The 132,086-nt window shown below is 48.6% G+C and overlaps 1 protein-coding gene across 1 annotated transcript; it reads right to left on the bottom strand.

The window, feature by feature from the left end:
- Positions 1 to 65,823: 65,823 nt before the first annotated feature.
- Positions 65,824 to 113,305, bottom strand: LOC133344765 (uncharacterized). Its single transcript, XM_061554902.1, has 12 exons — positions 112,481 to 113,305; positions 110,372 to 110,511; positions 108,899 to 109,101; positions 98,192 to 98,352; positions 94,848 to 94,988; positions 94,280 to 94,401; positions 90,753 to 90,921; positions 87,965 to 88,113; positions 75,363 to 75,478; positions 72,305 to 72,431; positions 69,750 to 69,883; positions 65,824 to 68,023 (listed from the first exon to the last, which is right to left on the bottom strand). The coding sequence occupies exons 1-12, from the start codon at positions 112,984 to 112,986 to the stop codon at positions 67,892 to 67,894; spliced, it is 2,100 nt and encodes a 699-aa protein (XP_061410886.1). The 5' UTR covers positions 112,987 to 113,305; the 3' UTR covers positions 65,824 to 67,891.
- Between the last annotated feature and the right edge of the window lie 18,781 nt (positions 113,306 to 132,086).

The raw sequence follows: 132,086 nt of genomic DNA, 5'->3' as shown, positions 1-132,086 counted from the left end.
GTGGAGGACGCGGGGATCGATCCCGCGACCCTTGGCATGGGAAGCGAGGGCGCTACCAACTGCGCTACTCCGCCACGGCCTGTGGAGGGGTTACGCTCTGGGCTCTTACACTATGACGTTCAGCCAAAGCCATGAATGCGTTCTATTTGAATATATGTAAAATACATTTTTTTTTGCCTAAAAAGTGTAAAATTTGGGGAATTTTTTTTCACGGACAATAATTGTCTGGCACAACGAGTCTGTGTGGAAAATGTCAGCTCGATTGGATCACGGGAAGTGGGTTAAAAAACGACCGAAAGATTTGCACGGTCCTAAGCAAGCAAGCAAGCACGCAAGCAAGCAAGCAAGCACGCAAGCAAGCAAGCAAGCACGCGAACTTAATATAAAGGATTTAAAAATAGACATCTTATGGAAGCTTGTTACTCAAGTGCGGATGCTCGTAACTCGGGCGTTGGTAATTCAGGGACTGCCTGTATGACGTCAATTCATACCACTGCCTTAGTTTCGTCGCCTCAACACCCACACAGACGTAGCTCACATCGTCATCCGTCCTTTCTCGTATCCGTTGCCCCAGCCTTCTCCGCCTACCCTGTAAATTGCTTTGATTCACGTCGTTTCGATATTCGTCGTCGCACCTTCCAAGGAACTCATCCCCGACGTAAACCGAGGTATTACTGTATCATCATCATCATCCTAGAGGAAGACTGACCTCAGCCGAGGAAATGTGGAATTCCCACCACTAATTCAGGGCCACGGTTGGAAATAAATGATGCCTTTCATTCTCCTTTGAGCAGAGACCCTTTGCGTTGATTGTAATTTACCCCATGTCGTTAAAAATGTTGAGCTTAATGTGTGTTGTCATGCAAAGGTTGTTCTTGGCAAGTAATGGTCCCTTCTTGTTGCTGATGAATGCACATTGGCACAGTGAGGCTTATTTGATTGGCTGCAAGGATTGTCGGCGCTCAGGGTGAAAACAAGCATTGACTTGTGTGATTGGTGCCATCTAGTGGCACAGGCCCCGCTTGTGACGGCAATCGGGAAAACGTTGCGAGCGTACACAGGCGCAGACTCGAATGCCGTGGTGAATCATTATGCAAGACAGTTAATGAAATAGTGCGCTGCACGCGTACGTGATGAGTTTGCATTCCGCCTACGTCTGATTTCATCTCTGGTGCTTTACTGTGGCTCTCTGAGGCTCGGACAAGCTCGGTGAAGGCCATGGATCTCCCCTTCGCACCACGAACGAGGACGTGTAAAAGCATGATTGGGAGCACCGATCCGCAGTCAATCGGGAGAGTCAAAACAGCCGTCACAAACTCGAAGTGAACTCGCCGCGACATTCACAGCGATATGCTCGCGACGTCACTTTGCAACACATGCACACTCGCGACCTACGCCCTTGACATCCTCGTGAAAATGACACACCGACGATGTGGCATTGGCTGGACACAGCACCGGTCTGCCATACGTCGAAGCAACTCGAATACCGGAAAACGGTGGCCTCTGGCGAGAAGAGGCACCTGCGTTCTCACCCGGAGAAACTCCTCAACCTTCAACCTCATCAATCGACGCGCACAGAGATACCACGAAAGCCGCTTTCGGCATATCACACTCGATAGGAGCCGAACTTTTCGACAACGGCTCTGGACGATGATCGCCGAGATTAAATCGAGGACAAACATCGTCCAAAAACTCGTCGTTAAAAATCTGGGCAGCGGCTCCTCCATTTATTAGGATAACGACCACTTCTCTCTCTCTTTCTCTCTCCCACTCTCTTCCTCGAATATTCCGCAGCCGAGCCTTGCTCCTCGGTGCGGGGGGTCGCAGCGAGCGAGCGGAGATCGTGGACGCGCGACCCAACACGGCGGTGCGTCAGATCGCGGGCGCCCTGAAATCACCGCAAACATCTCCGCGGCTCCCACCGCGCTGTCGAGCACCCCCCCCTACCCCACGTTTGCCGAACAGCGGCATCACCGTCGGGGATCTGACGGGGCCTCGTCAAACGCTGAACTGACGATTCATCACGAACTCGGTCCCCCCTCCCGCCCCACGTCACCCTTTCTGGTCAGTGATTCAAAACCCCGGCCACAGCGTTGCACCTTGTGGAGAGATGGCGAACGGAACGGAGGGGAACACGAGTGACCGACAAAGACCGCATCTGTGACTCAACAGACCCCCCCCCCCTTCCCTGGCGTCTCCTTCTCTTGCCCCCCTCCCCCCCGTTAAACTCTGGACCACGGTTAAATCTTCGCATTCGGACATCGCCGCACGGACCGATGCGCTCGTCTCCTCCGCGAGCGGAAGGCAGGAGACAGTCCCCACCTGCGACTGCACGGGCGGAACGACCGGTGGAGCACGTGGTCACCTGCTGCTGCTGCTGATGCTGCTGACCGCACGTCGAGACCGTGGTGGGGCCGTGGCATCGAAGCCGCGCGTCGGCTCACAGCCAGAGCCACTGAACGGCCAAAGATCCCAGACACCGATTTATGCCATTTGTTTTGCCGTTCCAAAAAGCAGCTCTGGTTGGCTACGTACGGTGCGAAAAAAGTTCAACGTACATACGTACAAGAAGAAGTATGCAGTTAATTTTGCCGTGCTGTGCTCGTTATTATTTACGCGAGCTATCCAACTCCAAAAGTCCACGTGGAGTGGAATGTTGTATTTCAGTTGCTTGATTCTTTTTTTTACCAAAACCGGATTTTTTGTCCGAAGCAGACAGCTTTACATAAGCAATGACAATATTTCAAGCGCCGCTAGTACCAAAAACAAATACGAGCGACTTGGGGTAAAAAAAAAAACCGATGAGATTTCGCCTTCGGCTGTTTTTCCTCCACGTCTGTTTGGTTTTAGGAGCGGCGAGGAGGGGGGGGGGAGCAAAGGCCGTCCGTCTGTGCCCACCAAAAAGGACTTTGCTGCAATCCCTACAGCTTGACCTTGGGCCCTCTTAACGCGACTGAAGTGAAAGCAGATCGTCGGCGATGCCGAGCCAGATTCCCGCAAGGCAGAGTGTAATTCACTCCAAAAGGGCCCTGCGTTCATTTCAGTTTAACCTCTTGTTAAAGGTCACATCAACTCTGCAGTGTAACTTACAGAGCAAAACAACATTATCCAGTTTGAAAGTGTCCACCTTTGTTTAAATGTACATTCTAAACCTCTCTCCGCCGAACGTGTTTTTTTTTATCAACGTTAAGCCCGCCTTCGGTCTGCTCGAGGCTCGGGACATCTTCGTTGCCATCTTTCCCAGGTGCCGAAGGGCGCCAAATCACTGTGGTCTCGTCGCCCCGCGCCTCCTGAAAAAAAATGTCAAGCGCATCGCTCCCTTCCGGCAATAAAAAAACAATAAAGCTCATCGGCTTTCGCCGGTTGTGCGGTGTAGCTTGTTGGCGCTGGGAGTGGGTGTTGGGGAACGTATTCAGTCAGTTTCCTAAAGAAGGCAGAAACCCCCGGGCACGTGGAGCAAACTTTGGCAGATATTGTGGGAAATAGCGCGCAAGTACGATCCCGAAAACACATCGGAGACATCGCGGGGTGGGACTGTTGGGGCAAGTGCTGTTAGCGAGTAGCCCCTATGAAGGCCCGAACGGCACACGAGAGAGTGGGGGTGGCCAACATCACGCCCGGCCGCCTTTGTCTTCCTAGTGGCAATGCTTTTACACATCGCACGAGGTACTCAGTTGAGGCTGAGTCGACTTAGGGCAGGCCCAGGTATCGTTTCAGATAATCCTCACTGGTGTTGGCCGTGAGCGGGAGTCAAACTCGGGAAGCCGGGTTCAGTAGCGCAGCGCGCTAACCACTACACCACCGCTCCCCATGACACACACATTTCTTTTGGTTATTTGTTAAAGTCATCTTCTGCAGCCAGACTAACCATAATTAGCATTCGAGCGGTCAGGTGGCCTGTACTTTCGTTGCGGCTGAAAACCTGAAATTGCGTACCGTTGTGCTATCCGCAGGGTCAGTGCCGGATTAAGCGAGTGTGGGATCTGTGTTTTAAAGGGGGCCCTAAAAACACACGTAAATATTACAACACATACATTTTTTTACGTTTTTGTATTTTTTCATTTTCTATACAGCCAGATAACACGACAAATCGCTAACCTTAAACACCCAGTCGTTCATAAAAGTTGAAGGCAGTATAGTACTAGAGTAATAGAGCAAGTGCAGAATCACTGAACCGGAATTGATAGCCTGAAAGCATTTAGCGCGGGGGCCCTTGAAAGTGCGGGGCCCGTAGCTACATATGCAGCTACTTGTGCTACTGGGATAAGCTGTTATCAGCTGCACTTGGCATTCGCCGGTGTTCGGGCGCTTTTTTTAAACCGCTGGTGGACGATAGCGGGGGCGGGGCACTTTGCGCCGGTGCCGATTGGATTACCTCACTAATTGTGGGTGATTGACGGCGTGTTGCGGCACGAAGTTTTACACGCTGATTTAATCCCCCCTCGAGAGAACGAGGGCAGCCCGGTGGTGTGAGAAGCGATTTCACAACGCGGCCTCTTGTTTCCCGGCACTGAAGACGGTGACGGGAGGGAGGGACGGTGGTGCTGCTGCTGCTGCTACTGCTGAAGCCACCCCTTGCCTGGCCACTAAGGGTTACCACCTTTGAGGTAGTAAAAAAATAATAAAAACCCCAGCGCATATCACGGGGAATCACGAACATCTAGCTACCGGAAGAGGGCAGAACGAGATGTAGAGCCATTGATATTAAACGGTGCACTCGGGGGCTTCAATTATCTATGCGTTTCGGAATCTTGCTAGATTGCATCGGAGTAGGAATTATCGGCGTAAGGCACTACCACTAGAGTATATCCTTTATAAAGTACCCCCCCCCCTTTCCTATGTGTTTTGTTTCCTAGATTCTCAAGTACTGACGTTCAGGACATCTGGCAACCCTGCAAGCACGTGTTTCGCACACCGCCTCCACCCCACACCGCACACCGTGCCAATAGTATCCAGAGGACAGAATATGGCGAGATGGATGTGGCGTGCCAACATTTTTTTCCGAAACGGCGTTCCATAACGTTCCAGCTGCAATTAAGCACCGGGAGTGTTGTTACACGACTGACAAAAACCGGGACTTCCAAATGCCCCGGGAAGACTTAGGCCCCGTGTTCTTGTTCCGTGGCTTGCTTCCAAACACGGCTCAGCTCCGACTGGAGCCGCTCAGTTGATTTTAAGGACACACGGGGAGCGAGCGGCTCAGCCGTGGCTTGGCTCAGGCTCGGTCTCGAGGAAGATTCTGAGCGTGGCTGTGGGACGCATGCTTCGATCGAGCTCGAGCCAAGAAGAGCAGAGCGATTGCATTGTTTATGATCACGATGATGATGATGGCGTTGGTGATCATAGACCTCCTGATGAGAACAATGGGAGTAATGCTGTTTGGGATGACAGCAATGGCGGTGAAAATTAATTGCGGTGATTGAACTAATGAAGCTTGTGGGACAAGTATAATCATCTGATGATGATGAGGATGATGAGAACACTAATGCATGTACGTTGAACTTCCTTCGCACCGTATGTAGGCACCCGCGCTAATCGGAGATGCGTGAGGACACCAAACTAAACACGTACTAATAGTGATGGCATTGTGATAGGTGGTAGCTTGGGGAGGCCTTCATCCAGCAGTGGATTGATCAACGAGATGATGATTGATGGTAATATGGTGGGACCCTGCTTTGAATGGGTGAGGTTGAGGTTCGGTTGGTGGTTTCACTGTGCCAGGTCGCCTCTAAAACTAACCTCGGCTTTGTTATTGTTAGACACATTATCCGTTGTATCAGTCGTTCGTTTCATCACCATCACCAGTCCCGTTATGATGACCAGTGCAAACATCAACACAGTACACCTAACAAAATCATTATCACTATCCACATTCTAATTAGTCTCATCATAATTGTATCACATCATCATCATTGGGCCCACCATCATCATCACTACGTGTGATTCATTGACATCACGGGCAGTGATGACGTCAGAGTTGAGCAGCCCACGTGAGCCACTCGCTGCCCACCTCTTATCACAGAAGGTGCAGTGCAGCCCTGTGGCTCACGGTGAGCAAGGCTGCTCTCTTGAGCCAGAGGCCAACCTGAACCGAGGGATGACCAATACATATATAGCACTTGCGCGTTTTCCCAGGACAACTAGCTACCTCTAAAAGATGACGACCCCTGGGGCAAATCGTGGCAGGTGGCAACCCCCTGAGGCTGGCACTCGTGCTGGAATCACGGGCCAGCAGTGCTGGCACCGTCAGCAGTCTCCCCGCCCCTCTTCCCCGTGTGCCCAACGATCGCCGTGTAGTGTTTAATTAGAGGCAGCCAAATTAGCCGCGGGCAATTACAGTGGGCAGAGGTGGCGTGACCATGGCTGCGGTTGACTCGAATTGGACGCGTAGAAATGTTACGCAGCGTGGGTTCCCCCTCCTTTACTCTCCACAATCTTCCATCGTCGGTGCCTCAAGCGTGTTAGCATCGCAGGCAAGCCGAGGAGAAATTACTCGAGTTGCTCTACATGTGTCCGAGAGGTCAATGCTGTTTTTTTTTTAAAGCCACGCTCCTTGCCTGTAACATCGGCAGTTCGCTAGCGTTGATTCAAGCGAGCCTGACTCAGCTGATGAGACACTGTGCGTCGAAACCGGTTCAGAGTTTGGTTGTCTTAAAAATCAATGCTGCTGAAATGATGCTACTCCCACATGCGGCGGCTGATGGTTTGAGTAAAAAATGCTTTTATGTATTTTTTTTATGTGGAGAGACGGATATGCGAAGGAATTTTACCTTTATTTTTTGGTAATATATGGCGCAGCGGTTAGCGCACTACGCTCTAAACACAGCTAGCTACCTTAGTTTGATTTATATCCACGGCTAACATCGATGGCGAATTATATCTGAACAAGACCTGGGTCCCCTCCACTGATGTCAAGGCTGTGGGAAGGCCTCATCCAGCAATGGATAAACGGTTGTTGGTGGTGATATTTTAAACGATGTATGTGTTGCATGGCCTTCCCTATATTTGTTTACTATTTTATGTTTTATTCCAAGTGTCTATGAACTCTACTGTAATGCTATACACGTGTATTTGCTTGCAGGATCCATATTTTCCTTGGAAAAGAGCAGACTATCTCTCACCTGGTGATACATAACGATTTTTGAAAGATATCTTCTCGGTATTTGTCCCGGGTCTCCCTCTTTCATAAGATACCTGTTACCCGCGGGGATTACCATTTAGTTTAAACTAGATTTATGAATCGAAAAAAAAATTACGTAAATATGTACGCATGTATTGTTCCAGCCTCACGACTATCTCAGCCACACCGTTCCAGCAACACACGATCGACGGCCACGCCATCTCAACCACTCGAATTGCATCTTCATCACCCCACAGCGATCTCTCGCGACACCGTCCCTGACGCACCAATCACCGCCACGCCATCTCGCCACACCGTGCGCCCCCCCCCTCCCTCCTCGCCCCCCCTCCTCCTAGCCCCCTCCCTCGTCGCCCCCACGCGAAGCGGCACAGCTTCACGTGGCGCCACAGTAAGCCGGCACCTCTCCGCTTCCCACAGCCCCGCACCCATCATCCCCACCGGGGCCCTCCCACTGCCTGCTCACCGCGAGGTCCCACCCACAGCCGAGTCGGCAGCAGGCGGCAGGGATTAGGAGTGGGAACGAACGGGGTGGGGGGTAGGGGGCCAAAGGGGGGTGCTCACAGAAGGCACCGCTCCATACGAGGGAATCCCACAGCTTCTGCTCAGCTCTGCTGAACTCTGACCTCTTGTCCCCAGCCATCAACATCATCGGCAACGTGTAGTGGGTTGTTATTTTTTTTTATATTTACGTTGCTTTTCTCAACGCACCCCCCACCAGCACCACCTACCAGCCCCCCCCTCACCCCCACTCGCCAAAATAAATGTGATTATAAAAACAGGTTGCCTAATAAGAAAAATAACCAAGGCAAATAAATGTGGCAAGTAAATATTTCGCAGGTCCGCTGTGTGAACGGCTTGCTGTTCGTCATATATCGTAGATACGGTGCTGGTAGAGGACGTGAACCCGGGCTGAGATGTGATAATGAATGGGAGCTGTCGTTTTTTAATTCAGGAGTAAAACATGTTTCCAGGATCACTGCAATTATGGTCACGCGTCGCGCGTTTTCGTTTATGTACATCGCGCTTTGGAGTTGAATTCGACGCAAAAATTCGACGCAGCGAGACGGTCGCCTGCTGTGCTCTGTGCGGGGAGATGACTCGTTGGCAGTGCGAGGTGGTCGTGCGGTAGGGCAGTGGTGGCTGCACGCGCCTCTGATACCAGCGCTGTGGATGCGAGGAGTTGGTGAGTCACTCAAATGTTGCGAAACTCCTATCCCCTGGACGTGGAGGTTGCCATACCCTGGCTTGCCAAGATAAAGCGGAACAGCAGAATGTGGACTAGTCTCCATCTGTTCAAATCTGCATGGGATAGAGTGCTGCCCCCTCGCACACGTACGGTTGTTTCCGTGTGCTCCAGTTCGCTCATTTATAAACACTCATTGTTTTGTCTGCGAGCATCTTAATATATCGAGGGTCACAGAGCTGGGGCAATTGTTGGTGCTGCCTCATCACCTGCCTGCTGCCTCTCCCGCCCGTCTGTGGTTTCCCGTCGCGCCTCTGAGTCCGTCCTCTCTCGTCAAGAGCGAGCGAATGCTGACCGCGTTACAAGTCGAACTTATTATGATTATGAATAACGATGTGCGCAGACGTCGAGTGAAGCGAAGCTCTCATTCCAACCTCAAACTGGCGAGCTGTGACGTTCGCCATCTCACGCAGCCGGGGCCCTGCGATTCCTTACTTTTCACATTTATTTGCTTTGCTTGTTTTTCCTTCGTAGAAAACTATTTTTCCAACGGCAATTTAAATTATTTATATTACCCAATGTGACATGAGATTGAAACTTTTCTGAAATAATGCAACGACCACCGCCCTCCCCCCCAAAAAAAGGAAATCGGGGCTCACTCAACGAGTTAAACAAAAGACAAAGAAAACATTTCTTGGGTGTATGCGGCACAGTATACACGGGGTTTCTTTTTTTTTCCGCGCGGAACGTGTTCAGGGCAATTTCAGGTGTCCCTTGGGCACTCTTTCCCAAGCGCCCGGTGGCGTCTGTGCAGTTCGCATACTACCCACCCCCACCGCTCCCTACTTCTCCTATGGGCTCCAGCATCGCACACGTGAGGTCATGCCCCCCCCCCCCCCAATCTCACACGCGGGGTCGGTAGCGTGGCTATCGAGTGCGCAGGCGGTACAACTGCAACCACGGTTGTCGGATGGGCCCCAGGTTCCGGGCTACGAGGAATATCTACTGGATATCCGTTCAAAAAAAGCGTCAAAGTTCATCGGATTCGTCCACCTTTTATATCGAGATTACGTTGTTGATTCTGAGAGAAATTCAAACAGCGGGACCTCCATTTAATTCCTCGCGCCAACTTCTCATGCCGGCAGCCACTTGGAACACCACCGCGCGCGAGGGGTCCCCCTCGACGCCCTCCTCCCTGCGCCCTCGTCTCGCCGCGTGCCCCCCCCCCCCACGAACATCACCGCCACCGTGGAGCGCGCGGACAAAGGGGGACGGCGGTCTCCCACGTGGGCCAATATCGCCGTGAAAAGCACCGACATTCTTCCCTCCGTCCCTCGCCTCTCTACCCTCAGCTCTCTATCTCTCACTCACTGCCTCCCTCCATCCCAACAGCCGCCTCCCTGCACTCGGCCACCCGTTGCGCGTCTTCGCCCGAGTTGCGGACCAGACCGAAGGCAAACACAATTACTCACGGGGTGACTAACAAACCGCCCGCTCGTGGCTGTCTGATTCCGCGCTTTGCTTTTTTTAAAATCTGGAGTCACCGCATTAAAATATCTGCAGGGAAGTTTTGGAGGGGGCTTTTTTTATTTTGAAAAAGCTCCGCATGGCGTGAAGTAGATGCCTATAAATACGGGGTTGCTGTTTTTGCGGCGTTTACAGGGAGCGCAAACAAAGCGCTGTGCGGCCCGTGTCATTGATGTCACTAATTGCCGCGTCATTAGAATAAGTGAGAGTAATTGGAGCGTGGAATGACACCTGTAGTCATTCGCTGCTTGGCACACCTTTACAGGACCGCTTTCGCTGGCAACAGCGTGCTGCAAACAACTAAATCCGTGTTTGTTTTATCCGTGTGTTTTTCTTCTTCCTCTTTCTAAAATGAACGTGACAGGTAACACGTCGCTGTCAAAACAATGTGATACAGTGTGGCCCAAACGTCAGGACACGTCGGGTTATTATATTGATTTTAATAAATCACATAGGGCTATCTAGTACATATTAACACATTTTTAAACTGACTTCAGTTAACATTAATGCACGATGCATGAATTATATTTTTTAAATGAATTTAGGACCTTTTGTCACGTAAGATTACGGGAGTAGTGTTTTTAAAAAATTGTAACAATTATGTTTCGTCTCACTTCCATTCATTCAAGTTCTCGGTCGGATTTGAGGTGACCCCACGGGAAAACATTAAAATATATAATTCATACTTAGAATGGCTAAAACATTTAATTAAATATTAAACAATCAAAACATGTTAATGCCAGTGTTAACATGAATGGAAGAAGCCTATGTATCCTGACTTTTGGGCCACATTTGATGTGCGGGAGCGGGCACGGTGGAGCAATGGTCAGGGCACTGCACTCCGAGTTTGGTTCCTTGCCACAGTGATCATCGGTGGCGCGTGACATCTGAACCGCTCCTGAGACCCCCCTCCCCCCCCCCCCCACATTGGCCAACCCCCCCCCCCGCCACCACTGCTGACCAGGGGTGGGGAAGTATGGTCAAACAATACCCCTTGACACCAACGTGGAATTCATCCAGCAGTGGATTGACAAACGTCTCAAAATGTTTATCTGATGCTCGAAGTGAAAAGGGTTAATGTGTTGAGACAAAAGGCAATAATTTATTTTGTATGCAATGTCCACCCAGGAATACACATTTACACTGGTAAATCCACATCATCCTCGTCATTATCAGACATGCTCATTCCACGATTTGGATGAATACCTTCCCAAACCATCGCCATCTCTCACGCAACCTGCAATGCAGAGTTAACCAAAAACGTCTTACAAACAGGGACAGAGCACGTGTGCCGTACACTGAATATTTTGCGTGGCTGTGTGTAGTGAGTATTACTCCAGATGTGAGCTCATGTGGGTAGCCCTCGGTGGCTAGATGTGCAGTGTTTACTAGTCGCTGGCGGCAGGGCAGACCAGACAGACCAACCGAGACATGGTGAGAAAGACGCGCATTTCAGACGCAACATTAAACAGCAGACTTTTGTCTGCGTCTTTGGAATTCTCCCGGTCGCTGAATAAGCCAGTAAAAAAAAAGTGTTTGGGTGCGCTGGTCACTTTCCCAAACTCACGGTAACTTCTGACTATTCTGGGAATAATATTTTCTTTATGTGTGTTTCAATAACAAGGCAGAAGCCCCCCCCCCCCCCACCCCTCGGTGCATTGGACCGAGCAATAATTCACGCGCTCATAAAAACCGAGGAGGCTCGATAAAGTGAGGAGTTAAGAGTGCCCCCACCCCCTGAAAAAGCAGATCTTTGTGAAATATTGAGCGACGCACCGCACGCTGTGAAAATGCAGCCCTCCGCGTAGCGCTTTTGAGGTTGTTTTCACGGAAACCGAAGCACCGGGGTTTGTAATCCCACGGCGATGTGATCTGCGTCAAGGCGAGACTGAGGGGTGACTATGCGACCGCAAAAAAAAAAACCATGACGGATGTCAAAGTTGAATTTAAAAATAACCCATCCTATTCTGGCCAGTTGGGATAAAACAACACAACAACAACAACACGGTTGCTGATCGAGATCCGATTGATGCACGTTCTTTAATTTAACCTTTGCACGGTTAATTGTGGATGCCTTCCCGCAACACTTCGGGCCTGTCGCGCATTCATCCCCGATGTCTCATCGTCCGTGAACGGCGCGCAACATGTGCTGATGGTTTTTTTTCGTTGTTGTTTCGCAGGCAGCAACAGCAGCAGCAACAGCAGCCGCGACAGCCGCAACAGCGTCAGCGGTGGTGGTAGGCGGTGGCGCCAGCGGCTGTTTCATCGCGCAGGTCGCGGCATCGCGCACCCGGGCACCGTCCCCACGCCCTACGACGTCCATCCGAGCCACCCCCCCCTCCCCCTCCCCCTCCCCTGCACCGCGTCCTGCCGGAGAGAGCGAGCGAGCGAGCGAGCAGACGTGGGCGTGGGAGTCGGCGGTGGGAGCGCTCCTCCCTCCCCGTCTCCCAGCCCGGACGCCAGGTGACGGGGCAGCCCTGGCGGGCAGATGGCGCGGCGTGGCCCGCCGAGGTTGGGGGAGGGTCCCGAGGAGGGGGTGGTGGTGGGGGGGGCTCTGTGCGTGACGGCGTCGCCCCTTCCCCACTCACCCCCCCCCCCCCCCCCCGTGCCGAGCTCCGCACCTGCTGGAGGCCACCCCCCGGCCAGGTGAGGCGGGCCCCGTGTCTCGAGGCCGTTAGCATAATCCTCGTGACAGCCCCGGCGAGGAGATGCAATTATACTCACTCAGCTGTGCTGGCAGGCCGCAGAGGGGGGGAGCTGGAGTCTGGACAGTTGAAGAAGAAAAAGGAGAAGAGTAGAGTTTACGGGGGGGGGGGGGGGTGGGGGGCGCAAATTTGGTGGGTCCTGGTCGGTTTTGAAACTGGGTCCGTGGTGGACAGGGGCAAGAAGGCGCGTTGGGGATGCGGGATGGCTTAGCGCAACATTTGAGGGGACGGTGAAGTGTTGTTTTTCTGATAGTTATTTGGGTCAGCATTGATTTCAAACTGTCCGCGTGTTAAGCAAGTAGTTTTTCATTCTTCAATGTATTGGAAGCTCTCCGTTGAGTTTTTTTTTGGGGGGGGGGGGGGGTTCTGTATTATCAAAAAACTCAAATTCAGTTCCCTGAAGAAGCTCCCAACATGGGAAGCGAAACGTTGGACATCGTGCCGAACAGCTCGCAGTACAACTTGAGATGGCTATACAATAGCGTAAAAAACACTACAAAGTAGTCTAGAACATGTGAGTGTTTGTGCCCAATACTATTTGAAATTAGACTTAGTTCTAATATTATTTATATTTAAATAGTGCCATTCAGTGTGATAATATAGCCATAGTCATGATCACAATCGTCACTATCGTCACGTGTGAGGTTATGCTTTAGGCCTTCACGACCAATATGGTTCATAATTACTTTAGGGTTAAATCGTTTAGGTATAGTGTCATTTGTTTTAACTATAACCCTCCACGACCCGACAGATCCAGTCAAATCAAGTTGTCACGTGGGCTCAAACATCCTAATTGAATCGCTTTTTTTATTTCCAACATTCAGGTTTGCTGAAAAAAACTAATGAATTTGCATCTCTGCCCACGTGATTGTATGGGCTTATATATATGCTCCAAGCACGTGTGCTGTTTCATTCAGACGCTGTCGCCTCGACAGACCTGGTTTCACCTGAGGACGGCTGCTTGCGTTGTGGCCGAAACGTCGTGAGAATTATTTTAATATGTTTTATTTTTATTATTGTATTACTTCCCTTCTACGTGACTTTACCGAAAGAACCAAGAAGATGTATGGGCTCTGTCGGGTAATGGAGGGTTTTACTTAACAACACCAGTGTACATCGCTGGCGACCGCTGGTGGCCTTTAGTACGGGCCCTGACGTGTGGCCGCCCACAATACACGACACGAGATGTGAAAACACCCCGCCGCTCATCGTCGTGCTGCTGGCAACCGCCAGTGGTTTCAAATGTGGCGCCCCTCACATCCGATGTCTTATCGCCGAAGGTGACTCCCCTCTGAACATTAGCGAAGAACACTGCCCTTGCACGATCTAACCCAAAATAAACTAATTCGGCTATGTCTGATCTTCTTGGTTCTTTCGGTAAAGTCACGTAGATAGGAAATATTAATAAATAAATAAAATTCAAAATAAAAATTCTAAATTGAAATTCATAAAAGCGAAAAAACCCACGACGATTCGATCGCAACACAAGCGGTCTTCATCAGGCGGAGAGAAGAGAGGGGAAAGAGGCGAAGGTCTGATAGTTATCATTATCGAGCCAGTTGTGAAGGATGATGAAGGATGCCAAGTGAACACAAACCATGAGGATCTTTAAAGTAGTTGTCGCTGGTGACCGCAAACCCCTGCAAAGAAGTCATCACCCTTTTCGACTACGCTTGTCATACCCCGACTGTATCACACGCATTCAAATAAAAAAATAACAATGAAAACTACATTTTTGGATGCTTGGACAGTGTCTGATGTGAATATGGTCCCTTGATGTTGCTTCTTTTAGACTGATGTACTAATACCCAGAGGTGGGACAAAGTCATTGTTATGCAAGTCCAAGTCGAGTCTGAAGTCATCAAATTCATGACTCGAGTCTGACTCGAGTCCAAGTCACATGACTCGAGTCCACACCTCAGAGGTGGGACAAAGTCATTGTTATGCAAGTCCAAGTCGAGTCTGAAGTCATCAAATTCATGACTCGAGTCTGACTCGAGTCCAAGTCACATGACTCGAGTCCACACCTCTGCTAATACCCCACTCGATGTCAAAACGCATTCACATAAACAACAACATGTGAAACCTACCTTTTGGGATGATGGGACACGAGTCTCGTGTGAATCTGTCCACTCGGTTCTGCTTTCGTAGCATGAGACGCCCACCGCCCACCCCACCCCCAGTGGGTTGATTAAAAGCGATTACGGAGCGGGTCGGCAATTTGACCGCGAGGCGTAAAAGTGTCCACGTTAAACATCACCCGTGTGTAAAACTGTCCATTAAACATCACCTGACATAAGTGGCGCGTACGAAGCGTCGGCGAAACAACACGCGGATTATCGCGGGCAAATGTGTTCCGTGCTTGGCGCATCAACAAATCCTTCCGTCGCAATTACGGGCGGTGTTCGTGCACGGCAGCAGCAGCAGCATCACCGCCACCACCCCGACGAGTCCCCAGTGTGACCCGGCACGGGGGCCGCTTACACCCTAATTGAGTGGCACGTAGAAAAAAAATTGTCGTCTAAATTACTCTAATTTGCTAACTATTAAACCAGTTAACATGAGGTCAGCTTTCGTTCTTCCATTCTCTCTCTCTCTAACTCTCTCTGACTCTCTCAGGTTAGTAATCCTCATAATTGTGGCGAGTCAGCCAGATGATACAAATCTGTTGGCGTTCCAGACATTTGCTCTAATTTCTGAACGCGTGCTCGTGTGTGCGTGAGTGTTTTTTTCTGATCTTTTTCATTTCATTTATTTGAATGCCTTTGGAACAGTGGGTTATTACTCGAACAGTGGGCAGCGGTGTCGCGGTTGTGAGCGCACTGTGCTATGAACACGGTGACCCGAGTCCGATTAACGCTCCCGAACAGTGATGCACATCGTAATCGGTCCTGGGCCTCCCCTAGGTCAACTCAGCCTTAAACGAGTACCCAGTGCGATATTTAAACATCGGCACTTGGGAGACAAAAGGCAACCGGGCGTGGTGTGTCGGCCACCCACCCCCTCGTGTGCCTTGCCGGCCTTCATAGGTGCTACTCGCTAACAGCACTTGCCCCAACAGTCTGTTAAGGACTATCTGCGTGATCTTTGTCTTTGTGTGCTGGTTATCTATGAGCCTTTGCCGGGTTATTTTTTTTTATCTCACTCTGTTGTCCAAAGGCAGCTGGCCAAGCATCTGACACCTTCCAGCAGGTAGCCTCAAGGCCAGTTGTCCAAAGCCAGTAAACACAACCTGAATAAAGGATCATGTTGTGGTCGTGACGTCATCACACATTGTGTTTCGCTGTACACACGGAGTAAGTATTTGCTCAGTTAAACGTTCCGTGGCTGGTTGGACTACGCGTTGAGTAAACCGAATCCCACGCTTACTGTAACTTGTGAGAAACTCATCAGACGGAAGATGCAGTTCCGACTGAGAAACAACTTAAGAGTAACGATGGTCATGATCGCGTGGACAAATAAGGCGATTCCTCGACAGTGATGGTTTGGGGCCGTGTCACGAGGAGGAGGAGGAAGAGCAGCAGCAGCATCCTTTCGAAAATATCAACCAGTGCTCCACAAGCCCCGAGAGTGCACGTGCTGGCAGTTATTCTGACGGCTGGGTCACGCTGGAAGGCACCCCAAGATGATCGAATCGGTCACGGGAACAGTTGAAGTAGTAGCCGTCGTTGTAGTGGACAGCAAAGGGCACACTTGTGACTCTTCAATGTGGTCCTCCCATCATGCCTTGCATGCCACGTGACATCGCCACTCTGCGGGTTATGACGCACACAGTCTCGTTTTAGACCAGCAACTGCAGCTGAGCCAACGTTGTACCCATGCTTTGTTAAACAGCAACTGCAGCAGAGCCAACGTTGTACCCATGCTGTGTTAAACAGCAACAGCAACAGATCATTTGGCAACTGCTTATCGGTTTCGCCCTTGTTATGAATCATTAGCAAAATGTAGCCATCGTTGCTTGCCTTGTTCCTAAGGGGCTTTAATGCAGAGGAGCCCTCTGTCCTGATCGTAGGAAGGGTGACATGAAACCAATTTTAGCAATGTCTGTGAAGGATGGAAATGCCTTAGTTTGTATAAAGTGTCCTGCGACATACAAGCTGGGCAACCTTATACCGTGCACCACGAGTTGAGAAAATTCTCAATGAGAATTTTTTTGGGATAAATAATTGAAGCAGATAAATAAAGGGCGATACGGACAAAATAGCAGAGTGAACGAGTAGCTCATAGTTGCATTAATAGCATGCGCCGTTCAGATTCTGCGCGTCATAGAGAGTTAATTGAGGCCATTTAATACAATTCTCTCCCCTTCGCTTTATTAAAGGATAATGCAAGCGATGTTAATTTGTCCAACTGGATCAGCGGTGCTAGATCTGGAGTTAAATGTTGAATATTATACGTTACATGTACGGTCCTTTCGTTCGTCAATCCATGACGAGATGAGGGCCTCACCCACAACCGGGCCGGTTGTCCGGGGTGGGTGAGGGGGGGGGGTGATTGGGTGGGTGAGGGGGGGTGATTGGGTGGGTTAGTGGGTGGGTGAGGGGGGTGAGTGGGTGGTTGAGGGGGGGTGAGTGGGTGGTTGAGGGGGGGTGAGTGGGTGTGTGAGGGGGGTGAGTGAGTGGGTGAGGGGGGTGAGGGGGTGGGTGAGGGGGGTGAGTGGGTGGGTGAGGGGGGGTGATTGGGTGGTTGAGGGGGGGTGAGTGGGTGGGTGAGGGGGGTGAGTGAGTGTTAAGGGGGGGTGAGTGGGTGGGTGAGGGGGGTGAGTGGGTGGGTGAGGGGGGTGAGTGGGTGGTTGAGGGGGGGTGAGTGGGTGGGTGAGGGGGGGTGATTGGGTGGTTGAGGGGGGGTGAGTGGGTGGGTGAGGGGGTGAGTGGGTGGGTGAGGGGGGGTGAGTGGGTGGGTGAGGGGGGTGAGTGGGTGGGTGAGGGGGTGATGGGTGGGTGAGGGGGTGAGTGGGTGGGTGAGGGTGGTGAGTGGGTGAGTGGGTGCGGGTGAGGGGGTGGGTGAGGGTGGGTGAGTGGGTGGGTGCGGGGTGAGTGGGTGGGTGAGGGTGGGTGAGTGGGTGGTTGAGGGGGGGTGAGTGGGTGGGTGAGGGGGGTGAGTGGGTGGTTGAGGGGGGGTGAGTGGGTGGGTGGGTGCGGGGTGAGTGGGTGGGTGAGGGTGGGTGAGTGGGTGGGTGGGTGCGGGGTGATTCCACCACACTTCGCCACGGTGGGTGAAGGTGAGGAATCACAGACGTGAACGCATTGGAGTACAGTTCAGCAGCACAGCAAAACATTTTACCGCACTTCGTATTTCGTATGGATTCATAGCAGACGATTAAAGATGTAATTTTAGATGTAGTTGTCCACTCAATAAGTCTGTCCAGGAGCAGAGTGGATCTCGTCCATTCCTCCTCCAAGTGAAGACAGCAGCAGCGGAGTGTTTAAAATGCCGTCGATGGCTTTGGGGTTCGTAGCCGCATCACTCGCAGGCCGCCGAATCTTTGATTTCGCCATCCGTGGCACGAGGTGGCCACACGGCACGGCCCTCATTCGGTTGATGGTTCGCCCATCGGCGGCGTGGAAGCTTGAAACCGTGAGGTTCGATGGTAGGGTCCCCCCCCCCCCCCTTACCCGGATGAGAAGTTTATTTTTGACATTGCCCTGTGCTGTCCCACCACGGAGGCCTGCGGTCCTCAGGACAAACCGTGCACGGTGGTCACCCATCGGAGCCCTTATCCCCCGGGCTCAAACTTGCTTGGCTTCTGAAATCCGATGAGAATCGGGGGCAGTCCGCGTGATGTGGTCATAGCCGAATATTACACGGCGGTACGTTATTTGGTTCCGACCAAGCACGGCCTGACTCAGGTGTGTGGGTGTGTGTGTGTGGTATGTTGCTATAGAGCAGAGTGTTTGCACACACAAACACACAAAAACACCCACAGGAGTTGATTACGGTAGCGCGCGTAACCTCTCAGATGCTTGTGAAAGTCTCAAATTAGACAGATGGACTTTCCTCCACATTCTTTACCCCACTCCAAGAAACCCCGAGCCTCCCTCTAACGCTCACGTCCAAGCTGCCGGGTGAAGAATGCGCCGTGCCTTCGGTAACGAATGACACCACGCTATGTCATGTTATGATTCTTTGTGCTCAAGCCATTTCCAATACGGCTTCAGGAGGGCTGAAATGAGACTCCTAACTCATTGGTGCGTGCGTGCGTGGTGTGTGTGTGTACATTGTACACAGCGGTTAGCGCGCTGCGCTACGATCCCGGCGACACGAGTTCGACTCCCGCTCACGACCAACACCAGTGACGATGATCGGAACCGGTCCTGGGCCTCTCCTAGGTCGACTCAGCCTCAAATGAGTACCTTTGTGCGGAGTGTAGTAAACATCGCCACTGGGGAGACAAAGGCGGCCGGGCGTGGTGCTGGCCACCCACCCCCTTCGTGTGCCGTGCCGGCCCATCATAGGTGCTCGCGAACAGCACTTGCCCCAACAGTCTATTAAGGCTACACGGGGTGTCTTTGTCTGTGTTATGCACACGCGTGTCGCCTGGTGCCGCAGCCTAGACCGTAGACTCGCGCGCCATAAATCGTCTCGCAATGTTTGCCGCGCCGCCCCTCGCCCCATCAGATAAAGAGCTGCACGGTTTTTTTTCCTCTTTCAACGTCGACTTCAGAGGGCGGTCTTAATCCCCGGCATTAGGGAAACACTTTGCGGGAGAGAAACTCTCGGTGGCGAGTCTCTCCTCGGGGCTGTTTTGGGTTGCGTGATGGCCCCTCTCTGCACAAAAGTTTTGTCACAAAGCCCCCCCTTTGACTCAACAGACTAAACCCCGCCATTGCCCCTTTGCGGCTGTCGTTCTTCCCCTATCTCTCTCTCACTCACACTCTCTTATCCCTCTCTGGAGTTCGCAGCGTTTCGTCCGTGCGATTGCGATGTTTAGTCAAGCCGTTGGTTGAGTTTGTGCGTTGAACTTCTTTCGCACCGTACGTAGCCAAACGTGCTAATCGGAGGTGCGGGGGAATGACAACAAACTAAACACAAAAAAACTGTTCTCGAAAAATGCGTTTTCAATCTGCATTTAAAAGTGCATAGCTCCAGTGGCTTCCTAATATCGGAGGGAAGAGCGTTCCAGACGGCCGCAAAAGCGCATTTGAAAGCGCGCGATGCAGTGGTCCGTCTTTGTTCGATGGTTCGAGGATGCAACCCATACAGTTCACGCAGGTGCGAGCAAATCAGGCGTTGTGTTAAACCAAATGTTGATACTTTCTGAAAGTGACACACAGGGCCATGCGGGCTGGAGCTATATAAGAGGAGAAGTTCCAAACGTCTTCTTGGTTCTTTCGGTAAAGTCACGTAGAAGGGAAGTAATAAAATAATAGAAATAAAACATAATAAAATAATTCTCACGACGTTTCGGCCACAACGCAAGCAGCCGTCCTCATGTGAAACCCAGGTCTGTCGAAGGCGACAGCGTCTGAATGAAACAGCACACGTGCTTGGAGCATATATTTAAGCTGGGTTGGAAGGGGGGGAAAGGGCGCCTTGACAAAATAATTTGCATATCAAGAGGATATGCAAATTATTTTGTCAAGGCGCCCTTTGCTCCAAGCATGGTGCTGTTTCATTCAGACGCTGTCGCGTTGTGGCCGAAACGTCGTGAGAATTATTTTATTATGTTTTATTTTTATTATTTTATTACTTCCCTTCGACGTGACTTTACCGAAAGAACCAAGAAGATGAATCCCTGCAGTCACGAAAGCTTTAAATCGAAAAGTTCCAAACGGTTTCCTTCACTGACCGGGAGAAGATTTCGTCAACTCAAAGTCGCCGGCAACTAGCAGCAGACAATGGTGGCTGTTATGTATCTGGTGATTCCTAAAAGTGCGAAAGCAGTGCGTAGTTGTCTCTTGACAGCAGCTGTTTGAAAAAAAAAAACACAAATACAGCCACGATTTAGATTCTTCAGAGTCGTTGGTTTGAATAAAAAAAACTACCCGATACAGCGGGATGATGTCACGTGGCATGCAAAGTATGACGGGAGATCACAACCGTGCCTCTTGCTGGGTAGAACTCACCGCTTTCGTTGAGTCGTTTTATGACGCTGCGAGTATTGTATTGTTAAGTTGGAGAGAAATTCATATCTAATTTTTTTTCTTCCGAATTTCACGTTTAGAGGGCACACGAACACACACAAAAAAGTTGCCTTCATTGACAAAAGCATCGCAGGAACCCCCCCCCACACACCCGTCCCACACACACGCGCGCAGCATGCTGTCCATGCCAGGGTGCATTCGCCGTTCTCACGCACGGCAGTTTGATGAGGCCGGGCGGTACAGCGAACGCTGGTAATTGTTCCAAGCCGCGTCTCCCACGCGCGGATCCGCTCTTACATAATTAGTGACACGTCTTGGGATTTAATGGGAGTGGAGCGAGCGCATCCGTGTCTGGGCTTGAATGCAGAAACTGGGTCTCTGTTGAGTAAGTCCCGCAGCCAGACACCTTCGCGGACAACGTCGGAGCTGCTGAAATCACTCGCCCGGCGTAATTCCCTTCCCGAGGCTTGTCAAGCGTGACCTTCATTTTGAGACACCGTGTAGGGGATAAAAAGTGGCAATTACGAAACGCCAACTTCAAGAGGGGAGTCCTCACATGTACACAGCAGCTCGGGTTAGGGCAATGTTGCAGACACGAGCTACGATTGCTGTGAAATGCATCGTTACCGAACGCTGTGACCCAATCGGCCAGATTACGGCCGATCTCGGCAGGTCTAGGAAGCTAAGCATGTGTTTGCCTGGATAGCGCTCGGATGGGTGACCGACCACCATGCTCAGAAGGTGTTCAGAAGGTGCTGTGAGTGTTCAGAAGGTGCCATGGGTGCTCTAGGTACAGTGGGCAGCAAAGGGCGGTGTGGATAAACAACATTCGTTGTGGTTCTGCACCACCCGCACCTTCACCAACCCGCTCGCCGACGAACGTGATGCAGTGTGGTCGTGTGTCATTCACACCCCGCAAGACCCTCATCCGGCAGTGGATTGACACAACGGGCCGTACATGTATGCTGTTGTATTTGTGTATCTCTCGTAGTGGCATTGAACGTCCTTAGAGCGCAACTTGATGCATTTTTTATTTATTTCCAAGCACATGAATGCCGACCGATATTTTTTAGATCGAGGATGTGGCTAAAAAAAAAAATCCCCTTTGAACCTTCAGTGATGATGGAATTCACTAAATCGACTCGCATAATTTCACGTCTGCAAGTGCTTATAATATTTTTTTTTTCGGATGGCACACAGAAAAACTTCAGATAGAATAAAAACAGTTATGCCATTTGGTGCTGTTAATGGTGAATTATCAAATGAACAATTCAGCCACAATTTGTCGAAAAAAGCCCACTCACCACTCCAAACATCAGTAGGAATACTTTTCCGCAGGCGGGGAACAATTTATTTTCCCACTTAAAATGCACAGTGAATTTTTTTTTTAAAACACGGACCTCAGAAATGGTTTGACATAACTAACCACTAAAAAGTCTCGCCAAACTGCCACGCAGTTTTCTCTTTCTCTCTCTCCCAACTCCGCGCGAAGTCATCTTCTTCGAATCGCTAATGTTGATGCAGAGCAACAACTATTTATTTTTATATCTGGGTGTTTGAGTCAATTGCGTAGGGGGTAGCAGAGTGTTGCATCGCTGTGACGATGTCGATGACGTCGTTAGGTGTTCCATGACCATTCCAGTGGCGTGTGATTAACGTGCCCCGGTCATTTTTTTAGATGACGTCATTTTCTTGGGACGGACACGAGCAATGGTCGATTGGCCCATCGAAAAGCTCTCGCCGTTTTTTTCTTACAAGAAATGTGCAGCGGGGGGACTTGACCACTCAATGCGTGGTCCGATGCGGGAGTGGCACCATCGTCACCGTCCAGTGCTGCGTAATCGGAGGACAATCTCTGCGCCAGTGACCACCAAACGGGCACAAAGACAAAGCCCCCCACCCCCCACCCATATAGCCTCAACAGGCTGTTGGGGCAAGTGCTGTTAGCGAGTAGCACCTATGAAGGCCGGCACGGCACACGAGAGGTGGGTGGCCAACACCACGCCCGGTCGCCTTTGTCTCCCTAGTGGCAATATTTACACACTGCACCAGGTACCCATTTGAGGCTGAGTCGACCAAGTGAGGCAAAATTCCAAGAGACAATACAATAAATCTAGCTGTGACGGTCCCACCTGATGACGGAGACTTGTGTTGCCTCCGAAACGTCGTGATTTATTATTTTATCTCTATTATTACTTTTATAAATGTTTTACCTACGTGACTTTACCGAAAAAACAGAAGAGTACAGCGTTAAAGCGTCGCACACGTGGCCCGAGACCTCCAATGCTCTCGAAGCAGTTCTTAGAAGCGAGTGTGAAACGTTATTTCAGCGCTGACAAAGATTTTAGTTTTGTGCGCGAACAGAAATGTCCTCGTATCGACGCCGCGGCATTCGAATGCACTGAAACGTCTCGTTAGGGGCCGTCCATAAATGACGTCACGCGATTTTGGACGATTTCTTACCCCCCCCCTCGTCACACGGCGTCACAAAAAGTCAGACCCCCCCCCCTCAAATATAACGTCACAAAGCTCTGCCGCCCCCCCAAAAAAATAAAACATGCTTCAAATCGCTTTAAACTATTGTCATTGTAGTGCGGGGTAACAGAGCTCGATTTTTATTTACGTAATATATTTACTTATATTTATTTCCATACCTATGCTCGGACACCGCACGGCCTTGTGGGAGTGAAACACATTCCTGCGGAGGGAGCTGGTAGGAACGTTGGGTTGCTCGGTCAATGGCCAGGGTCAACGGCGGCGTGGTGTATTCCGCAAATATGCCCGACTGTGAAGGCGGGCACAAGCCGGCGTGAGTAGGTTAAACGTTGAGTTTTATAAGGGCACCACGGGGTGACCAGCCCCTCTCCACCCAGCCCCACCCCTTCCACCCAGCCCCACCCTCCCCACCCAGCCCCTCCCCACCCTCCCCTCCCCACCCGGCCACTCCCCACCCTCCTCTGTCCACCCAGCCCCACCCCTTCCACCCCCCACCCAGCCCCACCCTCCCCACCCAGCCCCTCCCCACCCTCCCCTCCCCACCCGGCCACTCCCCACCCTCCTCTGTCCACCCAGCCCCACCCCTCCCATTTTTGGATGCACGACGGACGGAAGGACGGACACAATAATTCCCTGTGGGCTGGTGTAACCAGCAGGTTCCTACCAGTATAATTTCAGCAGCATAAAGCGTCTCATTAGCAGCAGAGTCGGTCTTGCTCGAATCAATGCTGGGTGAACATCCCAGATATTAAAGGCAAGTGCCCCTCTGTTGAGGATATGCGCCCGCGTTCGACGCGATCTTATATTATACTGCCTGTCCAAGGACGGGTTTATTTCAGTAAATCTGAAACTTGCAAGTGAAAAGCAGACCGCGACGTGATATTCATTGCATCAATTCGTGTGCAATTTGTAAGGGCGCGGTGACACAGACCTATTTCATTTTAAGGTGAAAATCCCTTGTTCATCTTGACGTCCTTTTTACTTTGATGTCTCAACAGCGCTACGGAGATTACGTGACGTGAGGGTTCTGCCTTTGTAGTGAGGGCTGTAAGTTGACGCCGAGGAGGCGGAGGAGGCGCCTCGGCCCCCCATGTGGAGTGACGTCACCCGCTAATTATTATTAATGAGGGCGGGGGGATCCATGTGGAGGACGCCACCTGTTCATGATTATTAATGAGGGGGGCTGGCCGACGTGGAGTGACGTCACGCGCGGGACCCACAGACATTCTTGGCTCACAGTAGTAGTAAATTACACAACATAATCACGTAGCGCCGTTGTGGAGTGGATATATTCCTGCCACTCACGGTGTCACTTGAATATTTTCCATTTGTTTGTGGGGGAGGGGGTAGGGAGGAAGTAACTGGCGAAACGCGTGATGGAATTATTTCTTTACCACATTTGGCGTTTGTGCTGAGCGTGGCCAAGCGACGTAGCCTTCTGTTCGGCGTCGCTGGACGATGCGTTCAGGGGATTGTTGCCCCCTTTCTAAATTGGCGTTCAACAACAACAATGGTTCGACCATCCCTGTTGCCGCGTGGGCCATTGTGACCCAGCGACGCCAGTGTACACCTAATCCCGGAGGCGAGGCGAAGAATTGGGGGCTGAACGAATTGGAGATTGGACGTTTAGCGCTCGTCGATTTTCAGGCTTACGAGCGAACGACGAACGCCGCCCTCACCGCTGAGGTTCTGGGTTGTGTGCAGCATGACGTTCGACCCGAAGTCCGACGTTTCGCTTCTCTGGGGGAATTGAACGGAGCAGCTTACGTTTTCCTCCCTCTGGTTGATGTCGAGTCGCCGCCGGCTGCTAACAAACAAACCTTTCTGTTTTTTCAAGTTGTATTCCATGTAAAATAAAATGTGGCCCAATTCTTTTTATTTTTACGGTAGCGAGATGTTAACTAACTCGCCTGGTATACAGGAGGTTGTGGGTTCGATCCCGACCCTTGACGCCTGCTGTGTATTTGGAGTTTGCGTGTCTCTCTCTCTCCCCGTGGTCATGTGGATTTTTCACCGGGTCCTCCGGTTTTCCCCTCCACATTTAGAAACACGCGTTTAGAATATTTGTCTGCTATACATTTCCACATGATAAGCCACTTCGTTGAGCTCTTATTTGTGATAGCCAGGTCGCTTCTGAAAAAGAGCTACATCGCTCATTGGGCCTTACCTGGTAACATTTGAAAGAAACGCTGTCACCCAAATTTTTTTCACAACAATGTTAGTGTGGAGAAAGTTCGCAACGGGTCAGATTTCATTCAATGTAGAATTATTCGGAAACAAATATTTCACGCGCAAAAAAAAATCTTACGCGTGCATGTATGCCCTTCCCCCACCACCACCACCCCAACAAACATGCTCGCAAAGTAGCTCACACAATTCGGGGGCACACGTGGAATAGGTTTGGGGCGCGGTAGCGTGCACACACACACACATATATTACATATATTCCAGCGGTGCCGGCCTCAAGCTTGCAGTAGGCCGTGTTCCCATGGCGTCATGTGAGTCTGTTATTCGCTGACATCACCGGCCCCTCGAATGTTACTCTAAGCCCTCCTGCCTCCCGACGCACCTCTGTGGCCCCTGTCCGTCACAGACCCAGTTTCAAAATCAACCAGGGCACCACATTTTGCGCTCCGTAAACTATACCAACCTTTTCTATACCCCCCCTCCCTCCCTCTCATACATATTAACGTTTTATGTCAAGTATTAAATATTTATGTCAGCGTTTAAAAAAAAAACTAACTCTCCCCAAAGGCCCTCTTCAATTATTTCTACGGACGCTGGCGCCGCTGCTACTTCTTGTTAGGTCTTAGTTGGATTAAGACACTCGCCTCGGTTTGAATTGCCCATCTGCTATTGTAACCTACTAAGCGTTAATGGATCGATTCATATTGATTCTTAAGCGCAAAATACCGGCATTTGTTTGTGTGTATGAGAGAGATTCGATGCTTTTCGCATTGTGCGTGTTGCATGTAATGAGTTTAAAGACCGCTCTAGCCACCAGAGGCCACTACTATAATGTAAAGATGAAAAAGCAATTGAATTGCAGATGAATGACGGTACATCATTGAATTACAAAGTGTCATGTCCCTACCTCTCACCAACCTTTGTGTCTACCTACCTACTCACTCACACACCTACCAATTTAAATACGTACACCCCCTACCCACCCACAAAGCAAGCCACCTCTACAAACCCCACACACACACCTACCTACCAATCCACACACACACACCTACCTACCAACGCACACACCTACTCCCCCAACCAATACACACCTACTCCCCCAACCCACACACACACCTACCTACCAATCCACACACACACCTACTCCCCCAACCCATACACACCTACTCCCCCAACCCACACCTACCTACCAATCCACACACACACCTACCTACCAACACACACACACCTACTCCCCCAACCCACACACACACACACCTACCTACCAACCCACACAAACACCTACCTACCTACCCACACACACACCTACTCCCCCAACCCACACACACACACCTACCTACCAACCCACACACATCTACCGACCTTACAACCCACACACACACCTACCCCCCCAACCCACACACACCTACCATCCCACACATACACCTACCTACCTACCCACACCTACCAACTAACCCATAATGTACACATACTTACCAACCCCCATACACACCGATGCACCTATGTGCTCTAACGAAGGGCTATTGCCCAAAACGTCGCCAAGTTAATATTTTTCCTTTTGAAGTCACAGAGTTATTGACGAATGTTTTGAGTAAACAAACAAAACATCTATTTATATAACCACTACACATATGCCTGTCATTTGAGACCCACTTATTTTGCAAGATTGTGTACTTAATCGTAATTACTTTAGTTTAACTGTAGTGTATAAACATGCACCTTGTACGTGGTTATTGTGGTTCTATCATCTAAATGCGCAGTGTACCATCGTATTTAACTTCACGAGCGTGCAACTAAAACTACATTTCTTCGAAGGCCGCGGTTATATTCCCCGGATAACACACCAACGTCCCCTTACAACACGGCTGACATATATCAGACTTGAACTCACAAGTACATAATCGCCATTAGCTTCACGAACGGAAATAAATATCACCCTGGAACTTAAAATTCGGCGATTGCAGGCGAGGGAATTTTAAAACTGTAATTGACTCAATTTCTGCGTCCCATGAAACCGGCATGCGTGGCAAAGGCGTTCCTGCGGCCTCGGCTGACGAAACACGATGCCATGCTGCCACCTAGGGGCTGTGGCACGACTGCCACTCGCAGAGGAGTCGTGCTTGCGGGATGAATCGTTCCGCAAGCAGAGGCATCCTCGGGAAGACGGGTATCGTTGACTGCGGGAGGGAGGTAGAGGGGGGGGGTGACGAGAATTCGGCCAGCGGGGTCAAGTTAGCCCGGATATGCACTCGATGTGGTCAGATTTCGGAAGCTAAGCTAAGCAGGCTTCTATATAAATATATGTATGCGTGTGTGCATACATGGGGCTTGCATGGGCGACCACATTAGCAGTTGCGATAGGCTGCTGCCAATATACGTTGTAAACTACGTAAAAACGAAACTATTTTTTTTCTTTTACCAGGTCAGGCCCACTGAGCTATAATCGCCCTTTCTCAAGAAGCGACTTGACCACAACTGAGAGTTCAGCGAGGTGGCGTGTCATGTGCAGATGTATAACAGCAGTCAGGTACTATACATATGTTGTGAGCAGTACAGCGACATGTTTTGTTGTACTCTACCTATATGCTCCCACGTCTATGCTCCTTGCGATCACAATCCCACGCGGACCAGAGTGGTGAAGTATGATCAACCCCCCGCCCCCCCCACCACCCCACTCCATGATCAATACACTGTGGGGAGGCCTTAATTCAAGGCTCTGCTCATTATTATTATTAGTCACAGGACGTTAATGGGTTGCATGTTAGATGTCTTTGGCTGAGTTGAATAATATTGATGCTCAAATCCAATGGCCGGAAAGCACTTGGCACGGCTGGCTACGTACGGTGCGAAAGAAGTGCAACATACATTACTTCTACACACTTTTTTTTTGTATTTTACCAGGTAAGGCCCACTGAGCTACAGAGCTCTTTTTTCAGAAGCGACCTGGCCATCAATGATAGCTCAACAAAGTGGCTCATTACGTGGAAATTTATAGCAGCCAAATAGTCTATGTGCATGTTTATAAATGCGGAGGCAAAAACCGGAGGAGAAAAATCCACGCGACCACGGGGAGAACATGCAAATTCCAAATATACAGCAGGCGTCAGGGTCGGGATTGAACCCACGAACTCCTGTATACCAGGTGGAAAATAGCTCGAAAGCTCAATCTAGATTTGAAGTTTTCGTGACTGCAGGGATCCATACTCTTTGGTTCTTTCGTTAAAGTCACGTGGGTATAAAACTAAATACATTTTATTTTGTATTCACCTCTTGCAATCTCAGTGTAGGTCTAACCATCAACCGCACAAAATATCCCTCTTCCTGAATAGAAAAGTTCAGACCAGCCATGGTGGTGCGATTGTAGCCATACAGGCCATGAAGTAAACCACCATAGTCTGTACCCAGTCGATTGAGGAACAGAAACACGACACGAACTCAATTTCGATTTAAAGCTTTCGTGACTGCAGGGATTCATCTTCTTGGTTCTTTCGGTAAAGTCACGTAGAAGGGAAATAATAAAATAATAACAGACCTGGTCTTCACCTGAGGACGACTGCTTGCGTTGTGGCCGAAACGTCGTGAGAATTATTTTATTATGTTTTATTTTTATTATTTTATTATTTCCCTTCTACGTGACTTTACCGAAAGAACGAAGAAGATGCATTTTATTTCATTGTTTTATTTTTATTATTTTATTATTTCCCTTCTGCGTGACTTTACCGAAAGAACCAAGAAGACGACACGAACTCCCTCCTGAAGTTCTCTCGTCGCGGCCAGCAGATCCTGACATTGGCATTTAACTTCTGAACATATTGCCACACGTAAGAATATATCATACATCGTTTTCAATAATGTCTAAATGTGTTTGTGTTCTTTTTCGTTCAGTCCTCGGTATTAATAGTAATGAAAAAATATATTCACTTGAAAAATTATGCAAGTATCAGTCTCCTATCACGCAAACGTAAATGTGATCGTAAATAGAGTTGGGAACGGCATAATTGACAGCTTAGAGGCCCAAATAAACCACACGAGCAAGTTTCATTAAGAAAAACTAATTTCTATCACAGACCACACACAAAGACGCTATCAATGAGATTCAGAAAAGTACTTGTGGATATCAATTACCTTCATACCTAGATTTTTTGTAGACTATGAACGGGCGTTTTCAATCGTCCAAGCTTTTACAAACTTATATTCTTTTCGTAAAAAAAAATATATTCCGGGAAATTGGGAAAAAATCTGCTAAATCCCAAAGCAAATCACGCCGCGCGTATCGTGTAACATCACAAGGGGATTTGAGCCACAGCCTTCGTAACTTCAAAAAAAAATCCCTTTTAGAATTTAGGTCAAATGCAAATGAAGTAAAGGGTCGACACGGAGCCAGAAGCAGAAGCAGGCGTTCCGTAATGTAATTATGCAAAACACCAGCGCGAATGAGTCACTTCAGATGTCGGCGAGCCACGGTGCAGTCGCGATGGAGCCCGCTTGGTTCGCAGTCTGCAGGGAGCCATTTCACGGGAATAGTTCACGGAATCACTCACCGCTCTAATCACCCCACGCGCAGCGAGCGCCGCACGCGACGCCTCTCGCCGTGCGGCAGAACTCGCCGGCCGCCCTCCGCCCCCTCCTCCTCCCCCTCCCCACACCCCACGGCCTCCACCTCCATCCGAGGCCACCGGTAACAATGTAATGGCAGCATTGTGTTCGCGAACAATGTCTTCTTCGTGAGTCGGGCCGCACGGGGCTCCCTTTGTGGTGCGGTGTGCCACGGGCAAGGCGATGCGGGCGCTAAGGGAGCGGTGAGTCGCCGCTCTCCAAGACAAAGATCCGCCCTGTGCCCTGTGACAGGCAAGTGCTGTTAGCGAGCAGCACCTATGAAGGTCGCCACGGCACACGAGGGGGGTGGGCGGCGAGCACCACGCCCGACCGCCTTTGTTACCCCAGTGGCGACGTTTACACACCGCACCAGGTACACATTTGAGTCTGAGTCGACCTAGGGGAGGCCCAGGACCGGTTCAAATAATCGTCAGTGGCGTTGGCCGTCAGCTGGAATCGAACTCGAGTTCGCTAACAGCTACCCTACCACTCTCACTCACTCACACACTCAACAAACCTCATTCGCTACTCAGTGGCGGTGGCGTTACCACGGCGCTTGTGCCAGGCTAGGTGCACTATAGGGCCACGTGAAGTGTCGAACGCCCGCTGGCAGGACGTCACGGGGCAGACCCTGGTGCCAGGGGTCGACTGACTGAGATGACTGAGATGACTGGCTGATGCACCACCTATGCACCCTACTGTGCCAACTTGCTGTGCTTTCGCCGCCCTAGCGCTCCGCTCGTTGTTATGAGCGTCGCTCCTCTGCCCTCCGTTGTTGTTGGGCATGCGGGCTACATGACCCAGCCAACGCAGCCTTGCCTGCCGGAGGAGCTCACCGATGGGACTTTGTCCAGATCTTTCAAGGATTTGTGAGCTCCTCACATTATTCAGCTTGGTTAAACCCAGGATTGATTGTAGGCCAGCCTAAATGTTTCTAACCGGCAAAGATGTTCCAATAGTGGGGGTCTACGTTTCGCAAGCGTAGCGAGAGACCAGGGAGCTTCCACACAGCGTTACGCAGCCGATGAAAAGATAATGCCGCTCGACTGATTCGGAATGAGACCTCTGCTGTCAACCCGGAGCCGGTCATGAGCACACTGCCCAGGTATGAAAAACTCTCCACTCTCCTCCACAACTGCCCCATCACTCACACGCACACTCACTGACACACACACTCACTCACACTCACGTGTAGCGTACACGACGAAGCTCGCCGCTCGCCACCGTGACCTGCACTAGGACGTCCCTACGGTGCACGGGAAATGGATCTCGGTGCGGACGCATTTCTCATGCAGCAGTGTCAGCGTGACCAAGTTTGTGGGGCCCCCACGCCCCTGTTCTCTCCACTTTGAACGTCTGCTGCTTTTACTGCGACCCCCGCCCCAAGGAATTGTCAGACGAAATAACAACGCGGCATCTCGGCGTGTGAATAATATAATAAATGTAATCTTGGTGGGGGGGGGGGGGGGGGTCATAGCCGGCGGCGCCTGGACAAGGCGATCGTAGTTTATCTCGCACTCGTTGTGTCACGCACGTCGCCCATGATGTCACACCGGTCGCATGTCCAGATCCCGCGAGGACCGTCCCTCTGTTGTGGCCGTAGCGAGCGCAGTGATTACGGTCGAAAGGTCAACGCAGGTGAGTGGAATTCATCCACTTCTTTTTTAAATCCTTTATATTAAGTTCACTTGCTTGCTTGCGCGCTTACGACCGTGCAAATCTTTCGGTCGTTTTTTAACCCACTTCCCGTGATCCAATCGAGCTGACATTTTGCACACAGACTCGTTGTGCGTGACAATTAATTTTCGTGAATTTTTTTCTCCAAAATTTTACACTTTTTAGGAAAAAAAAAATTCTATTTAATTACCAATTGCTTAATGGTGGCAGGCAATCATCTGACCCATAGGTGGCAGCCATCTCAAGCCAGAGGACGAGAGGACTCTAGCCGCCACGCATATAAAGGATTTATAGTGAAAACTTTGTTTTTACGGGTTATTTTTTTTTGGGCCTCATGTGGGTCCCAGAGAATGGCAAATGAAGGTGAGATCGATTGCCGATGAGCAGTGCAGATAGTCCGTGAGCCCAGATCAGATATCTCAGCTGTCGCAGCCACTTGAGGTGGCATCACTTGAGCGGCACCAATTTATTTTTGCGGCCAATAACAGTGACTTGTGCGATAACCATTTGCATTGTATGTATGTATGTTGAAATTCTTTCACATCGTACGTAGCCAACCGTGCTAATCGGAGGTGCGGGGGAAGGACAACAAACTAATTGAGTGGATTATTAAATAATTCACTCTTTTTGAAATTATGAAGATAGAGGAATTGCTCAGGGTTTTTTTTTAGTTTTACCTTCTGTGGTACCGATTCCTGCTCTGGCACACATACTAAGAAGGCTAGAACATCTGCAGGTGCAACATGTGGGAAGAGCCCTGAGTGACGGCACGTGCTGTGACGAGTGAAGGCGATGGGTTGCCCGATGAGTCAGTGTCGCCGGACGGATTGAAGTCTAAAACTAATTCTCGGTTATTTGGGGCATAATGACGTTTGTCATAGGTTTAGTTTACGTTTTTTTTAATTGTTACTGTGAGACCACTGGGTCAGAGTCCCAATTCTGCCACAGTTGTCGGTGTCGGAGCCTCGGTGTTGCCTCTGTCTCTGCTCGTTGCCAATCTGGACTTGTGCGTCTCCAGTGGATGAGGCTTTTGAGGTCAGAACCTCTTGTGTCCTTAGCCCAAGCGGACAAAACATTGCTTGACGCTCGTAGGTAATGGAAACATGGGACAAAGTAACGGTTTGTAAAAATTAACGGCCACTAATACGATATGTCAATAACCAATAATTAGTCGTATGGTTACGGGGTCCAAATGAATTACGGTGGCGAGATGTTAACTACCTCGCCTGGTATACAGGAGGACCAGTGGGTTTGATCCCGACCCCTGACGCCTCTAGAATTAGAGTTTGCGTGTTCTCCCCGTGGTCGCGTAGGATTTTTCTCCGGGCCTTGCGTGGTTTTCCCCTCCGCCGCGTTTAGAAACACGCGTCTCGAGTATTTGGCTGCCCCACACGATGACGACGAGCCACTTTGAATGAGCTATCATTCGCGATGGCCACGTCGCTTCTGAAAAAGAGCTTCAGAGAGCTCAGGGGGGCCTTACCTGGTAAAAAATGAAACAACATAGACGCAGAAATTGATATAGTCATGATGGCCTTAAAACGTGGCTCCTTGAGTGCTACGCGTGTCGTATTTTTTCATTGGCAATGTAACCTCGGGCCCGCGTAGCAATCGAATTTGTTTTGTTAACGCAGGGATTAGGGCTTGAAGGGCTTGCTGTTAACAATCCGAGGCAAGTGGCATGAGCTAAGTACACAATCACTCGTTACACTCTTAAGTAGACTTGTGGGGCTACTTCCCGTGTAATAAATGGAAATGTTTGTGGTTTTTAATAATTCAGATGGTTTTGTCTGTGTTTTTGTGTGTGTGTGTGTGTTCTGCAACAGGCCCATTTGCAGCAACGGTGTTTAATCTCGCTCAAATGCAGGTTCGGTGGCAGAGTTAAACTTCTCCATTTGAAAAAAAACACACAAAAAAGCTTCAGAGAATTATTTTCTGGACGTCAGGAACCGTAGCTTGATTTTTTTCCCGTTCCTGCCGATTCTGAGCCGGCGTGTTCGGCAGAGCCGCTTTGAAAGACACTTTCGTGTCGCTGCTCAGTGACAGATGACCTATTGACGTTGGCGTGCGCACACTGGTATAGCATTACACCCTCGTCATCCGCGTTCCAAAAACCAGTTCGCTTAATTGCCGTGTATCCAATGGATTATTAAGGTCAAATGGCAAGCGACGTGTCTTGAAGTGATGAGCTTCGTCACACTGTACGCGAGAGCAGGTGACATTTGGTGTCATCGTTTCACGAAGGCCTCGCCACTACCCCACCAGTCGTTGACGCTGTGTTTGACCATACTTCACCACGCTGGTCAGTTCGGGTTGCCCCTGAGCTTCGTTCGCCCGGTTCGAAGCGCAGTGCACTGACTGCTGCATGCCCACTCTCCCCTCCGTTCATGAAGTCATCGGCTCAAAATAATTATCACAAGTCTATACACAACCCGCATGGCTTCTTTGCCAAATGACACTCAGGTGGTTTAATCTGACGTGCTTTGGGTGTGCTGTTAGAGTGTTGTCACGTAGGGAGTGGTGGCACACCGGTTGGCTCACCGCACAATGATCCCCCCGTGAACGAAATTAAATTCCCAGCCAATGATTAACACCAGGGGCAAGGCAGTGTCAGAACCTATCCACATGGGCCGCCCCTAGGCCGACTCAACCTTAAATGAGTACATGGTGTGGTGTATAAACATCAGCGCTGGCGTGAGTGTAGCCATGCCACCTCCTCGTGCGCTGTGCGGTCCTTAAGAGGTGCTCACTACCAGGGCATGCATGCCCCAACGGCCGATTAGGCTGTAATCTTTGTCGTTGAGTTTTCAAGCAAATTCACCCCCAATACGATCTCTAAAACCTTTTTTTTAAGAAAACAAAACCCCCGTTATGTGTTTTTATTGCCAACTGCCCCAGTGTGCGGTGACTTTACTTTGTGGAGGATGGGCATCTGCAGGAAATTAAATGTTTACTGTATAGTTTAAAGGCTTTTTTTGTCGTTATTATGTTTTACCTTTAAATATACAATATCTCCATGAATGTATTACCCGTTATGTAAGAATTATAATTGTATGGCAATTCGAACCGTGTGGGTTGAATTGCTGGTGCTGCGTGACAGATGTAAGCGAAAAATCTCGAGTGATCTTCAACTAGCGCAAAAACAGGAAACTTCTAAACGATCACAAAGTTGAGATGTTGGCGAACATCTTGGGCCCTCTCTCAAATCTAGAAACGACCTGTATCGCCAACGCCACGGTGGACACGTGGTGGTTTAGAGGGCGAGAGAGAGAGAGAGAGACAGAAATTCAAACAATTAAACTTTCCAACTACAAAAGTGTTAAGTGTGTAGTTTATTTTTTTGTATAAACCTAGCTCACACTGTCATCGAATTAGAATTGTTTCGGAACGGACGAGGTCGTTATGGACACCGTGCACATGAAGTGTATGTGTGTGTAAACACAGGTTAAAATGTTAAGAATATGGCATAACGTAAAAAAAAATCCCCAAGACTTAGTGAGGCTTTCCCGAGTAAAGACATCGAACAATTATCACCATTATACAATTATTGCGAATGAAATATAAACCACCACCCAATAGTTTTATGGAAGTCAGTGTCTTTAACCTCCATTGAAAAATCAAGAAGTTTATTAATTCCACCGCCAATAGGATGTCAATGGCTTCCTTCCATAGTGATGCCAGCGTTGGCATTTACACACAATTTGGTTCGTTTCCGCCAATTAATCCTACCGTGACAGGGGTGGCCGGGCAGACGGTGGGGTGCTCCCAAACTCCCTTCCTCCACCCGACTTCCTTCCTGCCCTGCAGGCACGGGACTGTGCCACAAACACATGTGGCCAACTGCGGCCAAATTATCCAGCCGCCCCCCCCTATCTTTGAATCACTCAAGAAGCAGAAGAAGGAAAAAAAAGCCTCATTTAGTGAAGCGCATTGGCTCGGAGCTTGTTTACCTTACGAAAAAAAGTTACGAGCATTAGACTGTTTTATTCACTGACGATTAACCTCAAGAACGTAATCAGATGGCGCTTAAGAGGCTTCACAAGGACCGACAGTGGCACGCCACTCTTGTATCCTTTTGGCCATCTAAAAAGTAAAAAAAAAACTAGTTTTTTTTCCTTCTCTCTCTCTCTTTCTCCTTTGCCGTCGCTTTACAAAGTTGCAACTGCGGCGCTCTGTTCGTTCGTACACTTCTCGGTATATTTGTGGAAGCACTGTACGTAAAATATACTGCGTGGTTTAAATGTTTAAACACGACGATTTGTGGCAGAAGTTGAAACAACAACAACAAGGGGACCAGTTGGGAAACCGTATTTTGTTGACTCAGTGATGATGAAGATGCGTTTTTTTTCCTTTTCCGAAGGCAATCATAATTACAGCTGCAGAATAAAGTTAATGTTTTTTTTCTTTTTTTGTGAAAGTTCAAAAAAGAAAACACACGTACAATTCCACCATGTTATTCTGTTTGTTTGCTTAACCATTAATGCACCCGGGTTTGTTTGGAGACAATTCTAATTACAGTAGCAGCATGTCTACTTTATTATTATTAAAATATATACCCGATCTTCTTTTCTAACCGAGAACAAAACAAAGAAAAGAGAAAGGCTGTGTTGTCAGCTGTCAGGAAACGAGAGATGTGACAGGCGGTGGCGAGGCGGCGTACGTCCGTGGCACGCTCGCAGCCAGAGCCGTGCAGACGGGAGCGCACGCGGTCGTCGTTTTCGGCATTATATCGCAAAAGCCCGGAGAGCAATGCGCCCGCTACCGCGGTCTACCCCGGCTCAGACTGCCCGGCGCCGGGCAAGAATTTCTCCTCGACCGCAAGCCCCGTAAGCACATAATGTGATTGTGACGTCACAGCGTTATCGCATTCCAACTCGCGCACGGGCCTCCTGCTGCTGCTGCTGCATGCATCAGCCCCGGTGAGAGAGAGAGAGAGTTACTCGCGCAGGATCCCTCTCTCCCCGTGGCTACCTGCCTGCCTGCCTAACACGATCGCCTCTCATGTGAACACCTGGACCATGGGGGGGGGACGTCCCCTCCTCATCACCCACCCCCACCGTCGCCCCTCACCGATCGCATTCTCACCTGACACTTGTAAACATCGCCCCTGCGGGCACCGCTCGCTCTGCTCCGCGTCTGCCAGGGGTGTCGTCACGAGATCAATCCGAATGCAGTTGCCTGATATTGCCAGACTTTCTACGCGTGCACGATATGCCGGGGCCATCAATGTATAGATACCAAACCGATTTCGAATTGCCCTCTTAGCGACAGGCAAGGCTGTCGAGAGCCGGTGGCAAAAGGGGCCCCATTTGAAAACGATAAACTAAAGACTAAACTCTCTTTATTTTACGAATTAAGGCCCGCTCGACGAGACAGCTCTTTTGATAGAAGCGACCTGGCCATAAATGATAGCTCAACGAAGTGGCTCGTCACGTGGAAATGTACAGCAGCCAAATACTCTGGAACGCGTGACGTTCATTCTAAATGGGGTGGGAAAAACCGGAGGACCCGGAGAAAATTCCACCCAACCACGGGAAGAGACACACGCACACCCTACATGTACAGCGGGCATAGTCAGGGTCTGGTTCAAACCCACGACCTCCTGTATAGCAGGCGACGGAGTTAACATCTCGCCACCTCGGCGCCCCCATAACGGCGCTGTTTTTTTGCCACGAATGGGTCAAACGGAAGACCCCACGTGCACCCGGGCCTCCAGTCACCTTTTGGGTGGCCCGTGTCAACAGGGATTGAATATTGTGAAAACCATGGGGGTTCATATTCTATGGAGGAGAATATTGAAATATTTAATAAGTGTATTATTGTTGGGAGGTCGTGTAGAATCTATGTAACTTCTCCGCATTCGTTTAGTGGGATATCTGCAAATGGATCACACCCTGTCCACAACGGTTGCAAACTTGCTCAGTCCGTGTCACAGTTATAGCTGGAGAAGAGAGATTCAATGTAAACATAGAGTTGGCTTGGGCAGAGAGATTCAATGTAAATACAGTTGGCTTGGGCAGAGAGATTCAATATAAATACAGTTGGCTTGGGCAGAGAGATGCAATGTAAACATAGAGTTAGCTTGGGCAGAGAGATGCAATGTTAACACAGAGTTATCTTGGGCAGAGAGATGCAATGTAAACACAGAGTTGGCTTGAGCAGAGAGATTCAATGTAAACACAGAGTTGGCTTGGGCAGAGAGATTCAATGTAAATACAGTTGGCTTGGGCAGAGAGATGCAATGTAAACATAGAGTTAGCTTGGGCAGAGAGATGCAATGTTAACACAGAGTTATCTTGGGCAGAGAGATGCAATGTAAACACAGAGTTGGCTTGAGCAGAGAGATTCAATGTAAACACAGAGTTGGCTTGGGCAGAAAGATTCAATATAAATACAGAGTTGGCTTGGGAAGAGAGATGCAATGTAAACATAGAGTTGGCTTGGGCAGAGAGATTCAATGTAAACACAGAGTTGGCTTGGGAAGAGAGATTCAATGTGAACACAGAGTTGGCTTGGGCAGAGAGATTCAATGTAAACACAGAGTTGGCTTGGGCAGAGAGATTCAATGCAAACATAGAGTTAGCTTGGGCAGAAATATTCAATGTAAACACAGAGTTGGCTTGGGCAGAAATATTCAATGTAAACACAGAGTTGGCTTGGGCAGAGAGATTCAATGTAAACATAGAGTTGGCTTGCCCAGAGAGATGCACTGTAAACACAGAGTTGGCTTGGGCAGAGAGATACAATGTAAACATAGAGTTAGCTTGCCCAGAGAAATTCAATGGAAACACAGAGTTGGCTTGGGCAGAGAGATTAAATGTAAACATAGAGTTGGCTTGCCCAGAGAGATGCAATGTAAACACAGAGTTGGCGTGGGCAGAGAGATGCAATGTAAACATAGAATTGGCTTGGGCAAGAGAGATTCAATGTAAACATAGAGTTAGCTTGCCCAGAGAAATTCAATGTAAACACAGAGTTGGCTTGGGCAGAGAGATGCAATGTAAACATAGAGTTGGCTTGGGCAAGAGAGATTCAATGTAAACATAGAGTTAGCTTGGGCAGAGAGATTCAATGCAAACACAGAGTTAGCTTGGGCAGAGAGATTCAATGTAAACATAGAGTTGTCTTGGGCAGAGACATTCAATGTAAACACAGAGTTAGCTTGGGCAGAGAGATGCAATGTAAACACAGAGTTAGCTTGGGCAGAGAGATTCAATGTAAACATAGAGTTGGCTTGAGCAGAGAGATTCAATGTAAACACAGAGTTGGCTTGGGCAGAGAGATTCAATATAAACATAGAGTTGGCTTGGGCAGAGAGATTCAATATAAACATAGAGTTGGCTTGGGCAGAGAGATGCAATGTAAACACAGAGTTGGCTTGAGCAGAGAGATGCAATGTAAACATAGAATTGGCTTGGGCAAGAGAGATTCAATGTAAACATAGAGTTAGCTTGCCCAGAGAAATTCAATGTGAACACAGAGTTGGCTTGGGCAGAGAGATTCAATGCAAACATACAGTTAGGTTGGGCAGATAGATTCAATGCAAACATAGAGTTGCCTTGAGCAGAGAGATTCAATGTAAACACAGAGTTGGCTTGGGCAGAGAGATGCAATGTAAACACAGAGTTAGCTTGGGCAGAGAGATTCAATGTAAACATAGAGTTGTCTTGGGCAGAGCCATTCAATGTAAACACAGAGTTAGCTTGGGCAGAGAGATTCAATGCAAACACAGAGTTAGCTTGGGCAGAGAGATTAAATGCAAACACAGAGTTAGCTTGGGCAGAGAGATTCAATGTAAACACAGAGTTAGCTTGGGCAGAGAGATTCAATGTAAACATAGAGTTGGCTTGGGCAGAGAGATTCAATGTAAACACAGAGTTGGCTTGGGCAGAGAGATTCAATATAAACATAGAGTTGGCTTGGGCAGAGAGATTCAATATAAACATAGAGTTGGCTTGGGCAGAGAGATTCAATATAAACATAGAGTTGGCTTGGGCAGAGAGATTCAATGTGAACACAGAGTTGGCTTGGGCAAAGAGATGCAATGTAAACATAGAGTTAGCTTGGGCAGAGATATGCAATATAAATATAGAGTTGGCTTGAGCAAAGAGAGATGCAATGTAAACATAGAGTTGGCTTGAGCTAAGAGATGCAATATAAACATAGAGTTAGCTGGAGCAAAGAGATGCAATGTAAATATAGAGTTGGCTTGGGCAGAGAGATGCAATGTAAACACAGAGTTCTGCTGCTTCGCTCATGATTTCTAGGCCAAATATAATGAACGAGCGTGTATTTTTCTTCTCACAAAGAAGATAAAAACATAGGGTTCCACCAGTTAGCCTTTGGTGACATTTACACGCTGAGTGCTCGTATGTTTTTTTTATGGATTATTTTTTCCTGGAAAGGGTGGGTGGGAGTGCTTATTATTCTGTAAGATGGCCAGTCGGCTGAAACATTGCCTTTTTCCATTTTGCTGTCAGCGAGAGAGAGAGAGACGGAGCGAGACAAACAAATGTGTTTGCTGGGCTTGCTCACAGTACCACCGACACAGAGACGTTAGTCGGTGGTGAACGGTCCTCGTGCTTGTTCATCGCTTATCTACGATACAACAATGAATATACGCAGTCGACCACTGTTGGCGTTCAAGTGATTCGTCTTTTAGGAATTGACCTCTCCAACCGGTGGCAACAACAAAAAAACCGTAGCAGCCAAGTTCACAATGATCACGATGACATTTCCAGGAGTGAAACAAAACAAAAAATAAAAATCGTGGCATTGTCAGCAAGCCCACGGTAGCATAGCCCCCGCTTGCCCCGCGCGCCTCCCCCAAGCAACGTCAAGGTTAACGAGTCTGTCGTGCAGGGATTAATTTCACAACTGAACATTTTCCAGAACTCTGGGCAGACTGGAGTAGCCGCCACGTGACTAAAGTAGCTACAGCAGATAGCGAGGAGGAGGAGGAACCGTTGGATGTGGTGGTGGTGTCCTGTGCACGGAAGTTTTTACTGGTAGGAACCTTCTGGTTATACCAGCCCACAGGGGATTATTGTGTCCGTCCGTCGTGCAGGGAGGGGCTGGGTGGGGAGGGTGGGGTGGGGCTGGGTGGGGGGTGGGAGGAGTGGGGCTGGGTGGGGAGGGGCTGGTCACCCCGTGGTGCCCTTATAAATCTCAACGTTTAACCTACTCACGCCGGCTTGTGCCCGCCCTCACAGTCGGGCATATTTGCGGAATACACCACGCCGCCGTTGACCCTGGCCATTGACCGAGCAACCCAACGTTCCTACCAGCTCCCTCCGCAGGAATGTTTTTTTTTTACCGGGTCACTGACCCTGAAATTAAGCCCCCTTGCTTGTGTCGCCTCGTTTGAATCGCAACCCGCTTCCCTTTGCAGCGCTTCCCCTACGACGCTCTCAGTCTGAGGAGTGCAGCTCCACCTCCAGTTCTTTTTTCCCCAACAAATTAATTCCCTCCGCGGCGCAGGTGGCGCTCAGCGCGTGAAAAATCGGCGCGTGTTCATGAATATTTCAGTGGCCTCGCGGGCGCACCTGCGTCTCCGTAGAAGGGCCGCTCGTGTGACTTTTTCTTTACGTTTTGCCGCAGCTCGCGGTGGAGAGAGGAGCTTTCTGATGAAACCACAGCCATCGCGTTCCCTCTGATCAAGCGACCACCTGCGCGCGATGGCTCCAAGCAGGAAAACCGCCGACGCGGAGTTCACGGCCTCCTTCAAACAGGAAACGGTGGCCCTCCTCCTCCTCCCCCTTCTCCTCCTCCTCCACTCGCCCGTGAGCCCGGGATTAGCAGCTGACACGCGTGAGAAGAAGCTGCTTGACGGCCCAATCAGTGTCAGCGCTGAGGGACGCTGACCGTAACTGCGTAAACTTCTCCCCGGCGCACGCGGTGTTTTTTTTCCTTTTCGGATTTTCGGCAAAGTGTTGCGCGTTGGGGGCGTCTTTGGCTCTCACGATCGAGCAACGGGGCGAGCGGGCGGGCGGCGCACCGCGCGCGAAGGGTCGCATTGTGCCCCCCCCCCCCCCCCCCGCTGACGTGGCCACCGAATCTACTCGGCTCGCCTAATCCTTCCAATTACGCCGAAGAGGAGCCGTGTAAACGGCGCTGTCTTGAGAGAGAGAGGGGGGAGAGGGGAGGCTCTCTCGCCGACGTCAAAATCGCATGCCACTTTGTGCAGCCAAAAAGAAAAAAACCGCCTCCTCCGAATCGGGTCGCCCAAATTCCAGACAGCTGAGCGTCTGCGAAGGGGGTGGGGGGGGGGGTAGGAGGGGGGGTGGAGCAGGTGAATAGCACCTTATCTGAGGTGTTTTGTCTCCGCAGACCTGCGCGGATGTTACTCGCTCCCACCTGCTTGGCAGGAATGCAGGGGATCCCCGAACGGTGTCCGAAGACACGACGACACGACGCATTACGGCGTGCGTCCGAGAGCGGCATTAGTCTCTGTTACCCGCGCCAGTCGATGGGGCCCCAAGCCGGACATGATGGCAGCGGGAGATGCACGATGCCCAAGTGCCACCGGATGGGTGTCTTTTGAAATAACCGCTTCGCACGTGCTCCAAACACGCCTTTCACGCTGGAGTATCTGGAGCCACGAGGAGTGAAATGCGAGCTAAAGGTCGATTTCTTTTTGGTGAATACGTGGCACCTGTTATTGGCACAAAATCTGCCACTCAAAGCGCCAAGGTGGATGGGAATGATAACGATGATAGCGATGGTGGTTTTTTTGTGTACGTTTAGAATATGTGTAATGTATAACAAGATTTTACCTTCATTAACCCAAATAATTGCTTTCCATCAGTTTCACTTAATTACAGTACAGGGACTCCTCTAATTACGAACATTCGACTTACAAACTTTCAGAGACACGAACAATCTTGTCCGTACGTCCAGTTGCTCGTTCGGACCGAGAGTCGTGAGTTCAACCGCCGCGCAATAGATGACGGTGGTGGCATCTACATCTGCAGAACATGAAGAACCAGTGGCATCTACATCTATAGAACTTGAAGAACCAGTGGCATCTACATCTATAGAACTTGAAGAACCAGTGGCATCTACAGCTATAGAACTTGAAGAACCAGTGGCATCTGCATCTATAGAGCTTGAAGAACCAGTGGCATCTACATCTGCAGAACATAAAGAACCAGTGGCATCTACATCTATAGAACTTGAAGAACCAGTGGCATCTACATCTATAGAACTTGAAGAACCAGTGGCGTCTACATCTATAGAGCTTGAAGAACCAGTGGCATCTACATCTGCAGAACATAAAGAACCAGTGGCATCTGCATCTATAGAGCTTGAAGAACCAGTGGCATCTACATCTATAGAACTTGAAGAACCAGTGGCATCTACATCTATAGAACTTGAAGAACCAGTGGCATCTACATCTATAGAACTTGAAGAACCAGTGGCATCTACATCTATAGAACTTGAAGAACCAGTGGCATCTGCATCTATAGAGCTTGAAGAACCAGTGGCATCTACATCTGCAGAACATAACAAACCAGTGGCATCTACATCTATAGAACTTGAAGAACCAGTGGCATCTACATCTGCAAAACGTGAAGAACCAGTGGCGTCTACATCTGCAGAACATGAAAAACCAGTGTCATCCACATCTGCAGAACATGAATAACCAGTGGCATCTACATTTGCAGAACGTGAGGAACCAGTGGCATCTACATCTACAGAACATGAAGAGCCACTGGCATCTACATCTGCAGAACATGAAGAGCCAGTGGCATCTACAGGAGATTATACAACTGTAAGAAGGAACACAGAGGCTCAACATACGGAGAAGGGCTCTCTATATTCACACGTGGATCTCAGCTGCTATCTTGTCATCCTCCTCCTCCTCTCTCCCTGCCCCTCCTCCAACCTTCCCTGGCCTCTCCTCTCAAGTCATCCCTCCTCGCCTCCTCTCTTCCCTCTGACATGTCTCCACCCCCTGTCCATGGACGTGACATATCTGCTATCTCTTATGCTACTTTTAAAGCCATTACTAGTGTTTAATGTACACGCCGTACAAAATGTTTGGAATCGACAGGAGTAAAGTTGGACGAAAAAAATCGACTTACGAACAAACCTCTGGAATCTAACTCGTTCGTAAGTAGATGAGTCCCTGCATGTTGGTTACTTATCGGGGGATGGGGGGGGGGTGTAAGAAAATAGCAAACATTTTCAGAATATTTGTCAACTTTAGTGTCGGTAATTGTTCCAGACAATTGAATGTCAGAAGAGAACACAAGCAAGTTGTATTCATCACCATCAGCCAGGATCGATCCGCTGATGGCTGAAATCTCGCATTCCTTCCACACCATGCGTGTCAGCCGATGTCATCGCTCCATTACCACGGTGGACCTCACGTGTACATGGGGCTAGGAGATGTTAACTCCCTCGCCTGGTGTACAGGAGGTCGTGGGTTCGACCCCGACCCTGACGCCTGCTGCTGCGGTCGCGTGGATTTTTCTGCGGGGTCCTCCGATTTTCCCCTCTATGTTCAGAATCGTGCGTTCAGAGTATTTGGCCGCTATAAATGTCCACAAAGATAAGCCGCCTTCGTTGAGCTATCGTTTGTGGTGGCCAGTTCGCTTCTGAAAAAAGAGCTTAGAGCTCAGCGGGCCTTACCTGCTAAAAGTAAAAAAAAAATAGTTAAAATATGTTTTAAACGAGCTGTTAATTTTTTTTCATCTCATCTTCGCGAGAGAAAAAAATGCATGAAAACGAAGCGCGGTTCGCTCGGAATGGAGTGAAACGCACCACCCCCTCGACACCAAATGGCGTGGCGGCTGCGTCGCGTGAGTCCGAGTTGGCGAGGCGTTGTTCCCCTGCGGCAACAATCACCCGACCTTTAGTCACCGCGAGCCATCGACGGGGACAACGGCCGGGCAACAATATTCACCCCCACCCCCCCAACCCCCCGGGCCGGTAGAGCTGCGGCTTTTGCCTTCGCTTCGCCTCACCTTAACCAACGTGCAGGGGGGGATTTAGTCGCTTGGTGGTGATATGTGGACACACACACACACACGCATATATTGTTGGCCGTTAAATATTAGGTAAGCGGGTATTTTTTTTTCTCTCTCTCTCTCGCTCTCCTAAGTCAAGCCCGAGCCCGCAGGGCAGAGGCGGCGTTGCTCGCTCACTCCGCCGAGACAACTTGCAACTTTGACCACAATGGAAACGAAAAAAGTGACAATGTAGCGCAGCCTCCCACAGGATGCCGCCCTGCAGCGTTGCTTGACGAGAATGACAAGCAACGCTGGGTCCATTCTTGTCGTTGAGGAGTCACTTTGTGACATTGAAAAGTACACACAAGCGCATCGTTGCCAATGGGGGGGCATTGAAATCTCGGGTAACTGAAATGGCCATTGTCCTTCGAGCTGCAGGGACCCGAAAAAAACGACCCCCCCCCCCCCCGCCACCAGAAATGGAAGTTCGTGCTGCACTTGATTTGAACGGAATGGAATTGATTTGCAAAGAACCGTTTAATTTGAAAACAAATCTACAGTTCACTATCAATTTGGTATTAATTGAGCCCTCCTCTTACGTAATGACGGTTACGATTTGTTAAAACATTTCGCTAATTTACAACTTTGCCATCGTTGTTGATTTTGAATCACTCCGACTCCTATTTTGGTTCATATATAAAACTTGTTTTTGTACAGTCGCTAACATAATTTTACGCCATGCAAACTCGCCGCTTTTATTTCATTATATGTATCAGCCATTAAAATGAAAGCTAAATCTTTTTTGAGGATGAAGAGGAGGGCTTTAATCACGAGAGCCACCTTTGATCCGCGTGTTTTTCTTTCGATGGTGTATCCCTGAAGGAGCCGGGGAAGAGAGAGGGGGGGGGGTGATTTTTTTTTCTTTTTCTTTTTTAACGTTCGGATAATTAGCGGCGGGAGCCCTGCAGATGTACCGTAACTTTTCGTGCACCAACGAGCGGGGAAGTTCACATGCGCCGGGCTCATAAATCATCGTCGGCGTAATTACCCGCGGGGAAATGGTCGGCTCGCTGGGGGCAGGATGCCAGCGGCTCTCTGCGAGTTCCTCGGCCCGGTTATAGCGTGCAACTTCTCGGGCCACCTCACGGCCACCGTGACACCACCCAGCCGAGTCTCGAGCCGGAGATCCAGACGGCTCATTTTTCTCTCACTCCCCGCCTCCTCCCCCCCCTCTCTCCACGCTTCCCACTCCCATCCCAGATCTGCGACCCCGCGATACGGGTCATCGGGTCGTTTTTAGACGTTTTGGGCATCGCAACTTTGTGTGCCGTTGGATGCTAAATGCTATTCCTTGTGGACCGCCTTGGCATGCGATCACTTGGCCCCGTGATTTCTGAAAGTCCAAGCACTGCTTCCATTCATGACGGAATGAGTGCGTTACCGTACACCGCATTAATAACGCGGTGCAGTTTTGGATTATGATCTTGCTGCTGCTGCTGCGATAAGATTTTTTTTGCAACACACCAAAGTTGAAATGAAATATACAGTTAAATGTATGCCAACTATATGCAACATTACTTACGCCTTCTTTCAAGTGAGGTACATATAAATAACAGGCCGTGTAAATGCACTTCAAGTAAATGTTTGCTGCATCATCAAATGAACATGTTATTACGTTGTATTTACATATTAATCAACGTTTAGTTTGTCCTTTTGAACGTTTATTTTTTACTGAATTTTTTGCACTTCGTATCTTTGGCCATGCTTTAGTGCGTTTGACCTTAACCTCACAAAAGGTTTTTTTATTTTTCCAGCTATATATGAATTTTGTTCATTTCTTTCTTCAATAGAATTCGATTCCTTGGATTTGTTATCTTATAACAACAACAACAACAACAACGTTTTCTTGGCTTTCAGTTAAACGACAGATGCCTCAACGGAGTTTTTGTCCAAAAATGAATCGCATGACCTAAACAGTTTGCTATGAGTGGGCAGCACGCGATTGTGTTTCGTAATTGTGGGTAGTGTGCGGTTTGGGTGTGAACGTTTCCCTACATGGGCTCCTGTCTACCCAATTCCGCGGATTTGCGACTGGATTTAATTTCCACAACAGCAAAAATATGTGTGCACAACTTTTGTCCGAGGCCGGCTGCGCATTGAAGCTGTCCTAATATCACGCAAGACGTCAAGATGGCTCGGACATGTACAGTCCTCAGAATGGACCAGTACCGTTTACCAATAATTGCCCCGATCGTGGACACCACCGGGCAAACGGAAACCTGGGAGAACCAAAACCAGGGCCGGATTAAGGTTCTTGTAAGCCCTCGGCACAGTGCCTACTGTGGCCTGTTGGCTAATACGGCCCTGCCCAAGGCCACCTGACGCAAGACCGTGATGAACGAGCTGGTATCAGCGATCAATTCATTTGGGACGAGGCACAAGATGTTGCCAAGGGCAGGAAGAAGTGAAGGGAACGCATTGCGGCCTCATGTTCCATAGGGGATGAAGAGGATTCACGAACTAAGTAGCTCGTTGAAGCGTTGCTCGATTTGTGCTGCTCGGGCTTTCGCGTGTAGTGCTGCACGGCCCTCCCGACGCGTTCTGCTGTTATGGCCTGAAGTTCGACGTTTCACTGCACGTGCTGAGCGCTTGATTCCTAAAAGCAGCACGTTCGGTAGCTTATGGCTTTAATCGTGTTGAGCTCACACGCGCATTTGTATTTGTGTGTACTGTAATTTGGTGGCTGTACAAAAGAATAATCACATGCAATTTTTATTATTATTCGTAAGACAAGTTGCTCGCATATAAGCATAGTGCATTTATTTAACAAATTAGAAAATACCAAAGAGATGACTTTAATTCTAAGCAAAGGAAGCTTTGAATCGTTTTTTTTCCATCTGGACCTGATTTCCACCATTGTATTGTAATTGAACTTGCAGCAGTCGCCAAACCACTTCTGAGCACTGCTAACGATGGAACGGTATCGAAATCAGCGGGGAAGCCACAGATCCGTCCAGAAATGACGGCACTCGCCTTTGTGGTGCTGAAATTGGCAGCGTTTACATAAAAAAAAAACACTTTCCGTGAAAACAAAGTTGCAGCCATTCCTTTACATTACACGGGAATCTCACCTTGTGCCCACCGAATGAACGGCGCGCGGTGAAAGGACGTTGCACCACGATCTCTACCATGTCTGTCTACCCAACATCCTCAATAGCACGGTCCCTTGGGCCAAAGAAAGCATCAAGTGCCCCTCGCTCGTGCCAATTTGCCAAAGGGCGTCTGATAGATAAATGCATGAATAAAGCAGCACGTTACCCATTACAGTATTCATTCATCACGCAGAGCCAGCGAAGGACCCGTTGCGCCAAACGTGTGACCTCCTTCGACAGCATTCGAATACTAATCCATAATCTGCTCTTGCTGCCATACACCGGCGTGTCTTGAGTGATTTGTTTGATCCACGGATTAAAGGGGGGGGGGGGCGACCACGGGGGGGGGGGGGTGGGGGTGACCATGGGGGGGCGGGGCCATTCCCCATTCCTTAGAGGGTCGCATTCCCACTTCGACCGCCAACCGAAGTAAGCGCAACTTGCTGCTGGAGTTTGCGCATCGAGACGGGGAGATGTGTCCACAAAGTGACAGCGGCAGTCTCCTGCGAACGAACTGTTGTAGCCATCTACGAAGGAGATGTGTGCATCGGCCTGCTGATGTTCTTGGCCATGCAAGCCAAACTATGGAGCGCACAGTGACCCAGTGTGAGTGTGCGCTCTTTCAACGGAGGGGTTGGAGGAAAAGCCAAACTACACGGACTCTCTCTCTCTCTCCTGAAGCCCTCTCGTTTGCACTCAGTTCCTGAACATGTTGCCGTAAGCAAGAATAGAATACAATGATTACTTTTCAGTCACCTGCTATGATTTATTTTGTAATGTATGTACAAAATACGTTGCGGTATTTTATCTGTCGTATGTATATACATGGATTTGTAAATCTTGGGTTGCTGAGCACAGATCCAATGGTCCACAACGCCAAGTGGCCAGGAACGAACTCTACTGCTCGATAGCTGGCATGTGTGTGGGCCTCAAAACAAGTAACGCTGTTGTCCACTTAAAAATATACTATATGGCAATAAAAAAAACGTACTCTCCTTGTTTGGAAAAAAAGAGCTTAACAGAAAGAAACACTGGGCGACTTAATGATTAAAGTGTAGCATTACTGCTGGATAAAGACCACCCCAAGCGGTGTTTCACACTTGCCTCCCTCCAGCAGACATCCGTAATGAATGAACTTGTACAAATTGTCATCATCATTACGACTGTTATTTATTCGCATATGTATCGTAGAGGAGGGTGGGGTAAGAGGCCGTTTTTTTCTCCTGGTGCTCGCATGTGGTTTATGAGCTAACCACCACCACCACTACCACCACCACTACCAGCACCACTACCACCACCACTATCACTACCTCCAGCACCACTACCACCACCACCACTACCACCACCACCACTACCACCACCTCCAGCACCACTACCACCACTACCACCACCACTACCACCACCACCAGCACAATTACCACCACCACCACCACTACCACCTCTACCACCACCACCAGCACCACCACTACAACCACTACCACCACTACCACCACTACCACCACCTCCAGCACCACCACCACTACCACCACCACTACTACCACCTCCAGCACCACCACCACTACCACCACCACCACCACTACTACCACCTCCAGCACCACCACCACCACTACCACCACTACCACCACCACCACCACCACCACCACCACCACCACCACTACCACAACTACCACCAGCACCACCAGCACCACCACCACTACCACCACCACTACTATCACCTCCAGCACCACCACCACTACCACCACTACCACCACCAGCACCACCAGCACCACTACCACCAGCACCACCACCACCACCACTACCACCACCACCACTACCACCACCACCACTACCTCCACTATCATCACTATCACCACCACCACTACCACCACCACCACTACCACCACCACCACTACCACCACCAGCACCACCACCACTACCACCACCACCACTACCACCACCAGGGGCCTCGAGAGAAATGCCCCAACCTGCACCTCATGCGGATTATTCTTGATGACATCATTTCTGTTAGCACCAGGACAACAACAACAACAACAACTAAACATACCTTTTACCCCACGTAGGCCTGACGTTACCTCATCCTACTCTATCTTGAGCTCACATTTAAATGTCTAACGCCTTTAAATACTAGTGCATCCCAAGATGCCGTTCATAACCAGTACACACTGAAGCAAAAATGTCACACAACATTCAATGAAGCCAAAAAAAACCCAACACCACGAGCTGAATCTATGGAGTGGCAATCAGCGTGACCATCAACGCAGAGGGCATCTCAACCGCCACAACCCCTGACGACCATTGCACAGGAACCACTCGGGTCAAATCGGTCGGACCAAAGCGGGACCCTTTCCCCGAGGCGACAAGAGCTCACACACCCTGCGTGCCCCAACGTCACGTGCACGGTCAGTCGAAGCGAGAAAAGAAAGGGGCTTTTTTTCTATTGGCAGCTATGGCAGAGCCAGCCGGTAGCGGGCGGCGGGGGGGGGCACGTCGTTGTCCAACTTTTTGCGTAACTTGTAGAGGAGTTCTGAAATGTGACTCTACACGGCGGCACGCTTGTTCAGCGAGTCCCAGGTAAACCCTCTGACGTGCACGGGTGAGTGGTCGCACGCGCGGGGTGTGGCGCTGGGTTCGCCCTTCCTATTATGTTTCAGCAGCAGCAGCCAGCCAGCCAGCAGCCACCGTAACCCGAGTTGGGATGTCGCAACCGCCCTCATTCAGGTTTGACGGCAATCGCCGCTGAGATGCCCGGCCCAGGATTGGGCCCAGGGGTGGGGTGGGTTGGGAGGGCCCTGTCCGTGTCAGACGCGGCCGTAAGAGCTTTCGCGCAGCGGGTTGGCGAAAGCCATCGTCGGTGTTGGATATGAAGCATTGTGTCACGTGTGGCAATGTTTCACACACGTGATCAGTCCGGCTGGTGAATTACGCTTACTTCGTTATAACTATTTGCTGGGATTCAGATGTATAATTAATTTATTCAAATAGTATAGTTGTCCAGGATAGCTTTGCTATGCGAATATGCACATCTTAAAACAATGTATATCGTATAAAATACATGAAAGTACAATTCAGTATTTTCCATTGGGAACGGTTACTGATACACTTGGGGGAGGGGGGGGGTACATAAAATTAGTACCACTTTGTGAAGAAGTCAACAGTGCTTGTCCTATGCAGATACTCACTCCTTGCCAAAGAAATGTGGAATTTATTCCACTGCCTCTTGCGGGGCCGTAAACAGGAGATGAGCAGCGATGCCTCAAAACGCTCATTTGAGCAGCAGGAGATCACTGAGACCGTTGTGTTTGTTGTTCCTGCTGAACGACGACTATTTATAGAGTGAGCGAACGTTAAACGCGCTTTGTTTATCCACTCACGGCGGTCTCTTGAGGGCACAAATTAAATGCAAAAGCCTTTCCCTTTTTATGTTTTTTTACACAACGGGGAAATGGTGCCACCGCGCGGCCCAAGTATGTATCACTCGAACCCCTCGCTGCAGGCGATAGGAGCAGCCGTGGGTTCCTAGGTTTTTTTCTCAAAAAATCTCTAACAGTTACAAAAACATCTCTCGTGTTATTTTCTTGCTAATTGACTAAACTCAACGCAACACACCCTGACCGTCAAAGCACATCACTCGGTTTAAAAGACGCGGAGTTCTCAAAAAACAACACGAGCCGTTCGGAACAATGCACGGATCGCTTGATGACTGAATGAAGAGAAGAATCGCGGCGCCCGTTAACCCCTTTTGACGATCCATCAAAGCAAATGTCTTGCCCGGTCGCAGGAGGCCACAGGTATTGTATGCACCCAATCAGGGAAGGGGAAATGCCTTCAGTAATGAGAGGGAGAAACCAGACACTGGGGAAGGCAGTCGGGGAAGAGGGCCCTCCCCCCCCTCTCTCGCTTTGCAAATTACGGGCGAAGCGTCCTTCATCCGCGAGCCCATTCATCACGCCGCGCCTTGCACTGCACCATCACAACGACGGCCGCAATCGCCCGGGCCGCCCGTGCCTTCCCGTGTGCAAATAACTCCTTTTTAAAAAGCGTTGTGTTCAACACATGTCCTGCTCCCTAGCCGCTGCCTCCGAGAGCTCAGACCCAAAAAAAAAATGCCATTATTCAAAAAAAGAAAATGCTATCTCTTTGATCGTTTCGCACAAGCAGCATCTGCGTAGTATCATATTCGGTATTTAAAGCGCTATATTCCCACCAGAGGCGGTCCACATGGCACGCGCCGTCGCTTGACATTGCTGGGAACCTGCTGTGGGCGATATCTGGTGCGGAGCAGCCGAAGCCATCTGAAATGTAACACCGGCGCAGAGCGGGACAAACGCGGTGCTCCGGTGTAACGTTATTTCGATGTGTGTACGTTGAACTTCTTTCGCACCGTACAGTAGCCAACCGTGCTATTCGGAGGTGTGGAGGAAGGAACAACGAATGAAACATAAAAATCAGTTCTAGAGAAGTGCGTTTTCAAAATAGATGTAAAAGTGCATAGTTCCCGTGGCTTTCTAATATCGGAAGAAAGAGCGTTGATCTCTAAAACTACTGGACTATCTGTGAAAAGCAGCTTCATAGCTCATCGGATTACTCCGGTACAAAAAATATTCTGATCCTATTCCAGACGGCCGCAGAAGGTCATCTGAAAGTGCGCGATGCGTACGTTTGTTTCAAATCAAATTGATATCACAAGCACACAACCTAACCCAAAATAAACCAATAATTAATAATACAATTATCACCCGTTCGTTTGTAGGTTTAGACCATCACAGAATGGTGGACCGGGCAGAATGTCGACCAACTGGCTCGTGATGTTGTCCTGGCGGCTGTATAAACATCGCCGGGATGTGATCACGACAATCGGTCACTGCTCAACGTTGTGTGCGCATCAGCAGGCTGGAATGCACTGCTCTGTGCTGCATTTGTATCGATAGATGGCAGCACGAGCTTACTGCACGCGACACCCGCATCACCAAACACCCCTCTCTCGACGCGCCTCTCCGTGTGCGCGAATCACTCGAATTCTCTTCGCGCATCTGGCGTTGCTACGTTGGCAGTGGCGCACAAGGGCAATGAATAAATAAATACATACAACTCAAAACATTCGTCGACAATAATGTGGCCTTGAAAGAAAAAAAAAACCAATAATATATAATCGAGCAATGACCCTTACTGATGTGCTATGAAGAAGGGCCCTTGCCCGAAACGTCGCCCATTATATATTTTTTTGTTTTAAGGCCACAGTGTTGTTGACGAGTGTGTCACATTCTCCCCGGGGCACGACACATCCGCAAAGGACCCCACATCGACGAGCATTGCTCACGCGTCGCCGCTACGATGTCCGAAAGTGCATCAACGCTGAACGACGACTCAGGCGCGTGATCAAGACGCTGCACCCTGTCGCGTTGTTGCACCCGTGAGTGTCGGCCACACAAAATGACCCCCCGTGTAGCCTTAACAGACTGTAGGGGCAAGTGCTGTTAGCGAGCACCTATAAAGGCCGGCACGGCACACAAGGGGGTGGGTGGCCACAACACCACGCCCGGCCGCCTTTGTCTCCGTGGTGGCGATATTTACACATCGCACCAGATACTCATTTAAGGCTGAGTCCACCCTAGGGGAAGACCAGAAAATCGTCACCGGTGTTGGCCGTGAGCGGGAATCGAACTCGGGTCGCCAGGTTCGTAGCGCAGCGTAGCGCTAACCGCTACACTACCGCGTGTATCGGCACACAGACACGTAAACACTCACACGTGCTACTAAATGCACGTCTAATGAACATCGCGGGATCGCGAGAGATGACGGCGGCTAGGCGCGAACGCCTTCATCCAGCAGTGGATTAAGCGCGTCTGCTGCTGCTGCCGCTGCTGCTGCTGATAATGATGATGATCGTGACGATGTAATGGGACGTGAGCAATGCTTCAGCAAATCCGAAGCAATTCTCTTTTGGCCGTGCGGACGCGCGGCCTCGCGCTGCGTTCGCAAGGTGTCCGCCGTGGGACTCTCTGTTGGTATTTGTATTGGCAGCTGAACTTAAACATGAGTAATATCCCTGCATATGCTTAGCCGGCACGCTGTGCCCGGGGGATGACATCGAATGTCAGGTGGCCAGGCGTGGGTTAAATGGCGGGGAGGTGGAGGGGGGTGTGCGGATTGAATGGGATGCGAGGCACTGTCCTCGCGCGAGTCGGCTGAATGTTGAATGAGCGGCGGGGGTGGTGGCGGCAGAGGCGGGCTGGGTGAGACACCGATAATGGGCGTCGTGACTCTGCTTTTTAAAAGGCCCCAATGCACAGAAGTGGCTTTAGAACCCTAATCCCCACCACAGCAAAACGAGACGGTTAAAAAGTAATGACTCGCGTGTTTTTTTTTTAAACGAGATAGATTCATGGCTATTACATGCGGAGCTCCCCGTTTAAACACATATGTTACCACCTTAGATCTAAAATGTATATTTTAATATTAACTTTGGAGCTTTCGTGACTGCAGGAATTATTCTTTGGTTCTTTCGGTAAAGTCACGTATAAAGAAAAAAAAATGAATGTATATTTTAATGTTTGGGGCTTGGATTTGATTTTGTGTATGATGATGTTGGAAGTACCTGGCCCTCTTTGTGGCGCACACGTGCTGATGAGAACAGCCAGTTTCGAATGTTCACCATCGTCACGACCCATGGGCAGACAGCCCGTAAGGCGCTCACTGCATACTTCAGTCATTTGTTGTCACTTTCCTCTGTCTTGTGCCAATATAGCTCAAGTAGTGCCACATCTTTCTATCACCAATCTCTATTTAATAAGATGAACGTCTTCATGATATTTTGTGTACAAATCTATATTGACTCCACAAAAAAAATATTGCTGGCACATCGGTGTATTAAAGCAAAACATAGCATTCCACCTCATAATATCACACATTGCTTTATACTTTTAACCATAGCACACTTTATTAATCTGAATACAAGAATTGCCCAATATTTATATTTTAAAAATGTCGGAGAATAAATACAACAGTAGCTGAGAATATTTGCGGTATGAATCTGGATTTTTTTTTTGCCTGCATCCTTGCCACTCAATATTTCTGCCTGAGCTCTTACATGGTCTCCAGTTCTAAACAAAAAAAAATGTTTTACATTTAATTTTACCAGGTAAGACCGACTGAGCTAATCATCTCTGTTTCAGAAGCGACCTGGCCACAAGTGATCGTTCAACGAAGTGGATTATCACGTGGAAAACTATTGCAGACAAATGCTCCAAAGTTCTGGTCCTACGCTGATGGCGTGTGCTCTTGGTCCGTGCTTGGTGGTCCCTGTACATTGGGTGCATCCGTGTGCACGTCAACTTCCAGGAGTAGCGCATGGTGTAAAAGATAGGCTCAACTCAACACCGCAGCTGAACCCAGAAGGTAAACACTCTGGGCCAATTAGTATGCGTTGTAAGTGGTTCACGTGACCCCTGCGGCCGATAGAGGAGCGGCATTCACATGGATCGAATTGGGAACCCAAATTGTGACAAATCGCAAGGGGGGGTCGGTGAATTATTCTTTCCATTGGAGGTGGAACAGTGGTGAGTTCTAAGCACTTTTTCAGTGTTCCTCATTGCATGGCCCCCGGGCCACTGGCAACCCCTGATGGCCTTTAGTCCGGCCCCTGACGTGCGGCCCCTGACGACAATACACAGCAACACGTGTAAACACAAGCCCTTGCAGGCGGTGTGGCGGCCCTCACAATACCCCCCCTCACCACCACCCCCTCTGAAAATGACTGAAGAACACTCTCCTATATGAACTCGTCAAACTGAGTTTGATTCCAGGCCACGGCTAACATCCGTGGCGAGTTCTTGACTGAACCGGTCCTGGGTCCACCTTTGCTAACGCAAACTGATCAATGTGGTGAAGTATGGCATGGCAGCTCACTTGACTGACACCAGGTGGAGAGGCCTTCATCCTGTAGTTGATTGGCAACGGGTTATGCATTTACAGTATATTATTTTACTTTCCAGTGATTTTGGAAAGTATACATCACTGGGCTGTAAAAAATGTGGATGTCATTAACTAAAACTAAATCAAACTATATATTTTGTATTTTACTAGGCAATGCCCACTGATCGACATAGCTCTTTTTCAGAAGCGACCTGGCCACAAATTATATCTCAACGAAGTGGCGTATCGCGTGGAATGTATAGCAGCCAAATACAGTACTATAAACGCGTGTTTATAAACGTGGAGGGAAAACCCGGAGGACCCGGAGAGAAATCCACGCGGCCACGGGGAGAGAGACACCGCAAACTCCAACTATACAGCAGCAGGCGTACAGGGTTGGGATCGAATCCACGACCTCCTGTATAGCAGGCGAGGTAGTTAACATCTCCTAGCCACCGCACGGGGATGCCTTCATCTTGGAGGGGATAGTGCATGATGATGATGATTTATACGTTTAAAAAAAATATAAATATCTCTAATTTAGATCGCATTACAAATAACGAGTCATGGCTCACGTGGCAACTTTTACAGCTGTAGAATCCTCCTCGGTTAGGAGATATTTAACGTGAAATGACATACACAATAACATCACATTGCTGCACGCTTGCAGTGGCTGTCTTTTGGCCTGCCAGCTGACTTTCTAAATTACCCAGATAACCCATTTCGCACACTGGACAATTACTGGAGTATGCTTGTCATCCCAGATTCAATAATTCATTAGGTTTGCTGTTCTCTGTTGAATTTTGCATGGACTGCTTCAGGTATATATATAAATCGAAACGCTCAAATGAGATGTTTTACATTGCAAACACTTACAATACTTTTATTTGTATATATATTGTTTTCAACAACATCGCAGAATCAAACAGAACCGGAAGACACATTTACTGAAATGACAAACGCACTCGCATTAAAATCGCAGTGTTCTCCAGCTGTGATCTTGGGACACAGAAGGAAACGGGAAAGGGGTTGAGAGAAAGGGAAAAGATTGGAGAGCATAGAATGAAGAGGGTGTCACGACGAAGGGTATGCTATGATGAAACAGCCGAATAGGAAAATAGATGAGCAAATCAAGGAAAGGAGGAAGCAAATCTTCCTGCCGACCATTAATCCTGGAAACACTGGGAATTCGTCTTTTTTAAAATCCTTTATATTAAGTTCGCTTGCTTGCTTGCTTGCGTGCTTGCTTGCTTACGACCGTGCAAATCTTTCGGTCGTTTTTTAACCCACTTCCCGTGATCCAATCGAGCTGACATTTTCCACACAGACTCGTTGTGCTAGACAATTAATGTTCGTGAAAAAAAATTCCCAAAATTTTACACTTTTTAGGCAAAAAAATTTATTTTACATATATTCAAATAGAACTCATTCATGGCTTTGGCTGAACGTCACAGTGTCAGAGCCCAGAGCGAATCCCTCCACAGGCCGTGGCGGAGTAGCGCAGTTGGTAGCGCCCTCGCTTCCCATACCAAAGGTCGCGGCATCGATCCCCGCGTCCTCCACAGGCGAATATATTTTTAAATCCTTTATATTAAGTTCGCTTGCTTGCTTGCGTGCTTGCTTGCTTACGACCGTGCAAATCTTTCGGTCGTTTTTTAACCCACTTCCCGTGATCCAATCGAGCTGACATTTTCCACACAGACTCGTTGTGTTAGACAATTAATGTTCATGAAAAAAATTTCCCAAAATTTTACACTTTTTAGGCAAAATTTTTTTATTTTACATATATTCAAATAGAACTCATTCATGGCTTTGGCTGAACGTCACAGTGTCAGAGCCCAGAGCGTAACCCCTCCACAGGCCGTGGCGGAGTAGCGCAGTTGGTAGCGCCCTCGCTTCCCATACCAAAGGTCGCGGGATCGATCCCCGCTTCCTCCACAGGCGAATATATTTTTAAATCCTTTATATTAAGTTCGCTTGCTTGCTTAGGACCGTGCAAATCTTTTGCTCGTTTTTTAACCCACTTCCCGTGATCCAATCGAGCTGACATTTTCCACACAGACTCGTTGTGTGTGACAAATAATTTTCGTGAAAAAAATTCCAAAATTTGACACTGTTTAGGGAAAACAAATTAAATATTTAATTACCAATTGCTTAATGGTGGCAGACAATCATCTGACCCATAGGTGGCAGCCATCTCAAGCCAGAGGACGAGAAGACTCTAGCCGCCACGCATATAAAGGATTTATAGTGAAAAACTTTGTTTTTACGGGTTTACTTGTTTAAATCCTTTATATTAAGTTCACTTGTTGTTTGCTTGCTTACGACCGTGCAAATATTTCGGTCGTTTTTTAACCCACTTCCCGTGATCCAATCGAGCTGACATTTTGCACACAAACTCGTTGTGCGTGACAATAAATTTTGTGAATAAAATTTTCCCAAATTTTATACTGTTTAGGGAAAAATAAATAAATGTTTTATTACCAATTGCTTAATGGTGGCAGACAATCATCTGACCCATAGGTGGCAGACATCTCAAGCCAGAGGACAAGAGGACTCTAGCCGCCCCGATGCCACGCATATAAAGGATTTATAGTGAAAAACTTTGTTTTTACGGGTTAATTTTTTCCTTCATTCTTTTGCGATGCACGTGACGGCTGCTCGCTCGCTGCGAACACAAAAAAACGGCGATGCCCCGGTGTCGTCCCCCATCTTGCGAGCGTGCAGCACTTCTGAATTGTTTTTTTGTTTGTCTGTGCAATTAATGCAAACGTAATTAACGGATTTGTGGTCTCAGTATTGCGAGAGATAAGATGCTGCCGCTGGACCTGTAGGACACCCGTACTGTGTGTTGTTGCTGTTGTGGTTTTTATTCAGGCTTTACTACCGTCATCACCTTGCATGATGTGCCTGATCGCATCAGATCTCAGGAGCTGAGCAAGGAGTGAGCCTGGTATGTATTTGGATGGCAGACTTCCTGGGGACACTCGGTGTTGGGAGGCTCGGGTAGCAAAGCGGGTAAGAGATGGCAGTAACAAGAAATGTATTAATGAATCTATTTGTGCAGAACTTATCATGCTATCCTCTCATATGTATGGACTTTCTCCGGGCTCTCGGCGGTTCCTGCCGCGTGAAGCCAAAACAATTACTAATGGCACTGCCCAAATACACCCATGTGCAAGGACTGTCGTGAAAAATAATCATGGTACTCAAGTGAGGCTTTCTTGGAAAAATCAAGGGCATTAATATCAAATGACAGAAACCATGGCCCGGCAGCCCAGGTCGCATGTGTTAGTTTTAATCTTCATTCGGGCTGCGAAGCTTTTCCTATGGCAAACTGTCAGGCCTCTGATGAACTCTGGCAATAATGCCACAGTAATTACAGGCTAACTGTGGCCAGCGGGCGCTTCGTGTAAACGCACTGCATGATAATACAATAGAGTGACGGGGATGATGGATGCGGTGCTCATTTCAAAGCCGTCGGGGGAGAGATTTCGCCGACGTTAATGTTATAGAGTGCCTTGCCGTTAGCGGCGAGCGGAGAGCTCATATACCGGAAGCATTACTTGCCTTATAGCAAACCCTTAAGTGGCAGCCCACAAATTGTTAAAGATGTTGTTTAGAAATTGAGAAAAACATTTTTGTTAGTTTTGTTTGGCCAAACAGCAATAATAATGATCTAAAAAAAAGTGCAGTCGCAGTGATTTCCCTTCTGCTAAATTATTTCTATTTTACCAGGTAAGGCCCACCGAGCGATATAGCTCTTTTTCAGAAGCGACCTGGCCACAAATGATAGCTCAACGAAGTGGCTTATCACGTGGGAATTTATAGCAACCAAATAGTCTAAACGCATGTTTTTAAATGTGGAAGGGAAACCCAGACGACCCGAAGAGAAATCCACACGACCACGGGAAGAGAGACACGCAAACTCCAAATATACAGCAGGCGTCAGGGTCGGGATCGAACCCACGACTTCCTGTATACCAGGTGAGTAAGTTAACATCTCGCCACCGTGAGCTTTGAGGCATTGGCGTTCGTCTCACGTGCACAGCGGTGCCGAGTCAGCGGTTGGAAATGTCCCATTCTTATGGTGCGGGCGAGATTCGTCCATAGAACAATCACCGATGACTTTCCCCCCTAAAGTGGTACTCAATTTTATCAGCCGTTGAGCGATGATGGGCTTGGGTTGACTCCCCACCCTATCTAACCAGGATGTGATCTCACAACCTTGTGATGTGTGAGCCGTGTTGCTTTTGAGTCATTCCAACTCAAAAGTAATACAATTTGAGAGTTTTTATTAATCATGGAGATGAGGATGCTCAGATGGAGCCTCGGACTCACTCGATGGGATCGTGTCAGGAACGAAGACGTTCGGAAGCGACTTGGTGTGGCCCCCATTGCGGACAAGATGCTTGAGGCAAGGCTTCGGTGGTACGGCCATGTGATGCGAAGTGGAGAGTCATCAGTGGCCAAGACTGCCGTGCGTATTGAGCCAGAGGGCCGCCGTCCACGCGGACGTCCGAAGAAGCGATGGATGGATCGAATAAAGGAAGACGTGAAGACGGTCAACGCATCCCCTGAAGATGCCCTGGACCGAGCCAAATGGAGAAGACAATGCCGAAAAGCGGACCCTGCGCCACAGCGGGAACAACGCTAGGAAGAAGAAGAAGTACTAATCATAATCATCACAAAAGCTGCCTTTCTTCACTGTTGAAAAATATCGAATTTTGATGACATTTTACATGGATAAATACAAAAATAATGTAAGCTACACTCGGCTTCTATTAAAGAAATAGGATTATCTGGGTATACACTGGAGTTGTGAATTCTTATCCGAATTGTAATTACAGGATTAAGTGGAAGCGCTGTAATCCAGACAACGTGGACAAATGCATATTTATAATGGGTGCTTGGTTCGATCTACGTAGACGAAAGACTAACATGGCTTACGAATAATGTACTGCGTAAATGAAGTTGCACAGATGACTGACAAGAAAGACCCACTGGAGGTCAAAACTGGAAGAAACCCTGTTTTTTTTTAATGATCACCTATTGGCCCCGAGCTGCGAGTGAAAGCGTGCCGCGATTTTGACATAATTTTTACTTTCACGCATCAGCGTCAACTGAAAAAAAAAATGAAAGCGTGGGACCTGAGCAGCTCAATGCAATTGTGCAGCAATGTAGACCGAGCGTTGCAATGTATCTGGGCTGCTCGCGGTGATAGCTGCCAGTCGTAGCACACTGGTGGAATACGGCCACGGAGAGAGAGAGAGCTATTGATTGTCCTTCCTCCTCAATATTTCATCGAGTGAGGCATTCAGAGAACGGCTTCTCGCGTTCACACACGATGTTGTTATGTAAGTGTATTTCTCAGAAATTGTGGTTTCCGCCAACTGTAGGTTGTTTACGAACACGGAGGCAACTGCTGAGAGGTCAGCGAGAGTGAGGCTTAGTTTTAATGATCAGGTCAGGAAAGAGGATTGTTATTGCTATTTATAGAATTCACGATATCAATGAATGCGGTTGAACGGTGATGCCTGTGTTGTTCAAAAATAAAATAAAGACGCAGAACAAATGAGATACGAGCATTATCATTATTATTAAATGTTGGCGATGATATGCACTTTATGTATTTACAGTGAGGGAAAAAAGTATTTGATCCCCTGCTGATTTTGTACGTTTGCCCACTGACAAAGAAATGATCAGTCTATAATTTTAATGGTAGGTTTATTTGAACAGTGAGAGACAAAATAACAACAACAAAATCCAGAAAAACGCATGTCAAAAATGTTATAAATTGATTTGCATTTTAATGAGGAAAATAAGTATTTGACCCCTCTGCAAAACATGACTTAGTACTTGGTGGCAAAACCCTTGTTGGCAATCACAGAGGTCAGACGTTTCTCGTAGTTGGAAATCTTTCTGATTGAGAGGGGGTCAAATACTTATTTCCCTCATTAAAATGCAAAAAAAATTATAACATTTTTGACATGCGTTTTTATGGATTTTGTTGTTATTCTGTCTCTCACTGTTCAAATAAACCTACCATTAAAATTATAGACTAATCATTTCTTTGTCAGTGGGCAAACGTACAAAATCAGCAGGGGATCAAATACTTTTTTCCCTCACTGTAGATGGTTGTTTAATGTTCGATATGGTAATGCGGTCAGCGAGAAGTTTAGAAGTTTAGACATTGTTTGGCACGAATCCTTGGCCTTCTTGAATGACATTCACCACGGGAGCGATTCAAGCCACGAGCCGTCCACAGACTTTCGCTACGTCCTTGCGACGGCGCGAATATTTCATATCTTTTTTTTTCTTTACTCGCCGCATGATTTACACAGTGGAGGCCAGAGGTTACAAAACCCTTTAAACCAATGTTTAATTGTTAGCACAGGTGTGCGAGCGACGCGCTTTCAGAATTTCAAGTGGCGATTGTGTTCTCTGGCCGTATGGGCCATTTGTCCATCAGACTTCTTCACTGGAGCGGAAGGGGGGGGGTAACGGGGGGGAGGGAGTGGGGTGGCGGGGATTGATTAACAAAAAAAAGCAATTTGTCCGAGGTACAGCAGGTGTCCTGGCGCGAGCTGGAGTGGCTCTCTCTTCGTGTTACGCGCGCGCTCGCATTAGCGGCGAAATTAATTGCGTTTTGTCAGGGCCCTCATTTTCTGGGAAACGCGATAAGTGGGCGAGGACGCGCGCGACGTTCATCCAAGGCGGTGCCGTCCGTGGCGACGACGCGCTCCAACAGAGAAGGCGGCCGCAACAATTTGGTTATTTTTCCAGGAATTAAAAGAATAAGGAAAATGGATTACGCGTGGCGCAAATTGAATGCGTAAATACGCAGCAAGAACAAATGTTGACCCGCGGCTTGAGTTTGCACGGCGGGTAGAAACGAAATGAGCGGGTCACGTGACGTGTGGGACCCACTAGGGGTAATGGGTACCTGCTAAACTACACTTTGTAGCTTTTATAAAATTAAACATTTGTTAAACATTCTAATTTGCAAACCTTTTTAGGTCATCTATATAGCTGTTGTCTTCTTTTTTTAGTAATTTTAAGACAAGGCTGTTGTGCAGTAGTACAAAGTAGCATTGCATTTAAATTGAAACGCTCCAGTAATCTAGATTCGCCCCGCAGGTTGGCATAAAAAATATACGGTATCAAAATTACTCGCGACTTGAAGGCGATGATAAGCTTTTACACCCTGGAAATACAATTCACTCACAGTGTCAGCAGCGGATGGTTAAATTACTCAGCGAGTTCGAAGTGACAAATGCGATTAGCACAGTTGGCTACGTACGGTGCGAAATAAGTTCAACATGCATATTCCTTTCCGTGTGTACGCTGTGCTCATGCCGGATGGAAACAAGGTCAACAGTTCATCGGGAGACAAGTCGCATGGGGAAATGTGGCGACGCTAATTCTTAGCTCAGAGGCGACAGCATCAAAGTCTATCTCGCCGGCGTGCCAGGTTGCCAATCGGAGACACTGGCTGGAACCCAACAGGCGAGACTAATAGGGAAAGCAGGAACTAAATCATACTTCAACCGGTCAGGTGGCTCAGCGGCAGATGTGAGCGGCTTGCATTCAGGATCGACTCAGCCCATTATCCCACTGGGGTCGATAAAATTTCGACCACTTGATGGAGAATTCAGCTGTCTTGTGGATAGACTCGCCCCCATCATAGGAATGTGGAATTTCCACCCCAAGCTCAGGACTGTAAACAGGAGTATCGCTTCCTTGCTCATTTGAGCAGAACATCACTCTGACTCGACTTATGTAATGAGTCACAGCCCCCAGCTATTAGATGAATTGTCAAAATTCGGGCTGTGATTTTAGAATGATCAGATGGGTTTTTTGTCAACGACTTTACTTAACTTGACTCCTGTGTTTGTCGTGGTCAAGTCTTGTTATCAAAAGTTAGTCTACTTCCTGTTGCCCAATCAATTCAAAACTTTGCACACGTACCCAGATCCGGTGACAATGCATGCCTGCATCAATATCGGAATCAATTAATCAATTAATTCGCTACTTTAAAGTAATTTACATTTTGAATGGACGCCTTATTATTTATTTTATATTTGTGTAGGTCAAAAAAGGTCGCGGTCCATAAACTCTCGAATCGCCTTGCCTAAGAAGCCGGCGCCACGTGTCTCAGGTGCCACACGTGTCAACGAGTTACGGAATCAATGAATTCAAGTAAGCGTTGATGTGGGAGCAGGTGCCGCATCATTGACGGACTTCTCGACCGTGAATAAAACCGTTGTTTAAAAAAAATGTTTTAAGGAGTTTATTTCCTTCCAAATGTTGGATTGGAATAATAAAGCCATAACATGTAAACATGGAGACATTATAATGACCATCTCAGACTTGCTGATGACACGGTCGTTTATAAAACAATGACACGCAGGCAATTATTGAAAAACTTCATGAAGGTGGTCGCAAAAGTTGAGCAAAACAAAAGCCACGGGCAACGAGTTCTCTCATGCAACAGAACCCAACGTTTGCTGGAGTGATTAACTCACGGACTTATTTTATTTTATTTTTCGAGGCAGTCTCCCCACTGAGACATGAGCGATCATTAAAATATATATTATCACAGTTAGTTTAATACATGCATTTGGATAATCACAGCACTGTGGTGTGGGTTTGTTTGACGGACGTGTCACCATATCAATGGAGCTGTTGCTTGAATCAGCCATCTGCTCAGTGCAGTCCTACCGAGTGAATACAATGATCGCGAAGCTGTTGCTCGCGAAGTTTATTATTTTAGAGTTTTTCCACATAATCACCGCTGCCTACCTCTCCACTCTCATCCCATTCTCCTCCCCCCTACGCACTCTCCCATTTCATCCCTCTCATCTCACGCTACTCTCCATTCGTACTCTTCTATCTCACCCCTCATCTCACTCTACTCCCCCCTACGCACTCTCCCACCCTCACACCTCTCATCTCGCTCTGCTCCCCACGATGCACTCTCCTGACGTTCCACTCTCAACTCCATCTGCACCCCCTCCACGCACTCTCCACTCCACCCACTGAGGCTCTCTAATGAATTCCCCTCTCAGCCTCCACTCGGTGGGGGGGGGGGGATCGCTCATTCTCCCCTCCTGCCATCATAGTCTAGAACGACATGACCCCCCAGCCGTCCGTGCTGTCAACTCCCTGCCCCTGTTCAAGTCAAGGCGCAAGACCACCCTTTTCGTTCTCCCACTGTTTCTGCACAGCGTCCTAGAATTCAGTCGCAATTCAGACGCTGGGTAAGATCCGAATTGTGCGCGACTCTAATTCATGTCCGCACATCTTCCGGTACAAACGCTCATTTTTTTATCGCCGATATTTCCGATTACAAGTTGCCCACACTTAAGTGGCAGTATATTGATTTGCACTTGTTAAGTGGCGACGGTTCAATTGCGTCGCTTAAGGGTGGAGAACATTACAGCCCCCACGACGAATCGGCAGCATTCCGTTGGCCTCCCTGGGCGCGCGTGGGGGGGCGGTGGGGGGATGCGCAGATTGCCCGTGACACCTCTCCCTTTGCGTGCGTTGAAAATTCCAGGCACCGACTCCGGCCCGTAGATCCGAGCGCGACAATTCTCTCACCGGATCTTCAATATCCAGCCGGCAATGCGGGGATTGGCCCAGCGGGTGCTTCCAGTTAAAAGTCGCGATCCGCGCGCGCCTCGCACCTCCGCGCCCAGCTGTTTCGATCTGCGGACGCCCTGCCATAAAATCGTGCGCAAATTTGTGCCGTCAATTACAGAGCTTGGCTTTTTTGATAGAGCCTGGGAGTCAAATTAATTTTCCACGGCACTTGACAGATGTTTCTCCCCCCCCCCACCCCCATGCATTATGAGTAATGGGTTGACACACGTCTCCCCGCCCCAAAACAAAATCTTTCACAAAGATGTCAAACATTTGAGAGGATGAAATATATATTCGTACCGGAATATAACGTGTTTAAATAATGCAGCACGTCCGTGCAGTTGTACAAATTGGACCAATAGCCCAGCTGCCTTTTTTGTGTTCAATTAAACCTGTGCAGGCATTTCATGATTGTATTTATTGGCTTGCTGCACGTACAGCCTGCTAACACGATCATACCACTGCAGAGAGATGCTAGTAAATTAAGGCCAACGTTACACGTATCATTGTACGATTCGTTTAATTTTACTTCCAGATTTATTTTACTCCGTCCGTTTAGTCTACCGCTGTATTGCTTCCACAGAAATTAGAAGCACTTTTCAGACCTGTCCCATGACCGTACGGGATATATATAAAAAAAAGTAATTGCATCCCCATTATTTAGCAAAGGTTCCTTTGTCCTCGGAAATGTCAATTGCGTCGCGCATTTCCAATTGCACAGCGGAGGTAATAGATTGCATTTAATCAAAACGCTGCCAAAACAATTGTCCCGCTTATTGGAAAGCACTAAAACATTTAAAAAGGCCGTGTGATACTCGAGGGCTGGATGCATTTAATGAAGCCGACGAGTAGGGAATCGACGCCGCGTGTGTGAATGAGCCATCAGCTCTCCTGCAGACGTTGTCAGCGTTGACCCAACAGCAGCCGCGTCGCTTGACTAGCCCCCTTCATTATCGCCGTCATTATTTGTCATCGCGCGCTCTTAAATTCGTAAACGATACGAGTTTTAGCATTTCATTTGAAGACCGCAAAGAGAAGCCATGTCAAAAGTTTTTTTTTTTAGTTTGCAATTTCTTTCGGTTTAATCCAAAACTTACATCGAATACATACACAGATATTGTTGTTGTGAGACGAAAATTTTAATAAAACTGGCCTCGGTTTCACGTGTTGGAAGAAAATTCTGCAACTTGGGTCAATATTTTTCACAACACACAACACCCCCCCGATGTCTTCATTAACGGCAATTGCGCAAAGAGGAAAGTCGATATTTTCGGGCAATTTCATCGCGATGCGAGTGCAGTTTTTTTGAACTTAAAAAAATAAACAGTCGACAGATTTCATTGTTACCGCATCACAAATATTGCAATCAATATCATCGCTAAGAGGCACTCACCATTGATCACACACACGCACTCAGGTAACATCGCGGTGTCCACAGCATACGTTTCATTACAAACAAAACAGCCGATTCTAGGTTAGAAGTTTTCGTGACTGCAAGGATCCATACTCTTTGGTTTTTTCGGTAAAGTCACGTGGGTGAAAAAAAAGAAAGAAAAAAATTAAATAAAAAATGTAGTTGTTTTATTTTTATTTTATTTTGTTTTCACCTAAGTGACTTTACCGAAAAAACCAAAGAGTATAAAACAGCCAATGTTTTGGAGACTTGAGGAGAGATGCGATCTACCGTTCAGTTTCACCCCTGCTCCTCTTTTAAGCACAAAGTGTTGCGAACTAATGCAAGAGAGTGCAGCAACTTAACGACTTCATTTTATTACTCTGCACCAATATCAAGTGATGAAAAGTGTTCATACGTACGACAGAAAGAGCGATCGGAAAATGTATCACGCGCGGGATTAGTCAATAAACTTTGAAGTAATAACGAACCTGTTGAGGAGAAAGATTCCCTTTGATTCACTTGCGGCGATGATACCGCAGGTAAAGACGATGATCATCTTCAAAATAAAACCCCAACATTTCACAACGGTTAGATATTCAAACCAACTGCCGCACCTCACCGCAGGCACGAGCAGTGCCGGTCGGCACTGAATACCAAACATATCCGGAACACTTGAGGGTCAAATCACGTACAAAGCGTGGTTTAAGTAACACTACTTTCCAGCGTGCGCTTGAATTCGAGGGTATTTCACTCGGCAGCATTGGGCGCTGTCGAGACGGCTGTCGGGGCTCAAAAGAGGTTTGCAGATTTACCAACAGTGCTTTGTACTCTCATTCGTGTCTGCAAGTTTTGGGCAATGCTTTGATCAATTCGGTGCGGTTATCAACGGGGCGAATCCCTCACAGCAACACATCTTTACACCACAGTTTCATCCATCTCGGATCGTCTCTACGAGCGATATCACGGCCCCCCTTTATCACGGAGAGCCAGAGGGGACAGAACTAACGTTCGAACAAACGCTCTCAACGCGTTCATGAAAAAAACGCAAGTAAGAGACGCTCGATGACACTGGAGGCGCGAGCGAGTGCACGTGTGTGTGGCACAGCCGCTCCCGACAGATGCAGCTCACACGCCTTCGCGGCCGCAGTCGCTCCGCGTTGAGAGTTCGCGGCCGGCGGCGGCGGCGGCAGCGGCGGCAGCGGCGGCGTCGGTGCCGTGAACGTTGCCGGAGCTCACCGCTGCCGCTCGCTGTAGAACACCAGGAACGAGGACATGGTGATTTCGCCGGGATTTTGCTTCGGGTTGGGGTCGCTACCGTTGAACCAGCCGTAGTAAGTGACGGTGTTGCTCGCCGCGCGTTCCACCTGCGTGCGTGCGAACAATGACGCAGACACAAAGACAAAGGTCCCCCGTGTAGCAGCGCAGACCGCCGGGGGGGGCAAGCGATGTTGGGCATGTACAGCCCTTTGTCAAATTCTATGCTTCCTTCTTAACGTACGGCTGATGTAGATGCAGAGCAAAAACTACAGTTTCACATTCAGGTGGTCAAGCCAGACCACCTGAATGCTTCCCCATGCTTCGTGAGTTTTGAGGGTTATTTAGCCATACTTTACCACGCTGGTCAGTGCGGGTTGGTGAATTCGGAGGGTATGAAGGGAAGTGGGTTCGTGTGCGGACGATGGATGGATTGTTGCATTGTCGGAATCAGGAGATGAAGAGGACATCTTGGGAAGGCCTTCATGCAACAGCAGTCGATTGATCATGGCTGATGATTGAGACGAATTGGAAATGAACAAACACATTCAAATGGAAATGATGCTAAGAAGCAGGGAGATGGATCGGTTGTATTACATTGCACAGATATTCACTAACAACCAATTTTATCATTTAATGATGAGATTTGTTCAATTCGGGTAGAAACTATTTATGTTAATGGCGTGAATTTGTATAACAGGCGTCAAACCAAGTCCATTTGTATTTTGTTAACACCAGATATAAAGATAATTGCATTAGCAAGCCCAAGCACAGCGTAAAATGTGAACTGGATTAACCTCCTCAATGGAACAGACATTGGCTGGAAGCAGCCATTTTAATGATTATTCAATGAACAGTTTGTGTCATCTGAAAATAAAATAAATGCCATTAACGTTAGCTAAAACCTACAACGAGCGTGTCCGTTTAATGAATTCATTCATGCAAATACCGGGTGAAATAATGGTTGTAAAAAATACCAAGCTTAATAAAGGAAGCTCCAATTTTTCATCTAACTTCCAGCGATTGTTTTTATTTTAACGCAATTACATCCCGAGGGAAATCGATCGTGTTGTGGATGATTTTGCAACAGCAAATCATACCCAGCGGCAATCGGGGCCGAGGGATCCTCCCAATGGAAACACTGCGGCCGACCGACAGCTCCGCCACTTGGAAGTCCGGCGCGCTCGCGGTCATAAAGAAGGAAGTAGGCCTCGTATTTCAGCCTGCTATGATTACCAACCATCGTGGGAAACTCAGAGCACAGCGGCTTAATTTGCATACAAATAGAAAAGATTGGTAAATCACGCAAAGGCCAAGTTTTGAAGGGGGGGATCGCAAGTGGGGCTATATTTCTCGCCGAATATATCCCGGGTGTGTAGGTATGTATTGTAAGGAGGATTAACTTATTTTGCACCATACGTAGTCAACCGCCGCACTAATGGACAGTGCGGGCGAAGGACGACAAACTAAACATAAAAAAAGCCGTTCTAAAGAAATGAGTTTTCAATCCAGATTTAAAAGCGCATAGCTCCAGTGGATTTCGAATATTAGAAGGAAGGGCACTCCAGATGGCCACAGGAACCGCATCTGAAAGCGTGTGATGCGGTGGCCATCTTTGGTTCGACGGCGAGCCAAAAGCCGCTGTGAGGATGACCAGACTTCATGCGATGACGGTCTATGCCCCTTGACGCGTGACGGCCTACACTCTTCGTTGGTAAGTCGGCACGCGCCTCGTAGTAGCCACAGTCGGGGCGAGAGCTACGCCGGTACATAGCGTGCGAGCGCCGGATCGAGAAAACACCGGCGTGAGGGCGACGCTCGTGTGACCGAGCAAACCTGCGAGGTGATGTCCACCCTCCAGGGCTCGACCTCCTGCCCGTCGCACCAACCGTTCCTTCCGTACAGCCAGGTGCCGTGCTCGTTGGGAACCACGCCGGCTGTCACGCGCTCCGCGCAGCCCAGCGGCGTTCCTGCAGCGGGCATCCGGCGAGAGACACACGCAACGCCGACGATCTCTCTCTTCCCCCCCCACCCCCACCCCTTGGGAAGTGGCCTAGCGTGGGTGCCAAGGGCCCAGGCGCACGGGATTACACTTGGCCCTCCCCCACCATTCCAACTTGCCCCATATCTCTATCGTCCGGTGGCTGGACATCTTGGAGCCAAGCTCACGAGTCCCAATTGCACCTGCGGTTAGGACGGTTGGCTACGTACGGTGTGAAAGAAGTTTGAACATACACCCATACAGCTATGCCGCCGCACTACACACGCTACATAAACACACACACCACATGTATACACATTACAGTATATATATATGCACCCACTGTTTTTTGTTTTTAGTTTGTTGTTCTTTCCTCGCACCTCTGACTAGCACTGTTGGCTATGTATGGTACGAAAGAAGTTCAGCATGCATACATGCCATATAGACACGCAGGATATGCGTACACCATATAGTACACACACTGCACATAAAATCAGTGGCATAGCGTGGTTGGAATGGGGCCTGGTGTAAGGAATGATTTGGGGACACGTACCTCCCTTCGCGGACGTACGTATGTACCTTGAACGTCTTTCGCACCGTACGTAGCCAACCGTGCAAGCACAGCTACCTCAACAAGAGGACGATCCTGGCAAAAATCAGGGACCAGGAGGAACCCCTTCTTGTTGCCGTTCCGTCGATAGTCTCAACTGCCTGCCACGTTCCTTTCGTAGCGATGTCTCCCGCCCAAAGCCCACTTACACTTTGACGAACAGTCAAGATTATGCCCCGATAACTTTGCGTTTCTTCACCAATCTACGGGTTTCTCTTTCAAGTCTCGCGCTGTTAATTCCCTGCATGCACCTCTCCGTAACTCTTTGCGTGCTTTCAAAGCTTCAGCTTCCGTACGTTTCCACACAAAACAAACAAAAGGCAAATAAACTGACACTCGCGTATAAATGCAAGCGCTTGCACGCCAGCGTGATGATATACAAGAGCTGAGTTGTTCATTCGCCACTTGTGATTAACCTGTGCCACGATGTTCAGCACCCTCTCGTCACTTTCCGGAGATTGGCTTGCAAATACTTTCTGCGTTTGTGTCACATTTTTTGACGTAACAGGAAACTGTAAGGTGCTGAAGAATTTCAAAACTTACAATGTCAGATCATCCGGACTGCTGTTTGCGATGCACCGCTGTGTTTATCACCCTCACCACTTTCTGGAGATAACCGATGGAATACTTTACAAATTTCTTTACAACTGCTTTTTGTGTTTAGTTTATTGTCCTTTCCATGCACGGTTGGCTATGTACGGTGCGAAAAAAGTTCAACATACATACATAAAACATTTCAACGCATGATAATAAGAATTCAAACTCATAACGTTTCGCCAATTATTCGCTCGGAACCACAGACAAGCAGGAAGAGGCAGCAGCCACGTGATGCCAACAATTTCCCAAGCTCTGTGATCCTCTATATATACTCTTTGGTTCTTTCGGTAAAGTCACGTAGGTATAAAATAAAATAAATAAAATTACGAAGTTTTGACCACAACACAAGCAATCATCATCAGGTGGGAAAACCACAGCAAGAACATTTTTTGCTGAAGTGGGAATTTTAGTTTTTTCTTGCTGTGGTGTTCCCACCTGATGATGATTGCTTGTGTTGCGATCGAAACGACGTGATTTAATTTATTTTATTTTATTTATAGAAAGAACCAAAGAGTATGGATCCCTGCAGTCACGAAAACTTCAAATCTAGATTGAACTGCCTCTATATATACTAAAGTGTTATTGGACAATTAAAGTGTGCTTACACGTGGAGAAGAAACTTGCAGCACCCAGAGAAAACCCACGCATGCAAAGGGGAAACGCTCTATCCCGTACAGAACGAACAGGTGGAGTCCACATTTTTGTGCTACGGCCTACGAGAAAACCAGGTTATAAATTAAACCACGAAAATATCTATATTTTTTACAGGTAAGGTCCACCGAGCTAAGGAGCACTTTTTCAGAAGCGACCTGGCTATCTCAAATTATCGCTCAATGAAGTGGCTTATCACGTTGAAATTCATAGCAGCCAAATAACACTCTAAAAGCAGGTTTCTAACTGTGGAGGGAAAAACCGGAGGACCCGAAGAAGAATCCACGCGACCATGGGGAGATCATGCAAACTCCAAAATACAAGCATCAGGGTCGAGATCGAACCCACAATCTCCTGTATACCACGCGAGGTCGTCAACATCTCGCCACCGGTCTGACACCTGGACGCCCTTACGAAGGGAGTTGTGCAACATTTGTGCGGCGATCCACCAACCCTTGCTGCTACCTCCACAGTGCTGGGTCACAGGCAGCCACGTGTGGCGTAGTCACGGCCGCAGGGCGAGCTAAAGAAAGAACTTTGCGTTTTTGGTACCTGCGTTGTTGAACGTTATGGAGTTGGTGAACTTCCTGTTGACGACAAAGTGGTGGGACGTCACGCAGAACTCTCCGCAGCCGTGCTCGTCGCTGCCGTGCCCCGTTATAACGGCGTAGAGCTCCACCTGCGGCAATCCCATTACGCGAGGATTAATAAACCTATTAATAAATCAATTTACGGGCAGAAAGTCTCATCGATCTGCCATGGCGTGCATCGCGAATGGCCCCCGGAAGTGGGATTTTAATAGCACGTGGGCCTTCATTGCCTGCCGTAACTGAGGGTGATTTATCGAGCGCAATACACCCCCCCCCTCCCCCCCAATTAGGCCTATTGGCTTTTTTTATGGGCGCGATGTGCAGACAAAACGTTCCAATAACCGTGGACAGGGCCTCGGGCCCTCTGGGCAGGACTCGCTCAGCTCACACGCCGCGCCGTGATCAAGGGAGCGCTGAAACTCATTACACCTTTCAACGGGTTGGCGATAAGTTGCTCGGCATGGCATTTTTACGCGGTGTGTTTATGGTACCATCGCGGGCTCCGTCAAACTGTGTGTGTGTGTGGCTGGGTGTGGTGCTGGCCACCCACCCCCTCGTGTGCCATCCGACTTTCATAGGTGATACCTTAACAGCACTTGCCCCAACAGTCTGTTAAGGCTACACGAGAGATTTTTTGCGTGTTTCAGGTGAACAGTTCAAGTGCACCGCCACTCTTAACCCACAACGAATATGCTCCCTACGAGTTCATTGCCTGTGAGATTTACCGTGCCCATAGGGCAATGCGTTACGGTCGCAAGCAGCACAGAAACAACAGCAGCAACAACAAAAAAAACAATCATAATTTCCATGTCACGTCCCTTATATCAGGCCAGTCCCTGCAGGGTAGTGTGTCGTAATGAAAATGCTATGGTCGACCCCAAGAGGCTTGTGAAAAATTGGCTGGCTTTCGCAATACGTACGCGCATTGTAAATATGCCACGGCCGCTCTCTCTCTCTCTCCATCAGTCCGTTCGCGCAGTACATCGTCAGGTTAGCTGACGCCTTCGACCTGAGAATTAATTCAGACGCCCACAGACGGCTACCGGACGTGACTAGGCATCTACCGGACGTGACTAAGCGGCTATCGGATGCGACTGGGTGGCTATAGGATGTGACTAGGCGGCTATCAGATGTGACTCGGCATCTACCGGACGTGACTAAGCGGCGATCGGATGCGACTGCGTGGCATGTGACAGCGGGCCTCTGTCCGGCCGTGGGGCTCAACGGGACATTACCATTAGGCAAAGTCGCGGAGTGTGTCGCGTTGAAGGGCTTTGCATGAGTGGAGAAGGCCGTGATGGCGTGGAGGAGGTCGTGATGGCGGGGAGGAGGCCGTGATGGCAGGGAGGAGGCCGTGATGGCGGGGAGGAGGGCCGTGATACATTCACACATCATACACTGACTCACTCACACATCATACACTCACTCACACAACCACTGACCCATTCACTCATCATACACTGATTCACTCATCATACACTCACTCATCATACACTGACTCACTCACACATCATACACTCAGTCACACGACCACTGACTCACTCACACATCATACACTGGGAGTGTCATGCTGCCAGCTATGGCTGCAAGTTTGGTCGTACATGTTATGTATATCGTTTATTGTTAAATTTGAATCACAGTTCCTCTGATTACTGTTTTTTATAGCTTTATTTTGGTGATTTCTAAAACATATGGTTAAGCCATGTTTCTTGCGGAAGTGCGGAGTTGGCCTGGTAACTTTAATCTAAATTGTCTTATGGTTGTTATTGTTTGACTTGCATCACACTGGGATTTTTGCACACAGCGTTGTCTCTGTTGCGCGTCGTCGCTTTAAGATGTTCTTTATTCATATTTTGTTTGTTGTGGTTGCACCTGACTCAAGAGCCGCATGGCTCACAGGGCTATACCTAATAAATTAAACTTTTAAACTTAAAAGTTGGACCAAGGGAGCATCGCGAATGCCCAGGCTTTGTAAAAGCCCAGGGAGAGGAGGAAGGGTGAGGGGGGGCACGTGGCGATCGTCGTGTGATTGCGTGGCTCATGGCGGGGCCGCCACATGTTTCAAACGACAAATGGAACCGTCGTTATTATGTTAATTCTTACCGAACTGTTCGATATGCTTTCAAGAACCCCCATTTTATGCCATTTTAATTGTTTACTTCAAAAATCGCATTTAATTTAACAGCGACTGTCATTGTTTTGCGTTGTTAATTTGCTTTATGAATGCGGACCGTCTGCCATGGTATCACGTCAGTGAGGATGTCCACTCGTATTGTCATGTCAACCGCGCTGTGCTCAAAACCACCGCACCTGAAGGTCAAAACACTTCTCATTCTCTCCGCTGTTCCGCTCTGGAATTCTCTCCCCCATCGTCTATTTCCCCCCCAAGTTCTCGCATCCTCGCCCAAATCGCGAAAAACGTGTCAACTCTTTGTCTATTACGGCTTTAAAAGGGCTGTCTGCTGCCGGCCGCTTCGCATTCTGGTGCTTTGGGGCCTATGCTCAGCAACTGCAGTAAAAAAAAAAGATAATAGCCAGCCCTGAGATTCACACGTCATGCGTTGGGGACATGGCATGATAAAATATATTTTATATATATATATAATCATACACATTACCGTAACACGGATGTGCTCTGCACAGGCGTCATGGCATGTATCGTCAAAGCAATAACATTTGAAGTGATCTCACCGAGCGCCTTGACGGTCAAAGAGTTAACAGCACGCGGCGAGAGCTGCGCTCACAAACAGCAGGACGGCACAACTCCACCGGCCTGGCGGTCGAGTTGGTCACGTGACCAACGCACCATCAGGCCGGTCGAGCTGGTCACATGACCAACGCACCACAAAATTCACGTGGCCCTCCTGTTGCGATGGCCACGTGAGATTTCACCCAGGGTGCAATGTTCAGCCAAAACATCTTTAATTGTTCATCAGCCTGCGCGTGTTCTCCCGTTGAGACGGGGGGGGGGGAGGTTTTCTTCTTATCATTTACACGAACTTTTGGGATTTTAAATGTACCTTGACGGTGGCTGGAGGGATGCTGAACAGCACCGGCAAATATTTCTTGTTGTAGCTGCTGTTGAAGGTGCCTCCAGTGAAGAGAGGTTTCACCTTGATGGGGAACAATGCTCCATCTGTCCCCCGTGGAAGGGAAAGAAAGAAAAAACGTCATTTAATATCGCGGTTTTCAACATCTCTCATGAGCGTCATCGTTTCAGAGTCTTGTTGTTGTTGTTTTGCAATTGTGAAAATGCTTCCAGGGGCTGCGCTGACTTGCAATCAAAACGAAATGCCGCCCTAAATGGGCCTCTGTTTACCATTTGAATTATTTATCTGACCTTTCACATCTATTAAAGTGAATGGTCGCTCGCATAATGAATGCAGTTTACCCCGCTCCGTATTTTGAGCCGTGCGCTCAGACAGAGACGAGCACTTTCAGTGGAGCCTGCCCGTGAGACGGCGATGCTTCGATCATCATTCGTTCTTCAGCTCACGACTAAGGTCGCAACCGGGTACCCGATACCCGTACCCTACCCGATACCCGGCTACCCGTACCCAGCCGGGTACGGGTACGGGTAGCCGTTTGCGACCCTGGTGCGGCCGGGTACGGGTACGGGTAGGCCGTGAGTCACTGGTGAGTAACCGTTTGTCACTCATTTCGGGTAGGGTACGGGTACGGCCGGGTACGGATACGGGTACCCATTTGCGACCCTGGTGCGGCCGGGTACGGGTACGGGTAAGGAATCAAAACCCATTTGCGACCTCTGGCTCACGATACGTGCGTAGATTTGCGTCTGTACGGGATATTGCACGGAATAGTTTTAGTTGTTCACTTCAAATATTGTTGACTTAAAGCTTTCGTGACTGCAGGAGTTCATATTCTTTGGGTCTTTCGGTAAAGCCACGTAGATAGAAAAACAATAAAAATATCACGACGTTTCGATCGCAACACGAGCAATCGTCATCAGGTGAAACAATATAGCGGGAGAGCTGCTGAAGCGGGATGTTATCTAGGTTTGAGATGGGTGTAGCCCAAGGGTAAGTGGGTGGTGCTCGGAGGAGTTGCTACAGCGAGGCATGCTGCGCTGCCACGGTGTTTTGCGATTGAGCGCCACCAGGACGGCCTTCAAGGATAAATCTGAGCGTGCGGTGGTGTGAAATTACACTTTTTTGCCACACTCAAAATAACCCTATCCGTCAAACACACGGCGAGAATGGGCCTGTTTATCTGACAGCAATTACCCTTAACCCTCGAGCTGCTGCAGAAGCCCCGCGCGGAGTCGATTGGGACCGCAAGAGTCGTGTCATCTCGTGCCGTGAAGGGCAGGCATTGTTTAGCCGCCATTCGTTTAGCTCTTCCGACGAAAGAAGACACAGGACAGAGGCTATCGCAATACGACTGTGAGCGTTCGCATGAAATGGTCTAACGATAAACACGGCGATAAAAACAGAATTAAAGCGGCCAATTTAATTTCTATCGGCATTTCAACAATCGCCGTTTCGAGGGTTGAACGATGAGATGGGAAAACGTAAAGAAACTCGTAACCGGTCTTAACCCACTCGGGTCGTTATTGATGAGAAGCTTAACGGCCACGTTCGTGGATAAACTCTGTCCGCGTTTGGTAATGATTCATCTGGAACAATGACGTAACCTCACGTATGGGTGGCGGCGGTAATGGTCCATGCGTAATCAGACACCGTGCCGTTTTTTTTATTTATTACGCTTGCATTTTCTCATACATATTAACGTTTTATGTCAGGCATTAAATATTGATGTCACAGTTAAAAAAGAAAGAACTTTCCCCAAAGGCGCTCTCCAATTATTTCTGCTGCTTCTTCTTCTAAATCGTGCTGACTTTGACTCTGCAGACCTCATTTGCTTAAAGTGGAACTGTCGTCCAGAGCGATTGAATGTTGCTTCTACTTTTGAATTGAGATTTTGAAGGTTTAAAATTTTCTACCAAATATAGCCACAATTGATAAAGGTCCCCCCAGTGCTAAGGGATAGATATAGACAGCCAGTGCTCGACTTACGAACGCCCGTACTTACAAATCGGCTTAAATAAAAAAAATTATATTGACTTAAAACGTGAACTGGCAATTGCAAACTGAACCGCGGAACTATTTTGTTCAGAGGAGCGATCCTCCGAGAGGCGTAGTGAGTCGGCCTCGTGCTGGGAGTAAGTGTTTGCATGTGTGTGTGTATGTGCACGGAACGTGTGTGTGTGAAAGTGCGAGTGTGTGAAAGTGTGTGTGTGTGAAAGTGTCTGTGTGTGAAAGTGTGTGTGTGAAAGTGTGTGTGAAAGTGTGTGTGTGAAAGTGTGTGTGTGAAAGTGTGTGTGTGAAACTGTGTGTATGTGAAAGTGTGTGTGTGAAAGTGTGTGTGTGTGTGAAAGTGTGTGTGGCCTCAAGGTGCACATGGCCTGGCACAAGCGTCGTGGCGATGTCACCGCCACTTAGTAGCGAATGGCGCTTGTTGTTGTTGTTGTGTGAAAGTGTGAGTGTGTGGGGAGCGGTAGCATAGCGGCGACCCGAGGTTTATTCTTGCTCACGGCCAACACCAGTACCTGGTACGGTGTGTAAACATCACCACTGGGGAGACAAAGGCAGCCGGGTGGGTGTTGGCCACCCACCCTCCCATGTGCCGTACCGGCCTTCATAAGTTCTACTGACTAATAGCACTTGCCCCAACAGCCTGTTAAGGCTACATGGGGGATCATTGTCATCGGGGTGCGTGCATGTGTGCAATTGTGGTGATCCATTGCCCCCCTTTCAACTACAAGAGAGCATCAGGACTCAAGGTAAGTGAAACTAAAAGAGTTGTTTTCTATTTATGTTAATTTCTGTTTTATTTACTATACAGTATTTCTAACAGTGTTACATGCAAATGTACAGTATTTCTTCACGATTATGAGTTTAACAATGCTTCCCTTTTTGTTAAACCGGAACACGTTTCATACCACTGACCGTATGGGCATTTAAATACGGTGTGTTTTTGTGTTCCGACATACAAACAGGCCTCATGAACTAATTAGGTTCATAACCCAAGGACTGCCCCGTATTATGTAATATACATTACATAAGCATGAGGTTTACACCTCTATATGCGCAGGGGGAGCTGATGCCACAAGATTGACAGTGCACGGTGTCGTGATGAATGACCGAAACTCTCACGTGGTGGGCGAGTTTGACAATTCCTTCTTCACCGTCACGACCGCAAGGCCACAACCCAGCAAAGTCACCACGTACCAAACACTTGCATTTCCGAAAACATCGTTCAACCCCAAAAATGTACAGCAACAAAAAATTAGAGTGATTCCACACCGCGCCATCGCTGTCAAAAGCAGCAGGTACAATAACATTTGTGCTTGCACTTTTTACGGGAAAAAACTAAATCTACTTACAAAATTTAACCTGAACAGGCACTTTTGTAAAAGCCTAATGAAAAAAAAGTACAATCATCTCTACATACTTTCATCTCCTCCCCCAATGTCAGAGCGTTTATTAATGTCATCTTTCACCGCATGCGGCACTCGGCTGTAATAAAGCCGTAGCGCTGCATGTCAACGACATCTGGATACGTGCCACGGTTGTAAGCATCACGATAAGGCTGGCCACCACAATAACTCCAATCGCTCTCACTCGGTCCACAATGATTCCCGATGTTATTAATATTGGAAACAAAACTTTCACAACTGCATTTCGCACGCGCAGAGTTGATCGGTAATGAGGAACGCCAGGGTAATTGCATGGTCCCAGTGGTTCTAAGGTGCTGTGCTTTGCCGCACCTCTGCTGTGCAAAATCTGGGGGAGCTCCGATCACAGCTCGCGGGAGATTCTTCAGACCCTCCGCTACCGACCAGGAAGATTGAAAAAGCTCGCAGGAGGTCAGAAAAAAAAACCTCTGGCGTCTCGTCGCAAGCGCCTCCGTGAGTCGCACAAACAATTCCTGCTTAAAGAGCTGTGTGACATTTCTAAATTAATAACTGAAATCATTGTGAAAGATAATTTACTTGCATTGATGTGTGATGAATTACAACTGGTGAACAATGGTCAAGCCCAACTGTAAAATAAATAAGGAAAGCGAATGTAACCCTTTATAATTACAGCAAACACGTACATTTCGAATTACACATTGCTTTTCGTCGGCAGTTGATTTCAGAATTGTTTGGACTCGGGGATGAAATAATCAATTCCAAAGTGGTAAAAAAATCATCTGGGGAGAAACAGTGGCTTGCCTGTCCAGAGACAGAGCAGTGTTGGCCTCGGTTTTCTCATCAAGTGCCATTTTCACTTGGCACATAATAGGGAGCATGGTGCTTGGTCAATTAAATTTGCAAGTCCCTTAAGCAGTGAAGCCCAGAATGATGATTCAAGTTACGGCTTCACGAACATGTAATGCTCTAATCGCATGCTCCCTCACGATCGCTATTACTGCCTTGGCTTAAGTGCGTAATATTTACAACAAGTAAAATTATAATAGCGATAAATATTAAATGCCAGCTCGTTTCAGCACCATCGACAGCTCCCTCTCGGTTGAGCTTCCTCTCAGCGAGTTATGGCTTCACAAATGGATTGACAGCATGACACGTCTAGCCGTGTAATACATTAGGCTTTGTCTGGAATGTGACCATTGCTTATGCAACTCGGTCACGTATTCTGCATACTCTGTGGAATGCGTGTCTGCGCGTGCGCGTATCGGTTCACGCATTGCGCTATGAACCTGGCAGTCCGGCGTTTGATTTCGATTTTCGCCATCAATGGCGAATGAACCGGCCCTGGGCCTCCCGTAGGTTGACTCAACCTTGAAATGAGTGTCCGGTAAGAATGTGCAAACGCCAGCACTGGAGCGACATAGGTGGTCGTGACAGCCTTAATAGGTGATCGCTAACTACGTCTGCTTCAACAGTCTTGTGACAGGCTGTATGAGGGACCTCCATCTTTTGTGCACACACAAAAGACAAATATCCTCCGTATAACCTTAACAGACTGGCGGAGGAAGTGCTGTTAGTGAGTAGCACCGATGAAGGCCGGCACGGCATACGAGGGGGTGGGTGGCCAGCACCACGCCCGACCGCCTTTGTCTCCCGAGTGGCGATGTCTACACACCGCACCAGGTACTCATTTGAGGCTCTGAGTCGACCTAGGGGAGGCCCAGAACTAGTTAACATAATCGTCACTTGTGTTGGCATTGAGCGGGAATCGATTTCGGGTCGCCGGGTTCGTAGTGCAGCGTGCTAACCGCTACACTACCGCACACTCACACACTCACATACACACACTCACATACACACACTCACACACACTCACAATGCTTCAGACGGAGGAGCACTAAGGTTTACTGAATCGCGGGGTGATAGCTTCATTTGATAACATGCTGTACATCACGGTGTTAATCACAGGCTCTCTGGCACCCAAGTAGGGTGGTAATGCAAGCCGTTGTTTGTAAGGACTCACAAACATTGGTGTATAATTTTGTGCCTAACAGCCCAGTATGACCTATCTTAAAAAGTGCACATCTAAGAAACTATAATTACGAGACCAATAATAACAAACCAGCTCAACGAAGTCGTGAAATAACTCAATCATAACTCATTCCCCCCAGGAAGTAGTTATGCCTGATGCACCCATACACATATAAAGACCCCCGTGTAGTCTGTAAAGGCTGTCGGGGCAAGTGCTGTTCATGAGCACCTATAAAGGCGAGCACGGCGCACGAGGAGGTGGTGTGGCCAGGATCACGCCGGTCTTCTGTCTCTATCTCCCCGGACTGATATTTACACAAAGCACCACGTACTCACTTATGGCTGATGTGAGCACAAAGACAATTATCCCCCGTATAGCCTCATCAGGCTGTTAGGACAAGTGCAGTGAGCACCACTCCCGGCCGCCTTTGTCTCTCTAGTGACAATGTTTACCCACCACATCAGGTATTCATTTGAGGCTGTCGACCTATGGGAGGCCCAGGACCAGGTCAAATAATCGTCAGTGGTGTTGGCCATGAGCGGGAATCGAACTCAGACCCGGGTTCATAGCGCATCGCGCTAACCGCTACACTACCAAGCTGGGTAGGTTTTGTGTAGACCATTTCTACTGAGGATGGATTTCAGAAAATGTCAAACTTGAACCTGGACAGAATCATTAAATAAAAACTGACAACACCCTTGGTCTGGCTTTAGCAATTGTCATTCCGTTGGTAGATGACGAAGTATTATAATTATAATGATGATGCGATGATGACGATGTGGTGGCGATGACGATGTGATGACAATGATGGGAATGGCTGACCACACAACGTGTTTTCCCACACATGGCACGCATCATGGAAAAGGTTACCACGAAGCACAGCTCTTCATGCACAAGTTAAAAAGTATTCTCGTATCTTTGCTCACATGCAAGACAATTATTAAAACAGCTCGCAACTTTTTGATTGGTGGAAAACCAACCACCGTCGGGTTAGCTGCCCACCACTTACATTGTTATTGGCTGCTGACATTTGGGCTACGCCCATTTCAAACCCTTGTAAACAGTTTGCCTTGGAAGCTCACCCCCCCCCCCTTTTCCTGAAGATGACCGCTTGTGTTGCGATCGAAACGTCGGAGTTTTTGGTTATTTTTTGTTATTTTCTTTGAACCTATCTACGTGACTTTATCGAAAGACCCAAGAATATGAAATGTTCTAACTTTAAGAATTGCATGATATGAAAAGTAATTACGAAGCCAAGATATGTTAATGAATAGGGAATGTGGGAATCTATGCAGACTGCTACCACCACCGCTACCACCACCAAGGGCTCGGTGTTGGAGGCAGAGATCTCATTACAGCAGCTGAACCTGATTGCGCGAAAGACAGCAGTTCGAGCACGGCTCTCCAGAGGCACACAGCGACAGAAATGGCTTCTTTATTGGTTCTCATTCATCAGGACGCCGTCTACTTTGGGCACTGGGGGAGGACGAGGGGGCCCTAAGCGGTGACACCGCAGAGTGGAAACGGGGAGCTTGGGGCGCCGTTTATCGCGTGCCCCATTCCGTGCGGCATTTAAGGCACGCGTTCATCAAGCGCTCGTTCCTCAAACCGCCACGAAAGAAACCTCGCGCAGCGACAGATCAACTCGAGAACAATTTCAGCAATGGTTTAGAACAGCTCGCAACTTTTTTGTCGGTTAATATTGTTTCTTTTGCACTCGACGTGCGAGGCCCTGCGACAAGTTAAATCATTTAAAGCGGAGTAAAGAGCCACATTTTATTTGCGGCCAGCTACCCGCGCGGGGGCAGCGAGCCCTCGGCAGCCAATTGACAATGGCTGCCAAAACAAATAAATCCGATAAGCCGCCTTGAAATAACTTGGGAACAATTCTTCAATGGTTAAAATATTCGCTCGCCTGGTGCGATTCGTGTGATGTGACAAGTGAGATTAAACAGTGTGTACATGGTGGGTTCATTACTGCTGGGGTGGAATAGGGGGGCGGGAGGGGGGAGGCACGCACCGGTTAGAGTACTGCACCCTGAATCCCATGATCTGCGTTCGATTGTCGGTCACGGCTAACATCAGTGGCGAGTGATATTTGAACTGGTCCTGACCCCCTCCCCCACCACACCTGACCTCTTCCTCTCACTCACCCCACAATGACCATGGTGGTGAAGTATGGTCAAACAACCCCCATGTGTGACGTGGTATGAAGAGGCCTTCGACTGGCAGTGGATTGACTAACGACTGTAAATTATTATAATAAATGTAATTGCTACTAGTAGAAAAAAAACCTTAATAATGGTAATTTATTCAAAATAAACAACTTATGGGTGGATAAACAAAAAATAACAATGCATACTGCATGAAAGTAAACCTGTTAAAAATTTGCATTTTATTTGTTCAAAAATATATATCTATAAACTAATTTGAAGTTCCCGATCATGAATCGTATCATTATGATATTTCACACTTTGGAGTGTTAAACCAGCACGATCATGAATAAAAATGCGTAAATATTTCCCACGTAACGCAGGCCTTGGCTGGAAGCCTGTTTAACAAAAATTCAAGGTCAATGGAAACTATCATAACGGTTTGTACATATTTCTATCTGAATAACTTTCACGCCTCAGTTCACACGACATTTGTTGAGGTAATGAAATCCGCGATGTGAAATGATCTTGCGCGAGCTTTATTTGTCCACAAGTAGTAATGTTATTTCTCACTCTATGAGCACACGTTATTGTGCAAGTTAAATGTCAAAGTGTCAACGTCCTGAAATGAACATTGGGTACAGAAATCATTTTCAGCAGTCACCCAGTCGGTGGAAATTGCCACAATTCATATCAATCTCTCCATCATACAACCATTTCTGACTTTCCACAAAGCGGTACTCATTTTACCAACCAAGGAATGATGGGTTGATAATGCCCAACCATAATGTGATTTTATTTATGTATTATTAGTAAATGTAATACGTAATAATGTTATAATTGGTTGTTTACCCTTCTATCTGGCAACAAAACTGACACCTTTTTCTACAAGGAGTCATGTTTGCATAGACCACAATACCTGCAGCCAAAATGCAAGGACAGTGCATATATTATCAGAGTTATGTTTTTTTTTTCAAAAAACATAAACAAACAAAAAACATAACTCTGATAATATATGCACTGTCCTTGAAGGACAGTGCATATATTATCAGAGTTATGTTTGCATTATGGCTGCAGGTATTGTGGTATATGCAAACATGACTCCTTATAAAAAAAGGTGTCAGTTTTGTTGCCAGATAGAAGGGTAAACAACCAATTATCATATTTTTTACTGGCAAATGAGGTTCCAATGAAGTAATAATGTTGGGGAAAATGTCAAAACTGGGTGGTTTTTAACTTTTGCCGACAAAACTGGATTCCAAATGTCAAAACTGGGTGCACCCTGGGTGGCCAAAAACTTGAGTTTTGGACACTCAGGGTGCACCCAGTTTTGACATTTGTCAATACACTTGATAATTGTATACTAGCACAGTGTGCCAGCACCCCATTCATCCAAACACTTGGTATTTGTATACTGGCACACTGTGCCAGCACCCCATTCATCTAAACACTTGGTATTAGTATGCTGGCACAGTGTGCCAGCACCATATAACTACACACACTTGATATTTGTACGCTGGCACAGTGTGCCAGCACCCCAACGACCAACATTTCAAGCTACGGCTCGGACTCGGAAGTGAGCTCGGGGCGGGCTTGCGACCAGGCGGGCGCACTGCCACCTTGCGTGATGACCTAGACTAGTGACTCGCGTCAATACCAAACTTTTGGATTGTTGGTTGATGCTACGCGCTACTGTACACCCTTAAATTTGCCATGCATTCGACCATAGCCCGCCAAACGACCAAGCACAGAGACAAAGGCGACGTCCTTGGGAGATGGACCAGCCTGCTTGACGCTCCTGACCATGGTCCCAATGGTGCGGAACAAACCAACGAATGCGCATCTCGTTGATTGGTCAATCCTTTGGCCCACCGTTACGGTGATTGGCGGAAATATTGTGTGAAAAATCAAATTGCTGGCAATGAAAATAGACATATTGTCTCGTGAAAAATTGAAAGTAGACGTAGAAACGTGATTTTTCACAAGCATTTTTCACGAAACAGGTGGAGGAGCGGCTCACATTCGAATGGCAACCCTCCACCCCAAGAAGACTTTTACCACGCGCCGCGAGGCCATCCACGGCATCCAAGACTTTGCTTTGCAACAAGGCAAGCGCGCGGTCCTTGACCTCAAGCGAAGCGGCGGACGGCACGTTGCCATCGTCTGCTCTAGTTCAACACCTTGTTCCTTCAAGGTGAAGCTGACGAAGCTCATGGGGGAACGACGCGGCTTCCGCGTCTCGGCGCTGTGCACGGATCACCACGGCTGCACGGGCACTACCAAGATCACGCAGCGCCAAGTGGAGGCGAACACGACAGCCCGTTCGGCCTTTCGCGCCAACCCCCGTACCTCCGCACCGACTGTCATTGCCCAGGTCGCCGACGTTGCTCGCGTCATTGTCCCGACCCGGATGATGTACCGCGCCAAGGACACGTGCATCGCGGCGAACGAGAGTGCGGCCCATGCAGGCTTCGAGTTCATCAACTCGCTGGTGGAGACGTTCGGCAAGCTCAACGCGACGACCTGCAGTGTGCGAGAAGACGCGGGCATCTTCTGGGGTGCGTTCATCTGCAACCCGATCGCACGCTCGTTGCAGCCAAGTCTTCAACGCGTCGTCGGCATCGACGGGTCGCACATGAAGGCGCGCGCCTACAACGGAACCATGCTCGTCCTCGTTGGGCGCGACGGCAACAACCGCAACGTCCTTCTCGCTGTGGCGCTGGTGCCGTCCGAGACGGCAGCGGCCTACGACTGGTTTCTCAACTGCTGCACGACCAACGACATCGAGCTCGACGGCACGCCGGTCTTCTGTGATCGTGGCACGGGCATCCTAGCCTCCGACTGGAAGGACCTCATGCTCATCCACTGCACGCGGCATTTGATCTGCAACGGCGTGGACAACATCGGCTCCGCGTTCACGCCCGACCTCCAAGGCATCATCTACGATGCCCAAGGGTGCGCCTCCGAGGCCGCGTTCCGCAGCTCCTTGGGCTGCTTGGGCGTAGCTCTGCCTGCGGCGGCCACGTACTACAACAAGATCGACCCCCACACGTGGGCGCTCTATCCGCACCTGCACACGACGCCATTGTACGGCTGGCGCACGACAAACTTTGTGGAGTCCACGAACAGCGAGGCCCTGCCGGCTCGCGAGATGGACCCCTTCCACTTCCTCATGCACCACATGGAAGACATGATGACGACGGCCTTTGCCCACCGCAGCGACGCCGAGAAGTGGGCCGCTCAAGGGCGTGTCATTACGCCGTACGCTCAAGGACTCATCGACGCTCAGCAGGCGTTGGCCCCGAGGTACAAGGTCTACGAGAGTACCTCGACGCGTGCATACGTCAAGGATCCAGACGCCTACGCCTCTGCCAAGCGCCGAGTCGATCTCAGCTCTCGGTCGTGCACGTGCGGGTACATGAAGCAGATGGGCTTGCCGTGTCGGCACTACATTCGTGCCCTCATGGCGTTTGGGCGGATGCCCGAGCTCTACGACGCATGTGCGGTGTGTTACCAAGTCTCTGCCATCAACACGACATGGACCTCGGTTGCCGGTATCGAGCTGCCCATTGCCGAGAAGCTGCAACGCGACAACACCATGATGCCACCTCCTCGCCAGAAGAAGGCTGGCCGCCCGAAGCGTCGGATTCGCAACCGTGGCGAAGGTGGCCCATTGGGCCTCACGCGGTGCTCCTTCTGTCGCGCCAAGGGCCACAACAAGCGCTCTTGCCCGTCGAAGTAGTTATATATATGTAACAAACATGTTTTGTTCTAAGTGTGCAGCACCATACTTCTCGACGCAAACACTATCTACCGTTGTTCTACTGTAGTAGGTGTAGCATGCAAGCTGGCACACTGTACCAGTATACAAATGGCAAGTTCGTGTATGTTCGCGAGCTGAAAGTGTTACTGTAGTTGCAAGCTGGCACACTGTGCCAGTATACATATGGCAAGTAAGTGTTACTGTAGTAGCGAGCTGGCACACTGTGCCAGTATACAAACGGCAAGTAAGCGAGCTGGCACACTGTGCCAGTATGCAAACGGGAAGTTTGTGGTGCAAGGTATGGAACATGAGCCACGAGAAACATCATTTGGAACGCTCTAAATCTGTGGCGACATATGGATGAATAACGCAAGGACCTAAACGTGTACAAAATGATACATTAAATCGTACACCTTCTTCACCCAGTTTTGACATTTGTCCACATTGAACATCACCCAGTTTTGTCATATCAAAAAGCACCACCCTGTTTTGCCTGTCGTTTTCCAAGACCACCCAGTTTTGACATTTGGGATCCAGTTTTGTCAGCAAAAGTTAAAAACCACCCAGTTTTGACATTTTCCCAATAATGTTGCCAATATTTTACAATGATAATTACATTATTGTATTTGGAATCTCGTCGGTTTGCTGCACTTATTTAAACCGATGTTTACGCTTGCAAAAATAAGAACTCTGGTCTCAATATGCGCATAATCATCATCACCAGCCAATATCAATCCACTGCTGTATGAAGACTTCCCCAAGCCTCCACCATCTCTCACGATCCTGTGATTTAAGGATCCACCTAGCATCACCAAGCAAACTCCGGCCATCCTCGCACCAGCGGCTTTTGTCTCGCCATTGAACAGCATCACACGCTTTCAGGTGCGCTACTGCGGCCGTCTCGAACGCTCTTCCCTTTCAATATTAGGAAGCCACTGGAGCTATGCACTTTTAAATATAGATTGAAAACTCTTTTCTTTAGAACCGATTTTGGTGTTGAGTTTGCTGCCCTTCCCTCGCACCTCCGATTAGCTGCGTACGGCGCGAAAGAAGTTCAACATACATAAATGAGTTGTTTATATATATGTACATAAATATACACAGGTACGGACACAATTCCAGGTCATTATTCTCAAGGGGCGCCAACAAATACCTTATTTGGCCCAGGGATCCGTTCACGCCATGGCCCGCGCCCGGACCACAAACGTCGCGAACGGACGACCCGCGTTGTTACGCACCGGGGAGCTGCGTCCGGCGAGAGAAGCGCAGGTTGAGCGTCGGCCTCCAGGGCTTGGCCCAGGGCACCGTCCTCAGCGTCAGGTTGCAGGTGCGAGCGTCGAGCAAGGGCAGGAGGGGCGACACGTCCGTCAGCCAGTGGCCCACGCGCCTGCAGCGAGCACAATCGAGGGGCCCATCAGGGGGTGCGCGCCGACCGCACGCCAGGTGCACGCACACACAAATACAGCCCCACTGTCAATCCACTGCTGGAAGCAGGTATCCCTGTGCCACGACAGCATGGGAAGGGGTCGTTTGACTATTCTTCACCACGCCGGACAGTATTGCCCGATGAAGGGGTGGGTGGGCCAGGATTGATTCGGATGTCGCTCGCCTCCGACGTTATCCGTGGCAGGGAATCGAAGTCGGGAGGCTAGGTCCACAGCGCAGTGTGACCACTCCACCTGCCCGGTTCACGTCTTCACCTCATGGCTTACTACCCCCGGAGACACCGATACGTCGACTCGCGGTGGTAGCCCACTCAAGGCCACCTTCACAGCGGCGTCCATTTCTGTCGATGGCCTGTCCACTCCTGGGAGTGTAATTCCCAGACCAAGACAATCCTGTCTGACGCTATCGAGCGAATCTTTTTGTTTTACTTTCACGTCCTCGGGCCCTCGTTCCTCGTTCCACCGACGGTGCCATCCTACGTGCAGGAAATAATACAATCATCTGCTATCGATTGCAGTGCCATGGCGGCTCTTGGCATAGCATGGTTGGCATGGCCTCTGATGTGAGGAATAGAATGGGGGGGGGGGGGGGCAGCCCTGTCCAATCATCGCCCTCTTCATAGCCCAGCACCCGGGCCCCCCTCTGGCCAGATGTTGGCCCCCTGGTGCAGTTGCACCGCCTTCACACTCGACAGCTACCCCACACTTGCTTTGGATACAGCCTTTGACGAAACTTTTTTTTAGTATTCTTAAGTTTTCCCCAACCTGCTACAAACAAGGATATGGGAGGGGGTGGGGGAGAAATGAGACATGGCATCAAGAAAGAGACAAGGTACTGCAGAGAGTCTGACGCATCTGTCTTGGGTTAGAAGCCTCAATCACGCTCTGGGGGGAAAAAAAGTAACGATTGCACCCTGGTGGCAACTGGGCGGAACTGACGCCGCGTCCCCAGTGCGGTATTGAAGTGGCAGCTGAATGGTGACGAGGATGGGACTTGCCCAGGATGTCAGTGGGAAAGCTGTCAATGTGTCACACACATACACACACACAGAGAGAGAGAGAGTCTTATTAATTATGTATCGTGTTTCTGGATCAAAGCCCTGTCCGCCGAGTCCACGGGGATGAATCACGTTGGGCAAATCCCGGTTACTTATCCATGCGTGGAGACGAGGCCCAGGCAAGAATTTGAAATATTTTTTTCATGAGCAACGTGCACTCCGAATGTGAATGGATGATTGTAGCATTTACTCTTGCCGAGAGAGAGACCTGATCCCACAACCCAAAACCACAAATCACTTTGTCCAAATGTACAGCAAATTAATAATAACACTCACTGAACAATGCACATGAACTCATTAACTTTTCTGGAGCAGTTGGATTCCAGCATGCGGTGACTGGTGTCCGCTTAAAGGAAAACAACACACAGGGCAAGCAGATCTTGTCTTGCTGCTACACACCAGAGTGTCCGACACAGGTTTGCGGATTCGTGCACGGTAAAACTCTATAATTATAAAGTCACGGTCAAATGCACCGTTGAGGCACTCTGCTAACATCACTCCAGTACTTGCGTCAATTCAACGGCACGTCAATTCGGTGCAATGATAGAGTGCTTGACCTGTGCTGTAAAAGTCTTTAGCCCGTTAACAAGACTTCAGGCTCAGCCTGGGACACAGCCTGGGGACGCATGTCCAAGACAACACTGGTCAACACACTTTTTCTGGCATAAGGTATTCCAACGGTTTTAATGTAATTTTGGGGTGCTGATTCCAAATCTGGCATCAGTTTTCGTCTATCACAGGTTTTTGAGATATCAAATATTGCATTTTCAATAAAAACTGCGGAAGAAAAATATTAAATAAATGTGGATATCTACTTAAAATGATATTATAAACACACTATCCTAAAAATACAGCACCATATTTTAACACTAAAGCAGTCACTGACTCGCAACAACTTGCAATCATAAGTGACAGTTAATTTGGGGTAAAATCAATGAAAATTGGGTATGCCGATAGCATAAAAATGATGTGATAGAGCAAATCTAAGATCAGATTTGAAATCAGCACCCTGAAATTAGTTTAAAACAGCTGCAAAAGTCCAGGCCAGATTTTTTTTTGTTGACCAGTGTAAGCGGCCAAAATGAGTTTTTTCTGGTTGCAAAATGAGTGTTTTCTGGTTGCATCTTTTTCAACCGGTGACCTGACACAGGATGAGAGGGTAAAGGCACAGGCCCTGCGATTACTTTGCTCACTCCACTGCTGCAGTGAGCAGATGAGGACTCCACCAGAGGGAGTTCTAGAGCTCTAGAGAGCCCCCTCTAGAGGGCATTTGGCCTACTCTTCCATCTTGTAAAAGGTGGGAGCACCCACGCTTTACCCCACCGCGTGTGACCTGCCCATCGACTTTAATGCCGTGAACCCATTTGCACCGCAGGGCGGAGATTTAAGAAACCGGCACCGTTGTTTCAACCGTCGGTTTCAACTGCGAGATCGAATCAAAACCTCTGGAATCGCGAGTCTTGGGCTGTGCCCGTTACCGCCACCGCGCACCGCACGGGCGGGCGGGCTGGCTGGAGACGCACCTCCGGAACGGAGTGATCCACCTCCCCAGCTCCGTGGAGCACAGCTCCCCGTCGGGAGAGCAGCAGACGCTGAGGTGCACCGTGTGGTCCCACGGGGCGCAGGCCTCGTCCCGGTCGCCCGGGCACGACAGCGCCAGCTCCAGCTCCAGCGCGTTGTACGTGAGCAGGTCTGCAGCGCAACGTCACCGGCGCGTCGATCGTGACCGTAACGTCATTCCGCTACCTCCGATTAACGCGGTTGGCTACGTACGGTGCGAAAGAAGTTCAACATACGTACATACGTGGATTTTTTTTCTCCAGGTCCTCCAGTATTTCCCTCATTTGAAATCGAGATGCGTTTAGACAATTTAGATTATTTTGCAGCTATACATTTCCACATGATAAGCCGCTTGGTTGAGATATCATTTGTGGCCAGGTCGATTCTGAAAAATAAGTTAATAGCTCAGTAGGCTTTAGCAGCTTAGAAAAAAAAAACGTTGAGTTTTGTTTGTATTTTTTTATGATTTGTTTACCTTTCCTATACGTTGAACTCCTATCGTGTTTTTATATTGTTTTTAATTGTAAAGTTCTGACCCGACAGAGCTTTATAGCTCATCGGATTCCTCCAGTATAAATAAACATTCAAATTCTGATAACATTCCTTTTCACGACGTGTTGACTATCGCGGAATTAGATTCCTACGACTGTAAATTGTACGTCACGTGTTTTACCGTATTGTTTTTGTGCTTTACTGTACTTCCAGTAGAAGTGAATACATTTATCGTCATCATTACACTCGTTTACCAAGGAAAGCCTGCGTCTGATTAATACTTTTTTAAGGAGACCCCCGTCAAAATATCCGGAATAGGGGGGAGATCGCCACTGTGTAAACTACACTGCAGGAGTAACTGGAGACGTTTCGGACAATAGACCTTCTTCACAGGCTCTATCTTCCTTTGTCCAAAAACTCACCTATCGTTATTATTACTTATAAAAACATCCCTTTATAGTGCAATGTTACTGTCAAATGTTTTTTTTTTATGAGCCACTGTCAATGCAGTATCACAAAAAGTGTGATTTGTTATGAGATAAATATTCCACGTAAGCCAATCCTAGTGCATTTCTAATCGTTAGAATCTCGAACGCTCGCGACACAAACGCTGTCAGTTACACCAAATAATTAAACCGCGAAAGTGAAGACATCATAGACGGCAATCGCCGTGCGCCGTCAAAACATTTCACATTTCACAATCATTAATTACACGAGTTAAGGCTATGTAAACCGTTACGTTCTTGAGTTTGCAATTTCACACGGTAAATATTTCATTGAAACAAAACGAGCGACGGAAAGATCCGGCAGAAAACGAGTGAACGTCTCGAGAACGACAGCGCAAATTTCTGAAGCGGCCAACACCTAAAACACCTTCACAGGACGCCTGAAATCATTTGTAACGACGAGCTTCCGTCGAACGCTGCGATCGCCATCGTTAAAATTCAACGACTGCCGCTCTCCGCGTGTTGGCGATGACATTTATTTAATTGCAGCAAACGCGATATTTCTCGCTATCGATTTGTGCGTACGAAACGCAGATCGGGTCCCAAATATATTGATTTACTTTGCATCTACTTAACGTATTTAGTGGGCTGTAAAAATCATTCGCGGGTGAATTGACTCCCATGGAGAGGCCTAAAAGTACATTACGAGCGACGGTCAAAGCATCGGAATGGATCGCCCTGCATGGATTGCAAACCCACGTTTGTGTAACAAACAAAACCCATTAACGTGTGGGCCGCAGGGTGCACTTCAAATGCTGTCCCCTTTTCCACACGGGAGGTGGGCGTGCGCGTAAAGACAAAGCTTGCTCATTGATTTCACGGCGATTGACTGACGTGCAGGTGTCACACGTGCTTTCAGATGTGCTTCCGCGGCCGTCTGGCACGCTCTTCCCTTCGGATATTGGAAAGCCACTGGGAGCTATGCACTTTTAAAACATCTTGATTGAAAACGCATTTCTTTCTAACCGTTTTCTGTGTTTAGTTTGTGGTCCTTCCCCCGCACCTCCAATTAGCGCGGTTGACTACGGACGGCACGAAAGACGTTCAACACACACACATGCATGCGCAAGGCTATTCGTACGGCGAATTAAACAGTCATTTTGCATGATAATTTAGAGACAATTCACCTGTTGCGAACGCCGCAAGGTGAAGGTGGCACACGGCTAGTTGCATCTGGGCCGTTGCAGTTTGTACTTGCAGAGTTAACAAAAATAAAAACGCGGGGACATTTTGCACGCTCAAATGAATAACATATCGATCGTCGCTCTGCTATGACAGCAACAAGGGAATGTTTCAGCGGGGAATTGCGGGGTGGGCGAGGGGGTTCTGTTTGCGTCGAGGTGCGTAGGGGATACAGGTTTGGACCTGCGCTGGCCAAGCGCGCGGTGAGAGGGCTCTGTGAATTGCGCCAAGATTCCTCTTCCAGAGCAGCGCTTGTGGCCGTGAACGTGCAAGCGTTCAACGATTGTGAAAGCAGATGTTTTGGTTGCTGTTGTTGTTGTTCAAAAAGCTTCCATCTCCCTTCACGGAGCTTTCTACTCCTGTTCTGGGCTCTCGTTACAACGCACTGGAGTTTGGATTTGTGCGATGGCAATTGAAGACTCTGCTACATAGCACGTGGCCATATATATCATAGAGTAGAGAGAAAGGCGAAGTTAGTCATAGACAGAGAACAAGAGGAAGGTCTTAAATCTAGAGTTGAACAGGGGCAGGATGGAGCAAATGTAAACACGGAGCTTCGTGATAAATCCTCGGTTGCTGAAGTGAAGAGTGCATGAAGGGACAGAGTGAGATGAGAGGTTGGAGAGTATGTGGAATGGAGCAGAGTGAGATGGGAGGAGAGCGGCAGGCAGGAGGGTGAGTTCACGAAGGATCTTAAAGAATTTGAGCTCGAGTTTCGAACACTTCCTGCATTTGACTGAGAGCCAGTGGAGGGATCAGAGGACTCATGGAGTGGTGTGGTCACTTTTACAGGTGCGAGTGAGAATTCTGGCAGCAGCGTTTTCTGGAGGCCACAAAGGAGGCCATGGAGGAGAGTCACAGCAGTCAAGTTTAGATGTGCCAAGCGTACGGATGGGTGTTGAACGAGTAGAGGACAAATTTCGATTTAAAGCTTTCGTGACTGCAGGGATTCATCTTCTTGGTTCTTTCGGTAAAGTCACGTAGAAAAGAAGTAACAAAATAATAAAAATAAAAACAACAACACAAGCAGCCGTCGGCTGCTTGTGTTGTGGCCGAAACGTCGTGAGAATTGTTTTGTTGTGTTTTATTTTTATTATTTTGTTACTTCCCTTCTACGTGACTTTACCGAAAGAACCAAGAAGATGAGTAGAGGACAGCTTGTATTTGTGTGGACAACGTGACAAAAAAACGCAACACCGCTTTCTGCAACGGTGCCAACGAGCGTGGGCGAAGCCACCGTTGGGATGTGCGGGAACGTGGGGGCGCGTGACGGCTAGCGAGCGGGAGAGCGGGCGAGCGGGAGAGCCCACCGGGAGGCAGCAGCACCGTGGCGGACGCCCCGTCCTCGCCCTGCATGACCGCGTTGTCCAACACGCTGACCACGCTCGCTCTGTCGGCCAGTCGCATGTAAAGCCCACCCAGGTAGTTGAACCTGGACACGCAGCAACACACCCAGAGCACTGAGGAGGGATTGCTGTGCAGCGCAGGTGAAGGGATTTTCAGCAGTAGTTCTGCGAGGTCCACTTCGCTAACAACAAAACTGAACTGGTGGGAAAGTGCTGCCCCCTGCTGTGTAGACCAGTAGTCACTTGGTGGAATTTAGAAGTAGGTCTGGGATATCTGCTTTCCTGAACTACTTTTCACAGGTGGTAGGTGGGTGGTGGGGAGGAACAGAGGGGGGGGGGCGATACCACCAATAAAATATTATCGAAATGGAATTATAATTTTGCTTATATTGTGAACGTAGCGGACATCGTGGGAACCCATCACCAAAACACTGGGCGCGCGCGAAAATGTATTTCCCACGCGCATGACGATGCGCTGACGCGTTCACCAAGGGCGGAGGAATCGACCGTCGCTACGGCCCCGACGCCTCACCACTGGGCTTGCCACGCCAGGAAGTTGAAACTCGGGTACAGGAACCAGCCGGTCTCAGCCAGCCGGCCTTGCGGGTCGATGGCAAAAAAGAAGGCGGGCGACGGAGTGTGCTGGAAGGTGACGTTCACCATGACCCCGGCTCTGCCGTGGCGAGAAAGGGGTTAGCAGCGGTTTATTACTTTTAGCGACGCGAGGAGGAACTTTTTATTTTGTATCAACAAGAGTAATGCGATCAAACAGAGGGAGACGGTGCCGCACGGGCAAGTAAATTGATTCGTGGCCGGCTCCGGGGTAAACCCACCTGTGCCACGGAACGTGTGAACTGGCCGTGCAAATAGGAAGTGGAAGAGTAAACTTTGTAAAGTGTGATTCTGAGCCCGGGTGAATACATTGTGTTCTTGCGGCGAAACTAATCTCCAGAAGAGAAGCGAAAGTTCCCAAGCGTAGGTGCTTCGCGTAAAGCACTTGCGAGACAGGAAAAGAAACTATTTTGCTCACGAGATCTTTACACAAATGTTGAAACCAGCAGTTGAGTCGGCACAACACTAAAGCTATCTTTACTTTGTCGCGGTTCTATAGAATGCAGTGTAGCTTTGACAGATATGTGCAGTCAAAGTTATACGATTCGCAGCTTCCGTGCATTATCATCGGCATGTGCCTCTCGTTATTCCTCCTTGCTCTGGATCTCCACCTACGAAATTTAAAGTAGCTGCAGCTTCCAGATGAAGTCGTAGACCATGCTATAACTTATAACAACCGCAATACAGAAATTATAATCATGTAACATTAATAATTTCCAGCCCTTGGGTTAATCCTCGACTGGATGAGAACTTCCATATGATGTGTCGGTCCTGAGCATTGCTTGACCATACTTCAACATGCTGGTTATTGCGGGTTGGTGAAGTGGGGAGGGCGAGGGGGTAGTGGTCAGGACCGGTTCAGGGTTCAAATGTCACTCGCTACCGATGTTCGCCGTGGTCGGGAAATGAACTCGTGTCGCTGCGTTCATAGCGCCGCCACAACCCGACAGAAGCTGCTCCGAGTCTTGTGCATACAATTGGCTTGATTGGACTCAGAATGATCAACGACAAGAGGGAGTGGAGGGATGGATGGAGGCCATTGCTGCCCAGCTGGCACGGCTGCCGCAGAGACTTCTCTCGGCAGCCAACTTCCCTGGGGAACTTTATGTATTTGGTCGTTTTCTTAATTTTTAAAATTTTATTTTGGATGCATTGTTATCGCAAGACAGCACTGTACGGTGTGCCGTCCAATCGGTAGAGTGCGCAGTTTAGCGCAGAAGGCAGACGGCTCATTCTCTGCATGGCTTGACGGGGGTGGGGTGGGTGGAAAGTGACCTCTGCCAACATCGTCAGCGTGTGATTCATGTTTATAAACGACGGCGCCGTACCAGCAAAGAGGTGTGCTACTGTCGAGCGTGTCCTGCGCATCGTGCAGTCGGGGCATTCGTGACAGCTTCTTGACATCTCGCCGTGGTGGCGAGATGTTAACTACCTCGCCTGGAACGCAGGAAGTCGTGGGTTCGATCTCGACCCTGACACCTGTATATTTGAGTTGCATGTTCTCCCCGTGGTCGCATGGAATTTTTTTTTCTGGGTGCTCAGGTTTGTCCCTTCACATTTAGAAACACACATTAGAGAATTTGGCTGCGATAAATGTCACTTCGTCGGGCTATCATTTGTGATAGCAAGGTCGCATCTGAAAAAGAGCTATGTAGCTCAGTGGGCGTTACTTGGACAAAATAAAACATAGTCACTATCGTTAGTTTGACAGGCTGGCTCGGGGTAAGTGTACATTTACCACAGTGGCACTGTGAAGGATGTCGCTAAGATATGGGAATAAACAATCACAGCCTCCAAAAGCGGGGGGGGGGGGGGGGGGCAGGAAGGTAATGGTGCATCCTGGGAATTGCTTGCTCACACCACTGCTGGCGGGAGGGCCTTCACCAGAGGGAGCTCTAGAGGCCCCCCTCCAGTGAGTATTTTGGTCTACTCTTTCACGCTGGCCGGACATCTTGGTGGAGGTAGGAGTACCCACATATTTTGCAACCTGACCTGAGCACGTACACCAACTGAACAGATGAGAGGGGAGGGGGTCAGTGGATGGGGGATTGAAAGAAATTTGACTTCATCATCTCAAATGCCATGCCGAGAGATCGAAACGAAAAGGTGACTTCCCGGATTACCGCGGCGATTTCCCATCCGGTACAAATTAAACAGCGCAACAAACAACTCATCGCAATTCTTTTAAATTGAACAACAAATCTCCCACTTCATCCCCATGTGCCACCAGGCTCTGGCTGGCTTCACGGAGAGGGCCAGATGGACCGGGCCATGTTGCCGGCTGCCTCGTGGGTCCGCGCCCGTTCCGGCCGTGGCGAGCCACGCGATCGCGCGTCACGTCCACACGTGACGCGCGCGCGAGCGAGCGCGGCCACGACCTCATCCTTGCGTTCGTGTACGCCGAGTGACCCCTGTTTATTCATATTCCGCTATACCAGATTTCAATAGTTAAAGTGCAAGAGAATTTTTTTTTGCAGAAAGATCTCCACGCGAGTTATCCGTCAGGCCGGCATGTGTTCGTCCAAACACCAGATCCCCTAGGGTCTGACGATGGGCAACGCTCTTGCATGTTTCATTTTAATCAGCACGTCCCCCCCCCCCCCAAGTAACTTGCCTTTTTCTTCCCAGCCAAATTAGAGAAGTGACAAAGTGTTTAATTTCATTTTGACGAAGGCTAAACACGTTCATCACGCGGCAGCAAAACGAGTCTCGTGAGAGAACCGCAGGCACTTTGGTGTAACGCCACAATTTGGACACCGCTACAATCCACGGTGGGCGTCGAGTCAAGCGACATGGCGATAATAAGCACGAGCGGCGTTTTGCACGCCGCTTTGCTGCGAAGTGGAAAAATGTCAAATAACGTAACTAGTTTTATTTCACCAGGTAAGGCCCACTGAGCTATACAGCTCCTTGTACCTGGCCACAAATGACAGCTCAACGAAATGGCTTATCACGTGGAAATGTAGAGCAGCCAAATACTCTAAACGCACGTTGAGAGAAAAACCGGAGCACCCAGAGAAAAATCCACACGACCACGGGGAGAACATGCAAACTCCTAATATACAGGCATCTACGTCGGGATCACCACCGCGGCTGTGCAGGCACTTTGACTGCACCGGTGCACACGGGAAATTGCACAGGACGGGGGGGGGGTGGGGGGGGTGGCATTTAATTCCTCGTACCAGGGCCCACGCCACCAGGCTACGCCACTGGACGTTGATGGGGCCTTGTGCGTCTTCCGTCAGCGGGATTTGCGCTGCGCACCTCATCTGGGCCGTGACGTCGGGGTTGTCGTGCACCATGGTGGCAGGAATGTTGATGTTCGTGTCGCACTCCCGCCCGACGCAGTTCATGTCCTGCAGGCTGGCCCCGGGCTTGGCGTAGACCAGCACGCCGGCTGCCCCTGACGCCATCATGTTATGCACCTGCGGGAGGAGGCCAAACATCACACGCGGTCGCACGTGGGGCGCCGCGGTTAGCACGGTTGGCTACGCACGGTGCCAAGCGAGTTCAACGTACACGCGGAAAGCTCCACACGTTCTCGTCCGCAGCTCTCCCTCTCTCTCCCTCTCTCTCCTGCGCTAGATAACAACTCTGGTTGTTTTACTGCTGACACGGTGAGCCCTTGAGTCCTGCTGGTGCGTTTCTGTTTGCTTTCTTGGAAAATAGAAGATACAAAAAATATGTATGTATATATATAAAACAAACAAAAAACACACTCAACAAGCATTTGACGATAACACTGCTGAAAGAGGAAAGGTTGTATAACAGCTGACGTTTTGGGAAGTGGCTCTACCTTATAGCCAAGATATAGAGAGAGGCCAGAGCAACTGAGTGCATTTCTCGTTGAAGACTGCACTATAAACCACGGGGCACTGGTAGAAATGTTCATTTTATAATGGTACCACGTTATAACTGTCTTATTTTAGCATAATAACAATTACCCATTGGTAGATAGAGGGTGGGTAACTAATATTCTTGCGTAGACCTGGAAGGCGAGACTCAGATGGTTCAGGCACGTGTTGAGGCACGTGTTGAGAAGAGACAGAGAACACGCAATGAGAAGAGCCGTGTAGATGCCTCCAGTGCATGGAGGGAGGAGCAGGAGGGGACCGAGCGAGGGATGGGAGGATGCGGTGGGACGAGGTATGAGACGCGACTCGAGAAGAGACGCAGACGAGAAGCTCATGGAGAGAGAAAATCCGAGCAACGGACTCCCTGCCCAACGTGGTGGCGAGATGTTAACTGCCTTGCCTGACATACAGGAGGTCATGAGTTTGATCTCGAACCTGACGTCTGCTATATATTTTGAGCCTGCATGTCTCTGTCCCCGTGGCCGCGTGGATTTTTCTCCGTGTCCTCCGGTTTTTCCCTCCACATTTAAAAAACGTGCGTTTCGAGTGTTTGGCTGCTATACACTTCCACGAGATAAGCCACTTCATTGGAATATCATTTGTGGCCAGGTCGCTTCTGCAAAAGAGCTATGTAGCTCTGTCAGTGGGCCTCACCTGGAAAAATATTAAATAATTTAGTTTAGTGCAGCAATGGAACTTCTGGCTAAGAGGAAGAGAGTGTGTTCAGTGGGGGAGTTTTGCCCCCTCATTCCATGTTCGAATGCCAACTACTGCATCGCCAGTTAAACACCGCCATGCAGCGGTGGCTATGCCATGGTTACACCTGAGCTCTATATCATATTTCAGAGTATCTGCTGTGCTTGCCTGCCTGCATTGCAGGGGTTTCTTCTTTTTTTGTTCCAATGCAATGCGAATGTACGCAGCGTCTAAATGCCACCGCATCTCGAAGCGCCGTACACAAACCGTGGGAAAATTTACGTCGCAGCGAGAATCGGTGAGAAGAGTCTGCCAGTCAAAGGCAAAGGAGAAAGCGGAAGATCTGGGGGCTGGATTTTGAGTCAACGGCACTGGTGGCTGGGGAAAGGAAGCCCCCCCCCCCATCCAATTCCGGACTATGGAACCAGCAGAGGAGAATGAACGACCCTCCCGTTCGGCGAAGGATGACTGTGGGCTTCGACAGAATGCCTCGGTCGCTGGAGCCAAGAGTGTGCGCAGAGGGGGGGGAGGGGGGGAGAGTAGAGTGAGACGAGGGGAGATTTCATGGACGATCTTTAACATGGCGAGAACAGTTGTGAAGTTGATTCGGGATTGTATTGGAAGCAAGTTTAAACTGCTCATACTTTCTATTGATTACCAAGTTCTTGAATACATGCTATTTTATTAAAGTTAATCATTGGAGAAACCATTCAGTCCTTGAACACAGCAGAGGATGGATTACGCTTAACGTCTTCTTCATTTTTAACATCATAGAATATCCTGTAAATTCCGTATTGGAAAATTAAACAACTATTGTTGGTAAAATTCATGAACGGTTTTAGCCGAAACATCTTCAATTTCCCCGCACCTCCGATTAGCACTGTTGGCTATGCACGTTGCAAAAGAAGTTCTGCATACATATGTAATGACAATAGAGCCTGCATGCGGTGTGAGGGGACTAGTAGCCACGGGAGGTAATGCCGGGGGCATCAGTTGTGAGTCCGAAGGGACTGGTGGCTACGGGAATGTTCGAGAAGGGAGCGTGGTCAGGTGACGGAAGAGGACGGTGGAGCCTGCCGGTGGAGCGAGCGTCCAGAGTCAGCGAGAAGATCGAGGAGGGGGGCGTGGCCTCGTGTCGGTATAAAAGGGAGATGTGCGGGAGACTCGAGGCTGTTGCAGTGGGGGTCTCCGCCTGACATCAAGTGAACGTGTCTTCAATAAAGTGCCATCTCAAGAGAAGTGTGTCAAGTCGTCATTACACGTACACACAGGTGGAGAGTTTGGAACCGTGCCGTGGACCGAATTGTTGTAAACAAAGCAGCGAGCGAGCCACCAGAGCGTGGCGAGCTACGGCTTGGCATTGGAATACTGGGAGTGAAGTGTCCTCGTTCATGGGTGCGGGCGAGAAGTCTAGTAGCAGCCTGCTGGATCATCTGAAGTTCGGAACAACGAGGGAGTTGGGGAGGTCGTGGCGGGGAACGGTGATGCGATAAAGGCGTGGACGGGAGATTACCGCGATTCAAAATTCCAAGGCGTGATTAACAAACGTAAACGCGGAGGCTCCGGCGATGAGTCATCGCAAAAATGCGCGAAATTCTGAATGAAATCCTTGCGGTGTACGCGCCGTGACATTGGCTAATAACCAAAACGCATTCGGCATCCAATGCAGTCACCACCACCCCCCCCTTCCCCATAACTCACGCCACCAAACTAGAAGCCCCGAGCCTGCAGGCAGGTAATGTCCCAGGTGGAAGGGGCGGCCTGCAATAATTATCAAAGCCATCAGCTCAGTCTACGAGCTTTTCCTTTTCCAGTTTGTGTAAAAATTACGACTCGAAATGCCACTTATCCAGCCTGTCAAGCCTCTCACAAGCTGTCACATTTTCACCTCCTGCTATGCTACAGCGGGAGATGCAATGCCACGGTCATTACCGAATTCGTTCCGAGGTCTCGCTATCGGTGGCATATTTCAGCACCACAAACGAGGTGTTAAGAGGTCAAACGGTGAGAGCTGCACACTGCAGTCAACAGCTGCCATTACCTCGTTTGATTCATTATTCGTTTTTGATTTTTCTTTGTAGGAGGGTTTTCATTTGCTTGGTAGTGGCTGCATGCAAGATTTAGTCCTTTAATATAATGAATGTACAGCGTTATGGGATGCTTTCAGCATGAATGACGCTGCATAAGATTAAAGGGCTTTCATTATTACTACCCTCCCGGAAGCACACTCCCCACGCCCCCCACACTTCTCATGCCCCCCACACTCCTCATGCCCCCCACGCCCCCAACCGATCTCTTGCGATGTCGTCGTCAAGCCATTCTCTGTGAGGTCTCTTTCTGGTTCCTTCCATTTTTTCCGAACAACTCACTGTTAGTTTTCCTGTTGTTATCCATCCTATTATATGCGTGTCCAAACAGTGCCATTTTCCTTCTCATCTCTGCCCGCATCATCAGGTTGTCTTCTTCTACGCGCAAACTTTTTCGTACTTCTACGTTTGTTCGCTTCCCTGGGTCCAGTTTTTTAAAAAGAGCAAGAAAACAAGAAAACCACGTCCGTGCATTCCCAACCACGTCGTCACGTCAGACTTCCCCGCTCGCTATTTGGCGTCAAGCGAGCGACCGCGCTCCTCGTGGCCACCGATCGCGCCGGGGCCCCCCGCATCACCGCTGCCGCCGCCGCTGATTCGCACGAACGCGTGCGAGCGTCAACCGTTCATTGTAAATCAGCCAATGTAGAATCGCTCCGTCGCAATCTTTTCATAGCATCCTTCTCTCCATTAAAGAATGTTATCTGGCCAGGTGCCTTCGCAGCAGAGGTTATGAGTTAAATTCCTGGTTGGGAGGGGGGGGTGGGGGGGTGGGGGGGTGGTTGACTCTTCCCATCATCTCTCTGGGGTCGACAAATTGAGTACTCGCACTGCGGAGAAGTCAGCAGTTGATCTCCTCGAGATAGGCCCTCACCCTCTTCTATAGAAATGAGGAATCTCCATCAATCGCTTAGGGATGCGATCAGGAGATGAGCACCAGCCTCTGATGTTCATTGGGGCAGAAAATCGCCGCGACTTTCTTCGCGACATAATGAATGCCTCGCGCACGTACGCCGTGGTAGAGCGAGCGGGGCGCGGCACCTCCCTCCGCTGTGGATCCTCCTTCCCTGGAGCGCACGCCGGAGTTCCAAGCCTTGGAGCCATTAGTGCCGACGAGTGCCAATTAGCGCAAGTGGGACCCAGAGAGACGCCCCCACCCTCCTCCCCCGGGGGGACCCGCCTAAGAGTTACGAATGTGGATTTGTGACCATGCCACGATGGAGTTTCCAATATCGATTTTTGGGAAATTTCCCCCCGCCCTACCCACCCGCCCCCAGCGTTTCAATAAATGTCGTTGGGTGTTAAGTTACGGGGATTTCTAAAGAATGGCACATTCAAAACAGCTGTGTTAAGATGTTAAAACACCAAACTGAAACCTTTTACAAGGAATCATGTCTGCATTAGCCACAATACTCGTGGTCAGAATGCAAACAAAAAACATACTTTGATAATATATGCATTGTCTCAAAACGGTGTTAGACCAGAGGACGCCTTTTTGCACCTTTTGGTGTCCTCTGGTATTTTAACATCTAAACACCTGTTTGTTGCCAGTAAAAAGGAGAAAACCTATTCTCATATTTTGGTACTGGCAAAGGAGGTCCCGTGATGAAATGGCACATTCGTCCGCTACCCTTACGACCGGGTATGCAGTGTACACGCGGAGCGAAATGAAGTACACAGAAAACCCGCATTATGGATGATGTTGGTCGCGAAAGCCTACCACGTGTTTAACATGAAGTACACAGCTCTGCAGGGCGGAGAGGTCGATTGAACGTTTGGTCAAGAATGATCGTGGAGTGCAGGTTTCCTCTGAACAAGCCCCGATCCTGTCGTAACGTGGGCCATCGGCGGCACGTTCAAGGGCACGTCCGGCGTAGCGCTGCATCTCGGTGGGTGGGCGATGATGAATTACAGTCAACGTTAATCAATACCTTATACTCCTGCGCCTAATGTAAAACCTTTCCTTTTTTTCTCTTGTAATTAAACCCTTTGGAGTGCCTTGCATAAGGAAATGCTAAAGTTTTATTTGGAGCATTTAAAACTATCGAGCCATGAGAGGTTGATTCCTGACTGTAGCGAACATCAGCCACGAGCGATATCTGAACTGGAGAGTTATGTTACAAATATAAGCAATATGCTGTCCGGCACATATCGATAGGACTTATTTTGAATGCCACACCCGCGGTGGCACAGTGCACAGCACATTGCAACGAATGTATCCGGGTATCCGAGTTCAATTCCTTGGTCACGGCTAACACCAGCGGCGAGTGACATCTGAACTATCTGGTAAAGAGTCTCCATCTTTACCAACCCTGAAGTATGGTCAAACAACCCCCTCCCACTAACCCCCATCATAACCAACCAACATGGCATGGGGGACTCCTCCATACAACAGTGGATTGGTAAAGCTATTGACAAAGAAAAAATATTCTGTGGCTCGCGGTGGTAGCATTAGGGCCGACAGTTCCATTTCATCTTCTTGGTTCTTTCGATAAAGTCACGTAGAAGGGAAATAATAAACTAATAAAAATAAAACATAATAAAATATTGGTTCCATTTCAGGCTGTAGTGAGCGGCTACGTGAGCGCAAGCGGACCAGGGTGGGATGCGCGCCTTCTCAGACCTCATCGCCACGATCAATTTGAATTGTCCTCATTGTACCTCGTTTAAAGATCACACACACACTGCCTACCCTTCTCAACAACAACAACAACCGTCTCGTGCAAAGCCGAAGAGATCGGATCTAAACGAAAAGGGAACAGTTGTTCTTGTGGCTGCCTTCACTGTGCAAAGTAAAATGTAACAAGGCAAAGTTAATTTTGCGCGGTTATTAACGTTGAATTCTTGCGCCTGGTGGCAAAATGTTCGTGAGCTAAATGCCAATGTCGAGGTCTGCTAGCCACGCCGAGAGGGCTTCGCGAGAGAGCTTGTGTCGTGTTGCGATATCTCATCCTTTGATGGAGTGCAGACCACATTGGTTTACTATACGGTACATATTAACTAGTTTGTATATGTTAAGAATATATATATTTTAAGGACAATTTTAGATCTTGTTCGGACCATTTACATTATGTACTCATGGCAGATACCTTGATTTATGTCACCCAATGTCACGTGAAGATAGTTTTTTTAGCAGGAAAAGTGCGTAATTGGCATCACTTCTGGCTTTCAGGGCAATCTGAAAGCAAAAACATATTCTGTGGATCAAATTTCAGATCCTCTAGGCCCGATTATCTTTGGATTATTGCACAAATCAGGTGCACATCCCTAGTATGTGTGTATGTTTGTAGGTATGTCTATATCGTGTATGTGAAATGTTGCAGCTAATATAATACAACTATATTACTGCCTTATTCACTGTTAGGACTAATGGGATGGGTTCATACAGTCTGGTATATAACTATGAAATACTTGTCAACCCGCCCTTACCAGCAAGGTGAAGTATGGTCGAACAACTGCCATTGCCGCCGACACTGCACTGAAAATCCTTCAAGCGGCAGCGGACTGACAAAGCGCCGTGACGTGAAGCGAAGTGAATTCAGGCTGCAAAAATGCGTTTCGTGCAGGAAAAGAAACCACGATCGATTTCTTTAGGGCTAAAACGAAAACTTGTTGTGGTCGTGCGGACGTGCACACATCCACACGCAGCCGTCACGAGCCAACGCTTACGATCATCGCTGTGCGCTTGCCGCGGTGGCAGCACGGTGTCACAAAACTACTTACCCTGAGCGCAACACGCACTCTCGTATTCAGTTGTCAGTTTAATTTATTGGGATTTACCCTGTGAGCCATTCGGCTATTGATTTGGGTTCAACCGCAACAAACTATAAAATTACGAGAAAACCCCTAAAATTAATTGTACACAAATCTGAACATTACATACGTAAACAATAAAATCCTACAGAAAAAGCACAACCCATCCATGCTGCGTACAGAAAGTGCAAAAAAATCCATTTCGATGTTTTGATCCCAATAACAATCATAATACAATACAGATACAAATGTAAGTATAAATCTATACTAAATAAAAAAAATCGGGCTAAACCAAGCCCCTCTAAACCTTGCTAAAACAATGCTATAACGTAACAGTTTTCCCAACAAATGTGATTAAAAGTTTACAATAGCGACACACACAACACACATCACTAAACCTAGCATCCTTCGCTAGCTGCATAAGTCAATCCATAACAGCCGGATTAACAAGAGCAGTAGCAGCGCACTATAATCAAGATACATAATAAGTTCATACGTCGGTCATCTATAGCTATATTTTGTATTTCAGGCCACAGGATAGCAGTGGCAGCTATGGCTGTACGACTCCTCTAGAGCATTTTTGAGTGATCGTCTTGTTTAGTAACGATGCAAGCTGGAGTTTATTTGCGAAAGCATTCCAGACCCTGGGGGCATCGATAGCAAAAGCCCTTACTCCAGTATTTGTACGGCATTTAGGAATGCGAAGCTGGTAAATGAGCGAAGATCTTAGCTCATCTTCTTGGTTCTTTCGGTAAAGTCACGTAGAAGGGAAGTAATACAATAATAAAAATAAAACATAATAAAATAATTCTCACGACGTTTCGGCCACAACGCAAGCAGCCGTCCTCAGGTGAAAACCAGGTCTGTCGAGGCGACAGCGTCTGAATGACGCTGAGGACGGCTGCTTGCGTTGTGGCCGAAACGTCGTGAGAATTATTTTATTATGTTTTATTTTTATTATTGTATTACTTCCCTTCTACGTGACTTTACCGAAAGAACCAAGAAGATGAATCCCTGCAGTCACGAAAGCTTTAAATCCAAATCTTAGCTCACATTTGTTTTCCGAAACAATAATGAGATCCATGAGGTAATCTGCGGATTTTTTTGTTAGTACATCGTAAATAAATAATATCTGATGCATAAGACGTCTATCATTAAGATATGTTAAGTTTGACCCATTGTAGAGATCGCAGTGGTGGGTCCTATATGGGCAGTTCAATGCAAATCTTGAGGCCGAATTATATATTGAGTCCAGCTTCTTCAGAACAGCACTGGTTGCTGATTTATAAACGATGTCAGTAATCAAGTAGAGGCATTATGGTAGCTTTTTATCAATTCGTATTGTACGTGTGTGTGTGTACGTTCAACTTCTTTCGCACCGTACGTAGCCAACCGCGCTAATCGGAGGTGCGGGGGAAGGACAACAAACTGAGGACAAAAAGTTGTTCTAAAGAAATGCGTTTTCAATCTACATTTAAAAGTGCATAGCTCCAGTGGCTTCCTAATATCAGAAGAGAAGTGTTCCAGACGGCCGTAGAAGCGCATCTGGACGCGCGCGATGCAGTGACCGTCTTTGTTGCATTCGCGCAAACGAGCAGCGCGAGTCCTCACACACCCGGCTCTACAAGTGTGCACAAAGACAAAGATTCCCCCCACCCCGTATAGCCTTAATATACTTTTGGGGCAAGTGCTGTTTGCGAGCGCCTAGGTAGGCCGACAGCACACGAGGGGGTGGGTGGTCAACACCATGCCCGCACCAGGTACTCATTTGAGGCCGAGTCGACCTAGGGATGGCCCAGGACCGGTTCGGATAATCGTCACTGGTGTTGGTCGTGAGTAGGAATAGAACTCGGGTTGCCAGGTTCGTGTGGCAGCGCGCTAACCGCTACCACTACCGCTCCTCCCACAACAAGGGGACAACAACAACAACACGCACTGCTCTGGCTGACACAACAATGGGACTACCGATGGAATGAACCTTTTTTGCTCCTTGCATAAGCCCAGCCTGTAATTTTCACTCGGAAACTTGACTCACAAGCCACTGGGGCGTGATAAAAAATATACGCATTCACGGCGAGCGAAAACGTCGACACTGTTTTACGATGTTACGACACTAACTAAAAAAATGTAACTTTAAATGTCTGCACTTGATCACATGCCATCAACCTGTCCTTGTCAAATTTACATGCATTTTTTATTATTTTAAACACGATCAGTCTTGCTGTGGCTGAGCACGAAGCCGTTATTTTTAAATCTGGCACCGAGGTGCGACTGCACGTGCGCTTGAGCGCGGCGACCAGAGTTTCATTTCTGACACGAGCGCCGGACCTAATCCACTTAATCCCATGACTTACGTCCCCGTGGAGAGGGGTTCGTTGTTTTCGGCAAGGAAGCCTGAGCCGCAAGCCTCAATCCCGACAGCTGTGTCACTTATCAGAACCCAATTTATAATGTGATACACCAAAACATAAATCAATATGTCCCAGCCCTTCAGCAAATCCATCGCAAGGATGACGGCCTCCCCTGCTTGACCATACTTCACCACGCCGGTTGAGCGGTGCGAGTTGGTGAATGGGTGTGTCACAAACATTATCTGTCATTCACAATAAAGGTTTTTTTGGGTTAGATCGCGTTATTTATAAATGTGTTGTAACCCTCCACCACCCGACACAGCCAATCAGTAAAAAATGTGTCACGTTTACAAAAGACAAAAAGTTCACTACTTTAGCCCACCGGTGTGTTGAAGAGTGAATCAACATAATTTAAAATCTAACCCAAAAAAACCTTTATTATTAATAATATTGGTCGCGAAAGCCTACGTGTTCAACATTATCTGTAATGCCATTAATCGACCTCGCGTAGGCAAGTCAAAACACGGAAGTCAAGACAAGCAGTGTGGCCTTCTCAGACTGGAGACTGTCCATTCGGAAGCCATGCCCGCAAGCTACACGTCACCAACCGGCCTGCAGAGCTGGGCTGAGACCGCTGATTGACACTTCTAAGCCACCACCTGCACTTCCATGCTACAACTCGCGGGGCATCAGCTGCTCTCAAAACCCAACAAAATAAACTATTCACCTCAACCCCTCCCCCCACCCAAATGTGCATATATGAATCGTTACGGTTCGGGCTGGGACTTTATTTAAGACTGTATTATTTTTGTCTCATTTGTACTGAACAATCTCCGTATTGTGTGTACTGTCACCTACGTTCTGTCTCGCTCGCTCAGTTAACCTCAACGTGAAAAAAATAATTCACTATTATTTGCATTTACATAAATGTCTACAAATGTTTTCATATATATTTATATAATAATAAACAATTCGTACGCGCAACCCCATCCTGGGGTTACGTCCGACGCAGAGACTGAGCGATGAATTTGGATTGCGCGCAGGTGCTGGAGTGGATCATTTCATCGGCTCGGGGAGGCCTCCGCCGAGCAGCGGATTCATAATCGCAGCAGCAGCTGCTGCTGCCGACGCCGACGACGGCGGCGATAATGAGAGTGCGCGCGTATCTCGAGCGTAAGAATCGGTCCGCGGTCGACGAATCGACGCGTCGTAAAAACGTCTCCCGCGAACCTTCGTGAAGTAGGAGCACTTGCCGGCCGCGGACACCCACGCCACGGCGCCCGCCAGCCCGTCGTCGTCCCCCCGCCCGCTCCGACGACGGCGGCCGCACCCGTCCCCGCCGTCCACAAGGCTCAGGGGCTGGTCCGTCCACGAGCCGGTGAGCCAGTCGTAGCGCGCGTCCAAACGCTTCACCACCAGCGGCAGCTTCCACCCTGGCACACGGGACACACGGCACACGCAGCACATCCATCACAAATTCAGCTCAACAAAGCCATTCATTTAATTTGAAATTCCCCTCCCCGCCAATTACGCTATCATTTCCGACGACCAAAGCACCTGAAACGAGTCCGATCTAGTGTTAAGTTTGTTGTACAATCCCGCCCGCACCTCCAAATGGAACGGTTGACTGGGTATGGTGCGAAAGAAGTTAAACATATGTACGTACATGTAAAATCTGGGAGACTGACTGGGTTGCGTCTGGATAGAGCTTGGATGGGAGACCACCATGCATTCCAAGTTGCTGTAGGCTGCTGCGGAGGGGAGTGCAGCCTAATCCAATGTTGTACTCTACTATGCCCCAATGTCCATGCACCGCTCCGCTTTCACCATCCCGTAATTACCAGCTTGGTGACAGTTTGGTGAATTTGCCCCGATGAGCCACACGGCAAGGGGAGGCCATCATCCAGCAGTGGACTGACAAAAGTGCTATCGTGTACATCGTAATTTTGTTATCAACTGCATGTTATAACACATGGTGACATGACATGGAGATTAATTAGGTTGAAATTCTAAAAACAAATCAAGTAGGTTTAATATTTAAAACCATTTGACGTTTTTTTTTTGTGTACACTTATGAGTGACTGCACTGAGACCATCACCTCACTGTGCTTGACAACCCGTTTTTTACGTACGTGTGCATGGATGTTGAACTTCTTTCACACCGTACATGTCAATCGGAGGTGCTTTCCATCACAGGTGGCTGCCCAATCTCAAACTCAGAATCCCAGTTGGTGCCAGCATGGCACCCGTGAGCCACCCGGCCACCCCCAATAAAAGTGCTCTCAGCTTGGTCTTGACTCGAACTCGGGGTCACATGAACGCCAGCAGAAGCGTGATATTTTACTCACCAATAGTGGGAAAGAAAATGTAATCTTCTCCCTTTCAGCCGGATTATTATTATCATTTTGACCATTTTTAACACCGTTACAAAAAACCATCGCACATGCGTGGCCATCTTGTTGATATGTCACGATGACACCCTGGCTAGAGGCAGTGGCGTAGCCTGGTTGGCAAACGTCCTGGTGCAAAACATTAACTGCCCCCCACCCACCGTCCAATTTCTCTCCCCTCATCGTAAACCTGCGCTCGGGTTTCTCCAGCTCCGTGCGCCCGATGCGGTTGGAACCGCCCGCACGTTTGATAGCCGCGCCGCCGATTCGGCGCGGTGGCGGGCACGGCGCCGAGGTCGGACGCAGGGGGCACCTGTGCAGTGGAAGGCGACCTGCGCGAGGCCGCAGTTGTGGTCGTCGCACTGCCACTCGTAGAGCAGAGAGGGAATCCAGTTCCCCAGGCTGGACACCTGCACGGGGACGTAGTGGATGCGTTTCTGCAGGTCCCACCTCCTGCCAGGGCCCAGCAATGTCACCGACAACAGGGGGAGGTGTTACGTTTGTGATCATCTCATGCTAACTTTACTTGATTTAATGGCAGGCGCGGGCAGGCCACTCACGGTCAACTTCACACCGAGTCTCTGTCTATCGCCTCTCCACTGTTGTAAACGCGATTCCCAGTTCCAGACAATCTTTTTTGATGCTGAGCCATTTTTTTTCATCCCCTCGGACATCCCCTAGCCCTTATCATGCAGTAGAATGTTGGGAAATCGTTCTTCATCCATCATACATGCCACGGCAGTATGATCGTATCCCTTTCATAATATCTGCGATGTCCCTTTTTAGCCATAGTTCCTTTTTATGCTAATATTCCTTCTCCAATCTCATAATAGCCTCGGGAATCCCTGATTTGGCATTGTTTAACATGCATCCCTCGGAGAGTTGTCAAATATGCTTCAAGGAATTAGTTTGTAAAAGTGCAAAATCTGCAGGATGTATTCATTCATTAAAACTGGGGAAATATGGCCCTTCCATCCAATTTGTGTTTAGGGCTTGCAAATGTTTCTCGGTAAGACTCTTGGCCAATTTACAATCCATAAAAAGTCGACGGAGAAGCATCTGCCAATTACACCGGCGAGTTTCTAGGACTCTAGCGGCCAATTACAACAGCAAACATCGTGCCGTGCATTAGTTGCATGGCTTCAAGTTGTTTTCTCCATGACTTTCATAACATGCAGTTGTCAGGTGGCAGCAATGAAGCAGACACTGCAGTGTATATCACAGTAATCCCACTCAACTCTCAAGGGGCCATAGCAACTCGTAAAATGACCTCGGAGAGCATTGTGGGGCTTTTTGTTGTTATTTTGCCAAAGCTTCATCCGAATAAATTCAAGCATTCCTCCCATTCCTTACACGAGCACCTCCAAGTTCAAGAGGCAGCCACGGCATTGAGAATGTTAGGGGTGGCCGAGGCTGGAGCAGCAGCGATAACTCTCAAGGTAGAGAGGTAATCTGTCAACACGGTGCCTAGCGTAGGTGTGCTGGTGGAGCAACTGCACCAGGTCCCACAGGCCAGACGGGCCCAGGTGCCGGGCTGCAGAGAGAAGGGGAGGAAGTGGGCATATGGGGCCCCATCTCATTCCTTGACGAGGGCTTATTGCCAGCCTCGCTACACTACCATCCGAGCATTGTACGTAGTATGTCCACTGGGGAATGGGGCAACCTGCGTGTTCCCCAGAATGTTGTTTAACTACGGGTGTGATGTGTCCCAATTGCAGGCCAAATTATTAACAAGGCGTTCCCCCATGAGGCTTTTATGATCCACCGCTTAATAATAAACACGCGACCACGTGTATTTGAGTTTGTGCGCAATTGGAGGCACACGTGAATTCAAGCAAGTCTGCCTGCGTGTTGAAACCGGGTCCAGAGTTTCCTTTAACGGAATCAATGCTGCTGAAATGATGCACTCCCGTGGGGCCGATACATATCGACAGATATATTCAGGATATACACATCGACTCAAAACGTAGGGTTTAGTTGACGACACAATGACCCATATTTGTTTCTGGGCAGGCCACGCGGTGGTTAAACGATCGTCATATAAAAAAACCGACAAGTCTTAATCCGCCGGCGAGGAGCTGCATGTCACGACTAAAAAAATAAAACTCGTCTTTATAAACGTGACGATCTTTTCGTGCGGCGGTAGGCTTGACGACCCTCCCCTCCCCATAGGGCAGAGGTCGCAACCGGGTACCCGATACCCGGCTACGGGTAGCCGTTTGCGACCCTGGTGCGGCCGGGTACGGGTAAGGAATCAAAACCCGTTTGTGACCTCTGCCATAGGGGCCACAGGCTACACAACAAAACGCAATGTCTGCTCACACCCCCCCAGCCCCAAAGCATGAAGGAGTTGGTGGGGGGCGGGTCAGTGGGGGGGGGGGGCGGGTCAGTGGGGGGGGGGGTCAGTGGAGGTCACCCGCACCCGCTGTGCGCTACGGCAGCGTCGACTCGCTCCCGGAGCCAAGCCACGTCAGCCGCTGCGCTCTCGTCCAGTGACAGCACGATCAGCTCGGCGTTGCGGGGCAGCGCCTCTACCAGGGTCCTCGCCGACTCCGCGCTCGCCCACAGGCACTCGAGGAAGCCCGACCCGTTGGTGAACGCGTGCACCAGCACGCACGAGTTGTCGGGCAGGCCGTCGGGGAACACGAACGAGTCGTTGAGGGTCTTCAACGCGAAGGGCTGCGCGCTCGCTCCGGGCTCGAACTTGGAGTCACGCGGCTTTGGGGAGCTCGCTCCAGCGCCCACTGCGTGGTGGTGGTGGTGATGGTGGTGGTGGCTTCTCGCGAAGGCGCTGATGCGGGAGTAGCGCACTGGGTGGTGATGGTCGTCGTGGTCGTCGTCGATCTGATGGTCTGCTGCGTTGGTGGACGACGCGTGGGATAGCAGCTGCAGCAGCAGCGCGGCGGTCACGGCGGGCGCAGCGGTCATGGTGACTGGAGGACGATCTTGAGAATAAGTTGGAGCAACGAGGAGGGAATCGTCGCCTTGCGCCGAGACGTCGCAGCACGTCCGGGCAGGAGCTGCCGACGGTCTATTCACTGGGAGAGCCACGGAGCCACGGGCGATACGGAGCTACAGGCGATGCGCAGCGGAGGGAGCGAGCGAGCGAGCGATGTCAACTCCGCTGTGTCTTGGCGTCCGCGACGATCAACGTGTACACGCGCAGCACACGGAGACGAGGCAGAGGCAGACCCACACGCACACACACGGAGTTGAGTGCCGGGCTGAGTGTCAGCTGAAGAAGCCCCGTGACCAAAGGGGGTGGGGGGGGGAGAAGTGGAAGTTGACGAGTTGGTTTCACTTCCGTGTTGTGAGCACGTGTCCCGCTGCTGCGGGGCCGGCGTGTTATGATACTAATATTAGTGGGGTCGGGAAACTTCCACTAAGGGGACGTCCATAAATGACGTCACGCACCTAGGGGGGGGGGGGGGTCAGACATTTGTGACGATGTGTGACGAGTGGGGGGGGGTGAGAAATGTGACGTCACATCAAAATGCGCAACTTTAAATACATATAGGCAACACGTTCTACTTAATTAAGTATACTTTTTAATAAATGTTTTCTCCTACAACGTCAGAGTGCAGCGCCACATTAAATACGCACTACAATGATAATAGTTTAAAGCGATTTGAAGCATGTGTTTTTTTTTTGGGGGGGGGCAGAGCTTTGTGACGTCATTTTTGAGGGGGGGGGGGTCTGACTTTTTGTGACGCCGTGTGACAATGGGGGGGGGGGGTCAAAAATCGTCCAAAATCGCGTGACGTCATTTATGGACGGCCCCTAACAAGAGCGCACCAGTTGCCCTGCGGTTCTGCTTCGAGTGTCACGCGCTCGGTCTCGTGGTGGGAACGGGGGGGGGGGAATAACATTACGTAACACAATTTTTGTTCCTGGATACGAAGTGGTTTTTTTTATTGCTTGTGCCTATAAAGTATAGAAAATGGTTATTATTCCCTACAAACTTCGCTTTTGTGACTAGGACTTTACGTGAAGGAATGACAGACTCATTGAAAATAGGTAAATTTCAACATATCACTGTCCTGGTCACAAAAGCAACGTTTGTGGGGAATAAGAGCGATTTTCTATACTTTTGAAGCATAAGCAATTATAAATAACACTTACGACCCAGGAACACATTTTTTTTGTTACACAGTGTTATTCATTAAATATTTCCGCCCCCCCAAACCCAACCCACCCCCTCGCGGACCCCCAATAACAACAACAACACTCGCCATTCGCCACTAAGTGGCGGCGACGTCACCGCGGCGCTTGTGCCAGGCTAGGTGCACTTTCAGTCAGTCGACCCATGGGCACCTAGGTATGTCCTTTGACCTCCTGCCAGCGAGGCGTTCGACACTTCACGTGGCCTTAAAGTGCACAAAGCCTCGGACCCCATCACAACAGGACACGACAGCGGTTGATGGCCTCCAAGTGCCGGTTGATGGCCCCTTCCAATGTGCAACATCCCTGACGCGCCCTGCAGAAATCCGCCCGGGTTCAGTTCGCGACAGCCGACAGTGGAGTCATGCAACAACTCCACACACACACACAGGACAAACTCGATTTACGGGTTGTATTGCGATGATGATGATGGTGATGATGGATTATAACGCGTGTCGTTGGCGCGACGGGATGCACAATACCACGCTTGGTCAACCAATTGATTCGTTCAGCTGTTCTATAAGCGTACTTATTTACGGACCTGCGTTTGTTTTGGATACGATAGGTTTTTGGAAATACTCTTTAGTATTACGCAAGTGCGCGTTTAAACGTTTTGAGGCTTTTAATTGAAATGCATTGAAGCACTTAACTCTTGATTATATCATAGTCGATAATTCCAACATTCTTAGGCTGTCATCATTATTAGTGAGCGGTAGTTAACTGGATGCCGCTTGAGTCTGCCAATGTACAACTGCGTGTTAGTAGAGACATTGCGTCAATCCACTGCTGGATGAGGGCCTCCACACGCCGTGCGGGCCGTGGGGAATTATTTTGACCATACTTCACCACTCCAGTCAGTGCGGATTGAAGGCAGTGGATATAAACGTGGGAGCGTAGAAGCACAGTACAACAATGAATTATATTGCAATTCTTCTTGGTTCTTTCGGTAAAGTCACGTAGAAGGGAAATAATAAAATAATAAAAATAAAACATAATAAAATAATTCTCCCGACGTTTCGGCCACAACGCAAGCAGCCGTCCTCAGGTGAAGAACAGGCGAAAGAACCAAGAAGATGAATCCCTGCAGTCACGAAAGCTTTAAATCGAAATTTATATTGCAATTCCCTCTGCTACCCACCACGTAGCCTCGCAGCTGCCGATAACACATATTATACATGGTGATCGCCCATCCAGCCACTATCCGGGCTCAACTCAGATGACGAGCATCTACACTATGGGGACCTCATTTGCCAGTAAAAATATGATAATTGGTTCTTTACCCTTCTATCTGGCAACAAAACTGACACCTTTTTGCAAGGAGTCATGTTTGCATAGACCGCAATACCTGCAGTCATAAAAACAAAAGAACATAACTCTGATAATGTGCACTGTCCTTGAAGTTGATTGGTCCACACCCGAGACAGCTTTCCTTCGAGCCTAGTCTCATATGGGTTGTACGAGCTTCAGGTGATTTGGCCACCCATAGTTCTGGGATGCAACGTATTGTAATTGGACGGCTTTGGGACTAAAAGCCTCAACCCCCAGGACGTGGCACCGGTTTCCCCCGAGTCTGACCTGGTCACCGTCATCAACGCACTGGGCAGTCGCCCCCGTGACGTAGCTGCCGAGTGTGCAGGCGGTGTAACTGCACCGGGATTTTTCGATTTAACGCTTTCGTGACTGCAGGGATTCATCTTCTTGGTTCTTTCGGTAAAGTCACGTAGAAGGGAAGTAATAAAATAATAAAAATTAAACAATTAAATTATTCTCACGACGTTTCGGCTACAACGCAAGCAGCCGTCCTCATTCTTCACCTGAGGACGGCTGCTTGCGTTGTACCCGAAACGTCGTGAGAATTATTTTATTATGTTTTATTTTTATTATTTTATTATTTCCCTTCTACGTGACTTTACCGAAAGAACCAAGAAGATGCACCGGGATTGCCTCCATTTCATTTCCCTAATCCGTACCGTACCGTTAGTATTCGTGCTCATGCCAGGCACGCGGTACCACCAAGGCTCCCTTTGTTGACAGAAACCCGAACTGCGTTACGAAAAAAAGGCTGCGAGTCCCCACCCCCCCCCCCCCCCCCGTGTTGCCACGACTGCTACGAAGTGAAACTTTCTCGAGAGGAAATTCATTAGGGGGCCGTCCATAAATTACGTCACGCGATTTTGGACGATTTTTGACCCCCCTCCCCTCGTCACACAGCGTCATAAAAAGTCAGACCCCCACTCAAATATGACGTCGCAAAGCTCTGCCCACCCCCCCAAACCCATATTTCCATTTTGAAAATAAAACATGCTTAAAATCGCTTTAATCTATTGTCATTGTCGTGCGTACTCTGATGTTGTAGGAGAAAATATTTATTAAAAATTTATATTTAATTAAGTAGAACGTGTTGTCTATATTTATTTAAAGTTGCGCTTTTTGATGTGACGTCACATTTCTCAACCCCCCCCCCCCTCGTCACACATCGTCACAAATATCTGACCCCCCCCCAGGTGCGTGACGTCATTTATGGACGGCCCGTAGGTTGTGCTCTTGGAGTGGATTTTCGTGTTCAAGTACCCGTGGTGACGTTCGCGACGCATCTGGTGCCCTAATAATAATAACAACACGTTCTTTTAATTGTGCCCAAAATGTTTAACCGAATCTCGGTGCGTTTGTGAATGACGGCAAATTACGATATAAATAATGTGCGTTGAAACATTACCAAAAAACAGCTACTTATGTGAATTTCGAAACGAATATCTGCCGTATTGTCAATTCGCTTCTGCATGCAGGCCTCCTCCATGCCGTGTAGGTCATGAGGGTGGTTTGACTATTAGCTTCTCAATGCGGGTTGGTAAAGGGGAACCATCACCGGTTCGGATATCACTCGCCATCGATGTTTACCGTGGCCGGAAATCTAATTTATATGGTCGGGTTAATCGCGCAGTGCTCTCATAATTGTGCTCGCAAACAAAATCATTCTGCCATTGCATATGATTCAGCCTGGAAATTCCAGTGTCAGAAAAACAAAAACCCAGGACTTCTTAAGATTTGCCTTGAAGACGGATTTCTTGATGTCACGAAGGCATTGAGTCCAAAGAACACCGCAGACTGCAGACCCTCGTCTGAGCCGCGCGTGCAGCATGAGCCGTGCCCGTGAGCGGCAATCGAACACAAGTTCCGTGCGGCTTCCGCGCGAGATCATCGTGAGAGACTCATCGATCCCAGCACGTGCCTGACGACCTCGCCCGGTATACAGGAGTTCGTGGGTTCGATCCCGAGCCTATTTGGGGTTTGCGTGTCTCTCTCACCCGTGGTCGCGTGGATTTTTCTCAGGGTTCTCCGTTTCTTTTTTCGTCCACATTTAGAAACGTGCGTTTAGAATATGTGGATGCTATAAATGCCCACATGATAAGCCACTTCATTTGGATATAATTTGTGGACAGGTCGCTTCTGAAAAATAGCTATCTAGCTCACTTGACTTAAATAAAAAATAGTTAAGTTTTATTAAATGGTGGGGGGGGGGGGGGGTGTCAAATTTCACCGCTCTTCGGCACCTAGTCTCCCCCCGTCCACGGGCCCTCTGTTCAATTGCACCGCCTGCACACTCAATGGTTCCGCACCTGCGCCCTACAAAGTCTCCCGTACGGAGCAGTGTAGCGGGGAGAGTGGTGGAGCCAGTGCTGACGTCTCTCTTGACGTGCGCAGGTTCCTCGCGTGTCAGTGCGGCGTGTGCGTCACTTGCGCGTGTGTCTGCATGTGGGTGGGTGTGTGCGTCAGTTCATCACGCGCTGCGTTGCTTAAATTATTTATCGGGAGGATGAGCCCCTTCACTCGTGCCTCGGGCAATAAAAACGTGGGAGCGCACAGGGAGGGCGAACAGAGATCCGGGAGCGGAGAGAGAGAGAGAGAGTGGAGCAGAACAGCTCGTGCGCTAAGTAGAAACAGGCTGTCCGGGCACGAGCAGGCACAGCAGTAGCGGGCATAGCAGCAGCAGCAGCAGCAGCAGCAGCAGAAGACAGCAGCAGCAGCACGGTCTTCAGCTGTTGCGGGAAATACAGCGACTCGGGTGAATTGCGCATTCGCACTTAATTAGAAACAACGGCACGCGTTGTTTGTCTCCGCTTGGAGACGTATTTACGCTCGAGACTTTTACGCAACAGGTGCAGTTTTATGAACGCGCGTGTCCCCACGTGCCAATGTACTCACGAAATGTAATCGCATCGACGCAGAGTGCAATTCATGCGTGCATCGTTCGTTTTAATCGCGCCTGTAGTTACGAGCGTACTCTGTGCTGCCGTGTTATCGATGTGCGAGCCTGCGTGTCTGCCTATTGAACGCGCGCGTGTTTTGTTTTTTATTCCAGCATTCGTCTATACCCCAGCCAGCCTGGCTGCTGTAAGCATTTGACAGTGTCCATGTTTCTATACTTTGTGCTAATGATTGTCTACAGGCACCGTCGGAGGTGTTTTCTTTGTTCTGAGCGCGCACACACGCACACACACACACACGCACACACACACACGCGCGCACGCTGGCAACTCTTTCGCGTAATGGACAGCGCCGGGCAGGAACCCAAACCCCATAAAAGTGAATGGAAGTTGCGCATTTACATCCGACGCTCGGTTTAGAAGAGAGCAGTGTCACTGATTATCTTTCGCGGTTCCGTTATACGACATAGCTCTCGGATGCGTATCTGACTTGTACCGCGTGCTGTCTGGCACGAATTTTTACGATCAGTTACTTCACCTGCTGGGAGCTCATTGAGAACCACGTGCGGCGAAACGTCGGACATCGTGCTGTACAACACGCGGTACCGCCCGAAACAGATGTACGAGAGAGATAATCCCGGCTGTTGTTGCGCGCGTTTTCTTACAGAGTTCGCAAGCTTCTTCTTCACCTTCAGCAGCAGCAGCAGCAGCATCATCATCAGCAGCATGAATCGTCTGCTCGCCCTGGCACTCGCCGCCGCCCTCGTAGCGCAGTGCGCTCTGAGCCACGAGCGCGCCTGGGAGGATGCGCCCCTCGCCCCGTTACGGCGCGACTTGCAGCAGCCGGCCTTCTCCGTGAGACCCCGGGACCCATCCCGACCGCACTCATACCACCATCCCACCCATGCAACCGTCTGTCCGAGTCGCCCCCCCCCTCCCTCGTCCCTCCTCCACGTGTCCCCTTGCCGCTCTCGAACTCGCTGCTCACTCCGCCGCTGCGGCGATGCCCGCATCGGGGCGCGCGCACGCACAGAACCCGGGCGTCGCGGTGTCTAAGATGTACGTGCGGTGTTTTTATTCGTTTATGTGTGTGTCAACGCTTTCCAATTTAGGTTCAAAGCGGAAATGCATTAGCTCTGTCCGTCTGTCTGTTGCACGGGGTCGCGATAAACTCTCCTAATAGGTGATCTGACATCAATTAAATTATCGTGTAACGTTGTGTTGTTATTGATAACGTTGTGGACACAACATCCACACCGGTGCAAAAAAAAAAAACGATTTGCAAACTATACTCGTCAGCTTCCTTAAGGCTAGTAAAATAATTCTGAAGACAAAGCGTTACTCATGGTCCACGCGTATGCATGATGTTTCTTCCTTCTTGGAGTTTACGTTGTAGATGGGATTTGATGATCGCATCGTTCGGTGTGGAGTGTAACGAGCGCTTGCGCGTACGTGCGTGTGGTGGTGTAGCGGCCAACGCACTGCGCTACGAACCCGGCCACCCGAGTTCGATTCCCGCCCACGGCCAAAAGCAGTGGCGATTATGTGAAACGGACCTGGGCCTCCTCTAGGTCGACTCAGCCTCAAATGAGTACCTGGTGCGGTGTGTAAACATTGTCACTGGGGAGACAAAGGCGGTCGGGCGTGGTGCTGGTCACCCACCTTCTCGTGTGCCGTTCCGGCCTTCATAGGTGCTCGCTAACAGCACTTGCCCCGACAGTCTGTTCATGCTATACGGGGAGATCTTTGTCTTTGTGCGTGCATGCGTGAACGTGCATGCGTGAACGTGCATGCGTGAACGTGCATGCGTGAACGTGTATGCGTGAACGTGCATGCGTGAACGTGCATGCGTGAACGTGCATGCGTGTGTATTCGTACGGAATACCGGTGGCTCATTCGCCGCTTGTTGTAAGATTCATGGTTCGAATCGAGCGGCCGCCCTGATTAATACTGCGGCGTGTATTAAACCATACAGATGTCCGCTTAACGGTGGATGTTAAATATCCCGTGACGTCTAAATTTAAAAACTTTAGCCGCAAATTATTAAATTTGAATATACAAAGCAATCACCGCCCCACCCCCCTCCTTAGCTCAGAAAGAGTCATTAGACTCAACAGAGGCTTTCCTGGGTAAACGACCGTCATGATAAGTATTCAATGGTTTACACGATGTAAATACGACCATTGGCTGTGCGCACGTCTCAGTGCGTCTCGGCGGCTCTTGGAGAGACAGAGAGAGTGAAAGAAAAAGCGCCTCTCCGCTCGCCACTCGGCGATTCAATATCGCGCACGAAACGCGCGGAGATCCGTCTACCATCGCCACGGAGGGCTTTTGACTGCTCGGTATCACGGGATGTCAAGACATAAGCTCTGCAAGCCGTGCGTTTCTTATTCTCCGCTCGATGACGCGTTGAACGTGAGCGCTTTTGACGCGTAAAGGAAACGGCGCAATTGCGTAAATTCATCGTCCAAAAAATTCGCCGCGTGGCAACTGACATCGGGTGACCTCGCAAGCGTGTCGGTGGGATATATACATTTTGTGTGCTTCAAAATCGATTACCGTTAAAATCTAATGCGCGGTTAACTCAATGAAGCTGTTCATGACGACATGCACACTGCAAAAAAAACGGGAGTCACGCGGCCTCAATGACTTAAAACGGATCGAATTGACAGATAACAAAAAAAAACTCATTTGGCAATGGCTGCTCTCACGGGAAAATATGTGCTTGGTCAGTGGCAGACATATCCCACAACGCAGAGATCTCAAAGCGAATTGATGTGTTCCATGCAAAAGGGCCATTGCCCAAAACGTCGCCTATTATACACGTTTTCTTATTGAGGGCAGTGTTGAGGTTTGTAGTATTTGTGCTTATGGACCCCCGTCAACGCAGTATCACGCGTTTATTTAGTTTCATTATCAGAGATAGACACAGCACAACAACAAGAACACGAACTTGCATCGTCGCTCTATTAACAGGCGAATGTACACATGCTGAAGAATGTCTGAATATTGCATCGCCGTCAGATACATTCCGTCGACAAACACGTTCTTATTGCCTTGTAACTTTTTATTTATTTTATTTTTTATTCTGAGCTATTGAGCTCTTTATCAGAAGCGACCTGGCCACATATGATAGCTCAGTGAAGTGGCTTATCACGTGGCAATGTAGAGCAGCCAAATTTTCTAAACGCACGTTTCTAAATGTGGACAAATAACCCAGAGGACCCGGAGGAAAATTCACGCGTCCACGGGAAAAACATGCAAACTTGTACATTGACAGCAGGCGTCAAGGGTCGGGATCGTGATCGAACCCACGACCTCCTGTCTGCCAGGCGAGGTAGTTAACATATTGCTACCGTGGTTTCCAACACTCACTCTGCAAGTAACTGCGTATCCTAGATAGGAAACCTGTCCCAGGTAGACTCAGACTAAATTGGGTACCTGGTTCTGTTTGTAACAATCACCACTGGCGGGGGGGGGGGGGGAGACAGACAACAGTGCTTGATTCTGGCCACGCCACGCCCCTGTGCCTTAATAGGTGTTCGCTAACAACGTGAACTTTAGCAAGCTACAAGTATTTAGTCAGTAGCTCAGTACTCAACGAACGCTGTGTTAAGCAATGAGCACTGGAGCCACATGGGGCACGTGGTGTGACAGTCTGTAAGTGTGTGCCCGCATCTGCAGGGAGCGGTGGTGTAGCGGTTAGCGTTGCTCCGCTAAGAACCTGAGTTCGATTCCCTGCTCACGGCCAGCAACAGTGAATATTATCTGAACCGGTCCTGGGCCTCCCCTAGGTCGACTCAGCCTCAAACGAGTACATGTTACGGTGTGTAAACATCGCCACTGGGGAGTCAAAGGCGCCCGGGCCTGGGACTGGCCACCCACCCCCTCGTGTTCCGAACCGGTTTTCATAGGTACTCGCTAACAGCACTTGCCCCAACAGTCTATTAAGGCTACACGGGGGATCTTTGTCTTTGTTTTTCCCCCACACCTGTTCCCTCGCCTGCACAGGTGGAGCAAGCGCTGCGGCAGAGTCTGAACGAGATGGGGGTGCGAGCGCGGAGGAGGAAGCCTCACCCCAAGGAATTCGTGGGCCTCATGGGCAGGCGGGCATCTGGTAGCCAAACACGCACGCACGCACGCTCCCTCCCTCATCTCCAGGGCCGTGCAGAGGTTTGGGAGGGCAGTTCCCCCCCGGGCCATCAATAATATTTTCTTCAGGTGGTCCTTCTATCCAAATAAATGCCCTATAGTCGATGTGGCTTCCGGATCAAACGGGCGTGAGGTGGCTCAACTACTTTCCAGCGTCGAGTCAGTGGTGAAAAGTGCACATTCGCATGGCAAGAGAGAGGTTGCACATTAGACAATTGACGCTCGATCTTCTTGGTTCTTTCGGTAAAGTCACGTAGAAGGGAAGCAATATTGCTTCCCTTCTACGTGACTTTACCGAAAGAACCAAGAAGATGGATCCCTGCAGTCACGAAAGCTTTAAATCAAAATTGACGCTCGTTTGACTTCGCAAGTAGTCGTGGTGGTAGTCGTTGATTTTGCAGGGGTGCACACCAGATTTGATCCCTGACTGGGATTTGAACTGGTGACCTGATAGTGACCTGCATCAGCCACCTGGTTGGCTTGATCAATGCCATGATAAGATCTACGCGTGCGCTTACCACAGGGCCGTGAATGAGTAGCCCGTGGGTGGCTTTGTCTGCTTTTTATCAGCTTCAGAGTTACACTCCATCGGAGGTGAATTATTTGGTGTATTGATTACACTGGTCAACAAAATAAAAACATTTTTATCTGGCTTGGACTTTTGCAGCTGTTTTAAACTAATTTCAGGATGCTGATTCCAAATCTGATGTCAGATTTGCTCTATCACATCTCATTTTATGCTATCGGCATACCCCATTTTCATTGATTTTACCAAAAATTAACTATGTCACTTATGATTGCAAGTTGTTGCGAGTCAGTGACTGCTTTAGTGTTAAAATATGGTGCTGTATTTTTAGGATAGTGTGTTTATAATATAATTTTATGTGGATATCCACTTTTATTTAATATTTTTCTTCTGCAGTTTTTATTGAAAATGCAATATTTGATATCTCAAAAACCTGATATGATAGACAAAAACTGATGCCAGATTTGGAATCAGCACCCCAAAATTACCTTAATATTGTTGGAATATCTTATGCCAGAAAAAGTGTGTTGACCAGTGTTATGGATATCGCATTTTTAAGTATTTAGCATGATACTTTAAGTAATATATAAATATAGTCGGACCTTGCAATATACGAGTGAAACCAATCAGTCTGCTTTATGTATTGTTTTAAATGGGCCCACATTCTAATGTACATTTTTTTCAGATAAACTCTATGCTAAAATTTCTAACCCTTCTTGGACATCATTAGAATGTATATCAGCCACTGATTAGGACAGCAATTGTCATGGATGTATTAAATATGATGCTCGCATGGCAAATGACGGGAAATAAATCTAACTGAAGCTGCGAATGCGTTTATAAGAATATCAATCAAGTGTTCAGGGAAGCCTCTTTGAGACTTAAGACTTCCCGCAAAGAGATCGGCATGGGAATATGTGATGGGCTTATTGGGGACATTTTTCTTTGTTGTTTTGTCCGTGGCTGCTGTACAATAGTAACCCGTTGACATTTGCTGGTGAGATTAAATGGAGTGGAAACCGATTTTAACGTTGCATGGTGTAAACAATCTCTGTTGTGATAATGGAGTATAGATTTTACATAGCGGGCAAGAGTACTGTAGGTCGTTCAAACCAGTTGCTTCATTATGCATCACTAAAGGTTGCATTACCAATATGCCATTTGAAAAAAGATAGGCGCTGCTTTGTATCTCACTAAAAGTTATTTGACAAGGTATTGATTAAACATTCTGGTAATTGATTCGACAAAGTTCTGATTATGTACCCAAATCCTGATATAAGCCTCCTTTCTCCAAGATAAGAACGAGGGCTTTTGTAATCTCATACAGTCCCTCCGCTTGGCTCACAAGGAATTACTGTCCGCTCATTTTAACAACGACGAACATTTATTGCGCCGTTGGGTGGAGCAGTGGCGCCGTGGCTTGTGTACCGCGCCACGAACCCGGCGACTCCAATCGATCTCCAGACACGGCTGACATCAGTGGCGAGTGATATTTGAGCCAGCCCTGGCTCCCCCGCCCTCCCTTCACCAATCCACATTGACCGGTTTAAATTTCAACAAGAGAATCACGGTGACCGATAGAGTGTGTGGAGGACTTTGTCCCGCAGTGGACTGACAGAGTGGCTGGAAATTATTCTCAAAAAATAATAATCTTGTGAGCTTATTATGAATGCAAGCACTACAACTTTCCAATATGTTTTCATTCGCAGATATTGAAGACATTTTACAAGAACAAATGCAAAGTGAGTATGCGGCACACGCAAGTACGATGCTACTACTATCTCTGCGATCCACACCGCGTTTGCGTGAGAATTGAATTGGTGAACTCGCAAGGGGCAGAGTCCTTCACGAGAAAAATGCGCAAATAAGAGAGGTCGTTTTTGGCGGCACCAGACATCACTCAGACGCAACAGGGCGAGGCAGTGAGCCGGCCTTTCTCGCCTCGGACGATCCTATCTGATCGTACAGGTGTTAATAGCCCATCTAAAATACGCAGCATTTGTAACGTTTTGGTGACGCGCGCGGGGAGATTGGACTGAAGGAAAGGACACAGACGTATGCTGCAATTCGATGTTTATTCCTTTAAATTGACCTGGCCAGATGGAAACAGAGCAAGGCTCCGCCAAAGAGAGATACTGTATCTTAATGGGCTACCAAATCACTTTCAAGAGGATTTGGTTACATTCTTGAAGCAAACTAAATTACTGTGACAAAAGCCAAACGTGAATTGCGTGCTTAGTTTTTTTTCTAATGGATTAATTTAATGAAGGGTACTTTAATTTAACAGCAACAAACATTTTCTGTGCATCCACTAAAAGTTTCAATATCACGTACATTCGTCTTTGAATTCGACGCATTATTCAAACGCACATACGGTGGAATTATACATTTAAATATACACAATTGAAACAAATGTGTGCCTGCTATGAATTGAATACCGCGTGCAGTTGAGAGTGAGTGAGTGACCGCAGGTGAATGTGAATTCAGCGACGTGTGATTTGTCGCCATGAATTTCTTCCCGACGCCCAGAATTCTAAAAGCCCACTCGGCAGTTGAACCCCGGGAGGGGAGCAGCTTTAACGCAATGGCCCATTGCTTTGTCTCGAGCGAACTGTCGAGCCGAGGTGTTGCCATTGTGTTGGCAGTAACAATGGCCAAATCCTCGAAACCCTCACCGCTCTTACATTTGTCTTGTCATTTGTAACAAACAAAAGAAAAGCCAGAGTAAGCCTCAATTTCATCGCCCGTGTTGGGTGACCCGTCATCTGGCCCCTTAAGCCTTGGATGTGTTTAAGAAGGAGGAGAAAAATACACTTTCTGCATCTCTTAAAAAAGAGCAGCGCTTGGCACGTGGCATGGCGCGTGGCATGGCGTGTCTGCGGTCGTTGTAACGGAAGTTTATTTGGGTGCCCTCTTTCCCCGCAGCAGATGATGCGGATGGAACGTATTGACGTAGGAACGACGAACCTCTAGCAACCGAAGATCAAAAAATGTAATGGAATACACATGTGTTGGATAAACAAACTTAACGCGTTTCCTTTCAAGTCGTGATGTTTTCGTTGTCGTTTGTTTGGTTCGCGGGTTTATTTTTTGTTTTCGTTTGTCTCGCCACTGCATGCAACCGATGTCAAGCTCTTTTTGTGTCCCATTTGCTGTAGCAGAGTTTACAGATGTGAACATGTTGTTATTAACCAGGGTAGAACGTTTTTGATGGCACTATACGATACCTCCATGCATAGAGATCTGTCACTCGTGAGCATTATAAAGGCGCATAGTCATGAAACTATTACTCGCACAGCCAGGCCGCTCGTAATATTTCACATGAAGATGAATTTGTACGATGTTCAGAGTTTTATATTTATTTTTGTTTTTCGTAAATCAAGTCCTATGAACTGTCCTCACACGTACGTTGTTTAAGAATTACGCCCATCATCAGAATTTACTTCTGTGTGTGTGTGTGTCGGTGTGTTATATTAAATGTATGTAATTTAAATTGGATATGTATAAATGGAGATATAAAAACCTACATTTTGTATTTGTACTTCAGTTTTATATATGTATACATGCCAAACAGACAATCGACAAGCAAGATGTGACCCAACAGGTCAAAGACAGTCTTTTTTGTTTTATCCATCCACGTGTCTTAGGTCACCTGTGAAATTATAGCTCCCTGCCATGCTGCTTCGTCTCTCAATATCTTTTCCACTTTAACCTTAGTAAGCAAAAACAATCCATTATTTTTCACCCAGCATCGAATAACATGCGCCTTGAGATGCAGTCATATTAAGACACTTGATATAAATTTTAATTTCTTACTGCTCTGTGAAAACGTTTTAAGAGAAATCTACTCAAATATGATTCATTATCACGTTTTCCTTCGTGTTGGATCGTGCAGTGCCTCATTAAAATTTAAACTATAACCCTCCAACACCCAACAGAGCCAATCAACTCAAGTTGTCACGTGGGCAAACGTGCAATTGTTTTTCTGCAAACCGGAATGTTGACAAGCAAGGAAAATGTCAACAATTTTAAATATCCCACCAAAGCAATGCTGGGCTTCAGCAAAAGTGTAATCTTTTGGACTGGGCACCAATTGGAAAAGTGCCGTTTCACTCAGCCGTGCCGCCGTGCAAGGAAAACGAGCATCGTAGTGACACCCACCAACATCACAACTTCATAACCACTGCAGGCGATCGCCAGTCACAGTGGTAGAGAGCCTGCATGACAATGATCCTGTACACACCCAGCCCCAACGCAGTCGCACAAACGGTTCCCCACGTCACGAGTTGTCAGCTGTTGGGATAAAGGAGCCTCCACTATCTAAGATCTGCGAGCAGTCAGCCGAGAATGTTACACAATCACAAGGTTGACGACGCACGGGCAATATGTTGCAATCTTTAATGGGCTGCGATTGATCTTCGTTTCTGCCACGGCTGACACGGACGGGGGATATGGTACATACAGCCGCATTGCGTTAGTCACACTTCAGACCGGAGAAATCCGATGAGCTATGAAGCAATTTTTTTGCACAGATGTCCAGTAGGGGCGGGTAAGAACGTTACAACAACAAACAGTACAGACACATGATAGTAGTGCAAAGTACAAGAAAGGTAAACAAATCACCCAAACACAAATAAAACTAAACCATCCCCATCCTACCAGGCAAAGCCTACTGAGGCATTCACTTATTTTTCAGAAGCGACCTGGCCACAAATGATACTTCAACAAAACGGCCCATCATTTGGACATTTCTAGCACTAAAATAATCTAATTAACATAGCACGGGGGCCATGTTAATGAGATTAACACTACTGACTTACAAAAAACAAGTCAACAACACTGCCTCAATATATGTTTTTGTATATTCCGTGACATTTTAGGCAATGGTGCTTCTTCATAACCATGGCCGTCCATAAGGGGGGGGGGGGGGTTCAGGACCCAGGGCAAAAAACACCGTGTGAGAGCCCCCCACACGCCTTCACACTAAACCGGAAGCATTACATCTGAAACCGTGACATCGAAGCGCGGGGGAAGGGGCCCCCCAAAGCGCGGGGCCCGGGGCGGTCACCCCTATTCGCTGTACGCTCGGGAGGTCTCTGTTCGCAGCACATGTGCTAGCACAATGGGCCATCAACAGAGCACGTGCACTGCGAAGAAGGACCATCGAAGCCCAAGACGGCTGCCTGCCGAGTAGTGCGCAGAGTACACACACACCGTACACACACAGAGTACACACACAGAGTACACACACACCGTACACACACAGAGTACACACAGTACACACACAGAGTACACACACACAGTACACACACAGAGTGCACACACACCGTACACACACAGAGTACACACACAGAGTACACACACACAGTACACACACAGAGTACACACACAGAGTACACACACCGTACACACACAGAGTACACACACCGTACACACACAGAGTACACACACAGAGTACACACACACAGTACACACAAAGAGTACACACACAGAGTACACACACCGTACACACACAGAGTACACACACCGTACATACACAGAGTACACACACACACCGTACATACACAGAGTACACACACAGAGTACACACACACACCGTACACACACAGAGTACACACGCAGAGTACACACACCATACACACACAGAGTACACACACAGAGTACACTCACAGAGTACACACACACACCGTACACACACAGAGTACACACACAGAGTACACACACCGTACACACACAGAGTACACATGCACACCGTACACACACAGAGTACACACACAGAGTACACACACACCGTACACATGCACACAGTAGACACACACCGTACACACACAGAGTACACACGCAGAGTACACACACCGTACACACACAGAGTACACACGCAGAGTATACACACAGAGTACACACACAGAGTACACACACAGAGTACACACACCGTACACACACAGAGTACACATGCACACCGTACACACACAGAGTACACACACAGAGTACACACACACCGTACACACGCACACAGTACACACACACCGTACACACACAGAGTACACACGCAGATTACACACACTGTACACACACAGAGTACACATGCAGAGTATACACACAGAGTACACACACAGAGTACACACGCAGAGTATACACACAGAGTACACACGCAGAGTACATACACAGAGTACACACACCGTACATACACAGAGTACACACACACACACCGTACACACACAGAGTACACACACAGAGTACACACACACCGTACACACACAGAGTACACACGCAGAGTACACACACCATACACACACAGAGTACACACACAGAGTACACACACCGTACACACACCGTACACACACAGAGTACACACGCGCACAGTACACACACAGAGTACACACGCACACAGTACACACACAGAGTACACACACACCGTACACACACAGAGTACACACAATACACACACAGAGTACACACACACAGTACACACACAGAGTACACACACAGAGTACACACACCGTACACACACAGAGTACACACGCACACCGTACACACACAGAGTACACACACAGAGTACACACACACCGTACACACGCACACAGTACACACACACACCGTACACACACAAAGTACACACGCAGAGTACACACACCGTACACACACAGAGTACACACGCAGAGTATACACACAGAGTACACACACAGAGTACACACGCACACAGTACACACGCAGAGTACACACACCGTACACACACAGAGTACACACGCAGAGTACACACGCAGAGTACACACACCGTACACACACAGAGTACATACGCACAGTACACACACACCGTACACACACAGAGTACACACACCGTACACACACAGAGTACACACGCAGAGTACACACACAGAGTACACACGCAGAGTACACACGCATAGTACACACACAGAGTACACACACCGTACATACAGAGTACACACACAGAGTACACACACCGTACATACAGAGTACACACACACACCGTACACACACAGAGTACACGCACACAGTACAGACACAGAGTACACACACAGAGTACACACGCAGAGTACACGCGCACACAGTATCACTAACAATGTTGCCCCACGTCCGACCGCATAGCCGCATGAAGAGTGAATTCAAACGGCATCGTATCGCGAATTTTGGGGAGAAATCGGTGAGCCCGCTTGTGTGCTAAATAGCACAGACGGAATCCGCGTAAAGCGAGGGAACGCCTGTATATTTTATTGTTTCGGCCACGGTGTTGTTGACGAGTGTGTTGCGATGTTGTGTTGTTGATTGCAACGAGCGTCCAGACGCAGCAGCAACATCAGCATCATCACCACGCGATATGGTCACTGCTGATGATGATGGTTATGGGCTCCCACGCGCCATGCCATGCTGGTTCAGTCCCGGTTGGTGACGATGGGAAGCAAGGAATCAATTTTTTTTATTTATCCCGGAGAAATCCCGATGAGCTATGAAGCTCTTTTTCACAGATGTCCAGTAAGGGGCGGGACATACAGTTACAACAACACGATACAAGTGAAGAGTATAGGTAAGTTAAGCAAATCACTAAAACTATATACGTAAAATAAAGTATATATATAGGTTCAGGTTGCATAAGTGCACCGATTCCTAAGCTTGGGCTAGGCAGAAAAACAGCCCCATACCACACCGAGACAACAACACACAGTCGCTCAATAAAATAGCACATTTAAATTGAACCATCACGGGACCTCTTTTGCCAGTATCAAAATATGAGAATAGGTTTTCCCCTTTTTCCTGACAACAAAACAGCTGTGTTAAGATGTTAAAACACCGAACTGAAACCTTTTACAAGGAATCATGTCTGCATTAACCACAATACTTGTGGTCAGAATGCAAAAAACAAAACATACTCTGCTAATATATGCATTGTCTTTGAAACGGATTGGTCCACACCAGAGACAGCTTTCTTTGGAGCCTCGTCTCAAAAGGTGTTAGACCAGAGGACGCCAAAAGACACCTTTTAGCGTCCGCTGAGACGCGGCTACAAAGAAATCTGTCTCTGGTGTGGACCAATCAGTTTCAAAGACAATGCATATATTATCAGAGTATGTTTTTTTGTTTGCATTCTGATCACAAGTTTTGTGGTTAAAGTAGACATGATTCCTTGTAAAAGGTTTCAGTTTGGCGTCTTAACATCTTAACACCTGTTTTGTTGCCAGAAAAAAGTGGAAAACCTATTCTCAAATTGAACCATGTTAAAGAAGACTCTGGGCCTCGCTTTGTCCACGACGTCAGTCTTTATTTCCACTGCACAGGCCCGTAAAGTCTTCACTCGCTCTCTCTCTCCCGCACCGCCCCGAGCTCCGCCTCCCACTCTCTCTTTTAACCTCTTCCTGACTGCGCCAATCCTCAACCTCTTTCCTCTCTCCTGACCCCCCTCCCCCCTTCTCTCACTCGCCCACATCTGTCAACTCACACGGTTTATAACCCCGTGTCCATGTACAGGGAAATTGAGTTTTCAGGTCCATACGGCGTACATCCATTATAATACGGGCAACATTGTTTTTTTTGCCTATTTGTGTTTCTCCCTTGTGATGGGACTTTGTAGGATGAACGTTGAGATTTATAACGGCACGGGGTGGCCAATAAGGTCTGAATTGGTCCGTATTAAGGTAGGGGCACGGTATGCTCACTCGACTTTCCCTTTTTGAACGTCCCCAGCCAATACCCCTTGCACCCCGTGCCCTCTTCAATCAGAGCGTGACGTTTTTGCTCCACCCCGCTTGATTGCCAGGCGCTTCTCGGTCTTCACGCGAGTAAGCGGCGCCCTCTTCCCCAGTCCCAGCAGGGATCGTGTGGCAGCGATGAAAGTTACAGATCGCAGAGACGAATACCGTGCAGTGCATCACAACGGTGGATTCCTCACACGTTGCACCGGCAGCCGATAGCAACCTGGGTGGCCCGATTGTCAATCCACTGCTGGATGAGGCTCTCCCTCCCAACGCAAC

Source organism: Lethenteron reissneri, chromosome 20 (genome assembly GCF_015708825.2).
Source record: "Lethenteron reissneri isolate LAM-NWPU_2019-01 chromosome 20, ASM1570882v1, whole genome shotgun sequence".
NCBI lineage: Eukaryota > Metazoa > Chordata > Hyperoartia > Petromyzontiformes > Petromyzontidae > Lethenteron > Lethenteron reissneri.
Note: the sequence above shows the minus strand (reverse complement) of the source record. Positions and strands in the feature narration are given on the sequence as shown.

Bases quoted from the DNA above. Each gene is read 5' to 3' on its own strand.
- LOC133344765 (XM_061554902.1), bottom strand. From the start codon at position 112,986: ATGACCGCTGCGCCCGCCGTGACCGCCGCGCTGCTGCTGCAGCTGCTA. The intron at 94,989-98,191 runs GTGCGCAGCGCA...TCGCCACGGCAG, and splicing joins GACGTCACGGCCCAGATGAG to AGCCGGGGTCATGGTGAACG. The intron at 88,114-90,752 runs GTGCGTCTCCAG...TGCTCGCTGCAG, and splicing joins TGGATCACTCCGTTCCGGAG to GCGCGTGGGCCACTGGCTGA.